The 122,444-nt window shown below is 44.9% G+C and overlaps 6 protein-coding genes and 1 pseudogene across 27 annotated transcripts; 3 read left to right on the forward strand and 4 right to left on the reverse strand.

The window, feature by feature from the left end:
* Positions 1 to 21,243: 21,243 nt before the first annotated feature.
* On the reverse strand, positions 21,244 to 23,545 carry LOC133924470 (uncharacterized protein ycf20). Of its 2 annotated transcripts, none has more exons than XM_062370019.1 (2): positions 23,240 to 23,545; positions 21,244 to 22,372 (listed from the first exon to the last, which is right to left on the reverse strand). In XM_062370019.1, the coding sequence occupies exon 2, from the start codon at positions 22,361 to 22,363 to the stop codon at positions 21,902 to 21,904; it is 462 nt and encodes a 153-aa protein (XP_062226003.1). In that variant the 5' UTR covers positions 22,364 to 22,372; positions 23,240 to 23,545; the 3' UTR covers positions 21,244 to 21,901. The 2 variants fall into 2 exon arrangements, with proteins under 2 accessions (XP_062226003.1, XP_062226002.1); XM_062370018.1 differs by having other exon boundaries at positions 21,244 to 22,377; positions 23,240 to 23,534.
* A 145-nt stretch (positions 23,546 to 23,690) lies between these two features.
* LOC133924469 (pentatricopeptide repeat-containing protein At1g06710, mitochondrial-like) lies at positions 23,691 to 28,051 on the forward strand (annotated as a pseudogene).
* Positions 28,052 to 54,713: 26,662 nt separating this feature from the next.
* On the forward strand, positions 54,714 to 57,525 carry LOC133924471 (protein VERNALIZATION 3-like). Its single transcript, XM_062370020.1, has 4 exons — positions 54,714 to 55,470; positions 56,236 to 56,297; positions 56,412 to 56,452; positions 56,967 to 57,525. The coding sequence occupies exons 1-4, from the start codon at positions 55,279 to 55,281 to the stop codon at positions 57,194 to 57,196; spliced, it is 525 nt and encodes a 174-aa protein (XP_062226004.1). The 5' UTR covers positions 54,714 to 55,278; the 3' UTR covers positions 57,197 to 57,525.
* Positions 57,526 to 59,652: 2,127 nt separating this feature from the next.
* On the reverse strand, positions 59,653 to 67,894 carry LOC133924472 (sister chromatid cohesion 1 protein 2-like). Its single transcript, XM_062370021.1, has 15 exons — positions 67,631 to 67,894; positions 66,565 to 67,021; positions 66,439 to 66,479; positions 66,174 to 66,220; positions 63,513 to 63,574; positions 63,305 to 63,433; positions 63,080 to 63,217; positions 62,708 to 62,958; positions 62,431 to 62,617; positions 61,339 to 61,475; positions 60,845 to 61,254; positions 60,717 to 60,753; positions 60,599 to 60,623; positions 60,384 to 60,516; positions 59,653 to 60,018 (listed from the first exon to the last, which is right to left on the reverse strand). Exons 1-15 carry the CDS (start codon positions 67,755 to 67,757, stop codon positions 59,908 to 59,910), a joined length of 2,292 nt encoding a protein of 763 aa, XP_062226005.1. The 5' UTR covers positions 67,758 to 67,894; the 3' UTR covers positions 59,653 to 59,907.
* A 1,875-nt stretch (positions 67,895 to 69,769) lies between these two features.
* On the reverse strand, positions 69,770 to 75,677 carry LOC133924473 (cyclin-dependent kinase G-2-like). 8 transcript variants are annotated; one of them, XR_009910814.1, is made up of 12 exons: positions 74,004 to 75,677; positions 73,787 to 73,915; positions 73,534 to 73,669; positions 73,361 to 73,449; positions 73,156 to 73,267; positions 72,949 to 73,055; positions 72,676 to 72,853; positions 72,504 to 72,602; positions 72,244 to 72,318; positions 70,968 to 71,087; positions 70,225 to 70,453; positions 69,770 to 70,099 (listed from the first exon to the last, which is right to left on the reverse strand). XR_009910814.1 is itself a non-coding variant. In XM_062370022.1 (7 exons), the coding sequence occupies exons 1-7, from the start codon at positions 75,422 to 75,424 to the stop codon at positions 72,757 to 72,759; spliced, it is 2,091 nt and encodes a 696-aa protein (XP_062226006.1). In that variant the 5' UTR covers positions 75,425 to 75,677; the 3' UTR covers positions 72,364 to 72,756. The 8 variants fall into 8 exon arrangements, 1 of the variants encoding a protein (XP_062226006.1); XR_009910816.1 differs by lacking the exon at positions 72,244 to 72,318; XR_009910813.1 differs by lacking the exon at positions 72,244 to 72,318 and adding an exon at positions 70,541 to 70,880 and having other exon boundaries at positions 72,504 to 72,853.
* Positions 75,678 to 83,757: 8,080 nt separating this feature from the next.
* On the reverse strand, positions 83,758 to 88,326 carry LOC133924475 (putative protease Do-like 14). Of its 11 annotated transcripts, XM_062370032.1 has the most exons (12): positions 88,011 to 88,326; positions 87,418 to 87,552; positions 87,199 to 87,332; positions 86,367 to 86,639; positions 86,146 to 86,276; positions 85,452 to 85,569; positions 85,268 to 85,360; positions 85,119 to 85,187; positions 84,934 to 85,018; positions 84,397 to 84,448; positions 84,168 to 84,229; positions 83,758 to 84,080 (listed from the first exon to the last, which is right to left on the reverse strand). In XM_062370032.1, the coding sequence occupies exons 1-9, from the start codon at positions 88,324 to 88,326 to the stop codon at positions 84,947 to 84,949; spliced, it is 1,341 nt and encodes a 446-aa protein (XP_062226016.1). In that variant the 3' UTR covers positions 83,758 to 84,080; positions 84,168 to 84,229; positions 84,397 to 84,448; positions 84,934 to 84,946. The 11 variants fall into 11 exon arrangements, with proteins under 11 accessions (XP_062226016.1, XP_062226018.1, XP_062226012.1 ...); XM_062370034.1 differs by lacking the exon at positions 84,397 to 84,448 and having other exon boundaries at positions 83,758 to 84,040; XM_062370028.1 differs by lacking the exon at positions 84,397 to 84,448.
* A 24,878-nt stretch (positions 88,327 to 113,204) lies between these two features.
* On the forward strand, positions 113,205 to 115,345 carry LOC133923559 (protoporphyrinogen oxidase, mitochondrial-like). Of its 4 annotated transcripts, none has more exons than XM_062368841.1 (7): positions 113,205 to 113,609; positions 113,793 to 113,867; positions 114,124 to 114,250; positions 114,408 to 114,516; positions 114,591 to 114,669; positions 114,828 to 114,936; positions 115,227 to 115,345. In XM_062368841.1, the coding sequence occupies exons 1-7, from the start codon at positions 113,604 to 113,606 to the stop codon at positions 115,268 to 115,270; spliced, it is 549 nt and encodes a 182-aa protein (XP_062224825.1). In that variant the 5' UTR covers positions 113,205 to 113,603; the 3' UTR covers positions 115,271 to 115,345. The 4 variants fall into 4 exon arrangements, 2 of the variants coding, with proteins under 2 accessions (XP_062224825.1, XP_062224826.1); XM_062368842.1 differs by having other exon boundaries at positions 114,438 to 114,516; XR_009910642.1 differs by having other exon boundaries at positions 114,408 to 114,491; positions 114,591 to 115,132.
* The last annotated feature ends 7,099 nt before the right edge of the window (positions 115,346 to 122,444 follow it).

Below are 122,444 nucleotides of genomic sequence, written 5' to 3' on the forward strand. Positions count from 1 at the left end.
CGACCAGCGCTCGACCTGAATTGGGACCCGTGGCCTTATGGTCGCGATCCCATAAGCGTCTGTACCTTTGACTTTACGCGAGTGGCTTGCTTTTGTTCCACGGCGTAGTCGCTCGTGAGTTATGTTCCTGCGCTCATGATGACTTTTGGTTCGACAAGTCCCTCGGTGGCAATCAGTGCTCAACCCTGGTTGGGACATGTGGCCTCGTGGTCATTAGGGTGGCCCTCAACACGACAAGCCCCTCGGCGGCGACCAGCGTTCGACCCGAATTGGGACCCATGGCCTTGTGGTTGTGATCTCACTAGCGTCTATACCTTTGACTTTGCGCGAGAGGCTACATCTTGTTCTCACCGCACCAAGATGAACGATCGGGTGAAAAAAACTTGGCTGCCAGGGAAACAAACACATATTCTTATAGTTTTAGCCCCCGACCGTTTGGTCGGAAGAAGAAGAACTCTGACCAGGCGATCAAGCCTTTGAAACGGAAAAACTTACAATTTGGTGGGAAATCGTTTCTGTTCGTGAAATCCTGCAAAATAGAGAGTGTATTTTCTAGAACTTTAAAAGACTTACAAGTCATGTTTACACGCTCGTCTAGAAGGTCCTGCAAAATAGGAAAACAAGCTTGTTTTCGAGCAGCCTTACATATAGAACTGATGTTCCGCGAGCTATGTGATTTGTGGCCGACCTCCGTGGTGGACTTGACCATGCCAAGTCAGGAACTATAGACCGCATTGGGTTGCTTGTGACTAGTGTCCGTTCTGGACCTTGTAGTCGTGGAAACACCCAGGGTTTCGTCAGCATTGGGCTTCTTGAAGTTAGAGCACGTTCACGAAACTCTTCGCTCAGGTCTATATCACCCTCTCGCCACTCCACTTGGTCACTACCCGAGTAGTTAGCCATCGAAGGTGGTTGATAGGCGATCTCCAATTGGCGAATCAAGTCTCGTGGTTCGTAGTAATTTGGTGCTTGGGCTAGTTGGTTGATATATCGACCATGGTACAGTCATAGCACACATCATTTCATCAGCTCACAAGCATCCTGGAGGGTCGTGGGTCGAGAGAATCCTTACCTGAACTCTTTTTCGACCAGAGAGCGGTATGAAGCGTGGCCACCACTGATGCCTCCGAGGATGTTGGGAAACGCTGTACTCCCTCCTTCCTGAGTGACGTATTTCAATAAAAAGTTGTTGCTCCTTTGGTGGTAAATCTGTCCCTCTACCAAGGATATTTTTGCGAGCTTATCGCATGACCTTTTCTGCTGATATGTCATTATTAGGGGTTGCTTGATTCTACAGGTAGTCCTAGATCTGATCCATCCAGGTCGTACCCAAATCATGGAGGGCGGCCACATGATGGCCACCCGAAGTCAACGATATTGAAGGAGACGTTGCCTCCAAAGGTGTTGCCTCTGGTGCTCCGTTTGAGACCTAGAGACTGGTCGGAGAAACTGGTCGTGTGGTTGTTGGCTGGACGCGCTGGGGGACCCTGCTCCTGCACAATCATGACGTGCAGAAAAGGTTGATATTTGACCGTCATGGATCTCCCTGCCAAGGGACCCTATTATTCTTTACACTGACAAAAACCAAACACTTTAACTATGTGTAATGCTTTGGAGACCTTCATTTGTCTCAACCCTCTTGTTTTGGCTTTGAGTTGTTTAATTATTGTTAGAAGAATGATCCCAAATAGCTTGTTCCCGATCCTTCTTCTCTTCTCCCGCATGTCCACTGTCATATGCCTCAACCTATCAATCAACTCAACAAGAGGCAAATCCTTTATCTTCTTAATCCATTTATTGAAACTCTCGACAAGATTATTGTTCACATAGTCACACTTGATATCATTGGAGAATATTGATCTACTCCATAAGTGATTGTGATGCGTGTTCATGAAGTCGACAACATCAGGACTTGCAACAACACCTTGACTGAAATGGTACTGAAATTTTTCAGGCTTGTAAGCTCTAGCTGCTGGCCACATGTTTTTGTCATAGATATCTCTGTGGTACTTCTTCTTGAAGTTTGTCCACAAATGCCTCATGCATTCCCTGTGTTCAACGCTAGGGAATACCGCCTTCACAGCACTATCCAGACCCTTTCATACATCTGTTGCAACTGCTAGAACTAGTGGATATCTAATTGCCTTCTTTAACCATCTCATGATCCATGTCCAATTTTTCTTAGATTCCGAATTAAAGATTGCCCATGCAACAAGGAACATCCAATTGTTACCATCCAAGGCTGTAGAAGATGCCAAGTGACCCGGATACTTCCCATTCAAGGCAGTTGAGTCAATCCCAAGATAAGATCTACATCCTTTTTGGAATCCATCTATGCATGACCTCATAGCTAAAAATAGCTTTTCAAACTGGACATCATCTCCAATCAGCTTGTTGGAAATCTCAAAAATGGAGCCAAGAGACCTCTGTAGGAGTTCAGCCCTAAAATTGAACAATGGCTCAAAACTATCTTCCCAAGCCCCAAAAATTGAATCCATTGCTTTCTGCCTTCCAACACAAATTGTGCCATAACCAATCTCGACACTATACTTTTCTAACAATTTATCTTGCAAATTAGCTGCTCCAAGAGATGAATTTTTCCTCAGTCATCCAACAACCCTCTCTGCAACCCACTTCTGAGATGCCATTGAGCTTACACATTTACCACTAGAGATACAATTATGCCCATTAGAAATCATAGTAATCTGAAAAAGGATGAAAAATTTAGCCAAGATAGATAAATTTAGATAATCCAAACAAATATACATAAGTTAGAGACAAGTTAGTCATCTCCACAGATGGTTGGCCCTGTAGCTTGTTTACAACAATCCTCCACAGATAGCCTTTTGCCTTGCATTCAACTCTATACCTTTTCTTATAAGTCTTAACCTTGTGCACTTCAAACTCCTTTTTGATTGCATATTGCCTCAAAGCCATCCTAAAATCCTCACTGGCTAGGTAAGTCTCACCCACCTTGATCTTTGAATTTTCCTTGTCAATTGCAAACCTTGGCTCAACATCTGTATTGTCATCAACTGGATTTTATGCATCATGGTGATCTTCCCCACACCATCTTGCTCGATTCTGTGCAATCTTGCTGACTCATCCTCGGCCCTCAACCCTAGATATACAAACACCTCAACATCATCCTCCACGAATATATCAACATCATCCATCAAAGCAGGGTCCACATTCTCAACATCAGGCCCACTTTCTTCATCTGATCCTGATACACTACTTGCTTCTTACGACTGATTAGGCTTCCTCTTTAATGGCAATTTCTCCATTTTTGCTCTATTGTGATGCTACTTTGATAATCGGGTTTAATTGCTAACTCAACAACCAAAGTGAATATCTTGCGGGACTAAAAAAAAAATCAGAAATACAGATTCCATATCTATGTCTATGACAATACTTTATAATCCCCTCTTTTTAGTGTTCCAAAACCAGAAAGCAGGCTCTTGACAGCACCTAAATAGTTTTGATTGCTAAATTATCCAACAGATTGCACATCAAGTACCCACCATCTATATCCACATCTAGAACACGCACTTATTTTTCTTTTGCAAAATAAATAAATTGTGTGCTTTTGATTTTGTTTCACATAACAACGTCGTGCTCAACATGTTTTTAGAACTTGGTATGCGTGTAAAATGACTTAGTTATATTTTATTTTAAGTGGAACTAGAGTGACTATCTAGTCGCACAAAAGCCATAATGTTTTTAGGCATGTTACAATGGTTAATACAGATGTTGTCTATAATACTATTCATATCATTCACATACGCTTAAAAGATAACTTATATAATCCGTAATCTACTAGTATTGTACATAATAAATATAGCACAAAAATATTTGATCTAGTTTTGCGTGCTACAAACTATTTATGGCTTAAGAGTCGATTTTCTTTTCTATCTTTATTAACACCACTCCATGTTATCGAACATTCTAGGTGGCAATATTTAATAAAGCTGATGCCACATCTTTCTACGTGCCCTTACGAGATCAATATGTCACTGCTATAAAAAGTGTTTTTATTGACAGCTTTAAAATACCCTTTACAGCTAGTTTTAGTCAGTAGTAGGTAACAGACAGTGAATGTGTTATCACTATCAGTTGAAAGTTTCAGTTGACAGTGATAGTCAGTCATCACTGCTAGTTGAAGATTTAAGCCGACAATGATAGTTCATGCTAGAATCGATATTTTTTCATGAAAAAATAGAAAAAAAACCTTTTGCTCGACCAGCACCCCACACGTGCGAAGTCGCAAGTCATGCAATTTTTCACGTGAAACGTGCGTACGATTTGCAGCATTTGAACCCGAGATCACTCAGTTCGTGCGATAATCCTTACCATCTCAGCATAGAAGTGTTTGTGATAATAATAACATATGCAATCATTTTGATCTCTTTTGTATGAAACTTCAAACGATTATTTGTATATCTAAATGATATCAAATGAAAAAGTTTTTAACTAAAAAGCTATAGATCTCGTCAAGAGCTATAATTTTTTATAAAGTTTGTTCTCATCCAACTTTACATGAAGGACCAACAGTGATAATATTATTGTCGGTTCGTGGCTAAAACCGGTAGTGATAGTCAAGTTTCACCGTTGATTATTTTTTAATATATTTTTAGTACTGATTTTTGATATGAACCAGCAGTGATACTTTATCACTACTGGTTTGTAAGCTATATTTTGTAGTAGTATGTTAAGTATATCTTTCACCCTCTTACTTTAAGATGATGTTCTGATAAGCAGCCGCATTACAAAATTTCAGCAACTTTGTTTCGTGGATCCATCAGTACTTAGACCATGCATAATGATTTATTTTATGACTAAAATCTATTTGTGAAGAGATTTTTTTCTTTTAGCATTCAAACGATTTTATTTTACAGTTTACTTCACAAATTGATTCCTAAGGTTATTCCTTACAGAATAGGATTCTCTTCTTTCGCTTCACGAATTCCTTCGAAGTGAAGCTGTTGAAGATGAGAAAAAATAAAGAGAATAAGAATGTGGAAGGGAATAAGTAAGAGAACGAAATAAAGAGAAAATGGTTAGATGGTCTCAGGAATGCCGTGAAGTGTGCGAGCTTGGAGTTTGCTACCGAAAGGGATGGTGAAAGTTAAGATTTGGAGGGCCATATCCTGTCTCCCTTCGTCCAGCTTTAGGCCGTGAAAGGTCTTTTAATCTTGAAAACTTTACTTGACGTATGACTCTGATGAAGACCGGACTTTACATGAGCGCGAAAGGTAGCTCAAATCGACGTCGAGGCGATCCGCGTGATCAAATCTTTTCAAAAATAGAGCGGAAAATCCGCATGCCTTTGACACTCGCGTTAATTGTCACATTGCCGCCCACATTATGCGAGACAAAGAAACATTTCCGGACATGTCTTTCGCACTCGTGTCCGCCACTATTAATCTAAGAAGCAATCAACCAAGCAAGTGTTTATTTTGCAGCACTCACGAAACCAATGTATGGTTAAAGAATAAATTGAAGAGCCAAGAAAACTTAAGATTATTGCACCCGTCGGTTCAGATGATCGATATGTCTCGGCTTGTAACGTGCACGGGAGATTGTTTCAGGTCTACATATCATTCTATGCAAAAGGTTAGTAAGGCGAGGAATCTTCTAGAGAGAGTTTATTAGCTCCAATTGTCTTGCGGTCTAGATCAAATTTGAAAGATTAGAAAAAGGAGTAGCTTTTTTATTTTTTTAAAAGGTTTAATTATTTGCTACTATCCCGATTTTTATTGGAGACCCTAATTAAACAAAACCTTCATTGAATGTTATAATTGAGCAAACTCCACCTTAAATACAAACTGCAAAAATCGAGTACTGCCGAGCCAGAGCTCAAACTCCCGACCCGTAGTTACGCACTCACCGTACGTACCGCCCGAGCGTGAGCTCGTTCGCAATAAAAGGAGTAGCTAGCAACAACAAGCAAAAGAAAACGCCTCGAGCTTTGTACGTACCGCAAGAAGTCAGGAAGAGGCATGTATGGTTTTTGCATCTTGCTTTTGGTGTAACGGTGTAACCTGCTGCCCTCTCCACACTATCCCGTTTCCGAACAAACTAGCTCGTGACAACATCCACGGCTGCTCAGGGGCGGAGACCGGGAGGGGCGGGGGTTAATCAGCCCGACTATGGTAATAAGCTGCGCACTGATATGCACGATAAAAATTAAAGAATTTAAGAGCTTATTGACATATAAAGCTAAAAATTTAAGAGCTTATTGGCATACAAACTCATTTTATCTATTATCTATGTTTCAAATATGAAATAAAACACATTTCAGATATTATATATTGCCTTACTACCCGTGATTACCGTGAATGCATGTAACATAGCATTTTTAACTTAACAAACTTTATCAAGTTTAAAACACTTGTTCTTAATGGTCATAATTTATATTCCATTCCTCTACTCTTTCTTTACTATCGCCGTTCAGATATAGTAGGCATATTTCTTTTGGGCTCGGTCTTCACGATTGAATTTTGATTAAGGTTTTCTCACAAAATATAACATTTATAGCTACAAAACCTATATAGTGTGAAATCATTTTGAATTGTGAATCTAGTTATATAATTTTTATACAATAAATATTCTTATAATTTGATTAAATGTTAGTTAAAGTTCACAAAGTTAAACTTTTTCAAAAATAAATATGCCTACTATTCCTGAACAAAAGGAGTAATTATTTTAAGTTATAAAGATTTTTTTAGCAACTCTATGGTAGGCCCATATCCAATTACACTTAAAAAAGGGTCATCCCTACCCCTTTCATAGCCAATTCAGTAATAACCAATAGTAATAATATATTACTATCGATTTTTAAGCTCTATGCGCACAAAAAAGCCAAGCCAATAAGAAATGATAGTAATTATCACAGCTAGTTCTTGTTAGGAATTAGCAGTGATGGTCAAATTATCATCTTAAAAAGATGTCACTTTAATAACCAGTAATGATAATTTCAAACTGGCAGTGATAATATTTATCACTATCGGTTCATAATTCAAACCAACGGAGCAATAATTAATGAAGACGAACCGACGGTGCTAATTATTATCATTGTCGGTTTGTATTCCAAAACGGCAGTGATAATTCTTCTATAAATAGAACCCATCTCCCCCAGCTGCCCCCATCTCATTTTGCTCTCCCGAAGTCGCTCTCGAGGGGCAGTGGCGGTCGAAGTAGAGCAGTGGTTACCGTCTCCACTACGACCACCTCTACCCCTTGTTCCCGGTTTCAACGTGTCCTTCGAGCCGTAGCCACCTCGTCGTCCATCGAGCTCTGAACAATAGCCACCTCGCTGTCTGCCAAGCTCCAAGCCGTTTCCACCTCGCGTTCGTCGAGTCTGTTGTCTCCCGAGCCAAGGTCACGCGCCGTCCCCGTCTCCTCATCTCCTCTCCCCATCTCCTCATCTCCTCTCACCATCTCCACTATGATCGTTTGCTAAGCTCGAGCTGTAGCCACCTTACGTTCGTCGAGCGTGCCATCTCTTGAGCCAACACGCGGTCGCACGCCTTCCCCGTCTCCTCTCCCCATTTCCATTGCACTCAAGAATGTTGTGTGAAAATGATTGTGAAAATAGGTAGATCTAAAAGAACGGCAAAAAACACATTCGGGTCGAGCTAAGTTTCAGTGTTAAATATTATGCTTTTGCCATTCGTTTAGATTTACTATTATCACTCGGATAGTATTGTCACTCGGCTAGCGCAAGATGTATAACGAATGTCGCATGTCTATTGTATCAAGAGCTATTTGATGTGTCTGAAGAGCTCCTGGTACAATAACTTCGCAACATCTGTTTCCTATTTGTATATTTAGATACAAAATACTCTACCATGAATATTTCGATATGGGGGCCTCTGTGTTAAGTTTGAGATCAACCTTAAGACATATCCCCATACTAAAGAGTTCGTGATTGAGTATTTTTGCACATATGAAAGAATTATCACTGCCAGATCAAGGTATGAACCGACAATGATAATTGGGTTATCATTAGACTATCTCCAATCATATTCCCTTCATTTCGTTCCCTTCCCGATTCACTTCTCTGTTTCCATTCCCTTTATTTTCTCTCATCTCCAACAGCTTCCCTTCGAGGGAAATCGTGAAGGGAAAGTAGAGAGAATCATATCCTGAAAGGAATGACCTTTAGACCATCTCCAACCATATTCCCTTCATTTCGTTCCCTTCCCGATTCCCTTCCCCGTTCTCATTCCCTTTATTTCCTCTCATCTCCAACAGCTTCCCCTCGAGGGGAATCGCAAAGGGAATGGAGAGAGAATCCCGTTCTGAAGGGAATGACCCTGGGAATCCCGTCGTGACGGGAACCGTGAAGGGAAACCGTTGGAGCGCTGAAGGGAACGAAAATCCCGTCGTGAAGGGATTTTGGCCCCTGAAGGAAAACCGTTGGAGATGGTCTTAGAATCCCTTCGTGACGGGAACCATGAAAAAAAACCGCTGAAACGCTGAAGGGAACGAAAATCCTTTCATGACGAGAATCTAGGCCCTGAATGGAAGCCCTTAGCCATGATCTTACTAGTTCAAGACTTCAACAGACAGTGATACTTATTATCACTGTTACTAATTTATTGTCGGTTCAAAATCAGATACTGATGTCAATTTTAAACCAACGGTGATGATATTTTCTATAGTAGTGTTAGCAAAGGCAATATCAGAATATTGAATGGATATATATCATTATCCATTATATGAAAGATCATATATTTATCACTTAGATAAATTTATGTATAAACAAGAAAATTTATGTTTTAATCTGATCATTGAACATGAATTCATCATAACACTTGTATTTTATTCTCTAAAGAAAATATAGATTAACCCATATTAAAATAAAAATATGTTTTTTTCCCATGATCGATTCAATAACTTTTAAAACTGATTAAAATTTGTCTTACCCCTCTTATCATCTAATCCCGACTCTGCTCTACCACCGGTGAAGGTGAACTGAAACCAACACCTTCACACGCCTCGCGGTTGCGGGCATGGCTAAGCCGGGCATTCTAATTAGTGCGTGTTAGCTGGTCCCATTAGGAAACCGACAAAGAGCGCCCTTTTCATTAGTGCGTGGGCGTTTCTTTTTTGGCACGATCGGTGAAGTCAGCCTCCCGCATCGCCTTACCCCCGAACCAATTTTTTGAAAGAAAAAACTAGAAACAAAAACTACGGTAAAAAATCTGGAAAAAAGTTTTGATCAAAATTTTTGAAGCAAACTTTTCAACAAAAAGAGAAGAAAAAATCTGGCAAGAAAAGTTTTTATCATTTTTTTGACAAAATTAGGAAAGAAAAGTTTTGATCAAAAATCTAGAACCATCTAAGTGACAAGTAAACAATTATAATTTTAAGAATATAAATTGCACAAAGTAAATAAGCTCAATTAGACAAACCATAAAGAAGACATCAATTTTTTTTAGCGTAGTAACAAAGACTTACTAGTCTCCCCTAATCCACATTGAGTATGGTTCTCACATAGAGAACTTAATCTTTGAACCACTCCTCTATTAAACTTTCCAATCTCACCTAGAGATTGGTTCTCACATAGAGAACTTAATCTTTGAAGCCAGACTCATCCAATGAATTTCTCACACCTCAATTTTTCTATAGTCTCACTTCTACTACTTTGGGGAAGGCGTGCGCAAAGCCTCTCACAAGCACATCGGGCCTTCTAACAAGCTTCTTTAGAAAGATCATTGGATCACAACGCCACCACGCTGTTTAGGTATCAGCAAACACCAAAAGTAACAAGTTAATAGAAACTTGACTCTCATCAAGTGTCTAAAGCTCAATCTCAAATTGTAAATGCACTTGAATCTTGCCTCACAACCTTCACTATGTGCAAGTGTACAACACATGGACAAATGTGTGAGGAGGACTTTCACTAGCTCAAGGATGCTCAATGGGGACAAAAAAAGGAATCCTCACACCACCAAAACTATCTGTTACACCCGAGATAATCCAAACCCTCTGTATTTTGTTGTCAAACAATAGTACACACGACGGTTAGACAACCACTTTGACCAACGGCTAGAAAGTGCATTAAATGCACATGAAATTTGACCTTTACCCATGTAGGCGGTCAGACCATGAGGCAGTCCAGAGAGCAGCCTTGCTCTGGACCCATTGGCGGTCAGACAACCACCCATATCAGTTAGACCGCTAGCCCTTCCAGATGAAGAAAAATAACCATTTCAAGCTCCAACGGTCAAACCGACAACCTTCGTGGTTAGGCCGCCAACCATTCCAAATGAAAAGGCACAATAAGCTCCACCTTGGTGGTCAGACTGTCCTTCTTAGATCAACACAATTGACACTCAGAGAAGCGGCCACAACTTTGACTTGGATGTCCAAATTCAGTAATCTTGGACTCTATAAAAAGTTTATTTAGGGGATTACACATCCTAACTGACTGTTTGATTTCAAATACATTAGATCAAAGCAACAAACATAGTCCAAATATTCATTACAAGGAAAATGCATGAACCTCAATCGTTTGCAAAACAAATTTGCAAACTAATGGTTCCGTACGAGCAAGGGTTAAAACATTCACTATGACAACTTGCAAAACACATTTGAAAACTTAGTTACATGCCACAAGGAGTAGGTACATAGACTTGAACTATTTGCAAAACACATTTGCAAACTATAACATCGTGCCAAAGAGAGCATGCACATGCAACATTGAGCTTTTCAACACATGGTAAAACTCAAGCAATTGTCTACACCCCTCTTAATAGAAAGATATTCTATTCTAGCAATCCAATCTTCTTTACACTAATCACTAAGATCGGCAAAATAAAAATTTCTACATTTTAACCTTTGCCTTGTGCAAATCCACTTCGAGTCCAGCTTGATGTCCATCTTCTATATTTTCATCAAATCATCACTTGGTGTGCATCAATATGTAATGAACGTCTTTTAGCTTTTGACTACATCATGCGACGTCCATCAACACATGAAGTTAGGGGTCTAGATCCTTCAATCTCCTTTTTGGTGGTTGTCAATGATTGGTAAGTAGATTATGTAAATATTTATTTAAAGTAAGGATATTGGTCATCAATTGTGTGTATCGAAGAAGAGGATATGTGATTTTATACAGGTTAGGTCTCTCTTAGGATAATAGCCTGTAAGGAACCATTCAAACAATATTATAATTAATCATTAAGTTGATCATTTACTAAATTATGACTTCAACGATTAACCATAATACTATTCCGGTAGTCCTGACACATGTTTTATACCCAAGATCAGAACACATGCATTTCCAACATTTAACATCACAACATAGCTTAATAAAGAGTGAGCAATTAACATTAAATTATAAGTTCTTAAGCATTTACTAAGTTATTATAATTTACAGCAAAAGAGAACTAGTAGGAGATAAAAACCGACTCAACTCCTAACCTACAAAAGAAACTACGCAGCAGAAAACTAAAGACTGCACAACAAAGGAAGGATGGAGTTAGATGCCCTTAGACTCCATCACAAAAGCACGACCCCCCGAGTAGTTGTCTACTCATGCCCGCCACCACCCTCGGCAGGCGTGAAGTTGCTAAAAACCAACTCTCCCTCACCGGTAGCACCTGAAAGAGCAGCGTAAGTATGAAGGTACTCAAAAGACTTAATTCATAATGAGAACTTATAAATAGTCTGACTCCAAGGATAATGTATTTGGATATTAGCAAGAAAAGGCCACATGGTTAAGTAAACTTCATATGTGAAAGCAAATTTGACATAAACATGTGTGAGCATCTATACTTGACCAACACGACTATCTAACTCATAAGCCTCAACTGAACATATATATAAAAGGAATCACAATAACAATAACCTCTGTCAACAAAACCATATCATCATAATAACCACATCAATCCACATTCGTAACTCTACTACTGCTGCAAATGGACAAAAGCATGCTCTTAACCGAGAGCGCGATATTTCAAAATGTTTTTACACCTTGCAGGGGTACTCCTTTACCTACACGACTTGAGGACCATAAAACTTGCATGACCACACAGGTCCATACAAGGAAGTACTCATATCAACCTTTTCTAATAAGCCCTGACCATTGGATCATACGCCGATAGGTGTGGGGGTCATCCAAAACTACTCACATAGCAAAATAGACACCATCAACCTACACGCCAAAAAGCCACAGCTAAAAAGGTAATCGGCTTACCGTTCCTATCGATGTAAAGAATATGGGGTCCCCCCACCAGGATGGCCCACAACTGTCAGTTTTTGCAGGACCAGTTTTCTTTCTCTAATCCGGTCCCACCATGCGACCACTTGGAACCGCACGACCACAGCCCTGACCTTCGCTGGAATTCTCGGGACCAGCCTCTATTGGTTGCAAGACAAGTACTTGTCTAACCAGTCGACTCTCACCGAGGCAGGCGTAGAGCTTACATGTCCCATCCAGCAACATTAATTGCTGCGGGACAGGCTCACAGACGCTACAGGGAGCATGGCAGGACACACGAGAAACCGACGATGGGACAGGGCAGGCCGGGCGACCCAGGAGTGACAAGTAGGGATGCGGCCGAAGAATGGGACGGGCATCACAATGCTCCAGGGCAAGCACAACACATATGTACCCTGTAATGATAGCCTATGTTGACTATCTAGGCAGACATAGGCCTTTTTGTTGGGCCCACATGTAAGACACCTATCCCTCTGGAATGTAAAGGGAGGAGAGTCCGACTTGGAGGGGGAGATAGATCTTTGTAACACAAAAATAGGCTCCATGAGAGGAAGACACATGATGTAGGTCTATTACCCCACGGGGGGTCCGAACCTGGATAATCTCTCTTATTCTTAAGTAGCATACATACACATTCCCGCGCACACACCTAGAACGCAGATCATGCACTCGTCGCTCGGTACACCCTAAAATCATTGTCAGGGATTAACCCTCGATATTTGGCGCGCCAGGTAGGGGGGTGAGTTTCCGCGTTCTGGTAAGTGCTGTTAATTTGTTTTGGGCTACCCATTTTTGAATCGCCAACAACCGATGAGTCTCGTTCCGAGGACCCGAGTCGTTGCGAGGGCTTGGAGTGCGGAGGAGTTTCCAAGGCCTCTTTGTCCTCCGATTTATATGATCGACTTTGTCCCGCCGCCTTGGGTTCTGAGGGGCCGGATGGAGAACCGAAATTCCCTCGAAGTCCAGTGGCCATCAAGGTTTCTCTCTCCCACGATTCTCTCCCTTGCGCAAGCCCTCCTTTTTTTTCTTCTCTCTCCCACAATCTCTCTCAATGGACATTTAACCTCCCATCGGGATGTGGTTTTCTGAACCTGCCACGAAAGTGGACCATCTCGCCGACCACTCATTGGGCAAAGCTTGGGTTCACTCGGGGCTTAAGTAGTACTACCGGTCCCAATCACGTCCGTATGAGGATCGACTCAGATCATCGTATCCATGATGGAGCTTGGAGGCTACTGTCGATGTAAAGAATATGGGGTCCCCTAGCCAGGATGACCCACAACTGCCAATTTTTGACCAGTTTTCTTTCTCTAATCTGGGCCCAACGCACAACCACTTGGCACTGCGCGACCACGGCCCTGACCTTCGCTGGAATTCTCGTGACCAGCCTCTACTGGTCGCGGGACAGGTACTCGTCTAATCGGTCGACTCTCATTTAATACCGCTATTCATGCTATTTTCCTTCCCCAAACGCTCCACTCCGGCTGAGGCAACTGAGGCAGGTGCAGAGCTTCCATGTCTCATCCCGCAACTTTAATTGCTGTGGGACGGGCTCGTAGACGCAACAGGGAGCGTGGCATGCCGCGTGGGAAACCGGCGATGGGATAGGGCAGGACGAGCGACCTAGGAGCGACAAGTAAGGATGCGGCCGACAGATGAGACGAGTATCGCAGTGCTCCAGGGAAGGCACAACACATGCGTACCCTGTAATAATAGCCTATGTTGACCATCTAGGCAGGCATGGGCATTTTTGTTGGGCCTACATGTAAGACTCCTATCCCTCTGAAATATAAAGAGAGGGGAGTCCGGCTTGGAGGAGGAGAGAGATCTTTGTAACACAAAGCATGCTCCATGAGAGGAAGACACTTGATGTAGGGCTATTACCCCACGAGGAGCCTGAACCTGGGTAATCTATCGTGTTTTTAAGTAGCATAGATACACATTCCCACGCACACCTAGAACGCAGATCACGCACCCGTCACTCGATACACCCCGGAATCATTATCAGGGATTAACCCCGACAGTTGCCATATGCGACATGTAGTAAGCACAGAAAGTACTAAAACCAACTGCAACAACGATCGGTGTTTAAACGATACAAGCGGTCTACGGTGTCTAGGTCCCTCTCCCGACCTACCCAGGGGAACTCCACATCCGGGCAGGACAAACACCTCTAACACCATTCACATCTCGTCAACTCCTCACCACTCATCCAACTAACACCATAACCCATCCTTAGGATTATTGTGCAAGTAATTAAAACCTATGCTCACGAACGATGAAACATTTCAACGCTCGACTTCTATCGAGGACTTAAGCACTTGCTAAGCATCACGAATGGTATTTTAAGTTTGATAACACCATATTAAACTCAAGCTACAAGGATACAGATCAATAATTATTCAAGACAGGAGAATTAGTGCATCAACCCATCATAAACCAGATATCGACTCAAACTCATGCATAACAAACATAGAACGCAATTTATCACATAGGACACATATGATCCAAATTAATAAGAGAAGTATTCTTAGATGCTTTCCTTGCTGCTCATGTGACCACCTAATACTACCTATGTAACACTCGTAAAATTCGGTAGATCGGCGTCGCCTTCAACAGCAACAGGGCCACATGCCGATTTTTCGTTCACTAAACAAGAACGCGTGCAATAATGCGCATGAATGAAGTGTAACAAAGTATGCCATAATATGAATATGATAAAATGTCATAAACTATGCTTTATGATGCAAGAAAATATCTTTCCTAGATAGCACTAATCATAACATGAATTGTCTAAGAAATTTCATAATTTTAGGACATGGTATTAATTAAATATGATCTAATCAAGTCATAATTAATTATTAAAAGTATTTTCTTGAGTTACAACATTTTTAACATGTTGTTCATACTCATACAAAGCTAACGCAACTGGTTTCAAGAATTTTGGAGTTCGTATAAACTAATTATGAAATTTACAAGCTATCAGCACAAAAGAAAATGTCTGATGAACAGTAATTTCAGAGTCTCCGGATTTTTCGGACTACGGAGTCTCCAGAAAATTCTCCGGACACTCCGGATTTTTATTCAGACTTTCTGGATTTCTACAGAAAGCAGTTCTTCACGAGATAAATTTGCCGATTTGATTTGCGAGCCTCTTCCAACCAAAGGGGAACATGTTTGAGATAGTTTATATAGTTTAGAACTCACTCACTAACCTAGCAATACGATTCCTAACTCAAATATCATCCAAATTCTATAAATTAGATCTAAAGCTCAAGAACTTCACAACCCTAGCTCAAATTCAAAATCCAACCATCCAAACTGCGTATTCTTGCCATAGATGCCTAAGAGACTCACCCAAGATGTTTTGCCGAGCTTAGGGACTGTCAGTTGAAGGAAGAAAAGCTCGGGAGGAAGAACGCCGGTGCTCTTGTGCTTCAACCAAGAACACCAAAAGACAACAAAATCGACTCAAATCCTTCGAGAAAACGAAAATGAATTGGATGGATGGGAAGCTTGTGAGCTAGGGAACATGTGAGTACCACATGCATACCTCAATTCCTTCTCTTGAGATGGCATTTTAGGGGAAGAAGGAGATAGTGCTTGAGAGAGAGAGGGGGAGCTCCTCCTTACTTTGGTCGATTGAGGGAGAGAGGGAGCATGGGAGTGGAGTGAGGGAGAGAGAGAGGGAGTGGGCTACTCCCAAGTGGAGAGAAGGAGAGAGTGGTTGGCCCACTCTAGTGGGGTCCACGTGCTAGAGAAAGAGTCAATTTTAACTGCAAATTCTATTCTCTCTCTCCCTAATTTCTTTCTCTTATCCGATTGACTCAAATCGAAGGGCTCTGATGTGCTAAAATAAATTTACACAAAATTAAACATAATGCTTAAGAAGCATGATTATGCTTAATTACATGATTACAGATTTGGGACGTGACATAGCCATACGTCATGTTTTGCCTTTTATTAATCTTAAGAAAAGATAATTACAGTGAGGGTGGTCTAAATCTAATACTAAGGATGTCGTCGAGTTCTCTTGTGTTCTAAGCCCTGAAGCCTTGTCGAATGAATCTTGTTGTGGTATGACTTTGTTGTGGATCTCAATTGGTTGTTTCTTCTCCTATCCGATTATGCTTGCTCTGTATGCTTTGTCTGATCCCTTGCTTGGAAATCGATTGTCTCCTCCCCCTCTGGGCATACCCCCTCCACTCCTTATATAGCCAGGTCAAGAAAACATATCATACTCGGAGTTTCAGTGTGTAAATATATAATTATTTATTCCACATCAATGATTGATAACAACCTGATCACATTTAGAGAGATAATAATGAGTTGTCTCTAGTATACGTCATCATAAGCATGGGTCATATACTAGATGGTTAGTTTCAACTAATGGAACACCAAACATAGAGTGAGATCCCATATGTAAAATTAAAACAATCACATCCACATTTGAGATGAAGCTCTTGGCAAAGTTCATTCTATCTAAAATAGTTCTCCCCCTTTGACATCAAACACCTAAAAGTACAAAAGTATACTAGGTATATAATGGACTACACAAGTCTTATATACTCAATGGATGTATTTCAAAAATAAAGATCCAATACATATACTCCCTCCGGTTATAAATATTCGATGTTTTAAACAAGATTCAGTCAAACTTTTTAAACTTTGACTATCAGTAACTTTTAAAATATTTGGTTTAGAAACATAAAAACCATACCTGTAGATTTGGCTCAAAAAAAATACTTTCATAACTAATCATTTTATTGGATTTTATAAACATATTATAGTAGAAAATAGTGGTTAAATGTACATATTAGAGACAGTGTCGTGTCCAAAATATCAAAAAAAAATTACCAGAGGGAGTATGTGACAACGATGAAATGGATCAATAACTCATGAAATCTCATAATATAGTATGAACTTCCCCTAAATGTATGCAAACATAAAAGTGGAATGGAAATCATATTCACATAATTAGCTTTCAAGTCATGAGAAGTTCTTCCTATATCATGAATCCAAGGGATACTATTTAAAGAAACGAAACAACAATATCAAAGCATACCTTTAGTACTTGCTTCTTTCCCTTCAAGTGAGACTAAATAATATGAAACTCAATAAAAAAAGTATTAGTTTCAAGATCACAAAACTTAAGATAATCCCCTCTTCATGTGTATATAAGATATACAAGGTAATCATATAAACATTGTTGTGTCAAAGCAATAGGGAACTTTATCTTATAATTTGGATTCACTGTCAAAAGGAAGCAATTTAAAGGGATAGAACAATAACTTCAAATGCATACCTTTGATATCTTCACCTTTCCAACAAGTGAGACTAGAAATTACAAAGCTGAATAGAAGCATTAGTCTCACAAGACATAGAGTAAGGCCCTCTTTTGAAGTGTGCATATAAAATGCTCATGGCATACATATGCAGTTTCTCAAAATAAGATCAAGAGAGGAGTCTACACTATATCTTGGGTCCAAGGAAGCAAGCATAAACTGATATTAAGCATTAGATATGTAAAACACATGCATCCAAGAACAAACTTACCACTCTGCTTTCTTACTTCTCACACCTAACAAGAGAAAATGCTTCACTTGGTCTTCAGATTGTTCATCTTTTAACTAGATCACCATAATCTTTTGGAAAGATTTGGTCAGCTGATAATATGGAATTATTAGTGTTTTTTGCTGCTGCAGAAAAACTTAAACTGCAGTAAGAAACCACTGATTTTTCACACTCAATGAGTCTAAAAGCTGTGGACCGCATGTTCGAGTGAATTTTACACATCTCTCAGTCTGAGCCTTACTAGCCATCGACTCTTCTCATTTATCGAGTTGTAGGCACTAAACTGAATTTTCAGGTATAAGTCCCACAAAAATCCTTCTAAAAAAAAGCTCATTGTAAATATATACATATGGTTGGGTGGCATTTAATTTATCCAAAAGGCATAAGATTTCAGATCATCGCAGCCCAGATAAAATTTCAACCAAATTTGCCCTGTCACTGCTGCATGGTCAAGCAAGAACTTATCTCCTTGTACTGCCACTGAAAGACACAACTATCGATTTGCGGAAACCAAATGTCAATGCTTCCTTAGGTTGCCATTGGCACCGTCGTCAGCAAGAATGGCAGCTCCTTCTGTCCACAACCGCGTCCGTCCCCACCAGCCTAATTGAGCAGAGCTCCTCCTAAGTGTTCTCCTCTTGCGCTCCGTGCTCGTTGGCACTAACGATGTTTCCATTAAGGATGATGTGAGAGTAAGAACTCTGACAGGATCAAGATGCCCAAAGGGGAGGGGTGGTTTGGTTCTCAAAGTTTTTCTATGCCTACAAATTAGTACCAAGCAAGTTTAAATAACATTAACACAAATATTCTCTAGTTTCTAGTGTGACTATCTTACGCACAGAGTTTTGCAACATAATTTCAATTCTAATCTAGCATGTCAATTCTATAAATATAAATTGCGAAAGGGTAAAATGCGGAATTGAAATGCTAGAATGCAAATGGTCAAATATAAAGAGATGTACTAGGAAGTCTCATTTTCTCCGAGGTATTAGAGAGTTGGTGCTCCCCACTAATCCTTATTGGTGCACTCACACAAGTGTGTAGTTCTCTCTTGATTTGCACAAGGATCAAGCGCTCTCTAGGTGGTAGCTCTTCTCAACTTCGGATCAGTGGACTCCAAATTGATACATTTCTCTTCTTGGGGCCTCAACAAACAATCTCCATGAAGGCTCACCAGGAAAACGTCACCTAACTGTCTAAGGGACGCCAATCACCAAGAGTAACAAGCGAAAGATCTCATTTGAACCAATCTAATCCAAAGAGATAAGTGGATGCACACTAGCTACTTGCCTAGCACCAATGATATTATTAATCTTCAACTAAGGAATATGTAAATCACTTGAGTGCTTCTTCTTCCTCTTGAGTGTCCAACAAAGTGTATCAACTCACCAATCAGTCAAGAGAGACATAAGGAGGCAAATGGGGAGGTATTTGTAGCCCGTAGGGCCAACTAGCCGTTATACCCCTCAACCTATAGAAATACACCATACCATACAATGGCTGAAACCTCCATCGACAAGTCTCTGTATCACACGTTAACCCATGTATCATATGGTGACCTCCAATAATTAAGGAATTGGACTTCTAGGCTATCTGTCTCGCAGTATGACACACCATATTATCCCATTATATCATACGGTGACTTCCAATAATTAAGCATATGAACTTTAAGAGTCTATGTCTCATAATACGACACATCGTACCATGGCACCATATCATACAAGTGAACTCACCATATCACACGCAGTAAAAATATGCTCTTATCAAATTCAATCCAAACTTGGTCCCGTCTTCGATCGTTACTTTCTTGTACTTCTTCTGAGCTACCTAGTGCTATACTTCACTAGTGTGCATCACAAACACTAGTACAGCCAAAGGGAAAATAAAGGATCCTACCTACTCTTAAGTGTCAATCTCAACTCCTTATGACACTTAGAGATAAATAATCTTTAATCTTCACTCATATCCTTTGACAATCACGATAAAGTCTAATATCGGGACTCAGAATATATAAGAACCATCACCGTGATCTAACTTTCAATGATCCTTCATAAAACAAGTTAGTCACAATGATTTTACTATCATTAATCACATAAACTCGAATTAGAGACCTAAATACTTACAAGAACCCGCACAACTAGCAGAGCTGGATATTCCAGCTTCAAACATACACTTATCCGATTGCACAGAAGAACACCGAGCACATCTACTGGACATAGATGAAAGGTCCAAATAAACTGTTCCAAAAAAAAAAAACCGTTGCAAATAAGCTGCATTCAAGCTTCAAATCCGTAAGTCGGGAATTGCACAAATTGTTTGATTCACTTGTTCTAACGTTCCAAGCATGGTAAGCATAATGCAAAGTGACTAAGCCTGCCACACATCGACAATAATTTCTTCGGCTTGCTTGCAGCTGCTAGCTCTGCCTTTTCAGTTGTTCTGCAGCTGCACGAACAGAAGTTCTTGAGTTCAATTTATCCCTTTAGAGATCGTGTTACACTCTGAAATCTTCAAGCCTGATTCTTCGCTCTGTTTCCATGAATTTTCGCTTGGTTTCTGCGCGTCTATGCCATCGGCAAAAAGGCAATTGGGGGTGGTAGCTATTTCATTTACCGACCACCCCAGCCAGTAGCTTCTCTTTTTCATATCTCCATCGAATCAGGGCTCCAAACCTTGCAATATGATACGGCACTCTATCCCACTTCTCCTTGATTTTTCGCTCGCCCGTGCCACCGGCAAATGGGGATTATCAAGTATAACAGGGGGTGGTCTTTATTTCATCTAGCGACCACCCCAGCAGAAACTTCTCTTTTTGATTTCTCCGTTCGTGACATCATATCAGAAGCTGAAATTTTGCTGGATGCTTTGCAGCTCTACTCTCCGTCTCCATGATTTTTTCCAGGATTTCTGCGCATCTACACCGGCGGCCAACTGGGATCTGCGTGTTCGTTGTATGATTTACCGACCCTCTCACGCGGTCACGCCTCAATTTCACGCTGCTGCTGCTGCTTACGTTCAGTATCCTCTGCATGTCTATAGCCAGTATAGGAGAATAATTACTTTCACAACAAGTCTGAAGATTGTCCGGCGCCATAGTGTATTAAAACTACATTACGATTTATAAGTGACAGTGTACTGCACCGGAAATGGAGTAGCTCAAGAAGTTAAAGAAATTGAGTACTTAGGGAACAAGCACTGGATTAATCATGTGGAATTGATACTCTATTTAAGCTCCAGACGTCGTAAGATGACTGATCTGGAGTGGAATGAACTAGCAGCTACAAACCATGAGAATATGAAATCATGAGATTGAGCTTAACCGAAGGTCATGTTTCATGTGTTATTCTTTTCTTTGCACAATTTCCCCGTCATCCTTATATGCTAAATCTAATATATGCACGATATCCAATCTATGGAGAGAAAAAAAAAACACATATATGAACATGTGCGATATATTACCCCTCGTCAGTTATTAATCACATAACTATATAAGCAACAAACAAAGTAGCAAGTACAGCCAAGCAAATCTGTAGATTCCAGTGGGAGTACATTGCAACATTACATCACCGCATGCATTACAATGGGATTATGGGCTTACACAAGCTAATAATCCTTATTTATCCTAAAGCATCAAATCAGTGTTCACAACCACCAAAAGTTGTGCACAGAACAAAGATGTTTGTATACAGCGTCATTGAAACTTCTCATGCTTGTCATATTGCTGCTGAGCAGTCAAGACACACTGATGCTACTGAAGTACTTCACAAATTTGTGCAACTGAATCAACAGTCAGTGATCCAATAGCAACTTCACTGCCACTCGGTTCAGAATTAGATTAGATTGAACTACCCATATTTGCACAGCACAGATGATTTCTATGTAAACTGAAGGTCAAAAAAGAAATATGTATCCTCTGATCCAGCAATTCCGAGACTATACCAGCAATGGGCCAATCTTCACATAGGAGAATGGGGCCAAGGAAGAAAGTTATAGATCCCTGCAATAAAACCATACGGTATGCCATATAACCACCGCCAAGTTTGCGGTGTTCAAGAGTGTATGAAGAAGCAGCCAAGCAGGAGGTAATGCAGCTCAGCTGGCAAGCTTGAAGGCATCAATAAAGAGGCCATATGTGAAACCCATCTTGAAATTGTTGAGGAGTGCTATAGGGAAGGTAACCTTAGGCCGGCTGTAATAGAACTTTGTCACATACTCAGTCAGCAGGACGCAAACAACTGCAGCGATAACATCATTCACAGCTAGTGCACCGAAAGACAGAGATATTGTCTGTGCAACATAAAATCCACCTAGCAACGAGATGCCACCAAAAAGAGCTCTTCTCGATCGGCTTCTAAAATAGTCCTTTGAGAGTTCTGGAATGATTCGGATGATGTCAACTAGCCTTCGACGCCCATCATTTCCCTGCACTGCACGGATTCTGAGATACTTGGATTTCCGTGGGAAGTTCCTATAGCTCGGAAAGATAACCCTTGTCTCTGCATATAATCCATAGCTGACAAGACCAGTGGCGAAAGAATTTGAAGCACATGCCATTAGAGACGTCTGCACTGCATAAACAGTTTTTTTCCAACAAGCAACATGTCATTAGAGATGATGTTATGCATATATAGCAAGAGTACATATATAAATAAGTTGGAAAGGAAATCATTCAGATGAGGAAAAGATGGTCCCCCAAGTAATAATACAACGAATACAAAATGACTGAAACAATTTAACCGTAGCCTATATGTAGAGACCAAGTAGTGACCGACCGTGCAAATAAAGGAAAATGCAATATTTTAGGACATACTTTGATCTAAAAATTTAAATATGAAGTGAGCTTAAAGATACTACCAAATATCGCTCTACCAAGGCATTTCTAATAGCTGAAAAATGCTAGCATCAAAGGGGTGCGTTAGACATCTAGAAACTCAAAATCGTGCAGGAATACTTGAAATGGTTCAAGCAGTTTGCAGCCATCCCGCATGTCAACATGTGTATTGGAGATTGCTTATTCTTAGCCAAAAGCAGTCTACAGTGGTTCGCTACAAGCCATTACACTCGTAATGTGAGTCAATTACTCAATATCTAGTTTCCATTGTGGTGTTGCTTCAAGAAACTAAACATAAACCCAATCTGAGATCTTTAGCTAGAAAGCTAACACACCAATCTTGGCTCAAAGCATGATTCGGCTAACTTTAACAGCGCACGCCACCAAGATTTACAGATCAGGGGGGGAGCAGGCTTAACGAATTTACAAGCGCCAAATCCTGAAGGCCACCGTCAAAAAAGAAAAATATCCTGAAGGCCACATCTCCAACATCTTGACCTTACCACTAAGAACTAAGAAGCAAACCAAAACGCTAGTCTAACCCAGGGGGGAAAAACGCAACTAGCATGATTAGTGCCCGCAAGAAAACTTAAACTCACCGGAGCAACTCCGAATGGTGTCGACGACTCTGCAGAGGATATACGTCGAATAACTGGCGTGCAAACCCAACCTCCCAAGAAAACAGAGATTCCACGAGTGGTGTCCTGTAAATTCACTAGCTGGACTAAGATTACGACCAGTGATGCGCTGAATTAGCCAATCGCTTGGCAAAGAAATCGAATAGAGAGAACAAAGGGGAACCCAAGGAAAAAAAAAAAAGAGGTGTGAAGAAGGGAAGGCGACGGTGAGAGGGGATATGGGAGGTGTGGTGCTGTTGCTACGGGGGTGGACACTCCACCTGCACCTGGGCCCCACCTGCAGAGCTGTTCTTCAAACTATTTACGAAACTGCCCTCCCCTCCCCTAGGGTTTATCTCCCACCTCCGCCAACCCAAAACCTCCATGGCCGGAGCTCCAGTCGCCGCCGCCGCCGCCGCCGCCAACACCTCCTCCTCCACTTCCCCACCATTACCGCCGACCGTCTCCGCCCCCTCCCGCCCCACCGCCGTCGCCACCCTCCATGATCAGCCGCCGCGCGACGGCAGCCCTACGCGCCTCGTTGCGCCGCGCCTGCTCCTCCCAGGCCACCGACTCCGACGACCACCTTCTTGGCCTCATCGAGGCCCCCGAGACGCACCCAAGCTCCCGCCTCTCATCCAAAGATTTCGCCTTTCTTCAACAGCCCACCCTTCCCCTCCCCGCCGCCGCCCTCCCGCCCCCCGAGGCCGTCCTTATCTCCAAGGCGATCCGATCCTACGGCGCCGATTTTGACGGCAAGGCGGAGCGGTTCCTGCGGTGGCACCGGGAGTTCCTGACCGACGCTGTGGTGGTCGCCGTGCTCCGGGCGGTGCGCGCTCCGGAGCTCTGTGTTAGGTTCTTCCTCTGGGCCGAGCGGCAGGTGGGGTACAGCCACACCGGCGCCTGCTACGACGCGCTTGTGGACGTATTGGGTTTTGACGACCGTGCCAGGACCGCCGAGAGGCTGCTGAGGGAGATTGGCGAGGATGAGCGTGAGGTGCTCGGCAAATTGCTCAATGTGCTTGTGCGGAGATGCTGCCACCACGGAGCGTGGGGCGAGGCGCTGGAGGAGCTTGGGAGGCTGAAGGATTTCGGGTACAGGCCGTCTGGTGCGACCTACAATGCTCTGTTGCAGGTGCTTGCAACCGTGGGGCAGGTGGACATGGGGTTTCGGGTGCAGAAGGAGATGTCGGAGTCGGGGTTCTGCATGGATAGGTTCTCAGTTGGGTGCTTTGCACAGGCGCTATGCAAGGAGGGACGGTGGGCCGATGCACTTGACATGATAGAGAAGGAGGATTTCAAGCTCGATACAGTGTTGTGCACCATGATGATCAGTGGACTGATGGAGACCTCCCTTTTTGATGAGGCAATTTCATTGCTCCATAGGATGCGGTGCAACTAGTGCATCCCCAATGTGGTCACATATAGGACACTGCTCTCTGGATTTTTGAAAAAGAATCAATTTGGCTGGTGCAAGAGGATAATCAACATGATGTTAAAAAAGGGCTGTAATCCAAACCCCTCCTTGTTTAGTTCACTTGTGCATAGTTATTGTAATGTCAGGGATTATCCTTATGCATATAAACTTTTAAAGAGGATGACTGATTGTGGTTGCCCTCCTGGCTATGTCGTATATAACATTTTTATTGGAAGCATTTGTGGTGGAGAAGAATTGCCGAGGCCTGACTCATTGGCTTTGGCAGAGAAAGTTTATGAGGAGATCCTGGCTTCTGTTTGTGTTCTTAATAAGGTCAACACTGCCAATTTTGCTCGATGCCTTTGTGGTGTGGGGAAGTTTGACAAGGCATTTCAGATCATTAAGGTGATGATGAGAAAAGGTTTTGTACCTGATACGAGCACATACTCTAAAGTGATCACTTTTCTGTGTCAAGCTATGAAGGTAGAAAAGGTGTTCCTTTTGTTCCAAGAGATGAAAAAGGTCGGTGTTAATCCTGATGTTTACACACACACAATTTTGATTGATAGCATTTGTAAGGTTGGTCTCATTGAACTGGCACAGAGCTGGTTTGACGAGATGAGGAGTGTGGGCTGCTCCCCAAACGTAGTGACATATACTGCATTGCTTCATGCTTACCTGAAATTGAAGCAGCTACCTCAGGCTAGCTACATTTTTCACAGAATGGTTGATGCTGGCTGTCCTCCCAATGCCATTACCTACGGTGCACTAATTGATGGCCTCTGTAAGGCAGGTGAAATCCAAAAAGCTTGTGAAGTCTATGCCAAGTGATAGGAACTGATAATGCAGAATCTGATTTTTACTTTGAAGGTGAGGGCACCAACACCATTGCTCCAAATGTTGTCACCTATGGTGCACTGGTAGATGGTTTGTGTAAGGCACACAAGGTTGTCGATGCTCACGAATTGCTAGATGCTATGTTGTCGACTGGGTGTGAGCCCAATCACATTATATATGATGCCTTGATTGATGGCTTCTTCAAAGCTGGAAAGATTGATAATGCTCAAGAGATATTTGTGAGAATGTCTAAGTGTGGCTACTTGCCTACTGTGCATACATACACCTCCTTAATTGACGGTATGTTTAAGGACAGAAGGCTTGATCTTGCCATGAAAGTTCTCTCTCAAATGCTGAAGGGTTCTTGCAGTCCTAATGTCGTCACTTACACAGCCATGATTGATGGGCTTTGTAGAATAGGTGAAAGTGAAAAGGCCTTAAAGCTGCTGTGAATGATGGAGAAGAAGGGATGCCATCCAAATGTTGTAACTTACACTGCTCTAATAGATGGATTGGGAAAAACTGGTCAAGTTGATATAAGTCTTAAGCTTTTTACACAAATGAGCACACGAGGATGTGCTCCCAATTATGTCACCTACAGAGTACTGATAAACCATTGCTGTGCTGCTGGCCTTTTGGACAAGGCCTATTCACTGCTCAGTGAAATGAAGCAGACTTACTGGCCAAAATATTTGCAAGGATATCGCTGTGCAGTTCAAGGTTTCAGCAAGAAGTTTATTGCTTCTCTTGGATTGTTGGAGGAAATGGAGTCACATGGCACGGTGCCAATAGCTCCTATTTACGGGATGCTCATTGATAATTTCTCCAAGGTTGGCAGGCTGGAGAAAGCCTTGGAATTGCACAAAGGGATGATGGAAGTCTCGTCGTCCCTGAGCATAACCAGCAAGGGCACATACACTTCACTAATTCGGGTACTTTGTTTAGCATCTCAAGTTGAAGAAGCATTTGAATTATATAGCGAAATGACAAGGAAAGGTGTTGTGCCAGAGCTAAGTGTCTTTGTTTGCCGCATAAAAGAGCTAGTCAGAGTGAATAAGTGGAATGAAGCCCTCCAGTTGTGTTACAACATATGTCATGAGGTCAGTTCACTTGTCACATAACCGCCTAAAGTGTCTCGATTTATTCCTAGGCAAAATAGCATATTAACCGCCTGAAACAACTTCATCTTGTCTAATCAAGCCTTACACTTCTATTTTGTTGATTTGACTCTTTGGTTTTGTCTAATCCCACCCTCCCATTAGTTTGCCTAACGGCAAATTGACATAGCAGTCAAACTTTTACCACGTGGGATGTCAAATGTGCACCAACCAAGCAACTCATTCAATATGCATGTATCATATTCAACCAATCATTTATTGATAAGCTTTTGTTTGAAACCTAACTCTGCATGATAGCGCCTCACACTTTACATGACCTGCTTAAATAGCTTTCTATAAGTATAGAGGTAGTATTCCTGATGATGCAGCATATTTAGGCACAACTACACTAGTACTACTTCAGCTTTTCAACTGTAGCTCCAAACAAAATAGTATAAGTAAAAGTGTAACTTTAAGCAGCTGCTGTAGTTTGTCTTAATTGCATCATCACACTTCCAGCTGCACATGAAGCTGATTTTCATGCTGGTATAACTAATATTGGGTATTGAACCAGGGTGTAAACTGGCAGGGCAACAAATCTTTTGATGGAGGGTAGAGCTGTGTTGTCTTACTGCACAGTTACTCATACAAGTGACAGTGTTGTCCCCTAAGAGCTTATTTTGATTGGGGCGATTTAGTTCCAAATGCCTATGATTTAGTTCAAATTTGAACTGAATTCTAAAAAATCTTGGAACTATCCCCCTCTTCCAAACACCCACGAAAGGAGTCATTCATTTCCCACATCTCATTTGTTAGCCAAGGACAGAAATGTGCTTATGTGCAACTCGTGGATGACTTAAGAAAACAGCACAGAGGACTCAAAGCAGCTGTACAGGGTATACGATGAAGAGCTTCAGAACACTGCATGCAGTCAAGCTGCACTCATGTAAGCAGAACTTTATCGCCAATAACGGCAGCCAATCTACAAAAATTTTAGCTGCTTATCATCATATTTGTGGTTTTATGTAGTGCAGATTATCAAATTCCATCTTATTTCAGTGCTGAACATCATTTTTCATTGCTGTTAACTAAATATGTTCTGACCCTTCAGTTTTCCTTTTTTATTATTGATTTAGGAATAGCTTGTTTATCTTCAGATGGACAAAGGATCATCTCAAAGGTTATCAAGAATAACCTCTGTATATAAGTTGCTGGTGGTTAGTCAAAATGTGCAATAAGCGGTGAAGACAACTTTTGATGTTCACAATCCTCTATTCATCAATTCAATAATACATCCTTCTAGCTCCATCAAATGTTGCTCTCTTGGTAGAGCAATAAAGATATTCTGTAACTACAGAATATACTCAAAATATATTACAGTTTTTCACTGCACAATTGTAATACTTATATTTCAAATAGAACTTTATTTATTTTAACTGTTAATATCTGGTGATATTGTATTGTAGCAAAACATTTCATCCATTTTTGTTAGCTCATCAAATCTTTGACCTCTTTTTAAAATTGCCAGTGTATAATTGAGTGCTTATTGATTCTCAGCATGTTTCAAACTTCTAGCTTGTTTTCGTATTTCTTTTTCCCATTTATGTGGAGATAATGCCCTTACATTGCAACTACAATGTCTTGTCATGTTATTTTTATTTCACTCTTTTAACTAAGCATTGTGGTGGTGTCTCAGTATTGCCTTGATGCAGAGGTTCTTACAATTAGATCAGCGGCTGTGCCCTATGCCAGGAAGCATCATTTTGAAGGCCCAAACTATACCAAGCTACATAATCTCTACTGATTACCACAAGTCAAATGCCAAGGACTTATATAATGTATATGTTACTGCTTGCATTTGAATATTTCATTCGCCTTTTCGGTGCTGCCACAATGCGTATTATCAGGAAAGCATAGGAAAATGTTTCATTAAGCTTTTCGAGAAAGAAAACCTTGCTTGTGGGTAGAACTTCTAACCATTTTCTTTGAATTTACAGTGGTAACTGGAGAGATACTAAGGAGTTAGGAGTCCATGGCTCTTCATTGCATTGAGTATCCAGGGTGCTGCCCTTGGAATTGGTAAATCATATCAGTAGCGTTTTTGCATTCCTAATTATTTCTCTAGGTGGTCACGTCATATCCAAATACATCTGGTCTTCTGTTACCTGTGCTTTCTTAAAGAGTTAGGACTGTCTGTAATTTCCAATAAGCATCATATCTTTTAGATGCTAGGACTAAAAGAAAATCTATGCTGATGTCATGCCACTGAATGATTTTTATATAAAAACAGTGACTCTTTTCTATGGGATTGCGGATACGCCGTTTCATGCCCACAGATCCATTCTAATGAACTGTTTTGTAGTGGTTATGAAAGGAACGATGAATCATATCAACCGAGTGTTGCATCATGACCAAATTTGGTTTTTTATTGCGAGATTTATACCATTATCATGGCTAGCTGCAAAACAGCAAAACAAATTTGGTCATGATGGAATGAGATTATTACTCAGTTCGTGAACCATTTTTTCCATGCATAACTCCATACGAGTTACTCTTGGATATGCCGCACACTTGTGCTATATGGTTTCTTGCATCTCATCTTTTTTTAATGATGTTGATGTTGAAATTTCAAACTGATGACTAGTCTTATTGTCCCCAATGCTGAGTATCAGACAGTTGTTGCTGTCTTAGTGACGAATCATGAACACATAATTGCCCGGAACTTTGTTAAGCGTATCTATGCTATTCTTCCTCTTAATCTTGAGCATGAGGCCCACGTTAAGTTTACCGGACAGTAGATTTCTGTCATCAGCACATGAATGGCGTCATTGCATGATCGTTGATATATTCCTGCAAATATTCTTATGCTGTTTATTCTAAACTTTGGTCAAAATAAAAAAAAATTGCATGGTATTATGACACGGAATGCATTGAAGAGATCCACCTGTCACACAAAAAGACATGAGCGAAAATTATGCAAGCTTAATCCCTAACCAGAATTCAATTTACCTGAACTCCCAGCTAGGTTCAGAAGGGAAATATACAAGCTTAATCCCTAGCCAGCCTATAATTAAATGTCACCAGAATTCCCAGCAAGGTTCAGAGACAGGAACAAACGACAGCATATGATCCATCCAGCTCCTGCCCCTCGGCAGTAGAGTTAAATGGAAGTAAAATAGCGAGGGATAGTAAGTGATAGAAGAAAAAAAATTGTTTTCATTGCGTCTCCCAGCTCTATGGGAGGCGATGAGGTTGATGGTGTCATGGTGATACAACATGGGATGAGATCGAGTGATAGCATCCAATACAGCTTTTGTACGTTTTGTGTTCTGTCCAAAATTCTGGCTCTACATAATATAGATCCAGATAAAGCATAACCTTAATCCATGCAATGTATCGTACCAACCTCACACGCTAGTACAGAAGTCAATTTAGAGTACTGGCACGATCCGCATGCTCTCTTCAGTTAAAAACACATGAACGTTTTGAACATAACACGGTTTTCAATATATACATTTGATCAATATTTTTTACTGAAATATATTTATAAAATCCAGAAAATATGATATTATAAAAGTAATTTTCAAGACAAATCTATCCAAACAATTTTTATGTTTATAAACTAAATATTTTTAAAATTATTGATAGTTAAATTTTAAAGGTTTAATCGAACCTTGCTCAAAACATAAGTATGAGTATAATATAGCACACCAGGTCAGCTCTCCCGAATTTAGGATCGGGTCCGTCTCGTCCATTCTCTCAGTCAGCCATCAATCTCAAAGCACCCCAAGAACAAACTAGTGATTGCTAATTTTCATCTACTAAAAGTGCTCTGTCGCTAGGCCAGGACTTCCCACTTTCTCATCTGAAGGTCAAAATCTCGTGTTGTTTTCTGATCAACTTCAGCGGCCTGAAGCAGCTCATCAGCTGTGAGCTTGAGTATCATTCCAGGAACAACTTGCCCTGTTTGCACAATGGAAAGAGACGATGGCTTATCTCCTGTCACCGTGCCAATACTTTCGGCGATGAGCCTGTGGCAGAATAGATCCGATCCAGTCCAGTCCAGTCCAGTCATCAACTGGATGACAGTACACCAGATCAGCAGGATCATTCCGTCGCTCCTGGAACCTTTCCATTGCATGGCACTGTATCATGGGATTTTGAGTGCTGAGATTTGCCCCAAAAGAGCTGTCCGTTTCTAGCGACGGCGGCCGACGACGACCGCTATTTCTGCAGGTCCCATCCATCACGGGACGAATGGTATGCTCCCACGATGAAGGGGGAGGGGATGGTGCTTTGTTCCCTGGTCAAGATTGTCATGCCAGCGACAGTTCGGCCAATGGGTTTGCCCCAATCTGACGATTCACTTCGTCCATGTAACCGAGCTCTTTGCCTTTCCTGCCCCGGATCTTTCTCAGAAGTCCCATCTCCCATGCATTTCTAGCGGTCAGAGGCCATACTCTACCTCCAGATAAGAAATGGAACCATTTGAGAGCGCTCTAGTCACGGAATCACCTTCCTTTGATCAGATGAGATCCCTCAGCCAAACTCAGATGGAAGGCTCTTGCAAGAAACTGCAGAGAGTGGAGGCTTCTTTTGCTAGAGGCCTGCATTCTGCAAGTGGGAACACAACATCAGAAGGTAGGCGGATGACATATAGAACCTATGGTGCAAATTACAGGAATAAAATGGGATTCTTCCATGGACCCCTATTAGCCAAGAACAAATGTAGTAGACCTTATCTATCTCCGCTTTCCGCCCCTCTTTATCTAAAGGCCATCAACTCCGCAGACATATTCCTGTTATGATGATAAGGACGTTGTATTTCACAAATCATATTCTATCAGAAATCTGGAAGGACGGTCTGGACAGATATGTCAAAGAGCCAATTCACCTCGTGAGTGTTGATCAGAAGCTAATACGGAGTAGAAAATTTAAGAGCACCAAAACACACGTCACAATCAGTATTAAATATATCTTTGAGCATCTCCAACAATACATTGACACATCACATTTTTGTCTAGATGAATGAGAGGTGAAGAAGAGACCAAAAAAAGCTAGCTCTTAATCTATAGATAGACTATAACGCATGAGGCATTAAAACTAAGATAAAAAAATACATGGTGATTGGTTGAGATAAAACATGGGTGGGTGGACTAATTAAAAGATTTGTTGTGCTATAGACCAACCATTGGAGATGTTAGCTATTGCACTATCCACGGATGATGTGGAAGAAATGATAGATAGCAACTGGCTGCACTATTGTAGACCCTCTTAAGGAGATGTGATGTGGGGGTTTGAATCCTCAGGACAGTTACCCAAGTGAAGTAAAAGTGCAGTCTAGTGATAATATGACACTAAAAAGTCTATTGTCGAAATGGGACAACACATAAAAAATAGTTGGGTTCACGATGGAGGAAAAAGAAAGGAGGGAGCGGACGGCGACGCTCGCGGCGAGGAGGGGATCCTCGCCGCCGGTAACCTCCGGCAAGGAAACCTCGAGCTCAGCTGCGCGGGCCCAAACCCTTTTTCCTTTGGAAGGGAACTGCTCTCTGTCCTGGCCATGCCTTCCTCCAGAGCCCTTGCGAACTGTGCGCTCCAAGCAAAGGGGTTTGACTCGATCTCCTGCCCTCATGGTGAGAGCGAGGTGAACTCGGATGGTCCAGGAGATGGACTAAACGGGACCCTTCGGCGCTATGGCATGTGCTTGCCGAGTGCGGTTGTGGCTCCGAAGGCCAAGGTTGCAGTCTCGCGGGGTGCCCTTCCGCCGCATGGAGCGCCAGCGCCAGATAAGGCGGCTGTCGCGAGCCGCCACAACAACAACCCATCTTGTCAAAGCCAAAACGGAATCCTGAGTCGATTGAGGGAGGGCTCCATCGTTTCTTAGGAAACGCTCACATCTTGCAAAGGTAATCAAAACCCACTTGTTGAAATCTCCTTCTTCCTTTGAGGAGCATGCAGATCTGGGAGCAGCGGTGCTGAGCTCGATCAACTCGCTGAGGTGGCATTGCGATTAAGGCCAGGAGGTCTGGCCAACGATCTCTTCGATGGGGGAGGTGATGTCGTCACCACGGATGGGGGTTGGGGACACCCTAGCAAAATCGTTCTGATTAGGGACGGGCCCATCCCAGCCCAATGGGCCTCTAATGGCCACAACGTTTGGATATTCCTTTCTAGATATTTTCACTTACTCCTCTTATCAAGCGCCCTACACTTGGATCTGGGTCTCAAAAGTCAGTAAACTTCTCGGGCTAGGGTTTCCTGTGTGGGAAGCGGAGGTCTGGCGATTTAGTGCTGAAGCAAGAAAGGTGAAGGCCGTCGATCTCCATCCACCTCTCCCGATCTCGTTTGCTCAAGTGGTGAAGGAAGGACCCATGGCTCGTCGCCCGAAACAAGATCAAGGGAGATCTTGGGGGAAGAGGAGGTCAGAGGAGTCCTGGACGGAGGAAGACGATCTCCTTGGAGGGGGGCTTCGATGGGAGCGTGATCTTCGTCACAAGCTACAAAGGAACTTCGATGTGCACAGCAAGCAGGGGAGCTCATGAACCCACGCGTGGGAGGACCACCACTCCTGGTGCCATGGTGGCCGAGGGGGCGGATCTAGTGACACTCGACCTCATCCTGGCCACAGAGGCTATGGATCTAGGGCCGGAGACCATAGATCTGAAGGGGGGCTTAGTGGTCCATGGGGCAAACTTGAGGTGAAGCAAGAAGGATGAACTTCTGAATGGCAGCAAGGCGGTCAGTAGCAATGGAGTCAAAACCGCCAAGGCTATAAAGTTAAACAACCGAAACCACCTAAACCCATAGAAAAGACTTGATGCTTTAGGTGCCAACAGGATGGTCATCACCAAGCAGATTGTACCAATGAGACAGTATGCTATAAGTGCAAGCAGACTGGCCACATGACGGTGGATTGTGCAACTGGGTTTGGAAAGAGCAGGAAAATCCAAATGTATGGGTTTGCCACTCCAAATCTTGGCTTCTACTCTATCCATATTCCAATAGAGAAGGCTCAGGTCATCCAAACCACTGATTTGCTATCTGTCCTCATGGGTGAGGTGACAGTAGAGAACATTGAGCTCGAATTGCAGCACTTGATTGATCCAAAATGGGATTGGAGAGTCAGGGAGTTAGATGTGAATGAATTCATGGTTGTCTTCCCCAATAAAGAGTCCCTCACAACCTTTTCTAGGTTTAATTATGTGGAATTAGCCCTCCACAACTTGAAGGTCAAGATCAATACGCATGGGAAGGACCCAGATATCACTGATCTTCTCAAACATACCTGGATCAAAATCTATGGGATACCTGACTTTGCTAAGGATGTTGAATCTGTCAAGGAGATAACTGCTCTAGTGGCCGAGCCTATTGTGGTGGATGAGCTCGACTTGCTGAAGAGTGATCCTGTCAGGGTTAACGTGTTGTGTAGGGACACACACAAGATAAGAAATTTTATTGAAATCTTCTTCAATGGGGAAGGGCATCTGATAAGGTTTATCATGGAAAGTTTCAATGACAAAACCTTTATTGATGGTCCCTCTAACAAATCAGATGATGATAAAGATTTGATGATGACAAAGGCTGTGATGATGACACCCTTAGGGATTTTGATGAAGAGGCTGGCCAGGGTGATCCTGGCAGGAAAAACTTGAGAGCTAAAAGCAAGAAGCAGTCTGCTAGGGTTCATAAGCCTATAGAAAAAGAAACATGTGTCGGAGGAGGTTATCCTCACTCCAACAAGCTGCAAAGATATCACCCCCATTGCCTCCTTTGACCTAGTCATTGGGGAATTGAAAATATATAGTGATGTGGAGGTGCAAGGGAGGCAGTTAGGCATGCTCAACCAATCGGTCAGCTCTAATGGTGTTGAACTTTAGTGTTAGTTGTTCTCCTACGACATGGCCAATTCTGTCTCTCAGGACACATAGCCTTCTGTCAGGACATATAACCAATTGGTGCCATGTTAGGGACAAAACTTACCTGACCAAGGACTTCTTGAGGAATAAAATATCATGGAGGTTGAGATTGAACATGGTGCTCAACCCTTATAGCAATCTGAGGTTCTTGAGGGAACGATTCTTGTCCACATCAAGATGGGGGCCAAGATGTTCATAATGATGGGAGATCTTATGATGACTAGGCCCTTGATAAATTGCAACCTGATGAGGCTATGGAGAAAGGGGAGGAGAACTTTGACAACCTCTCACAAATCAGCTCCAAGTCTGAAGAGGGTGATAATGCCCAAGGATGGGTCTCTATCCCCAAAAAGTCCAAGATCAGAACATACAAAAGGAGAGGGGCAGCAGTGGCTACCAGGGCAAGCACCAGGATCCCCAGGGATGGGGTTTCCATTCAGGCCAAGGCTATGAAAAGAGCCCAGGACAAGAACTCCGCTGCAGGTACTTCCTCCACCCTGAACCAGTTTACTATTCTTAATAATACCCCAATTGATTGTATTACCAACGTCATCTATGAGTTAGACATAGTTGCTGATAATATTGATACTCAAATTGAAGCTTTTAGAGCTGAGGAAATAATTAGGGCTAATACTGCTAAGGCTAATTATAAAGCCTTCCTTCAAAAGCAAACTGAGAAGGAAGTGACAAGGGTGGAGGACATTGAATAAGAGTTTACTATGGAGGTCATTGAAAACTTAGCTAGAGACTTTGAAGCCTCTAACCTAGTAACAGAGGAGGTCACAGTGGGTGACCTTGAAAAGAAAAGGGAGAGGCAGGCCAAAGAAGAAAAATAAATGAGGATTCTCACATGGAATTCTAGAGGGCTAGGCAAGTCAGTTAGGAGGAAGCAGATTAAGGAATATATTTTGCAAGAGATATTGGGTATCATAGATATCCAGGAAACTGTGAAGAAAGACTTCACAGGGAAGGAGCTCAAAGAAATTGCTGGCAATGAAAACTTTACTTGGAGTATGCTTGCTACCTCTGGCCACTCTGGAGGGATTCTGGTTGGGGTCAAGGAGGACCATCTGGAACTGGAGCACTATGCTATCCACCAATTTTATATCCAAATTGCTGTGAGAATAAGGATCACTAATCTCAAGTGGGAATTCGTCAATGACTATGGCCCAATAGATCACATCACATAAAAGGATTTTGTCTGTGAACTCGAGGGCATCTGTAATAAGGTGGATCTTCCACTTCTACTAGGAGGTGATTTCAATCGCATCAGAGAAGCTGAGGACAAAAATAATGGCAACATAGATAAGAACCTATTAGACCTATTCAATGGTTTCTTTGGGAAATTTTACTTAAGGGAAGTGAAAAAAACTAGCTCCAAGTACACCTAGACTAACAAATAGGTTGACCTAGTTTTGGTAAACCTTGACAGATTTTTGATGTCCAGTAGCTGGGAACAACATTTTCCCCTATGTCAGGCATGGAGCCTAACTAGAATAAGCTCTGACCACACACCGATTTGCTTGGACTCAAGGGAGTCTGGGGTTCAGAGATGTAAATATTTCACCTTTGAAAGACAGTGGCTCATGGATGGCAACTTCAAAGAGCTGGTGTGCGAAAGGTGGTTGGAGAAGAAAGCAAGAAGACATGTTAATGGCTACTCTTTGGACCTTTGGTATGGCAGTCTTTGTGACACCAGACAATTCTTGAGAGGGTCACATAAGAAACAGGTTGGTGAACAGAACAAGATCAAGCTTGGTATGCTTGCACAACTTGAGGTTCTGGATGGGAAAGCAGACTCTGAAGGTCTATCTACGGTTGAATGGAAGATTAGATACAAGTTAGAAGAAAGCATTGAGAGAATCCTCTCCATGGAGGAGATTTTTTGGAAGCAAAAATGTGACAAGATCATGGTTGAAAGGATCGAATAGCCCAAGAGGGGGGGGTGAATTGGGATATTAAATTTGTTTTTTTTTTAATTGACTACTGCTTGACCAAATAAAACTTATAAGAAACGCAAGTAAGGAATTTTAACTAGCACAAGATAGCTAACCACGCAAGAATTAACTAAGAAAGACAATTCCTAAGAAGAACTTGCAATAATAACAAAGCTCAAAATAAGATGCAAGAAAGTAAAGAGTTGGAGAAGACAACACCGATTTTTTTCCGAGGTTTCGAGAAGTTGGCACTTCCCCCTAGTCCTCGTTGGAGCATCCACCAAGGATGTCGCTCCCCCTTGAGTCACCAAGGCTCAAGTGCTCCCTCTTGATTACCCTTTCTCCATCTCCGGATTGGCGGGTATCAAACCAAGTACATCCTCTTTTTCCGGGGCTCCCACAATTGCACCAAGAGCTCACCAAGAAATCCTCCGATCACCAAGACCGTCTAGGTGTTGCCAACCACCAAGAGTAACAAGCCTCAAGCTTCACTTGACAAAGACCAAGCCTAGACAACAGCTAGATGCACACTTGTTACTCTCCAAGCACTCAAAGAAGTCCTTAATCCTCAACTAAGAACTTAAAATGGACACAAGTGCTCCCTCTCTTGCCTCTAAATGACACACCAAGTGTATGAGCTACTACAGGGTCGCAAGAGCCACTGTTGAAACCAACTGAGTGGGTATTTATAGCCTAGAGATCAAAAATTAGCCGTTGGCTAACCACTCTCATTTTACTGTAATCACCGGATAATCCGCTGGCTATATCCTTAAGATCACCGGATAGTCCGGTGGGTTCAAACCCAGAGCCAGCTGTCACTAGCCGTTGCACGGCAACATTTGTCCGGTGATAAACTCCGGTGAACAACAGTCAACACCGGATAATCCGGTGAGTACAACTCACCCGACCCTTCGAATTTCCGAACCTTCTGCAAGAAATACTCCGGTGATATTTTTGCTACCACCGGATAATCCGGTGAGTTCAATTTGTCTGAGTTTCTTCACAACATTTCTCCGGTGGTCTGCCAGCTAAGTCACCGGATAATCCTGTGAACGTAATTTTCCACTGTGGACCGAAGCAATGCTCTCTGCAAGAAATAGTCCGGTGTTCATATTATGCATTCACCGGATAATCCGGTGGGTACAAAATTGTTTTTCTCCGAAAATTTTCTCTGCTGGAAAAGCTCCGGTGGTCACCGGACTTTCAGCACCGGATATTCCGGTGTAACACTTCTGAAATTTTTCATATAATTCGGATGCCTCAATTAGTGTTTATCCGGTGAGTATTAGACATCCATCAGAGGATAATCCGGTGAATAAATGTTTTGTGAACTTGTCCAATTCAACTTTCTTTGAGCTCTAATTCCTTGACAGCTTCACCATGGACTTGTATGCTCTACCTAGTGCTAGAATTTAACAAGTGTGCATCATCTACGTCTAGACTCACTAAGTCAAGCTACTACTTTTAGCCCCCCTTTATAGTACGGTCAAAAGACAAAAAGAAAAAGGAAACCTATACTACTCTAAGTATCCTTCATCTCCTTTGTGATACTTAGAACTAGAAGATCCTTAGTCTTAAAGCATATGTCCTTTGATTGTCCATATAAGCACTTTAGGGACCAAGATTAACCAAATGTCATTGTATACTGAATTTTTGATTCCCTTCAAAACAAATTGTTAGTCACAGTAATATGGTTGTCATTAATCACCGAAACACTTACCACTTACCTAGGGGCCTAGATGCTACAATCTCCCCCTTTTTGGTGATTGATGACAACACAAATAACAATAGAGATATGAATTTGAAGAGCAACCTATCATACTAGGCAAAAGAATGTATAAAGCAATAAAAGCGAGATAAAGCCTAGCGCTACAAAACTATCATGCTAGAATAGGTAGGAATTATGCGAGCATGAAAATAAACACAATGTGATGACAGGCGAAACACATCCATATACAGAGCCAGATAGCCTGTCATAACATCAAAATCAATCCATAAGATCCAACATTTCAAAACTAGCTACCCAAAAATCTAACCTCCCCCTGAATCAAAATCTCACTAGACCCACCAGCTACTTTCTCTACCAACTCCCCCTATTACTAGACTCTCCCCCTTTGGCATCTAAGCACCAAAAAGAGAAAAACTAGGACATGAATAAGCAGCCGGAGCTGGAGAAGATGGAGGACCCGATGCTGTCGAAGAAGGTGCCACGACGAACTGAGAACCGTCGGCCTCGGAGTCGGAGCTGGACGAACTGTGACCCGCAGCTGCTGTCGCCTCAACGATCTGATCCTGCACTGACTGAAGAGTAGCATCTGGAGCGTCAAGTGCTGGCTCAGCGACTGAAGAAGGCACAACTGACAGCTGAGGGACATGAGGAGAGATGACTGGCTGCTGCTGCTCGGGGACTGTCGGCTGTGGAGTGTCCTCGAAACTCAGAGGGCCAGTGGGTATAGGAGAAGTCAACGATGGTAACACTGGCCTCTGAGACATCCCAGCAGGCAGAGAGTACACTCCGGAGGCCAAGAGAGCTGACAGAGGGAAATCGGACCCTGGAGTACGCAAGAGTGCACTGACACTGCCTGGGAGATGACTCGGGGCAGGAGCTGAAGCAGGTGCTGGAGCTGGCAACTGAAGGCCCTGTGCCTGGAAAAGAACGGAGAACAATCTGGCGTTGTTCTCACGGTCTGCCTGAAGTGCTGCAAACATGGCCTGCTGCTGCTGCTGTAGTGACTGCATCAGTGCAAACTGCTGCTCCTCTCGGCGGCGAGCATCCTCTGCCTGAGCTGCCTGCTGCTGCTGCATCTGCCGAAGGATAAGAGTGATCTCCGAAGGCACTGCAGCAGAGGGCTCGGTGGTAGCTGTCTCAGTATCTGAGGAAGGAACTGATGTCTGAGGCGCACCCTGAGTAGAACCACCAGCCTCAGCATCATGACGTCTCGGGAGTGGTGGAATGAACTCGATATCCTCCGAGTCACTATCGTCGTCATCCAAGTCTATGAAGGCATGAGGTAGCTCTGCCTCGGCCTCTGCAAGGGCCTGGTCCTCAGCGGCAACTCTGTCTCGCTCCTCTGCTGGGATTTGCCGCTGAGCCTGCGCCATAGCACGCTGTCCGCGACGTCTGTCCGTCGGAGCGCTAGGAATATAGTCCGGGAATCGCTTCGGGGATTGCTGGTAGACGCCAAGATGCTCTGGATAATGAATCGAGCGAGCCAACAAATATGAGATGAAATGCGCGAATGGCTGCTGTCTGCCCAGACCCTCTGCTATGTTATCCTCAATCTCACACAAGATGAGATCTAAAATGTCGAACTGCTGATGAGTGAGGATAGATAAGAGCAACCACTGCTGGATACTGGTAATAGCCTCTGCGTTCCCGATCCTAGGCAACAGGCTGCGTCTGAGTGCAAAGTGAACTGCCCTCGCCTCTGGAGTCAGCATCTCTGGCAGTCTCAGTGAACCTGGAGGAAAAGGCGACCTGAACAACAGACGGATCTCGTCATCCGTCGGGAAAACGCCACCGGTCAGAGGACGACGAGGAGGATGAGCGTTCGGATGAACGACCTCATGCAAGAATCTGGTACTCTCCTGAAGCCTCAGAGCCTCGAGCATATCTGCCCGGTACAATTTGTAGACCTCTCCCTGAAACATGAACTGAATGAACGACCTGTCGGGAGCGATCCATACTGTCGTATAGAATACTCTGACCCAATCCCCAACATATCTGTCCACCTGAGTAAGGAGAGCGGTGAGACCGGGGAATTCATCAAAGTGTCGTCTCACATCTGCTCCCCCTGCAGCTGACTGCAAGTACTCCCATCTCAGCGTCCTGTGCTGACTTAACTGAACGCTCTTCCTGCCAAATGAGCGATAGAAGCTCTCTTGTACCACTGTCCAGAAACGGGGATCAATCCCCTCCTCTCTGACCTCAGGGAACCACTCCTCGACTGGTACGAATCTCAGCCTCTTGATCCTCGGACCCTTGCAAGACGTGAGATCAAGCAAACGGACCTCTCCCTGAGCTGGAGGCTGCTGCTCAGACTGCTCGGACTGCTGCTGCTGTTCAGACTGCTCGGACTGCTCGGACTGCTGCTGCTGTGTCTCTACTGCCTCTAGCTCCTGGCGAACCCTCTTCCGGCCCCCTGACCGGCTGGAAGGCGTCGAACCTGACCTCCCGGAAGCACGAGTGCGGGTGGAACGACGTGTAGGAGGGGTGGTCTCATCTCTGATCACAAAACCCTCCTGCCTGTTGTAGGCATCAACAGCAGCAAGCGCTCTGTCCCATTCCTTCTGAGTCTTTGACTTCTTCTGCTTAGGCTGCTCAATTGCCTTGCCCTTGCCCTTGTCACTGCGATTACGACCCATCTGACAGATGCAACGTGAAATAGAGATGAGTGATCATATTGGGTTTAAGATTTCGAATAAAATTAACCCTAAACGGAACCCTAAGCATGGATGGATATGAATTGAGACAATCATGCTATGGATATAGGCAAGAGACAATAGATATTGATCAATTGCATAGAGGAAGACTTGAATTTGGGCAAATTAATCAAAATAGGCATGAATTTGAAGCAAATGTGAACGATTTTGCTTGAATTTGAGTGAAATGAGCGATATATGGTACAAACAGATGAACATGCCCTAGTAGGTGATGAAAAGGTGGAGACGAAGCTAATTTCTTGATTTGATCACGGCAAGAGGCAAGATTTGACACAATTCATCTAATTTGACATGAATTTGAGGCAAATTTGTATTAAAGTCAACGGATTTAACAAGGAAGACGCATAATTGATGAACATGCTCTCAATTTATGTCAATTGAAACTGAATGATCCCAAATTTGAGAGAAATTGACTCAAATTTACATGAATTTGAATGGAATTTGCATGGATTGTCTTGAATAATCACGAATTTGGCCAAATTATGCGCAATTTTGACTATCATGTACTCAATTCATGTCTAAAAGATGGAATAGCAACAAATTGGATCAAATTTGCTTTGATTTTTGAAGAAATTTCATGAATTTTGGCACACAATTGTATGAATTTGATCTAGGGCTTCATCAATTTGAGTACACCGGCCACAAATGTGCTCACCACGATGAAGGAGAGAGAGAGGAGGCGGTGGTGATGCCGGAGATGATAGCCGGCGGCGCAAGAGGAGCGGCGGCGGTGAGGAGGGCACGGCGGAGGCAGCTCTGCGCGCGGGATCTCAGGGCAGCGACGGGCGGAGAGCCGGCGGTGGCGAACTGGTGGCGCCGGTGGACGGCGCAACTCCGGCGGCGGCGCTACGGAACTGGGAGGCGGCGAGTCGGCGAGGTGGCGCGACAACGTACGAGCGGCGGCGAAAAAATGAGAGAGCCGGCCGACCGGGAAGACATATATGACAGGTGGGTCCCACAGTTTTTGAAAGCACCGGATAATCCGGTGGAGGCAACAGAGAGCACCGGATAGACCACCGGACTATTTTTTGCAGAACCAACTTTCAGGGACCGAAAACTCTGTTCACAGGATGTTCCGCTGAGCTTATATTTAGCACCGGATGACATCACCGGATATTCCGCTGATCACCAGGAAAAGACAGCGGACTAATTTTTGCAGAACTAAATTTTTGAAGGCCGAAATCTATTATACTCACCGGACTTTCCGCTGATCACAACATAACATCACCGGACTTATGTTAAGATTTTGAAGTTCACTGAACTGATGAGCACCGGAATGTCCGCTGATAACTAACTGATCACCGGACCATTGTCATGGTTGAACTGATCTGAGACAGAGATCACAGGATATTCCGCTGGTAAAATGAAAGGAGCGCCGGACTATCCGGTGATATGAGAAAAACCAGGCTGAACTAATTTCTCTCACTGAGTCCAAGTTTCAAATAACCACTCAACATAAACACATATTTGGACCAGTTTGAGTGAATCCCTTACCCTCTCAAACTCTCATTTACAAATATTTGCCAAAAAGGCTCTAACATATATAATTTTTGAAATAATCAAATAAGAGCCAAAGAAGATGGTAGAAAACACCAAGGAAATATTTGAGCCATATTTCCTATGAACTTAAAGATGAAGGCTTTAAATTCGCTAGGTCATGACTCAATAGGCATTAAGCACTTATATCTTTCTAATCACACTTTTAGAAATGTACGTTCACATTGAGAGCGAACTATAATCTCAAAGAGTGATATTCTCCTTTGTGATCTCTCTACCACCAATGCTTAAGTAATGTAAGACATATGCATGAAAGTAGACATGAGTGCATATTATATGACATGTGAATGCGAAGCGTAAAATTAATCTATCTTGTCATATTACTTTCCTTCTCAAGCTTCTTCATGGTGAACCCAACAACATGCCTTGAGAAGAACTAGTGACCCACCATTTCAAGCAAAACCCATGTCCACCATTACCTTGAGAAGGTTAGACAAGATCCTATTATGAATGCATCTATATGACAAGGTATCAAATGACATTAGAAGCATCGATCACATTTAGTTCATTTCGTAATCTACTAAAAGTGGCTTCATCTAGAGGTTTAGTGAAGATATCCGCCAGTTGATCTTCCGATCGAACACTACTAAGAGAGATATCATTGTTTGCCACATGGTCTCTTAGAAAGTGATGACGGATATCAATGTGCTTTGTGCGGGAGTGTTGAACGGGATTGTTAGCAATTTTACGGCACTCTCATTATCACAAAGGAGTGGAACCTTCTCTAGACGAACACCAAAGTCTAACAAGGTTTGCTTCATATAGAGGATTTGAGCACAACATGCTCCGGCGGCAATGTATTATGCTTCAGCTGTGGACAAGGCTACTGAATTTTGCTTCTTAGAACTCCAAGAGACTAGGGATCGCCCTAGCAAGTAGCACCCACCCGAAGTACTTTTGCGATCCACACGGCATCTGGCAAAGTCCGAATCCGAGTATCCAAGCAGTACGAAACTAGCGCCTTTTGGGTACCACAAGCCTATGCTAGGTGTATGCTTTAGGTATCTAAGGATTCTTTTTACCGCACCAAGATGAGATTCCTTAGGATTAGCTTGAAAACGAGCGCACATGCATACACTAAACATTATGTCGGGCCTAGATGCGGTAAGGTAAAGGAGTGACCCAATCATCGAACGATAGAGTTTTTGGTCAATCGATTTACCCGTTTCATCCAAGTCAAGATGTCCATTTGTAGGCATGGGGGTCTTGATTGGCTTGCACTCTTCCATCTTAAACTTCTTGAGGATATCTCTCGTGTACTTCTCTTGATGGATGAATGTCCCTTCCTTTAATTGCTTGATTTGGAATCCAAGAAAGTAATTTAGCTCACCAATCATCGACATCTCGAACTCCTTAGACATCATATCACCAAATTCCTTGCAAAACTCTTTGTTAGTTGAACCAAATATTATATCATCAACATAAACTTGACACAAGAAAAGCTCATTGTCGATGATTTTTGTGAACAATGTGGTGTCCACCCTCCCGATCTTGAATCCTTGGTTGATGAGGAAGTCACGTAGGCGTTCATACCAAGCTCGTGGGGCTTGCTTGAGACCATAAAGTGCCTTGACCAACCTATAAACATGATTAGGATATCTAGGATCTTTGAAACCGGGGGGTTGTTCAACATATACGAGTTCATTAATAAGGCCATTTAAGAATGCACTTTTCACGTCCATTTGATAGAGTTTTATGTTATGATGTGAAGCAAATGCTAGAAGGATACGGATGGCCTCAAGCCTTGCCACGGGAGCAAATGTTTCGCCAAAATCTAAACCTTCAATTTGTGCAAAGCCTTGTGCGACAAGTCTTGCCTTGTTGCGTACCACCACACCATGTTCATCTTGCTTGTTGCGAAAGACCCACTTTGTTCCAATTATGTTCTTGTCTTGAGGCCTTTCCTCAAGTATCCATACCTTATTTCGAGTAAAGTTGTTGAGTTCTTCTTGCATTGCCATCACCCAATCAGGATCAGTGAGAGCCTCATCTACATGTGTGGGTTCTGAACAAGAAACAAACGAGTAATGTTCACAAAATGAAGCACACTGACGAGAGCGAGTTTGTACTCCCCTAGATGGACTTCCAATGATCAAGTCAATCGGGTGATCCTTGGAAATATGTGTATGCTTCACTTGTGGTTGTTGAGGTGTTTTTTGTGGTGATCCAACATCTTGAGCTTGAGCTTGAGCTTCCTCTTGAGAGATATGGACATCATGTGATGGAAGTGGTTGATCATCTTTGTCTTCATCTTTATCAACTTGTGGTGCCATTGAGGTGTGTGGTATTGAAGTAGAGGGTACATCTCCATCGTCCTCCTTAGGCTTGATATCCCCAATTGCCATATTCTTCATTGCATCTCTCAAGGGTTCATCACCTACATCATCACAAGAAATATCCTCTCCTTGGGAGCCATTAGATTCATCAAACTCCACATCACAAGTTTCTTCAACAAAGCCGGTGGCATTGTTGAATACTCGATATGCTTTGGAGTTTGATGCATAGCCAACAAGAAAACCAATGTCACAACGTTTTTCAAACTTGCCTAGGCGTTCCTTTTTCTTGTAGATAAAACACTTACACCCGAACACCCGGAAGTAGGAGACGTTGGGTTTTCTCCCAATAAGAAGCTCGTATGGCGTCTTTTTCAATAGTCGATGGAGGTAGACTCGGTTAGAAGCATGGCATGCCGTATTGATTGCTTCCGCCCAAAACTTCTCCGGAGTACCATACTCATCTAACATTGCTCTTGCAAGTGTAATCAAGGTCTTGTTCTTCCTCTCTACTACGCCATTTTGCTGAGGTGTGTAGGTTGATGAAAACTCATGTTTGATGCCTCTTTCTTCACAAAAATCTTCAATTTGAGTGTTCTTGAACTCCGTCCCATTGTCACTCCGGATCTTCACAAGTATGGACTCAAACTCATTTTGAGCCCTTTTTGCGAACTTCTTGAAGATTTCAACGGTCTTTCCTTTGTCATCTAAAAAGAAAGTCCAAGTATATCTTGTATAATCATCAACAATGACAAGACAATATAAATTACCACCAAGACTTTTGTAGGTAGTTGGTCCGAAGAGGTCCATGTGTAGAAGTTCCAAGGGTCTTGACGTAGACATCATGGACTTGTATGGATGAGGACTTGCAACTTGTTTTCCGGCTTGACACGCACTACACAACCTGTCCTTCTCGAAAATCACATCCTTCACACCAACCACCTTCCCATTTTTGAATACCTTCTTGAGTTGGCTCATCCCAATGTGTGCAAGCCGACGATGCCAAAGCCAACCCATAGATGTCTTGGTGAAGAGACATGTAGTCAAGCTAGCATCATTAGAGGAAAAATCCACAAGATAGATATGCCCATGTCTAAATCCTTTGAATATTAGGTCATTATGCTTCTTACTCGTTATGATAACATCAACATCACTAAACAAGCATGTGAAACCCAAATCACATAGTTGAGCTACGGAGAGTAGATTGAAGCTAAGTGATTCTACTAAAAGAACATTGAAAATAGAGAGATCTTTTGAGATAGCCACCTAACCCAAACCTACCACATTTGCCTTAGAGTTATCACCAAAAGTGACTTTATCATGATTATCCACTTCATCTTCTAGCGAGGTGAACATCGTTACATTGCCGGTCATATGTTGTGTACATCCGCTATCAAGCACCCAATGTTTTCCACCGGCTTTGTAGTTCACCTACACACATGTGATCAAGCCTTTTGTTTAGGTACCCAACCAAGTTTGGTACCTTTTATGTGAGATACAAGAGATTTAGGCACCCAAAGTTGCCTAGGAAGTTTGCCCTTAGCTTGAGTTCCAATGAATTTTGCCATAATTTTACCATTTTTAAGCTTATGTAATAGAAAATGATGATCATTAAATGTGGACTTGTATTTAGAAGGCAAAATAGGGAGAGGTTTGGTAGGAATTGGACACTCCCTTGTGTGGTGTCCGGTGACTTGACAATGTTGGCAATATGAACCAACTTCCTTGATGAAACAATTCTTGATCTCCGGTGTCTTTATGACCCTTTTTACCGGGTTGGGGAAGCATCCAAGTCCTTTCTTGTTGAAGTACAAAGCATTCATCATGAGGATTTCCTTGTGCTTGTACTCCCCCTTAGTCAACCGGGCCACACAAGATTTGAGACTTGCAATTTCACTTTGAAGCTCTTGCTCCCTTGCATGGTTAGTCTTAGATGATGATGTAATATCACATGATATATCAAGAAGATCATCACAAGAGGTAGATGCATTGACCTTAACTACATCATTATCAACCAATTCATCCAAGCTACGATCAATGGCATCATAGGCATATTCAAGTTCTTGGTGTTTGTATATTAGGCCATCATGCTCAAGTTTTAGCTTATAGTTACTTGCTTTAAGAGACTTGTTGGATTCAACTACTTCATCATATTTTCCAAGCAAATTATTGTGTTTAGTGAGCAACTCATCATGTTTAGAACTAAGCATGGAGTTAGCATTTTCAAGCAACTTGATTTTAGCCTTTTGCCTCTTGATGATAGCAGCATAGTCATTCATTAGCTTAGATAGATCATTAGGAGAAAGACCATTATCATCACTACTATCATCTTCCTCACTACTCACCTTGTTGTTACCTTTTGCCATGAGGCACATAGGTGGTGCAGGTAGAGGTGGATCATCATTGACGATTGCGAGACCCGCGAAGTTGTTGTCATCATTATCACTTGAGTCATCACTTGAGCTCTCACCAGAGACCCATTCACCAACAATATAGGCCTTACGTCCTCCACCTCTCTTGTTAAAGAGCTTCTTCTTCTTCTTATCTTGATCCTTCTTCTTGTACTTGTCCTCATCTTCACTTGCATCAAGCTTCTTGGACTTGTTCTTGTTTCTCTTGTCAGGATGAGGACAATCATATGATATGTGACCAAGATTACCACAATTGTAGCACTTCTTCTTGTCTCCACCACCGAACTTGTCAAATTTCTTTGGACGAAATTTGTTCTTCTTGGGATCATAGTTGTAGCCCTTCTTTTGAAACTTAGAGATCATCCTTGTGGTTCTTCTCATGAGAAGAGCAAGCTCGGTGTCGGAGTCATCATCATCATGTTCATCATTATCGTCATCTTCATCACTTTCACTTGATGATAAAGGAAGCTTGATCTTCTTCTTCTTGTTGCCGACCATCTTTGCTTTGAGAGCAAGGTTTTTCTTGGATGAGGACTCATGATCTCCAAACAAGAACATTTCATGCGCACATATCTTTCCAACGGCATCTGTGATGGTCATGTCATTGATGTCTCTTTCATGAAGAAGAGAGATAATAATATTGTATTGTGGCTTGGGAAGTACCATCAAGATCCTACGAATAACATCTCCATCGGACAATTGAGTGAGTTCAAGAGAATTGATTTCTTCCACAAGCATGTTCATACGAGAATACATGTCATTGCATAATTCATTTGGAAACATCTTGAATTGATTTAGAGCATTCATAAGCACATGATATCTTTCTTCACGAATTCTCCTAGATCCCTCATGAATTTCACAAAGAGCGACCCAAATGTCATGAGCAAATTCCTTACTTCTAACTCTAGAGAAAACTTCTTCACTAATTCCCTCAAATATAGCATTCTTAGCCTTAGCATTCCACCTAACTTCTTGTTCGGTAAAAGGTTGTTCAAACCCAACGGAGGTTGCTTGCCAACACTCGGGGGAAATAGCCTCTAGATAGCTCGCCATGCGAACTTTCCAATACGCAAAGTTCTTTCCCTCGAACCTTGGCACGCTACTTCCACTCCCCGGGGCCATTTCTCTAGGATTTTAAGCCTATCAAGAGAACGTAGCTCTGATACCAATTGAAAGGATCGAATAGCCCAAGAGGGGGGGTGAATTGGGATATTAAATTTGTTTTTTTTTAATTGACTACTGCTTGACCAAATAAAACTTATAAGAAACGCAAGTAAGGAATTTTAACTAGCACAAGATAGCTAACCACGCAAGAATTAACTAAGAAAGACAATTCCTAAGAAGAACTTGCAATAATAACAAAGCTCAAAATAAGATGCAAGAAAGTAAAGAGTTGGAGAAGACAACACCGATTTTTTTCCGAGGTTTCGAGAAGTTGGCACTTCCCCCTAGTCCTCGTTGGAGCATCCACCAAGGATGTCGCTCCCCCTTGAGTCACCAAGGCTCAAGTGCTCCCTCTTGATTACCCTTTCTCCATCTCCGGATTGGCGGGTATCAAACCAAGTACATCCTCTTTTTCCGGGGCTCCCACAATTGCACCAAGAGCTCACCAAGAAATCCTCCGATCACTAAGACCGTCTAGGTGTTGCCAACCACCAAGAGTAACAAGCCTCAAGCTTCACTTGACAAAGACCAAGCCTAGACAACAGCTAGATGCACACTTGTTACTCTCCAAGCACTCAAAGAAGTCCTTAATCATCAACTAAGAACTTAAAATGGACACAAGTGCTCCCTCTCTTGCCTCTAAATGACACACCAAGTGTATGAGCTGCTACAGGGTCGCAAGAGCCACTGTTGAAACCAACTGAGTGGGTATTTATAGCCTAGAGATCAAAAATTAGCCGTTGGCTAACCACTCTCATTTTACTGTAATCACCGGATAATCCGCTGGCTATATCCTTAAGATCACCGGATAGTCCGGTGGGTTCAAACCCAGAGCCAGCTGTCACTAGCCGTTGCACGGCAACATTTGTCCGGTGATAAACTTCGGTGAACAACAGTCAACACCGGATAATCCGGTGAGTACAACTCACCCGACCCTTCGAATTTCCGAACCTTCTGCAAGAAATACTCCGGTGATATTTTTGCTACCACCGGATAATCCGGTGAGTTCAATTTGTCTGAGTTTCTTCACAACATTTCTCCGGTGGTCTGCCAGCTAAGTCACCGGATAATCCTGTGAACGTAATTTTCCACTGTGGCCCGAAGCAATGCTCTCTGCAAGAAATAGTCCGGTGTTCATATTATGCATTCACCGGATAATCCGGTGGGTACAAAATTGTTTTTCTCCGAAAATTTTCTCTGCTGGAAAAGCTCCGGTGGTCACCGGACTTTTAGCACCGGATATTCCGGTGTAACACTTCTGAAATTTTTCATATAATTCGGATGCCTCAATTAGTGTTTATCCGGTGAGTATTAGACATCCATCAGAGGATAATCCGGTGAATAAATGTTTTGTGAACTTGTCCAATTCAACTTTCTTTGAGCTCTAATTCCTTGACAGCTTCACCATGGACTTGTATACTCTACCTAGTGCTAGAATTTAACAAGTGTGCATCATCTACGTCTAGACTCACTAAGTCAAGCTACTACTTTTAGCCCCCCTTTATAGTACGGTCAAAAGACAAAAAGAAAAAGGAGACCTATACTACTCTAAGTATCCTTCATCTCCTTTGTGATACTTAGAACTAGAAGATCCTTAGTCTTAAAGCATATGTCCTTTGATTGTCCATATAAGCACTTTAGGGACCAAGATTAACCAAATGTCATTGTATACTGAATTTTTGATTCCCTTCAAAACAAATTGTTAGTCACAGTAATATGGTTGTCATTAATCACCGAAACACTTACCACTTACCTAGGGGCCTAGATGCTACAATGGTGAGAGAGGGCGACAACAACACAAGGTTTTCCCATCTACTAGCCAATGGGAGGAGGAGGAAGAATCTGATCCTGTCTATGGAGACTGATCAGGACCAAATCAACTCTCAAGACCAAATCAGGGAGTACATCAATGACTTCTACAAACATCTATTTGGGTATGACTCTAGAGGTGGACTCAATCTTGAGGAGTCTTGCTGAGACAACCAGTACATCCTGTCAGATGAGGCCAATGACTCTGATCAAACCCTTCTCTATAAAAAAATTGAAAATGTCTTCAGAGAGATGAAAGAAGACTCTGCCCCTGGGCCTAATGGTTTCACCCCTACTTTCTTAAGGTGTTTTGGGACTGTGTCAAGAAAGATATCTATGTCATGTTCAGTGACCTCAAATGCTGGTAATCTTGAGCTAAAAAGGCTTAACTATGGGGTTATAACTTTGATACCAAAGGTCAAGAAGGCCAACACAATCAAGTAATACATACCCATATGTCTTCTCAATGTGGATTATAAAGGTTTCACCAAGGTGCTTAATAACAGGCTAACCCTCGTAACCAAGGAGGTTATTGGCCCCAATCAAACCACCTTTATCAAAGGAAGGAACATCCTAGAGGGTGTGGTGATTTTACATGAAGTGATACATGAGCTGAGAAGAACAAAACAGTAAGAGTTGCTGGTTAAAATTGACTTTGAGAAGGCTTATGACAAGGTAAAATGAAATTTCATAGAAGGAGTCATGAGTGAGAAAGGATTTCCACCTAAATGGATAGAATGAGTCCTACAATCTGTCAGGGGGGGGGGGCAGAATCTGCATAAACATCAATGGTCAAATGGGGCCTTTTTCAGAACATACCATGACCTCAGGCAGGAGATCCCTTATTCTCCTTGCTCTTTAATATTACCGTAGATGTGTTGAGTTCCCTGATGAACAGAGCATCAACCAAGGGTCTGCTCAGGGGGTCGTGGACCACTTGATTCCTAGAGAGATTACATATGTTTAATATGCAGATGATACCATTCTAATGATTGATAGTTCTGACACCTCTATCATCAACCTCAAGATCATTCTCTATTGCTTTGAATGGTTGTTTGGACTTAAAATTAACTTCCACAAGAGCAAGGTCTTTGCTTTTTAGGATGGAGCAGTCTGAGAAGGAAAGGGCTACAAACATGCTTAATTGCAAGCTAGGTCAGCTCCCTCTGAAATACCTGGGTATCCCTGTTTCTGATGACCATTTAGGTATTGCTACCTCCTCAGAAGTTCTTACAAAAATGAATAAAAGGCTTGACCCATAGAAGGGTAAGAACCTGGCCTATGAGGGCAAATTAACTTTGACAAACTCCTACCTAACCAATTTACCCATGTTCACCATGGGCTTCTATCCCCTTCCCAAAGGGGTTCATAGGAAAATGGACATTGTCAAGTCCAGGTTCTTTTGGAGGGATGGGTGTTGAGGATATGAATAGATACTATTTGGCTAAATGGGAAGCTATCTATAAGTCTAAAGACTACGGAGGTCTTGGCATTTTAAACACTATAATTATGAATGAGTGTTTGTTGGTCAAGTGGATTTGGAAGATCTACTCTGGGTTTGAAGACACCTGGTGCAAACTTCTTAAAGCCAAGTATATGCCAAATGATAGTTTCCTCACTTCTAGGCAAAGAGGTACTTCTCAGTTTGGCAGGACTTGCATAAGGTAAAACACATTTTCCAATGGAGAGCTATTCTTAAAGTGAATAAGGGCAACAAAACTCTCTTCTGGAAGGATGTTTAGTTGGGTGATACCCCACTGAAAATACAGTTCCCTGACCTATTTTGCTTCTGCTCTAAGCCAGATTCACTAGTTTTAGATTGCTAGGTTGATGATGAGTGGGAGGTTCATTTTAGGAGAAATCTGACCGCTAATGATCTGCTCCAATTGGGTGTCCTGGTGCACAAACTGTAGTGTGTCCAGTTGAATGGTGAGGAGGATAAGGTGACTTGGGCTCTGGAAAAATCAAGGAGATTTACCACCAAGTCTCTTCACAGGTTCCTCACCTTTGAGAGTGTTTCTATCAAGGATGCTATGAAGATCTAGACCTACAAAGTCCCTCTTAGAATTAAGGTGTGTCTTTGACAAATGTTGCATGATAAGCTCCCAATAGCCTCCTCCCTAAAGAAAAGGGGTTGAAAAGGGAGTCCAACCTACTGTCTATGGAATATGCCTAAGGATGTCAACCATATCTTCTTTGGATGTGTGTTGGCTCGCTTTTTTTGGAGTGCTCTGAGAGATGCCTTTGGGTGGAATGGGTTCCCCGCTTTGGTAGCTGATTTATGGGCGAGATGGCTCCAAAGAAATTCAATATCTCTCAAAGTCTAGGTCTTTTCCTCTATGCAGGTTTTGCTTGGGCTCTTTGGAGAATTAGGAATTCCATGGCGCTCGCGAAGAAGTTCCCTAGTAAGCCCACTGATGTTCTGATACTAGCTATGTCGTTCGTGCAGAAATGTAGCATCCTCCTCGGAAATGATGATCATCTCAAGGTGGACATTGCTCATGCGCATGTCTGCGAGTGGCTGCAGGGATTCTCCCCTACTGCTGCTCCTATCTCGGATGTCAGGGAGCTTTAGGCATTTTCGTGAGGCTTTGGTGCTCTCTGTAATAGACTAGCAAGGTGCATGTTTGTATGTTGTTGCTTAGAACTTGTGTTTTTCAGTTTGCTGGGTGTTCCCCACCAACCTTGCTCTCCTTTTTATCTTTTTCTATTACTGTTCTGTGAACTTAGTTATTGGTTTTCAATAAAAGCTGAGGTAATCTCTGTTGAAAAAAAAAGGTTTATTGTCCATATTCTGGGGGTGACTATACATTATAATTGGCACAGACGAGTGAATTAAGCAGCTGAATTTGTTACATTGTAGTAGCAAATCCATCCATCATGCAGATAGGCAAACAACATTGAATTTCAAATTTCCGACAACTACAAAACAGAACTTGACTGTTTGAATTACATATGTCAAAGTTGTTGTTTCAAACTCAAGGAAGTGATATTTTGCCTGCCTGAGTAGCTTTACCCCATTTTGGCAGAAATAAAGAACAGAAACAGCTATGGAGTGATATGTTTAGATAGAAAGATTTGCACAGCTATGAATAGACATACTAGAATAATATAATAACAAAATATATGTCAATATACCACCTTGTCATCGTTATCTAAACTGAAGCTCTAGTTTATAATCTTTGAAGGATAAACAAGACTTTATTCTGAGTTCTAGATGTCGACATGCACTGAAATAAACCACACAGCTGTACCACTAATTTGCTCCGCAAGCATCTATCTTGGTAAAAGCACTATCAAGGAAGAAAGAAATAATTATGTTGGGGGAAAACAATGAACAAGTGTTAAGAAAATCCCTTAATACTTTGTATCATTGCGGTATAATATTATTCCCGTCAAACAGTGCTTCATTTGAGGAACCTCTTCCATCATTCATTTTGAGAAGATGATATTCACTACAATAACATTAAAATAGAATTGTTTTTAATATGTATGCTCTGTTAAAAAAAATGGTCGGGAGTTCCCACATTCACTAAAGGAGGAAGTGGGCACCTGGGCTAGTTCAGGACTCAAACCCCGAAAGGTGAGGAGGTTAAACAGGCTCCACACCAGGTCACTAACCTCTTCCCAAGCATGTATGTTCTAGCCTGTATAAATCAAAGAAATACAAGATTACCAAGTAATAGGGGACCTAATGCTTGCTTGCTATGAAACACCGATAGTTGCAAATGGTCTCGTATCAGTATCGTATACTATATCTGATATAGATACACGTTAGATATGTGGCCAATACGTATCCACCAAGTATCCATCTAAAAATAAAGATTGAAAATATAGATACGCCTTCAATACTTGTGGGATCCTTTTCAGATACAGTCCAGCCCAGCCCAGTCTGACCCAGCAAGAGAGCATAACCTTCCTTTCTCTCTACCCTAGTTGACTCCAAGCCGCAACTCATGCAAACCCGCACACCACCCTCCTATTGCCACGCCCTCAGCAGCGACGCCTTCCACCACCTGCACGCCCTCACCTGCTCTTCTTTCTTCCATCTTCCATCTTCCCCTTTAGGTTCTTCTTCTAAGTGGTGTTGATGCATCGTGTAGTTGTGCTCACCCTAGCATCGACGGCGATGACACCACCAGCGATGAGAAGATGGAAGTGGCGACTTCAAGTAGTGTTGTTGATGCAACCTCCATCGACATCAGGGCTCCACTGTAGGATTATGCCATGATTATAGAGAGACCTAAACTAGGCAGAGGCGATACTAGATGGAAATGTAATTATTGTTCATATGTTGAATTTAGTAGCTATACTAGAGTGAAAGCGCACTTGCTGAAGAAAAAGGGACATTGAGTCAGTCCATGTCTGAAGGTGACTATAGATGTCCTAAATTTGAGACTTTTAGTATGTTATGTAATATAACTACTTTAGTAGGACATGAGAGTAACTAAAAAAAGTAAAATATGGGAAAATAGCATATCTAGTATCGGTGTTACATAGCTTGCTTGTCCCATTCACCTAAACTTTTATTAATGAAGAGCAAGGGAATGTTCATGACGCAGTGAAGAAGATGAGGTGTCAGTTTTACTAGCAACGCATCATGTCTAGGGTTCCAGATATAGGGAATAAGTGAGCGTGGTCATCAGATTTTATTCGTCGATGTGGAATTACAATGCACATTCATATTTTTGTAAGCTCAGATAGTGGGCAGACCTACATATTTTCAGTGCTGACGCACAATATCTATATATACATCTTAAAGTTAAGATTCCAAGGCATCTGGAGCAAACATCTCTTGATATCATGAATGCCTTCAGTACTTCAGGTTGCAAGTATAAATAGGGCATGGACCTGCACTCATCAGTTCACCAAGTTCACATTCGAGGCCAAATCAGCTTCCATACTCTAGAGAGAGCTGGCTTTAGGGGTTATAGGGCAAAAGCTATATCAGCTGTTAGCAAGCAATCGTCAGGGTACTTTCACCTGTGAACCGAAGTCATCTTGCCGAACTCCTTCCTTTCTCATTTCAGTCCTCGCCTTTTTCATCTTCCGCAGGGGCCTTTAGTCTTTTGATTAGAGTAGAAGCCTACTAAAAAAAGACTCTGGAGCGCAACCTCTTCTTACTTAACACCTCAAAATAATCATTCCCCACAAACCATGTCAAGGGATCCACTAGTCGTAGGACATGTTGTTGGTGATATTTTGGATCCATTTATCAAATCAGCATCACTTAGGGTTCTATACAGCAACAAGGAACTGACCAATGGATCTGAGCTCAAGCCGTCACAAGTACCAAATGAACCAATGATTGAAATTGTTGGGCGCGACACGAGGAACCTTTACACTCTGGTAAGTCCATAACTAGTTCATTACTGCATTGAGCAGTATTAAGTTTAACAAGGTGTATTTAGAGTCAATTAAAAAGTATATGCTTAACTGCACAAGATGATCGACCCAACTAACAACACAACTCCAACTTGGATTAACACTTTCCCCTTAAAAATTAGTATACAATATCTTATTGGTAACATCTGCTTTTGGAGTTCATCCCCTTTAGTTGTTTTCAGTGCCTACATAGCACTGAAAGCAAAGAATCTCAGCTTTTTGTAAGCTGTACAAGCTCTTCTTTATGGATTGAAAAGGACCTCTACGCTTCCATTTTATTTCATGTATCCTCCTTATGTTTAATAGGGTTGCCACATGTACCTGCAAAGTGTATATGGTGCCGACTAGAATCAAAATTATGCATGTCCCTCAAGAAGTACAGGAACCTGAATAATTATGATTAGATGCAGCAATACATGTCAAACAGTATAAGTCCTCGCGTGTTAGTAATGTCATGAAGATGCCCAAATAGTAACACTATTACAAGAAGTCTGGAACAGACAATTTTAACAGCATTGCAGCGATTCGTTTATCTCTAAAATGCATCGAAGTTAACAGATAACTTGAATGTCTAGATTGTGCTGGTTAAGAGAATAATGTCATTGTAATCTTCTGAATAAGAATTGTGGTGCACATTTCAGAGAACGTACATTAGCCATCTTTTAGGGAACTGTTTTATTAAGCTAAGAGAAATATTTTCCTCAAAATAACAAGCTAACTTGCTACTAGGTAATGGTGGATCCAGACTCGCCAAGTCCAAGCAACCCAACAAAAAGAGAATACCTTCATTGGTAAGACCTGAAACATTTCATAATTATTGGAAAATACTCAGTTTTGTAATTTCACTTGTATGATGTGACAACTCCAAAATAATAAGTAATGCTTATGCTATGTACATGTCACAGGTTGGTGACAGACATCCCAGAATCAACAAATGCTAGCTATGGTGGGTTCTTCTCATTCTTTCCTTTCTAAATTTAAATATTTTCATGAATTCAAGAGTTGTCTAAGATTCTAAAAGAAATGCATATGGTGTTAGTCAAGATGGCATTTATATGTACCTTCTTTTGATAATAAAAAATTGGCAAGCATATCATCTGCATTTTATTAAAAAAATCAAAATGACAATTATATGTGCTAAATTAGAAAGGAGAAAAGCTATCACAAATAGGGCATACCTGAATAGTAAGCAGCTGGCTGTCATATCTCCCACATCAATACATGGCAGATAATTCATTGAATTATGATGGCAGTAAAATTGTGCAATCTAGCTCCGCTAAAAGTGGAATTGATGAGTTCAGGTGAAATTTTATTTTGAGCTCAACATGAGCATCGCTGTAGTTCCCAATTTTTACAACCTAAATTTTACCACAATGATTATTTATCTGAAAATATTTCCACAGATGAGAGCAATATTCATAGGAAGTCACTTCGACATGTTTGCACGAATTTTATTACAGGAAATGAAGTTATCAGTTATGAAAGCCCAAAGCCAACTGTTGGAATACACCGCTTTGTCTTTGTACTCTTCCGCCAATCTGTCCAGCAAACTGTTTATGCACCAGGATGGAGATCAAATTTCAACACACGAGACTTTTCTGCACTTTATAGTCTTGGACCTCCTGTGGCTTCAGTGTTCTTCAATTGCCAAAGGGAGAATGGGTGTGGAGGCAGAAGATACATTAGATAAATACCAGATCACTGATAATGCTCTGCAAGAAGGAATTTAATTAAATGTGAGAAGATGCACAAGGTCAAGCACATCGCAAAGCGATAGAATGCTGGGCCTTGAAATGTAGCTTCATTTGAAAATTACTTTGCCACATCTGCAAGTGTAGAACAAGACACTTGGAGAATGAAAGCTTACAATCTCATCGTCTTGGACAACTGTCTACATCTTCATTTCTTCAGCAAGGGAAACTTGATGATGACGTATACAAAAAAATTACTGTTCCAGTCATGTTCAAAAGCAGGTAGCCAGATGATACCCTTCATCAAACTAACAAGTTGGCTGCAGGGTGGCAGAAATCATGTCTCATGTCCCTCAAAAACACTTCAGGCCCTGTAGTTTTTCAATAGATATTCACGGAGTAATCGAAATCCACAGCTGCTTGTTTGAGAAGGCTTGTATAATACAGTGCTAAGCTCTTGGTGCAGCGATGTGCACAGTATAACTCTATCACTCTCAATATTGTCAGTGACCAAGGTCTGGCAATTTTTTCAACACCTGATATAAAAGTATCACAGCACGATTCAATCTGGACTTAAGATACCCCCAGCCTCCCGCACGCGACGAGCACGCTCGCCAATGTTGCCTCGTTCGGGGCGACGTCCATCTCACCGAAGACGCCGAGCGCCTCCGCGAACCTCCCTCCCCTGACGAAGGCAGGGACCAGCGCGGTCCACGACACGACGTCCCGCTTCGCCACTTCGTCGAACGCCCTCCCGGCGTCCTCGCACGCGCCGTAGAGCGTTACTGACGGGCAGGCGCCCCAGGAACCCGGCCTTCGCCGCGACCGCGTGCGCCTGCCGGCCCTTGCGGATCCCCCCGAGCCGCGCGCACGCCTTGAGCGCGGCGGGGAGCGTGTACCCGTCGGGCCGCGCGGGCCCAGAGCACCCCAAGGCGAGGCGCGCGAAGGCGCGGAAGGCGGCAGAGGGGGTCGCCGGCGAGGGTGAGGTGGGAAATGAGGGCGTTGAAGGGATGGGCGCAGCGGGGGCAGAGGCGGACGAGGGCGTGAAAGGCGTCGGCGTGCGCGGGCGGACGCGCGTGGGCGAGGGGCTTGGCATAATGCGCGAGGAGGGCGGCGTCCGCGGCGAGGCCGGAGGTGAGGAGGACGGCGCGGGCTCTGAGGAGGGTGGCCGCCGGGAGCGGGGAAGGGGAGGCGAGGAGGGCGCGGTGGAGGGAGACTGCCATGGCGGTATGGAACCAATTCCTGAAGTCAGAGGACTTAAGTCAGATAGAAATAATAGATTGTGAGGTGAGGCACGATTCATTAGGTACTATAGAGATATTATTATATCAATGGTAATATAACAGTACTATAATGCTAAATCTGATATATATATTCATGATCTAATCTTTATCACTAACTTCACTCCATGACGGTATTGGGGTTTGGAGCGATAATTATACATACATTCACGATCTAACCTTTATCACTGACTTCACTATATGACAGCATTGGGGTTTGGAGGGAGAATTTGGAGGTTTAAGGTCGTGTACCGTGACCTCCTTTGGCAAATTAAAAAGAAAATAATATCTCATTGGAATAAGAATGAAATTTAGTCTTAGTCATCCATCTCTCTTCATCTCCCTATCCTAACTGTCCATTCATTTCTTTTTCCCCATCCTACTCCTCTTTTCCCGGTTGTCAAACGCCCTGTGTATGTATACTCATGTTTTGAGACTCAACTCAAACTGAAACTCAAAAAGAGAAATTCGCTTCATAACACTTTGCTTCGTAAAGATTGCATCGACAGTTCACAAATATCTACGATATAAAATACGAGTCACTTCTCCGCGTTAAATTTTCCCTACTCTCTTCTTATATAATAAAAACTCCTAAAATTCAAATAATGTACTCACTTTTGACATCTACTCTCGTCCTTCAGTCTTTTCATCTCGTTACTAGCTACATATATAAGATTATATTACTAATAAAAAATAAATTAAAAAAATAAAAATAAAATTAACAGATAATCTCTTTCTTTTTTAATCCTATCTGAAATCAAACTACTATATTGCTCCCAATGTATTCATTCAGTAGTACTCTATAACATATCAAAATCTTCATACCTTAAATTTATAATTGATATTAGTATACGTAATAATTATATTTTCGTTACCATGTAAGGTCACCTAGCTAGTCAAAACTAAATTTTCAATGGCTTCAAACAGGGCATTTTGCTGCAGCCCTTCAAGCTGGGCATTGCTATTCATTGGTCACAAAAAATTCACTGCAGTGACATACAATCTCTCTCGCCTTCGTCGAAAGAACAAATTTATTCCAAACTACAGTTACACACAAAGAGCATTACCAGCTCAGAATTAAGTCCTATGTTGATGCTTCCCAAAATGCTTGCCGGCTTCAACCCAAGACATCATGCCAAGCTCCGAGATTAAATGGAATGAGGCGCTCATGAATCGAAACTCGAAAGTCTGAAACCATAATGGCAAATGCCATCAACATTCAGCACCTGAGAAAAAACTGTAATTACATCTACTACTGTATTAAGTTAGAACTAAACCATAAACTTGAACACATCCTATGTTCCTAACCAGCTAACTACTCGTACATGCGCAGCTCATATATACATCGACCATCTAAAAATGCTACAGGCGATAAAAAACTGCTGGCTAAACTACCCTTAACAGAGGAGAATGCTAGGTTAATTCGGCAATTAGTTCCCACTCCTCCCAACCTCTGCTTCAAGTTGCGGAGTCGGGGAGAGCATGATATCCTCGTAAGGCTGTTCTTGATTGACTTCTATGAGCCCATGGCTCTTCAGAATCTGCACAAGAAAATGTGTCATATCAGTGGAACTAAGGATGTATTTCACTATTTACTAATAAGCTGCAAAGTATAGATATTCTTTTTGTTAACAGAATGGAATTATGATGGATAGTACAAATAAAATGAGATGCTCAAGATTCACAATTTGATGGATATTTACTAATTACTCGAGTAGAGAAATACGCCATATTAATCTGGTCACAAGAGAGGAAAGGATAGCGCATGTTCGGAATGGATATGTGAATGAACCTTGAATTATCATTTCTCAATGGCAATACATAAACAGTTCAAATGTTCAATCCTTCAAGAAAGAAACAAGTCACGCAGATTCATCTAGGAAGTAGGAAGTTACAGCAAACATACCAGAGTTTCGTAGAAGAACCTTGCTGAAGTTTTCCTCTTTTTCCCTTCAAGGGCTTGATTGAGACTTACAGATTTAGTCCCTTGCTTCCTGTTCTGATGGAGGAATAGCTCATGGAAGCACCTTGCTATTTTCCTAAATTAGTAAATATAGATAAGTAACAGACTAAGAGCAGGAAGAAAATAATTCTAAGCAACAGAACAAGATCATTAGCTACCTAGTTCTTGTTGAACTCAGAAAACCTGCAAAACGACAATGTGCATATAAGAGCCTGACAAAGCACAAACATATACAGTACAGCATATGCACAAACTACTGCAATTTATAAACATTACCTTCACCTCTGGTATGTTCTTCATCCATAGGAATATCCTGCAAGTAAATGTCATTTCAAATGGCATCATTTTCATCATAATATCGTAGACAAATCTATCCAGCGAGTGTGATGCATACACTTGCTTACCTCATCTATATTGTCTAGAGCTGCATAAAGTGCTTCATTGTGCAATGGAATATGGTTTTCTGATTCATGCGGTCCCTTTTTCGATGGTACTACTGAACTAGGTTCATCTCCTTTGACTTGAGTGTCATTCTCTTTGGTCATGGCATCGTGACATTCACAAACATCATCTTGAAGATGTCTCTTTTCCGTGTAACAGCCAGCAGGAGACTCAAAATCTGTTGGCTCATCCAATTCTCTCTTTCTTGGTTCATCTAGAATGCTTTCTCGTTCTGTATTTCCAGCATCCTTGCAAGAATGGCTAGATTCAGAACGTTTGTAAGAAAGACACTTTCTTGCTTTAACTGATTCCCCGCGTGAACTTTCAGGTGCCTCTGGTGCAGTAATGTGAGCAAGGTGGACTGAAGTTTGATCTGTCGAAATAAGATGACACACTGAGTTACGGTTAAAGTTTCCATCAATAATTGTGTGTAGTAACGGATGAATGATTGACCTACATGGAATCAGTGGATCCATGAAAGTATCTAGCAGACAACCAATTTTTTCCACCTTCCAAATTTCAAGATAAGTGTGAGGTGCCTTCCTTCTTTGGTGCACTAGATCCTTTGTATCCTCTATTGCTTTTTTCAACATCCTATAACAAGGAAAAAATATATATTACCAAAATAGAGCGATGTTACAATTCAGTAGAAGCATGGATTGGTCCATAGTATTCTGAGAACCATTTTGAAGAAAGTGCAGCTCACCACCTCCCTAGTCCCAACAAAAAAAAAATGAAGAACATGGAAAACAAGCCCCCACTACGTCTTCAGGTGTCCAAAGTGATGCCAATAGAACTCCACTGTGAAAACTTCTAAGGCTTGTTTGACTAGATTAGGTTTCTTTGAATCCCTTTGTCTGCTTTATAATCATAAACAATTAGAGAAGTCTACTCAACCAAAGTCAAGAAGTGTGAGGTTATAAACCCCAATAGAGTAACTTCCTGCTGACAAGGCAGGAAATTAGCATGAAAGCTATTTTAGTTTGAGCACCAAATCACCAAAAAAATATTCCCTCCAAACAAGTCAAGGACATAGCCTACGGATTATTTCATCACTTTTTAAAATTTCATGTTAAGCGCAAAAGGATTTAGGAGAACTGAATACCGGACTGATAACTTTGGTCCATATCTTTTTTTCTCTTGCTGTTTGTCAACAAGTTCTCTTTTTCTCTTCTTCCAACAGAAATTGAATTTGAGTTCAAAATTTCAAATTGATTTTATAAAATTAACAGCTATCTCATTTTTTTATGAATTTTCCATGTTGGTCAAACCAAAATAATTTTCATCTTTGTACGCAGATAATGATTATGATTTGCATTAGACAAATCCAACCAATAAGCTTCTATGAGATAATCGATACTCTACCTTGTCTTAAATAACTATATGAAAAACAAATGAGAGCTCAGCTTTATAAGAGAAGCCAGAACTTTGCTTAAGCTGATAAGAAAAGCAAAAGCTAACAGTACCTACTCCTATGATGCATTCAAGCAAGCATGTATAGGTAATGCAACAGGTGAAAAGTTCGTACAAAGCTAGAAGTTCTGCTTACTCATTAGATAGTACGATATCCTCATCATACAATGACCACATTAATCTTCTCCTAACCCGCCGCTTGTTTTCTCTGTCTGTTGGCAGATAATCTTTATTGTACAATCCCCTTCTTCTCTTTCTAGTAATCTGGCACATCTCAATTTTAGCTGGTGTCCTAACCCTAAATCTAGGAGAAGAGGGTGGCCCTGGATCAGAAGCAAATAAAGCCCACAAGTCACAAAAATGAGTATAATGAAGACCATACATAGAACAGGAAATTTTATCACAAAACGAACCTGGGACACCCTCAAGCAAGGGCTCTGGAGTGGAAGGTGATAGGTCATTGATTTTACAACCTACGGCAGGAGGTTCCAGTGACTCATGTTCTTCAATGTCATGTTCTGGAAATCCTCCTACAGGTGGTCCAGTGTTTGATTTTCCCTGCAGTGACCCATTTTCTGATTCTTCAATTGAGGGGTAATTTGCACTCAGACCTGCACAGGTCATATTCTGCAGAACATTATCAGATTGTTGGCCTTCTCGATTCCTGTTTCAAAGCATGCTTAATCTGGTCAACATCTACCAAAAACATCACTTAAAATCTGTAAGTAAATGGATTGCTGTGACAAAAAGAAAAATTGTGGAGCAAAAAAGTAGTTTTTACTCACTCTGGCAGTGGGATAGAACAAGCAGAACCCATGTCCTCATCCATGTCCACTTCTCTTATAGATTTATCACCCATTTTGCCTTTATTTGAAGGATCATTTACTTCAGCCACAATATCCAGCATCTCAGGCGGAAGAATACTGTTCCAAATTCATCTTGGGAATCAGCAACAGAGTAAATGCACTCTTATGCTGTCAGGATCGAAAGGCAACACTCAGTATACTTACTCCTTCACTGGTGTGAACCAAGCAGAATCTGCATTCTGATCTTCTCTTTCAGGTATATCCCCTTTGGTACTCAAGTCTAGAATATTATTTACTTCACTAATGGCACCAATCACTTCAGGTGGGAGAGCGCTGCATTACAAGTGCAGTTCAGAAATCCAGAGGAATTAATCTTTTGTTAACATTGTTAGGAAGAAGCCTAAGTACTTACATGTATTCCGGCATAAAACAAGTAGAATCTACACCATATGAACTTGTGGCCCTCTGATAAGACTGTCCAATTGAACAGAAGTTACGCTTCAGTTTCTCAAACAAATAAGATGTGAAAACAAGATGTAGCAGCAATACTGCAACCAAATTATTGAAGCAAGGGGTATCACATATCTAAGGTGCAAATATGAGTGTAATTATTTTACAAAATGGCCTGTAAATGTTGAAGCTAACCTTTAATAGATATATTCCAAAGTTAATAGCATAAGAGACAACAACAGGCTAGAACACTTAGATCAGTTGCTGGTAAATAAGAGTCTTACAACAAATAATATCAGCCATATAACACGAGCAGTGGTGAGAAAGATCCACCATCCTAAAAATACATAAAGGATTCTTACGATCAACAGAATCCACGTTATCAGAGAGCACAGTAGAAACAGCATGAAGACACGCCACTCCACAGGCTACTCGAGTGCGGACGCGACCAAGACTTACTCGTCAGTCTCACCATCTGCTTCAATGAAGTCCGGATCGTCCTATGAAGGCACAAGCAAGGATGAGTACAAATGTACTCAGTAAGTCTTAACCCTTGCCCTACGGCGGGGGTACAAATACATGCATATGATATCGGCAAGGAATAAGTTGTAAGGTTAATCTTTGCGGAAATGCCAAGTTTACACATGTCATGGTGTATTTTTCTTAAAGCGGCTTTATGAAAGCGTCATATCAATATTCTCAAATGAAGGAGAGGGTGGTCGGCCGTGGTTGAAAGGTCACTAGGGGCCAAGTTTTAATGTTACTGGACACTCCGTCCATGGCAACCCACGGCACACGGCCGGACCTATTCTAAAAATAGGCACACCTTGCCCACTCACACACCAAGTAAAACACACACAACCCAAACAAGTTGCTGTGACCGAACCGTAGTTCGTTAATAACTATGGGACATGGCTATTCGAATAGTTTAACCTCCACAGAATGGTACAATTTACCCATTACCCACAAGCTGAGTTTAGCAACATACCACCGTCGTGATAGTGTGACTCAACAAAGTTATTACCCACCATAGCATCATCTCACTAGCCGTCTATGAGAGTTAAACAAGGGTTTTTGACCTTTACTAGACCTCCAACCGGGTCGCCAAATATGCACCTTCTCCATGGTCTCCCGTTGCACACCTGTCTCCGGACAACCAGTAAACTAGCTGATAGGGTTTAGACTAAGCCCTGCCACGTACAGGGTCCAGTGGCTGTACTGTAAAGACTAGGTAGGATGTCACAACAATTTGGTCCTTAATCGAGCTAAGACAAACATCTCCACACGAAGCCTGCCACATAGGCAGCACGTCAACTCCCAAAGCGTTCCCGATGGAACCCTGATTTTCCCCAGTTCTAACTTGTTCTCATACTGTTATCAACATCCGATAAGTTATCTCATCCCACAACTCACGCAACACAAAACACCAAGTTTTACACAGCTCGCAAAGCTATATATTTGATTAAGCATGAAATAACAGTAGAGATTACCGTCCTAAGCATACTAGTAACAAGGTAATTGTCTTAGCGCAAATAAAGTAGCTGAGACGAAAATCCTAAGGTTACCAAGATTATATTCAGAATGATCGCAAACAGGCTGGCTAATCTTCAATAAGACATAACTAGCTCAACGGTTTAAATTATGCCAACAAGTAACACTTCATGCAATTAATTGATGAAAAACGGCTCCTACAGGTCGTGGTGATAAAACTAGTTTCAATATGATCAAAGGAAAATGAATTGAGACTTGTCTTCGTTGAAGTCCTCGAGGGGGTCCTGCTTGAAGTCTTGGCTGGCGGGTGGCGGGTGGCGGGTGGCACAGGCGCGCAGGTCCGGCGGCAGCGAGCTCGGGCGCACGCGGGCGGCAGAAGGAAGAAGAAAGAGGCGGCCGGGCCTGGCTGACGTGCAGAAGAGAAGGGAAAAGAGAGAGAGGGCCGGGAGAGGGAGTGAAAACGGGCCAGCCAAAAGAGAAAAAAAGAGATGGGCCGGGGAATAAAAAGAAAAGAGAGACGGAGATGGGCTGCTGAGAAAAGAGATTTGAGCCCAGAGAGAGAAGAGACAAAGATTTAGAAATTGAGTTTGAATTTTGAAATGATTTTTGAATTCGAATTTTGGCTGAAAACTAGGATGTTACAGCTGGGCAGGTAAAGGTGGCGCCTAGAGACAGTCCCAAATTATTGTAGAACAGACCACACCCCATGAGTTGCTGGCCTCAGGACACTGGGTCGTAAGGAGCAGTTGGCACAAACTTGGTCCACAGAAGGCCGTTGAAGCACTATTATTCTTTCAGCTTTACCATTTAGCACATGAGGGAAATCTGCAATGGTCAGGTGCGTATGGATTCAATTCCTCATGTGGAATATGTTTTGCCATTAGCAGTTGGCTGTGGTTTAGCCTGATTGGAGCCTGTCATACTTCTGGATCGCATTAGGTGTCTGCTTCAGTGACGCCTTCCTTCCAATGTTTGGGAGTCCGGTAGGTGCATAGTGTCACTTACCTAGCTCGTAGGTTTCGTTAGTTTCATGATTTCTTCATTCCGGATGTTATTAATAAAAGATATTTCGTCATAAGTGCATGCGCATGTTGATGCGATCAGGTGGGTGGTAGGAGAGGGAGCTGCATACCTCATATGAATAGGCGGCATGATGGCGCTCATCTTCCAATAGAATATCTATACAAAAAGAAGCAGCAAATATATAAAATGGCCTCATTTCGTTGTTTCACAATCGAAATAACATATAAAATAATGTATTTGCAACTTTTCAGATATATGCATGCTAGTTCCCATATGCAGAGGTACAGTTGAAGTATCTAAAGAAAAAAAATGGATGAGAAAGCAACAATGAAAGTGCAAGGCAATGCTAATGACATTAATAGTGTCATTGCTACCTTGATGTGCCAACTGATGGTGGTCCTCACTGTCATTATCTCTGCGACAAAGGTTAAAAGGATAGCTAAGAAACCACGTTCCAAGTAAGAAATTAACAAGAGTAGTATATGACCAGGTATTCTTACGTATCTTCAGCAATCTCCAAATCGAAAGAGTCAAGCTCAAATCTTTTTGGTATCGTGAAGTTTGACAGATCAGTTGGCACAAGTGTTTCTCGGATTACCACAGATGATTGTACAATAACTTCTGTCTCTAGCCTAAAAGAGAGGCCTTCACTTGATATCGGACCAGAAATTTCAGTTGTTATCGCAGCATGAACAGCTTTCTTGACTTTGCTGGTATCTTGTTGGGCTACCACTGATCTTCCTGCACGAACAGCTTTCTTCACTTGCTTCAGAACTCCATGCATTGATCTTCCAGTTGGCATACTTGGTTCAGCGCAATGTCTTGGTTGAAATGAGCGAAAAAGTTGATTGCAACCATGGTAGATGTATTCCACTTTCTTGGAGTATATCCTAACAATTCCAAGCAGAAGCAGTGCCAGTATTCTGTGTGGGGTTTCGACATCGGACAAAATCTTATCTGCCAACGGTGAGAGGGAAAGTGTAAGCGTCACAAACCTATTAGGAAAAAAAAAAAACGGCTCAGTCTAAAGCCGCCCCCTTTCTACCAACATCACTAAGAACTTGAACAGCACTTGGATAGATGATCGTCTAATTCAATGTTATTAGTGTTCGGCGTTGATGGCGAGCTGGTTCGCACAGTATGTCTTGCTGGCGCACGACACTAGGAATGATTATTATGCTCGAATGTCATCAGCAGAACCATCAATAAAACCCTCACCGAGCCAAAATTCCCAAAACTTCCACTGGACAAAAACCACATACTATGACCAAAAACATATATAAAACACCACCCAAAACTGACAAACCCACAAGTAAGCACTGCTCTCTCATGCCCGTGTCCTCTTGCCCAAATTTCCCTCGCATGTTTGGTTTTATAACCTAAAACCCCACACAAACCCTTCATTCTCCTCTCTTCTCCGACTGTTCCAGACCAACATCACAGATTAGAGAAACCCCCTCCTTGATCAATCCTTACCCTTACAAAAACCCGCCCTAAAAACCCACAGAAAAAAAAAAGAGAGAAGGGGTTGATCTCGCATTGCAGGAGTCAACATCGAATCGTTACCGACGGAGGCAACGATGTCCGTGCGCGCAACCTGCTCCCGGCTCAGCGCCGCCTCGCCGCAGACAGCCGCCACCCACACCGTCCCGAGCGCGCCCTTCTTGGTCAGCAGGACCTTGGAGTAGAACATCTCGTCCGCCTCGTAACCGCCCGCTCGACGCCGAGCGCCGCCGCCGCTACGACCGGCGCGCCAATGCAAGCGCCCGCCCCGGCCTTGTAGGCCGCTCCAACGGCCGGCGAGAGTGGAAACTGGAAACCCCGAGCCGAGGGAGCCTGACGAAAGCAGAGGGGAAGGAGTGGGGATGGAGTGAAATGGTGCGTTTGGATCCTTGGGCTCGCCTGCGCTTGCCGAGTCAGAATAGTGCTTTAGTTCGAGATTAGATGAAAATGAGTTATTTATATTTTTTATGATTTAATGATTTAATTTTTTGTTTGATTAGAGTGGATAGGATGATTCATTTATATTGCATAAAATTATAAAAATGTATGTAATAGAGCATTACAAAGTAATTTATTTTTTCATCAAATAACCTAGAGTTAGAAACATTTTTATAAATTAATACATCATATGAAAAGAATATTAGTGAATTTTGCTATATTTTTAGAAATTTATTTGAGGCATTAAAAATTGCTACAAGTTATAAATGTATGCTTCTTTGATAAATGTAAGTAAATATTTGGCTTAGACTTTTTGGATAATATCAATTAAAACGGGTTGCTAGTGAGCTTTAATTTATTCATAAAAACGTTTAGAATTTTTAAACCATATTTGTACTTCCAAATAAAATCAAGAGTTAAATAAAAAAACATAAATATATTAAAAAAAGAACAAACAACGAAAACTGGATAAGCCAATCCTGTTATTTTCACCGGAACGAGCCATCCAGCCTAACCAGAAATATTTTTCTATCCTAGTCGTCCATCTTCTAGACGGGTTCAATCCATCCAACCAAAAGTACACGAAGTGAATGGTGTTTGGTTGGGTGACGAGTACACTTCGAGCTTGCGCTGATAAGAAAAAGTCTCGCTACTACCAGAGAGTCGATTCAACAAGCTAGCAAGACAAGGCTTGTTCATGCGGACAAGGCTAGGCAAAGCTTGTCGGGAACCAAACAGACAAGTAGTTGCCCCTCAGTTTGAGATGTTGTGGAGGTTTTGGAAACTTTTTTGTTTCTCTTTTTTTTTCTTGTTTTGGATTTGTGTTATTGCTTGCCCTTTTTACGGAGAAGGATAACCACAGTGATGGAATAAATCGAATGGTATCAATGAGATTCGCAAGGCCAGTCGTCGAAGATATAGGCAATATATATTTGGCATTGATCATTATGGGTATAGTATCATCAGTGGATTACTCGGTTGTGTATACTTATTTTCTAAACATTAAATTAGGGACCAATAATAGTTACTCTTAGACGTATCCAACCGCTCACTAATTATTAGCTCTACAATTAACATATTTGGTCATTCTGAGCAATAACGGTTAACGGTACTTCTTTGACCTATAGTACACAGTACAGTAGCTTCAAAAGTAAAGGTCAAATTTTACAAATTTTAACTACAGATTCTAGGAGTGGTAATGACCACCTCTATTCAGAAAACAACAACAATTTGGCGACTAAAAACGCTTTATTTTGAAGCATGGCGAGTACTGTGGTACATTAGAGCTCGACAATATCTTTTGTCTGCCGGTTGCAGGTGTACTTCACCGGTTGGTCACATTTTAAACCTGGGAGCCTGGAATCTACCTGAACCCAGTGGACCGTTGTAAGTTCTGTGTGCCGTCTGCGGTAATTTCTCCTTCACGAGTCGGTATGAAACCGCGAATGAGCGACGGGACCCAACCCGAGGCAACGCAGGAGGTGCTTTTGCTGCTGCTTCCAGCGTATCGTTTGTTACCGCCCCTCTCATTCCTCGAGGCCCGCTGGTTGGTCAACACGTGGACGACAGGCACGGCAAGCCAGACCCGTTAACCGTCTCGTCAGCGGCGAGTCTTGTCGCAGGAGTAACTCCGTTGCCGGGCTCCGGGGGATGTGCGCCGACGTGGGTCGCAGCCTCGCGAGCACAAGTACACACAAGTACGCGACCACAATCACCCGTTACGCGTACGGGAAGGTTCGTTCGACTGGTGAGATGGATGCTCAGGATGCTTAACATATTTTTACCCCTGTCATATCGAATAGGCAGTAGTCACATGGATCATTCCTCCAGATGCAAAAAGTAAAGTAGCAGTACATTACACGCTACGCTTTATTTATTTTTCTTAGAGAGGGGCGTCCACACAATGCACTTTCGAGCGGTCCACACTGCCGCTCCGGCCTCCGGGTATGTGTTAGTTCGTGCATATGCTACTTTTCTCTTGCGATGATGCATGTAGTTCCACTTTTTCCATGCAGACTGTGAGCTGCCTTGCAATATCAGCCTCCGACGTGATCTCATCTCACCCGAGCCCCGGCACGGACTGTGAGCAAGCCCCTGCAACTCCAACCGCTGCAATTAGCACAACCACGAAGAGGGAGGGATACTTGAACTGACCTGACCGCGCACACCAAAAAAGAAATGGATCGAGCAGCGTCAAAAGCCCTGGACTTAAAACTGACCGTGGAAGACCTGAGACGAGGATGTCTTGAGCGAACACAACGCACGCGGCTTAAGGGAGCGACGCTGAAATGACAAAGCAATCCTGGAGGCCACTCCAGGGCGAGCAAGCGAGATCAGCGGCTCAGTGCACCTCGCAGGCGGCAGTTGGCAATCCAAGTGCAATATTTGGTGGAAGCATCAACCATCACAAGGTACGGAAGATAAGCTAAAATTTGTGGACCTGCAAACCTAAAACAGAGGAATAAAAAACTGCCTAAACGAATGATGCTTGTGCACGTCGAAAACAGAGGGAAAAATTGTCTAAACAAAACTTACCACCTATCAAAAATTGTCCAGTAAATCTACGTGAGCCATAATGCGGAATAAAACTACACAAGAGCCGCGACAAACATCTCTTGGACAACATAAGTTTTGAAGCACAGAATTTATGCACCCCAAAAAGCTCTATTCCATGTAAAGCTCACCAAAAACTTAATGAAAGAAAGGATACGATCAAATGGCACGGAACATAGAGCAATACTCAGCATACTAATTTTCCCCTGATTCACTAATATATATCTTGGGGGGGGGGGGTGCACATTTGCAAGTTTGCAAGACAGAAATATTGTTTTTCAGTAACCTAAGATAGAACTGTCATCTGAAGATAAGCAACAACCTATGCAAACAAAAATATAGACAAATGGTCTCCAAATCAGTAAGAGGAATGGTTACATTTATGTACAAGGAAGGGTAGTAGACTGACCACTATGGTTCACTATAGTAAAAGATGAACACTTTTGAAGGCCCTCCACAAAATTTAGTCACTTAGGTACAACAAGCTGACAGCCATCAAGCTTCCTATCTTGAAGCAGCCACAGCTTAGCTGCAGATGTGTCATAGAACAATTGTGAGTTTAACCAACTCTCTCAGCACTTCAGCGGCATAAAGAAGTAATTATCACGAAACACAAAGTACACAATGAGGGAACAGATCGTCGGCTAACAATTCAAGGAGCAGGAAATCAATATCCCAGACTGAATGAACATTCAACACATAAATTAAAAAGCTTACGCTGAGCAAGTAACAAGTGAACTACATTGCTGGATAACACAAGAACGTGATCTTTCTTAGCACCATTTATATTTCGCGTGCATGGTTTCAACTTAAGCAATCGACAGATATGTGCTCAACTGCTCAATAACATAACGATTTGGGAGTGAAGAGATTTTATTCAGTGGCAACACAAAACAGACACCTTCCTACAATTCCACATACTGAAAAAAGGGTCATCTGAACCTCAAAACTGTTTCCAAACAAGTACTACACCATTCAGCTAAGAAGGAAACAGAACAAATAACCTAATATTTATTTTTATAGAATCAATACAGATAACCATTGCGAATCTCATAGCCATTACATTAACCAACAGGGGAACAGATTGTACTAACATGCAAGAGGGGGGGGGGTGCACAGCATAATGTACGAGAAATTTACAGTAATTTTTCTGCCAAAATAGAGAATACTAAAATCAGAAGTAACTACCAAACATATATTAGATGCATGCATTCAGTTTCAAGTTCCCAATTTGTTTGATGGAAATGCGCAAAGCCTTGTCAAAAGAGTAACTTCAAAGAACCATGACTTGTGTTACTAGTGTATCCCACAATTGATTGGCCTATAACTTGGTAAAGAAAATGAGTGCAGAAAAGCACTGCAATATCTGTTCTGCACTGTCATTGATTTCTTATAGTCGAAATGGCGGGGGGGAATCCATGCAGGAGATATCTCACTTAGCTCAGTTTTATGTCTCTTTTATTCGTTTTCTTTTTAACTTATTTTCAGAATTTGGATATGGGAGCTAACTTCAAAAGGAAGATAGCACATTAATATTAAGTCTATTCACCTAAATAATCTTAAGATTATAATGCTTCTGGTACAAGGACAATTGATCTTTCAGAAAAGACAAGTTGCATGCCCGTTAGTTTTATAGTCAGCAATACAACACCACTTGAGGCGATCGGCTTCTGAATATATTTTACCTTCCAAGTTGCATTAATGTCCATTGATTTCATGGTGAAAAGAAAAAGGCATCCTTCCCTGCGCTTCTTTCGTCTCTTGCAAACAAAATGCAAAGATCAAAAGAAAAGGCACAAGGTGCGTAGAGAAAAAAAATGATAATTTTTTTCTTTTAAATCCAACGCACTGAACATTGTTTACAACGTACCAATCTGGAATATTTTACATACAGAAGTTCCAAAGGTGAAGCTAGTGTAACCAATAAAAGCCAACATTGCCACACCTTACGATGCAGGCAGAATATATTTCCTTTTATGATCAATCTTGATGGAGAGTGTTAATCCTGCAACATAAACCTTATCCACTTAAACCGGCACCAAGCCTGCTAAACAACACTATCAGTCTCTGCTAGACACCGAGAAGATGTGATACTTCATGGCCATGGCACATCTCACCTCAGAAGATATCTGACCTTGCTGATTCAGGATAAAGCATAACAGTTAGTACGAACAGAAAACCCAAGCAAGGAGTTTTAGTCAGCCAAAAAGCCCACGGTCGCCTATGTTCCCTTGCAGTTCTTTCAAACGTTGCTCCTCTAGAGGGTCAGGACTCTTCAAATACCTTTTGGTACGCCTGTGTGGTTTTAAATATAAGAAATCAATTTTGGCTGTATGAAATAGAATCATGTAATATAAGACCAAACTGAAACAAGTGGTTTTGAAAATTACCTGTCCAATTCGTTAAGAGCAGGGAATGTCGGCATGAAGTCCTTGGATTTAGGTAGAGGAACTTCAGAGAACCATTTGTGCTTCAGAGCATCATCTGCTGAGATACGCTGTATGAGACAGACAATTGTGCTCAGATAGAACTGCTGGAAGAGAATACAAAAATCACATAGTCAAATACCAATTGGAGAGTATGAAATATTGTATTACCTTATCAGGATCATAAGTTAACAGTCCGTTCAACAGATCAAAACCAGCTTCAGACAGGATTGGTCGCCCAGAAAAAGATACAGCTGGGAACTTATCCCTTAGCCTGTTACACCTGAGAAGATGACCAAAAAATAGGAATTCTGTCATACAAAAATACACTCAGCAAAACAACAACAAAAGCAAGTATAAATGTAAAGACACTTACGGTTGTTTGACAAAATTGGCTTTGACACCTGGTAATTTGGCATATCCAGGCCAAATCATCTCATCAGGCGTGCCAAGTGTTGTAAATATCTGCAAAAGAAGTACCTTCACCATATGATATCATAAATAAAAGTTAAATCGAGAGCAATAGGAGTTCACAACAACAAAAAATACCTTATGTAGCTGTTCAAGTTCTGATTTTCCATTGAATAATGGTTCTTTGGCAAGAAGCTCTGCCATTATGCAACCCACGGACCACATATCAATAGCAGTAGAATACTCCTTTGTTTTTAGCAATAGTTCTGGGGCCCTGTAGCCATAAGGAGCAAGAAAGGTGAGTTCTTGATTGACCAAACGGAACTCATCGAATAATTTGGGAAGAAAACCAAAATACTGCTGAGGAATCTGGTGTTGGCCGATGACCTACCTGTACCACAAAGTCACAACCAATTGAGTATAAGGTTTTAGTGGGCTCCCATATTGACGAGACAGTCCAAAATCACATATTTTCAACTCACCGCGGTTATTCAGCAAAAGATTTGAGGTCTTCAGGTCCCTGTAAAAATGGCAGGCACGTATCAGCAACAGTAGAACAGATTCAACAACACATGCAAACAAAGAATAGAAGGTAAATCAATTATTACCTATGAAGTACCCAATTGTCATGTAGATACTTTACACCCTCTAACAGCTGAAGCATCAAACATTTGACCTCACTTTGGGTATATGGTTGTTTCATTGTTTCCATGACGCCCTTAAGATCATGTTCCATGTACTCCATCACCATAAAAATACTATCTAGACTAGATCCAACTACTACTTCCTTAACATCAACAATGGAAGGATGATGGAAAGACAAGATAATGTTTATTTCCCTAAGAGAGGTTAATGGGAAACCTTCTCGCTCCTTCTCCATCTTTACCTTCTTCAACGCCACAATCTCACCTGTCTTCTTATCCTCCGCTCTGTATACAACACCATATGTGCCTTCATTAATCTTGTTGAGCTGCTCAAACTCATCAACACTTCTGCAACCTTGAAGCATATTGATACACCTGTGTGGTGGCTTTACTGGTTCAGGGGTCTCAGGTCTGTGCGCTTCATTCTCTGAGTCAGTATCTGACATATGATTTTCTGCATCACTGTCACTAGCCTGCTCCCTGTCAACATCCATATAGTCATCTTTATCTACTTCATAATCTTCATTCTCGTCATTACCCATTCTCCCAGAGTCAGAGGACCTAGACATGGTCCTCCCTCCAGAGATATCACTGACCACAACCTCACCAAGTTCTAGGCTAGTAGCCTTTTTCCTCTGCCTCAACTCAGCGGAGTCTGCAGGCGATGCACTTTTCTTCTTCGTAGGTGCTGCCCCGTCTTCCTCGTCGTCATTAGCACCCGCCCATCTTGAAGTTGATATGTTCCTCATTCTTGGATACTCCTCTTCCTCCTCCAGCACTCTATTGGCCTCATGCTCCTGCAACTGTTCAGCACTCTCTATACCAGCAGTAGGCTCCACATCCAACATAACTGGGCTGTGGTCATGCAGAGGCAGCGGGGGAGGCGGAGGAAGCTCAGCAGGCATGGATTCTACTACTTTCTTGCCCTTTGCTGCATCAGAATGTGGCGGCTTTGGGCTATCCCTGTCCCAAATTATTGGTGAGAATTTCCTCTTCTTGCTCAGTGACGGGACTGCGGCACCCACCGCCGTGGCTGCAGCCGCCACCTCGCCCTCCCTGCTAGAACTGGACACGCCATTCTCCCTGGCTCTATGAGGCCTCCCACCAGAGTCATCAGACGCGCTGCCGCTCAGCACCTCACCGGGCTCCCGATCCCCAAGCCTCCCCACGAGGCGGCTCCTGTGTGGCGGCGAGCGGCAGCGGCCGTGGCCATTGGCGAACACCCTGCCACCCCTGCTGTGACCGCCGTCGCGGCGGCAGTCGGCCTCGCGGTGGCGGCCGCCGAGGTGGTGGTGGTGCTCCTTGCTCCTCCTGGAGGCCACCGCGTCGAGCTCCCGCTCCCTCGCCTCGTAGTCCCTGTGCCCTCCGTGGTGCCCAGCGGCCATGAGAGAATCGAACGAACCCCCTCACCCGAAATTCCGCGGCAAACCCTAGATCCGTACCAAAACCTAGAAAAAATATCGGCGCGATTCGGACCGGGCTGGGGTTCGGATCTGACCTTGGATCAAGCGGCCGCGTGGGCGCCTCCGACGGCCGCGCGTGGAGGCGGAGGCGAGAAGGGTAGGGAAGGCGGCGGCGTGGGGTGCGGTGGTGGGTTCGGCGAGGGGAAACGAGAGAGAGAGAGCAAGGGGACGGAAGCGACTGCTGCTGGGGCGGCCGCTCCGCGTTATTACGGGTTGGCTCTCGGGTTTCATTTTCTGGACTTCGGCGAACCCGCGGGTTCCGCTGCGTACGTGGTTTCGAGTCTGGATGACGAGTGGGGCCGCCCGTGAGGAAGGTCGTGTGGGTCCAGACTATCAGTGCCACATCGGACACGTGCTTGAGATGCTTTGGGCTGGGCCGGCTGAGTGTACAGATAAAACACTAGGCTGAAATTGCAAGATGACTAGCTCCAAACCGGGCACTGCTAATTCCCGCGCGCCCGCGAAGAGGCGTCCGCGCCACCCGAACAGTCCCTTTTCTTTTTTGGAAAGTTTTTTCTCTAAAAAAAATTTATATCAAAAATTTTGAAAAAAATTAACGAGAAAAAAGTTAATAAGAAAAAGCTTTGCACGAGGAAAATTTACACTAGAAAATTTTCGCTCAAAAGTTTTGAGAAAAAAATTAATAAGAAAAGTTTGACTCAACGTAGGCCCCATGCACCAGGGGAGCACACACGCACAGGACAGGATTTTCGCTCCAAACCTGGGCCCTCTCAAAAAAAAACCTCCAAACCTCTCAGGAAAAAAATGATTCTCTCTTTGTTTTTATTCGCTCAGGAAAAAAAAAGATCTGGATGGGTTGAATTTGCAGTGCGAAGCTAATAACACCACCCGTTGAAAATGCATATGGTCAGAAGCGCCTTGATTGAACCGTAATATTCCATTATCTGATAATGGAAAATGGGTGTCTCCGTGTTCGAAAAAATAAGCTGCGGCCTTGAGTATGTTTGGTTCCTTTTCAATCTTCCTAAGATATGATGTCGTTCTACCGATATGTATCATTTGGATTTATGGTTTAACTTACCGAGCCGATCCTAAGACTCAAATATGGGTCAGCGGGGAGTTTCAAACGAGGCTCTTACAGCTAGGTCATCTGCGTGTCCCTGTTCATTTGGAATTTTGGATCCAAGACTTTGGAAAAGAACCTTCTTGGTTGGGCAAAGCTCTTACCGGGAATTTTCGAGCAGCTCTATATACTCTCTCACACATCATGCTCGATGTGTCAAACAATTCTTCTTACAGCTTGGGAGTGACCATCATGATCAATCTGATGCCAAGCTAGCAATTAATTAAGGTTCATCCAGTTCATAGCCCTCGTCTGTGTTGCACGAAACTACGAATATGTTCCGAAGTTTTAGTATCCAACCTTACCTTCTCACCACCTATCTCCAATTCTAACACTAACCGACTGGCTCACTTACGAGAGTTTTGGTTTGAGACATCAATTCATCATCCTACGGGATAATTTCATGATTTTTGGTGGGATGATTTTATCCCTTATGTTTGCAATAATCATGTGATTTATGATGAATAGGGTGGCGATGAATCAACTCACTCTATTCCTTGAACCAAACAATTAGGCAATCAGATGATCCGTCGTCACTTCGTTCCTCAAACCAAACATTGTTGTTGCGCTTGCACTCCACTTGCATGCAACATAAGACTTTGCCTTGACACAAGCGTGGGATATGGAGGTGAAGCACATGAATCTCGGAGCTCAACCAAGTGGTGATGTTGGAAAATTCGACTAAAAGGTTTATATAGAGAAATTACATGGAAAGATGTAATCAAATTAAGTTTTGTTCTCACTGCGTTTTTTTCTGTTTTTTTAAGGATCTTACTGAGCTTTTTAGTTTTGAACTATGCACTTCGTAAGCAGGTCTGGGCAGACATGCAATTAGTACTCTGAAGATCCATTTCCCCTTTCGATTGTTGATTATGAACATCCATTTCCCCCTTACAATTGTTGCCTAATACACCTCTTTTTAGGTTTTGTAATGGCAAAAATCACACTAAAATAGTAAAAATTCCTCTACAACACAGCACAATTAACAAACCGAACAGGCCCTAGACTAATTACCATCACAGAATCTACTAAACTTCCATTTCCCCCTTTCAATCGGTGCACGATTGCGCGTATGGACCACGCGCCCACGGCGCCGTTGCCGCGAGAGATTGCCTGCATCCTTGCCATGCATTCGCCGCTGCTATTCAGCCGTCCGGTGTACGGCCGTCGTCGGGAACGAACTACCGAGACGCGGGCCCCACCTGGTAACTAACCTTCTAACTAACTAAGCAGCTGCCCCCTTCGACGACAAATAGCCACCCCGCCAAGGCCACCTTTCATTCCCGCACAATCCAGGAGCGAGCAAGAAAGCCAGAGCACGAGAGAGCGGGAGGGGAACAGGCGAGAAGCGAGAAAGAGTCAGGGGCGAAGGCACCATGGCCGACGACATCAACCTCGGGCAGGCCGTCGCCGTCGTGGGAGTGGGCGGCGTCTCCGTGTTCCTCGTAATCGGCGCGAGCTTCTGGGCCATGAAGGCCTACCGCGACGGCCGGTTGGGGAGAGGGTGGCGGTGGCTACGGGTCAGGGCGCTCGGCGGCGTCACGACCCTGCAGCGGACTCTCAGCTACAACTGCGTCATGTGCCAGTACAGCTTGGATGCCCACGAGGAGGTCCGCACGCTCTCATGCAACCACGTGTTCCACTGCCGCGAGAGCGCGAAGTGCAAGAACGTCATAGACAAGTGGCTTCGCCAGGAGATGATCTGCCCGATCTGCCGTAAGACCCCCCTACCCGTGTTGCCGTGGAAGGCGCGGCCGCCATTGTCGCCGGCGCCGGCGCCGTCAGGTTCGGCGGAGCCACCACTGCCGGTGTCGTCGTCGGTGTTGGAGGATCCACCACTGCCGCTGTCGTCAACGGGGTTGGAGGAGCCGCCGCCGCCGCTGTCGTCGCCGGGGTTGGAGGATCCACTACTGCCGCCATCGCAGTAGATGATCGGGCTTCTATACAACGGTGTTGGCGATGGTGGTGCGTCTTGTCTGATGGTTTGGATCATTTCTTGAAGGATTCTTCGTTGTTTCTATCTTTTGCTTTGCTGGGTTCCTGTTCTTTCGTTCAGAGCTGCGTTCACCTGTGATGAACTAATCATCTAAATGAGACCAGGAAATGATCATTTGTTAGTTCTCGGATCAGTTCTTGTGTTCTGACGAAAGCTCATAGATTCTTGGTTAATTGCTTTGGCAATCTGTACAGTTTCTTTGTACCCCAATGTGAGAACGCAAGGAGAATGCATACTGCTTAGGTGCTTAGTGGGCATCTTGGGATGAGAAATACAGGATTTGGTATGATTTGTTAGTTCTTGGATCAGTTCTTGTGTTCTGACAAAAGCTCATGGATCTTGGTTACTTGCTTTGGCGATCTGTACCGTTTCTTTGTACCCCAATGTGAGAACGCAGGGAGAATGTATATTGCTTAGTGGGCATCTTGGGATGAGAAATAAAGGATTTGGTTAGAAACTGTCTTCGGTAATGTTGCTTTTTTATTGCAGTAGTGCTTGACACCAGTTGCTTTCTTTGGTAATTTCGTACTGTTACAATACCTGAAGATTAGTTTATAAATGTTCTCTCCAATTGCTAATTTCTTGCAGTATTATGAGTTTGAGTCTTCGCACTGTTCAGTTCATGACTTTTTTCTGCTATTTTGCTGTATTCGATTACTAATTAGGCGATACTGTCAGGTCTGAGCCTTCGTTAGTGTGTTAGTATCAGAAGCAAGCGGCTAGATTTTGTGCATAGTTTCTCTTGAACCTGCTATTCTTTTCCCATCATGTCAATGAGCCATTTTTCAAATTTCAGTTGGAGATGAACTGTGGATGCGCTGCATGATGTTCTGCATGTGAATACGCCATGTTTGTCCCTGCAGACCATTTTCCCTCTGTCATTGTGGTCTTCTAATCTGAAAAGCGCATTTCCAGCTTCTTGTGTACCGAAAGCGCAATTTGCTAGTGAAAAGATCATTTCTGTCAGGGTGTCCAAGCATTCAGAGTTCGTAGGATTTCAGTGTTCTTCAGACTGCAATCGCTAAATAATAACGCTACATTCTGTGTGATAAGTTCATAGGATTTATGTGTGCCTTATGCCCTTGCATTCTGCTGCTCTTTCTCCTCGTTGCTTCTATGTTCCAGTAGAGCATTCGGTTTCAGAATTACTCGTACTATCCCTGTGTTCTTCAGTGTGAGTTTTGGCCAACTCCTCTTTCACCGTGATGCTTCAGACCAGGCTGAATCTTTTGTCATTCAGATCGTCAGAGCGCAGAGGCAAAAAGCCTCTGGTGGTCAGATCGCTGGAACCAACGATCTCAACATATATCTCAAAAGGGTATTCTGTTGGGAGAGTGTGAGCACATTTGTAAAAGAAGTGAGAGCTCATTAGAGGAGAGCTAGGGTTAGGAGAAAAGAGGAGAGCGTTAGATCCACCAAATCCAACCATGTAAAAATGAAATTTGTGAGGAATTTGGAGCCTCACTTCTCTTGTTAGCTCTCACCTCTTGTGCTTCATCTTCATAGCTGCACTTGGGCCAAAACAGAGAGGGAGGGAGAGATTGAGCCCAGGGTGAATAGGAGAAGAGGAAAGAAATTTTGGTTTTGGGATTTAATTCAAATGTGTGATTTGAATTCGAATTTGACTTTGGATTGAGATCAATTCAATTAAATATATTTGAATTATGATTTGAACTTGAAACTTGAGCTTCCTAAAATGATTTGAATCAAGGGATTTGAATTTGAATTGGATTTGAGATGAATAGAACCTAAGAGTAGATTTGAAATTGAGAGACATTCAATTTCAAATCTCCACACAAAGAACCATAAAAATAATTAAACTAAAAATACATATGCTCAATTAATTGCAACGATTAATTCAGAAATTATCTCGGTGCTATTTGGAATACTTAGCCCAAATAATATATTTGAATATATACATAGGAGTGTATATACATCAAATATATATTTTCTTGGTTTTATATTAGTTTAAATAATCAGATTTAAAAAAAAATTGGAATGAAATTTGTAATTAATTTTCATGCTAAAACTCAAAATGTTACAACACTTAGGATGTTATTTATTATACCATCAGTTGTAGTCTAAATGATATACTTTTGGGATCCTTAGACCTAAGATCATTATTGATTCCTAGAATATGAAGTAACACAATTAGAGGCTTCAAAACGCTACTCCGTAAATGGGTAGTTATAAATATAGCTTTCGGGTATACTATAAAACATGTCTTAGGATGTGAGCGATCAAGATGGAATTTACCCCTCCTAGATAATAAGAGAGATATTTCTGGACCTCTTGATGTAGATGGATTAAGAAAGTGCATGGTCATGCCAATTTAATTAAAAAGTTGATCACAAGATAGTAATCCACTAGAAGATCGAGTAAATGGTCGAGCTATCATAAAGATGGCACGTATCTCGTCTTGAGCTTGACTGGTATTGTACGGTAAAGTGATTGGTGTATGAGTATATCAAGTTTCAGCCGATATGATCTTCGTATGCATTCGGGAGTCAATATGTCCTGCTAGTACCATTATTTACTTGCAATTCGGAAATGGTTTCTAGGTAGTGGCTGTTTACATATGAACCTAACGGGTCACACACTTAAAAGGATAGAATTTAAAACTTGCATGATTAACTCTAGTGCAAGTGAGAGATTGTTGGTGATATACCTTAGAGGTGATCGTATACGCAGATGGATTTGCAAATGGGATTTAATATAATTAAAAGTTCATTAGGGTTTAGAGTTATGATGAGCTTTAATGTGATTAAAGGCATATTAGCGTGCTCTATATAAGATGAGACAGTGGCCGTGGGCATATTCATTCAACCACAAAAAAACCTAGCTGCCATCTCTTCTCGAACTCCCTACGAAACCCTAGTTGGTCACGGTGCTAGCACACAGGCGTAATACGTTTCATCCCTGTACATGTGGATACTGTGGAGGCGTTGCTGCGGTACTGATCGGTGATAAGGATATTATAACGAGATCGACTACTTTCTCTTCGTGGTCGACGAGGTGGTCGACGTGATCGACTACTCCCTCTTCGTGGTCGCGGTGGTGATAGACTACTTCCTCTTCGTGGTCGACGAGATGCTCGACTACTTCCTTTTCGTAGTCGTGGAGGTGGTTGAGGAGCGACGTTCCTGCTCGGAGCTGGTCGAGGAGTGCGACGCACCTGCTCAGAGCTGGTCAGAGAGTTGCCTCTTTATGCATTGATGTGCACAACATTGGATCGGTCTACTGCAATTATTCTTTTACTGCGCTGCGCGTCTAATGTTAACGATCTATGATCCCTTACTTACATGGTTACCTGGTTAAATGTGGTAGAGAAAAATTTATTTTATGCTAGCGTAGCATACTCATTCCCCAACATTACGGACCGATCACCTACCAAGGGATTTCGAAGAAGGGGTCTAGTAGTCCTATAGTTTTTTCTTATACAAGTCAGACACACACGCACATACACCACACGCACACCCACACACACCACGTTGGTGCCTCTAACACACATCTAACTAGATTGGAGGCCTCTAATCTCACGTAGCACGGGTACGCGCTTTAACTATTGAATGCATATGTGCATGTATCATTTTCACTAAAATTTAATTAAAAAATAAACACCCATATTAAATTTAAGACTGGAATCTAGGTGGACAGAATATAAACTAGCCGAGCTAGCTCAGTTCTCGCGGTGCCACAGATTTGGGAAGCGAGCGAATGGGCGAACGAACAACTGCAAGAAGACATCCAAAGACGGAAAAACAGGGTCTGCGCGATCATAACCCTTGAAAATGTCACATATCCACACGCCCAGTCCCGCCTTTTCAAAATGTCACATATCCGTGACGAGGGGGTCGTGAAGAAACAGGAGCATACCCATCCTAGCTTGTCTTGGCTTTGCTCTCTCGTTCTATTGTGTCTTGCAACGGGACTCTCCTTTTCTCACCTCAACCACATCGTATGCTGGTACTGCTCCCCTATTTATACTCCGGCTAGCCCGCTGTGATTTGTGTTTTGATCCCTTCTTCCATGATGCTTTTGCTGCCAACAGCTTAGAGGACATGTGACTTTCGAGGGTTTAGACCAAGTGAGCATCTCTACGTCTGTACGATAATTGGTGGGCTAGAGATAAGCATATTATTTTGCTATACTTCCTCTGACAGTAGAGTTTGTTGTTCACATGTACGGTGTGCAAGGAAAAGCACAATTAGTACGGTGGTGGAGTTTGGGTGCATGATTCTACCTGTCAGGGTTCAAATCCTAATGTCCACCATTTAGATATTTGTGAGTTTAATGATTATGTGCATATTTAATTAGTACAGATGGTGGAAGTTATATTTCCTTCCTCTAAAAGAATGTACAGTCCGTAACCAACGAAAGACACTGCTGTCCTGCAGTCGTAATCTGCTCTGATCCAATTGCAGGATTCCGATCTGGCTTTCATTGTGTTAATAGAATCAGCATTGACTTGTTAATACTTTAGAAAGCATTTAGGAAGTATTGCTGATGGTATGAACAAGCATACGATGAATTGCCGATGCGCTCATATTAATCAATCAATTTTTGGAGGGACGTGCCAATTTGCACATTATTTTAGTTTTTTAAGGAGGGCAGACGGCTCCCGATTTTTCTTAAGTGCGCGCCGCGAGTTATCCAGGCGGGAGCCTTCTTAGTGGGAGGTCTTACCAACCGAGACAACCGAGCTCAACTCGGTTCGCCACGTTATTTTAGCTTCAGGCGCTCAATTTTCAAATAGTAGGTGATGATTATCGACGCTGCTTGCCTCAGGGCCTGTTTTAGCTTCAGAATGTAGATTCCAGCTTTTAAAAGCTGAAGCTAAAGCAAACAGTCCGATTGTGAAAGCGAATTGTAACAATTTTGACTAAGATTGTGCAACAATCCACAATCTGATGGGGAGCAGCTTTTATAATCCATAATCAGCTTTTGAAAATCAAATGCTAATACAAAAATGCCCTCAATTTTCACAGAAAGAGTGAGCCTTTTTGGTGCAGCAGCAGACTGAAAAATGGCGGCTGACCTAGTTTCAGTTCAGCTTGAGAAGTAGAGATGACACCGAGTCCAGTGATCAAACTGGCAGACGGGACAAACTCGGGAATTTCTCTATGCAGTAGCGGTAGGGTGAAAATTCCTAAAGAAGACGGCTTATACACATGCTGAAGACAGAACCAGGTCAGAGAAGCAAATACGCATCAGCAATCATACCGTACGCTCCCCTTACAAACTTCTCAGTTGGAGCCCAAATGCATCTCAAACACCACATGTCATGGTGTCCAGGCCTATACAACGGTCACTAACCGCCTTCTTTCTGCCAGAGACAAGTCTGTAACTGATCTTTCTCCAACGTCCTCACCAGTCACCCTCAGAAGAAGTTGAGCTTGAACCGGTTTCGGTTGACTGGAGTTCCAATGCTTCCATTTGGCTGACTTCGACATCTGGTCTGGTGCAGAAGTATAGGACATGGACTTGTTCTCACACCACTGTTTGATCTTATTGAAAAGTCGAAAAAACTCATGAGAAATAGTTATGCAAAGTGATTTCGTTGAGAGGGAGTAGCAGGGACAAACCTTATGGCCTAGCTTTTTTCCAGCAGAATCACCACTATTCTCAGCATTCTCACCCCACAAATCTGGTGATATCCGTGAGAGTTTATGGCCATATCATGGTTGGAATATGAACAAAACACAGGGGAAAATAGCTTAAAAATCGTTGATTAGGCACAGGGCCGGTCCTGATATTTGATAGGCCCGGGGGCAAAATAGAAAGAAGAGGCCCTTAATTTAGACATAAATTTACTTGTTATATGTATATAAGAAGATGTCTCCCAAAGGTGGCACCTTCCTACGCCCTACAAACAGTGCAACATATCCTATCAATTAGAGGTCTCACCTAAAAGAGTACCACAACAGTAAGTAAATCACAAAGGCCTATAGGAGACCGTTCAGCCAAACAGAAGTACTACAAAGTAGTCAGGCTTATCACACACCTAAACTTGTTATCAGGCAGCATCTCATGAAGTCATCTGCACGAATCAACCTAAATTCCCACATGCTAGTTTTGTTTTAAAACAATTCCATACTACATTCAAACTAAATAAATTGCAACCATCAAAACTGCAACTTTTATAGAACATGCATGCATGGACATCATGCACATGCAGCTCAGGTGCCTGCAACTTTGGCTCACTTGGCCTAAGCATGCACTTAAGTGCAGGGACCTTAACAGCACATAACTTTATCAAGCACAAAGTTTATTACCTAAGGTACAACAAGAAGTGGTTGAGGACAAGTGGTAGGAAAACAAAAGGCAAGAAAAGGTTCAGAGAGTGCTAACTTTAAGTTTTTACTCAAGCATCACAGAATCCTACGGGCAAAGTGATGCTTCTCTTGCTCTGCTTGATGAGATCATAAACTTCAAGCTACAAGAAATAAAGGAATGTAAGTGTTAATATTTTTTTGTCATTTCGATCATACATGCTAAATTTGACATTTTCATATTGTATATTACTTCAAACATACCTTGAGATCAACCATGGAGCTTGAATTGTTCAAGAATGTCCAACCCAGAGAGAGAAGATAATCTTCCAACTGCCCACAGAGTTTGACCATGTAAATCACAATTACATCTAGATGAAAATGGTATATAAACACTAGAGATATTTTTTCACCTGAGGTAAAGGTAGAGCATGCCGCTCATCGAATGAAATAATCACATCTCCAGGTAAAATCCCAAGACTCTCAGCAGCAGAGTCACATGATACCTAGAGATATTAAAATAGTTACAATATTACCCAGTACCGACAATTTAATATAGACTAAATAGAGTTATATAAAGACATAACAGTGTCATACCATATCTACGATGAAACCACTGTCAATGTCGTGGTCAAGAAAGATTTCCTCCTGGAGTGACACATCCAGCAGCTCAATTGTCCTTATGCCCAAACCAAGTATGGGGCGAGCAATACGACTGAAATAAGTTGGATTTAGTCATTCAACAGTTTGATGTCAAGACCAGATCATTGTCTCTTAAATGATACGTTGACTCAAAGAGACACTAGATTAGGCCTAAAATACCAGCAGAGAACTAATTCTAGTATAATATTGTTCCACGTGTTAGATTTGATTACAAGGAGCACCAGGTCCCAAGAGAATTTCAGTAAATCTCAGTTATTTGTTCTTACCCTGAGACTATTAGCACTTCATACCATGTTTATGGTTATAACACTGCAATTTGTCCCAAGTTTAAGCATATGTCATTATGCTTGAAGGCTCTGGTAGGTGGGGCCCAACTCATCCAAGCTAGCAAGCAAGGGATGTCAGCAAAGTCACCAGCCAGTTTTCTTATGTACTACCCACATACATTGTTGTCACCCCACCCTTGCCAACACCAATGTGAGTTCTATTTCTTGAATTGACTAAATATAATGCCACATATTTCACTCAGTAGACATTAGAGAGTATAAACAGCGTTGCCGCAATGAAAAGTTTTAATAAACCTAACCATACTCTACATTTCGATGCATGTAGATAGGGTAAGACAAACCTGAACTTCAACCACATCTCAATGCATGTGACGATAGTAGAGATGGAAAGAACAACAGAATCTGGGCTCCGACAAAATGCCATCCCTATGACATTGCCATCGTGGTCAATCACGGGTCCTCCATTGCCACCCTGCATCAAAGAAATACTATTGAGTTAAATGAGCAAATAAGCAACAACATTACGAAATTATAATGAGAAACATTACTGTGTGTGCATTACCACAGGGACTTCACAGCTGAGAAACATCTGGTAGTTGCGCCCTAAATAAGCTGATTCCTGTAACCATAGAATTTCCCCATGCCTAGCCATCAAGGACGACTCTTTGTCCCTAGCCAACACAAAAACCTCCTGACCATAGTTCGGGCCAGATCCAATAGAAGGGCGCTGCAACGGAAAGTCTACATCGATCTCTAGTAGAGCAATATCATAATGATCGTTGAAGAACATAAGTTGTCCGTCCAAGATGGTCTTATTTGGCAAGCCAACGGATAGCTGAAAAGATGGGTTTGATTAGATATAGTTAAGCTGTGCAAAATATTTAAGATTAGGAGCGAAATAATAGCTGATCGGAAAAAGCATCACATATAAGAGCAAGATACAAGCCTGAGCTGATGATCTTGCTATGTGACGCACATATAAGAACACTGGATAGTGTTCCAGTAGCATGTTAAGGTTGAAGGTAATGAAAAGGGAGTGCATAAGCAGGGTAGGAGGTTATTATCACGAAAGTTGAGGCATGAACTATGACTAAAAGAAGCTGCATGCAGACATAATTAAATAGACACCATATTATCTGTATCAGAGTTCCATATAAAAGGAAATATCAGAATTTAACAAGCAAGATAAGTGGACTGAAACACCACTAAAACATGACGGCAAGCAAATAAGAAGTGGCATGCCGCAATGAGAATGCTATGCAATCCAGTTAAAAATCACATGTCCTTCACACCAACTGCTAAAGTGAAGATCACTCATGGTAATTTCTACAATATACCTAAAGGAGAGCACTTGCATGATCCATGAAATTTAACACAGCAAGTTTTATTTGTACCTTGGGTACGGGATCAAGTAATGTACCCTCCTTGCAAACGACTTTAGAACAAGTCACTATTATAGTGTGCTGCTTCCCGTTAGATTCACGCTGACCCATGATGATGCCAGTACATTGTGGTCTCCTCGACCCATCTGCAAAACATAGACATGAATGTTATCATCAGCTAGGAGGAATTGATTGGGTGAATCTTGCTATAAGTTTATCAGCTAATTCTACCTTGTGTGACGGAGGAAACACTGACAATGGAGCGTGCCGCACCCCGAACCACCACCTTGTCTCTTGAGCTCTGCACGGCATCGGTGGTGTCTGGATCCTTGGGCTTCCTCCGGGTAGGAAGATTGTTACGAGGATCTAATGAAGGCGTAATTGAAAATGTAGCAAAAATTAAGGTATGTTCTTTTTATGCGATGAATATCTTTATTCTCAAACACAAAGTACACCACATAATTACATCTACACCCATACGCATCTAGACTTCCAATACTTTGGAAAGCAATGGCGAGTCAACGAAAAAGGAACATTTTTTTTTGGTACAACTCTAGATAGGAACAGATTGGACATGGATTCCACGACCTCTCTGGTGGAGTTCACAAAACCATAAAAGAACATTTGTTTTAGTTAAAACTGTGGTTTTCAAAACTTCAGAGTTTGTAATATCCAAACAACTCCTAGTTTGTCAAAACCAAAGTATTTTTCCAAGCCTTAATATTCTTCAAAAATTTCAAATATACTACACCTAAGAAAAGCCTAACGTACATTATAAAAAAAAACAGGCCAAATGTACAGCACTAAGAAATTCAGAAGGTAACCTTTTGCAAGAATCTCGCGAATCCTTCTACACTCCTCGCCCCACTTCCGTACATCCTTTGATTTGCTGGGCTTAGGGAATGGTGGGAAGCGAGGACGAGGCGGCAGGGTGCTGACAGGGGCAGCAGGTGAGGCATCGGAACCCTCCGTCCTCCTCTGCGGCATCTCCTCCTCTATGTCTGTGTTGCTCCCACCCACCAACTCTGTCGCCGCCGCCTGAATCTTCTTCCTCTTATTAGGAACCGGACCCGGATCTGCCGACTCTTCCGTTTCTAATAAGTCAGCCAGCGGCCCCGGACTACCCCCGCTCGCCGCCATAAACGGCCCCGGATCTTCGCTGCCAACCTGTCACTGCTAGCCGGCCCCGGTTTCGGCTCCCTTGCTCTAGAGGGTCGCCGCCTCCCCGGTCGCCACCGGGAGTTCGCGTCCCTGTTGATGTTGGCTCACTGTGGTCTTCACTCCTAAGCTGCTGTCGTCCTCCTCGGCGGCCTCCTCTCCTCACCGCTGGAGCAAACGGGGGTTGGATTGGAGCAGGTGCTTCCGTAGCTGGTATTTACCTCTCTTTATATAGATCTAGACGAGAGGGCATACCTGATGTATGCTGGAAGAATAGTCGAATCTGAATCCGATACGAAATTGGTTGTGAAATCTAAAGTCCTTTTTGCAACCTGAATCGGACACAAACGGGGAAGGTGACGGCGAGCCAAGCGGGGAAGGTGATGCCTGAGCGATTGAGAGCAAGGGCAAAGGCAAGCGATGGCTGAGGGCGAGCTGCGTAGAGAGAGAGAGAGAGGGCGACGGCGGCCGGCATTTGAGAGCTCGCCGGCGGCGAGCTGGGCCGCGGCTTGGCCAGCGGTGGGCAGCAGTAGCTTCAACGCACAGTGGGGAATCGGTTTGGAGTGGAGGCGGCAACATGGAGAGGCGGGAGCTAGCTCAGCGGCGGCCATGGCGGGCTGCAGCGCTCGGTGCAGGGCGCTGGAGCGCTGTGGCGAGGGAGAAAGGAAGGGGAGGCGTGCGGGAGCATCGGTGGGGCACGGCGGAGCTCACCGTGGCTAAGGATCAAGGGAAGGGGCTGGCAGCCGGGAGATCGACGGAGGGGTTTAGGGTTTCCGGATAAAATTTATTTGCTAAAATTTAAAATTTGATCAAAATTTATCAGAATCGTCTCTCGTTAACCGTCGAATCTGACCGGTTACCGAGCAATTTTCTCGATTTATCGAGCGGTTTTCTCTAATTTTTCGTATTGTTGATAATCGCTCGGTTTTCTTGATTTATCGAGAGGTTTTCTCGATTTTCGGTGAAGTTAAAAAAAAACTAAATATTAGCTCAATCTTGTAAAAAGCAATAACTAATTTATCTAAGCTTCGAATCAAGTGAAACAAATTTTATTGATTTTTTTAACATGATCTACATGATAAAAGTATTTATACTCATAAAAAAGTTAAAAAAATTCTTTGAGAAAATGTTTATGTTAAACTAAGTTAAATACATAGTTTACTCTTTGCTAATCCAAAAATCATGAAACTAATTTTGTTAGTCTTTTTCATGATCCCATGTCTTTTAAAAATACCTGAACTCATGAATTAATTATTGTAACATGCAAGATTGTGTAAATATGTTGCGACTAGATTAATTCATAACTGACCCATCACACCTCTAAAATTAGTGAAACCATTTTTATTAGTTTATTTATACTATGCTTTATTTAGGAAAAATAATAGTGAATATTAAAAAGTTAATTACAATGTTGTTTCTTAATATATTCACTTTATGCTTGTGAACTTTGTAAAAATTATAGAGAAATTAATAAAACTTTAAATGAAGTGAAATCAATTTTAAAGATCCTCTTAAGATACATCCTACGCAAGAAAAATATGTGTTTTTATGTTAAGCTTTTACTTAATATGAGTTAATAACTGAGCCGTACGTTTCAACTTTTTTTCATTTTTTTCAAACTCCTCTCTATAGAATATGATGTAAACGATATTATTTTTTTTAAAAAAAATCATAGAAGGTCTTAGAATTGTGTCTAGTTTTTTTTAGGATTTTTTTGAATATTTTATTTTCTTTATTTTTCGAATTTTTTGAATTTAAATCGGTTACCGTTCGGTTTTTGAAACTGGACCGTAGCGTTAAAGTCGGTAACCGCAAATTTTGACGGGTTATCGTCAATAAATTGAACCCTAGCCGCGATCGGCTCGCCCTTGACTACCGGGACCCATTGGCGTAGCTAGGGGCGAAAGTAGAGCATCAATAATCCGAGTACACATTTTAACATATGTATAATAATAAAAATTTAATACAATATATAAATAACAAAGAATTAATGATAGAAATACTCACCAAAATGAAAGATCTCATAACATTTATTATAATAACATAATAAAGGTAAATAACGCTGAAATTGTGAAAGAAATACAATCGTCATTAGCAAAATACACCATTCAACCTCGATGACCTACAAAATATATAAAAAACAAGACTTAACATTTTTTAATGAGACAATGGCGGAAATTTCCTAAGTCAAATGCTCAACATGATCTACTTCCTGGCTAATACTACCCAATACTTCTTGAACCGATGGCATTGAGCTTCCTCCGATACCCACATTAACTATCAACTCCACGCAATAAACTTGAGAACCATTCATACAATCATTGTACAATTTTCAACCATTCTTTGACGCCAACTCCATAACAATATAGTAAGCCCTACCACCTCGGCCAACATCAAACCTTACACGTACGGTTACATTACATACATCCATATCAACATTCATAACTGAACTAACCCGAGCAACAATTTCATCAAAGCAAAGAGGGTTCCCAAATTTTAACACTTGCTCACTCATCTTATCAAACTCTCCATTTGCAATAACCATGTCACCACAAAACATACGAACAATCCGATCCATCTACACAAATCATCCAAACATTACACATATACAAAAATATCATCACTATAACGCATGCAAATCCTACATATTATCCATTTCAATCCGAAAGCCTCGTCATTTTATCACAACAATTCAAAAATACTCATATATATAGAATAACATGCATTGTTCATATACATTCAACCTTACCATATATGATTCGATTTCCTACGCTCAAATAATTGCATACATCCATAGCACGATATTTGACCTCCGATCTAACCCGAAACGTACGAATTTCATAGATCATCATCAACTAAATCCTAAATATTAAACCCTAACTACCCTTCAACTAACAATGCAAGCTAAAATAACCAAAAATACTTGAAGGGAGTGGGCAAATTACCTTCCTAGGACACTTTCCCGTGAAATCCCCTCCGAATCGGGTCCGATTGGTTGAGGAATGGGGGGAGGGGGACACTGGAGCCGCCGCAGTCGCTGGATGAGAGCAGGCGCTGGAGGAGGAAGATGAGCTACGGGAGGGAGGAAGGGCCGACGCGGCCTTTGTATGCAGCTAAGTCACGCCAAGTCTTTTGGCGTTGGACAGGCAGGTTCTTCAAGACAACCCCCGCATCCCTAGCACCATCTTGAGGAGCCCCTACACAGAGCGTAGTCCATGATGGCGTTGTTGCCTAGGCCATCGCAGCGCCCAAACGCCGGGGGCTCCCCACCTTGCGACTTATCGCTGCTCCGCACCCAGCATCTCGATTACGAGACCATGACACCAGCGCAGAACTTACAGACCGTACGGATCCTCCTCAGCCACCCATCGGTACCTGTACTAGAGGGCTCATCCTTGGCACCATGGCTACGTAATCTCGCCCGCTTGGTCGAGACCATCCAGCGCCAGACCACGTCAACATGCACCGCGCTTATCACAAGAGTCGGTAAGGGTCACGGTCGCCAAGGGTCACAACAGGGCCCACGGTGTAATAGGCCATGTGCTCCCCTAACCATGGGGAGTACTCGTGGACCATCTCCACGTCAGGACAGGGCTCGACGCGAGCAGGAAAAGGGCAAGCAGCCCAACCGCATGCCTTCCCCGTACATGTAGGCATCAGATGACTACACCCCTTTGCCGGGACCCCGAGACCGCCGTCTCTCCCCCGAGCACGCGCTGCTGCCCAACAATGAGTGGCTCCATGCTACGGGACAGGGTGTAACGCCCTATCCGTCAAGTTACATGAAGTGCGCTGGCCGGACAAGTTCCGGCCGGTCCTAGCCGAGAAGTATGATGGCTCGACCAACCCGAAAAAATTCTTGCATATCTACACCACCATGGTGCAAGCTGCGGGAGGTCATGGGAAGGTCATGGCCAACTACTTCCCTACTGCCCTGACCGGTTCCACCCAGTCTTGGCTGATGAACCTCCTCTGTGGGTCGGTTCACTCCTGGGATGATCTGTGCGACCAGTTCACCGCTAACTTCTAGGGGACCTACGCATGACCAGGGGTCGAGAACGACCTATATCAGATCTGACAGTGACAAGGAGAGCCATTGCAAGACTTCATCCGACGTTTCACTGAACGCCGGAACACCATTCCAAGGATCACGGGAGAATCCGTGATCAAAGCGTTTAAACGGGGGGGGGGGGGGGGTAAAAACCAGAAAATATTCAAGAAGCTAGCCACCAAGGTAATCTGAAGCACAACCGAGCTTTTTGAGCTCACAGATAAGTGTGCGCAGGCTGTCGAGGCCCGAAAATGACAGATCGACGCCAGGCCGCGACCTGCGTCCGACCGGCCCTCCCCTGCCAAAGGGGTCAACTAGAAGAACAAGAAGAGCAAGCGCAAGGCTAGACCTCCTGAGGTCTTGGCGGTCGAGCAAACCGGCCTAACACGCTAGCACTTCGAAAAGAAAAACGGGAAAAATGGTCGGGGCTACTGCTCGATCCACTGTACGGATGCCCATGACCTGACCGAATGCAAGGTCATGCAAGGCATCATCGACCCCGACCAATCGACACTGGGATACCAGCAGGCTGATCACATGGTTCATCACATCTTCGGAGGCACCGCGACATATTCATCTAATAGGTAATACAAGTCGGTGGTCTGAGAGGTGTGGGCGACCGCATCAGACCCAAGCCCACGCCTGAAGTGGTTGAAGGTCCCGCTCACTTTCAGCCAGGCCGACCACCCCACGTGTGTCAGACACCCCGATTGCTACCCCATCGTGGTCTAACCCACGATGCAGAACATCCACCTGCGCTGCGTACTCGTCGACGGCGGAAGCTCGATAAACCTCCTCTTCGTCGACGCGCTAGATGCCCGATAGATTTCGAGAAGCTCGTTGAGGCCATCTCCACCATTCTTCAGGATCACTACGTGCTCCTCGGCCAAGTCGCTAGGGCAAATTGAGTTGCCCGTCACCTTCGGCTTGCCGGACAACTTCAGAACCGAAAGGGTCCTTTTCGATGTGACCGACTTCAGGACTGTGTATAACGCGATCCTAGGCCAACCAGCGATGGCCTAGTTTGTGGCCATTGCCCACTATGCATACCATGCGATCAAAATCCCTGGGCCAACAGAGGTCATCACCGTTTTTGGCAACGCCAAGACAACCCTACACTGCGAGAAGAGGAGCCTCGATATTGTCGAACTGACTCCCAGGTCACAGCTCGTGACCACAGAACCCAGCGGGCGACCGAAAAAGGTCCATATCATCGCCAGCTCAGACGATCGGCTCAAGGTAGTGAGTCTGGATGACACCAACCCGACCAAGTCGATCAAGATAGGGGCCGCACTGGACCCAAATAGGAACTCGCACTCATCACCTTCCTCCGGACGAACGCGGACGTTTTTTCATGGAGTCCGTCTGATATGCCCGGAGACCTCAGGGGTGTGATCGAGAACAAGCTGTCTATGCGACCAGACGCATGACCAGTAAAGCAGAAGGCGTGTCGATTCGCAGCCGACCAAAAGGAAGCACTTCGTCAGGAGATCGACAAGCTCCTAGAAGTAGGCTTCATTCGGGAGGTGCAATACGCAGAATGGCTGGCTAACCCAGTCATGGTCCGGAAGCACAATGGTAAGTGAAGAATGTGTGTCGACTTCACCGATGTCAACAAGGCATGCCCGAAGGATCTTTTCCCACTTCCCCGAATCGATCGTCTGGTTGACTCAACCGTCGGCAGCGATCTGTTATGTTTCTTAAATGCACGATCGGGGTACCATCAAATTAGTATGTATAGGGAAGATGCGGAAAAAACAACTTTTATTACACCCTTTGGGGTCTTTTGCTATATAAAAATGTCTTTTGGCTTAAAAAGCGCCAGTGCCATTTACCAACGATGTATTCAACTCGTTCTCCGACCATAACTAGGAAGAAACATCGAGACATACGTAGACGATGTGGTCGTCAAGAGTAAGACCAAGACAAACCTAATCGCAGATCTCCAAGAAACATTTGATAATATCTGAAAATACCGCATAAAGCTGAACCCAGAGAAGTGTATGTTTGGGGTTCCGTCAGGGAAATTGCTCGGATTCCTCATGTCCTAGCGGGGGATAGAGGCAAACCCTGACAAGATTAGAGCCATCGACCAGATGCAATCCCCATCCAGGTTAAAAGAAGTTCAGAAGCTAACAGGACGCATTACTGCTCTAAGCAGGTTCATCTCAAGGCTAGGAGAAAAGGGACTGCCACTCTTCAAACTCTTGAAGAAAAACGACCACTTCCAGTGGACACTAGAGGCAGAAGCAGCATTCCAAGAGCTCAAAAGGCACCTCTCCTCCCCTCCCATACTGTCGGTGTATCAGGAACCAAGGGTCCCTGTGTCCCGAGACCAGGCCGGCCGTCCGCCACGTGCCACCATCCCGCGAGGTCCCCCCTGTAGGATGAGGAAAATCTAAGTTCCGGGAGAAGGTGCTCGGGGCCACGGCCTCTGGTCCCCGAGCACCCCAGTTCCCCGATGACCCGCAGAGTCCAAGTACCGGGAAGAAAGTGCTCGGGAAGGTGCCCGCTCGCCCCCGAGTACCATAGTCTCCCGATGGGCCAAACAGCCAAGTGCTCGGGAGAGAGTGTTCGGGGCTGCACGTGGCAGCCCCCGAGCACTCGGTTCCCCGAAGGATCTACTCAAGTACTCGGGAGAGAGTGCTCGGGGCTGCACGTGGCAGCCCCCGAGCACTCGGTTCCCCGAAGGATCTACAGGAGTACTCGGGGGAGAGTGCTCGGGGCTGCACGTGGCAGCCCCCGAGGACTCGGTTCCCCGAAGGTTCTACAGGAGTGCTTGGGAGAGAGTGCTCGGGGCTGCACGTGGCAGCCCCCGAGCACTCAGTTCCCCGAAGGTTCGCGCAAGATCACCCGACGCCCCGACGACCCGGAAGGACCCGTCGGCGAGGTGTCAGCCAGTCAAAGGTCCGAAGCTGCATTTAATGGGCATGCACGGCCTGACATCCTGACATTCCCAACTGCCCACGCCGTAATGTCAGTCCCTGCCATGCTTTGGCAGAGGGGCGTGGGTCCATTAATTGCACGAGTCCCGTCCCGTATCATCCGGGGTATCTCGGGATAACGTTGCCAGGATCAAAGCGTTCCGCCTGCCACCCTGCCCTGGCAGAAGAACAAGACAGGGTGGGCGCGCCGGGTGCCTCTGTGGCCGCCCGGTGGGCCCTCTCAATGGCGCCAGGACGTCCACAGTAACGGGTGGTCGGATGCACGCCGCTTTTTTCCACCGCCCCTGTCACTTCGCCCGGACGGAATGATGACGCCTTTTTCCGTGACGTCTTGGAACTCGCGCCCCCTCTTTCCCATTTGGGGTAAGTCGAGGTCGGCGTGTGTATAAAAGGAAGGGATGGATAACACAGGAAGGGTACCCGAAAGAGAGAAAACCTAGAGGAATAGAAACGCCCGAAAGACTCAGAACCGCGAAAGAAACCGAGATAGAACCACCGAAGAACACCACAAGCAAGCTCGAGTAGAGCTAGAACAGGGGAGCCTCAAGCTCTCTGTTAAACGATACACCCTTGTAACCAGATACATCCTTGAAGGATTCCCTTCGAGGAAGGATATTGCATCCACACAGGAGTAGGGTGTTACGCCCCCGTGCAGCCCGAACCTGTCTAAACCCCGGTGCATTTATTTCTTTTTGCACTAGGTCGATCATCCCCCACCACCGGCCGTTGCATTTATTTCCTTTTTCATTTATTTCCCCGACGAACTCGTTCAGGATCATCCCCCCGGCCGAATCTTTAAAAAGGGGTCTCTCGGGATCCCTGCGACAGGAGTTCATCCTCCGACAGTTGGCGCACCAGCTAGGGGGGAATATCCCTGAATTTGTTCGTTTGCTCTCTTCCACAGGAAAAGATGGCTGGTGGGCACCGTCTCCAGCGTTTCGGCTCCACTTCCAGTGACGGAGTGTTGCCCGACGCCCAGGAGGCCCCAGTCGCTGCTGCGTTCCAACAGCAGCCGCTATCCACGCGCGCGGTTTTTCCCTCCCAAGGGGACCAAGGCGCTGGGCCCAGCAGGGCCGCCGCCGCTGCCGCTGATGCACTTTCCGACCCCCAGCAGGAGGTCGAGACCCCGACCGCCAGGTCCGCCTCTGGACAGCGTCGGGTGCCGCTTCGGCACAGACTCGCGTTCAGCGAGGCCAGCCCGGGGAGCGTGCTGCTTGCAGCGCATGCTCTCCTCAGGCACCCGCCCGTCCAGGCCATGCCAAACACTCCGGAAAGCCAGTGGATCCAAGATGTCGTCGCCTTGGTCGGCACTGCTCGCCGCCAGGTATTGGCCGGGAGTCCTCGCACCACCACCCAGCGTGGCGCTGCCAGAACTGGCTCCTCAACGGGCAACGTCCGCACGGGCCGGGGGGCCTCCAGGCGGAGTGTCGTCCCCCTGGCCGTGTCCGAAGCCCGGGACCTTCGCTTGCGTCTTAACGAGCGGAGGGGCCACGAGGACGCTCGTGTCACTCTCGAGCGCCAGTGGGAAACCCGGCAGGAGGCCGAGGCAGAGGACCAGGCTTCCTCTTTCCCGGCCCACAATCACCGGGAATCCCCGGCTCGCCGGCATTCGCCACCAAGGACACCCGCTCGCGCCGCAGGGTACGGCACCGGTTGCCGTGCCTTTGCCGCTGAGCTCCGTCGGGTCAAGTGGCCCTCCAAGTTCCGCCCCGAGCTACCGGAGAAGTACGACGGGTCCATCGACCCCGTCGAGTTCCTCCAGATTTACACAACGGCCGTTCAAGCGGCCGGAGGCAGCGAGAAGGTGATGGCAAATTATTTTCATGTTGCCTTGAGGGGCTCTGCCCGCTCTTGGCTTATGAACTTACCCCCAGGGTCTATTAGCTCCTGGGATGACCTCTGCCACCAGTTTGTGGCCAACTTTCAGGGCACAATCACGCGCCCCGGCTTGGAGTGCGACCTCCATGTCATCAAACAGCAGGAAGGGGAGACGCTGCGGCGCTTTATACAGCATTTCAGCCAGGTCCGCAACACCATCCCGCGGGTGGCCCCCATGCTGTTATCGTCGCTTTCCAGTAGGGCGTCCGCGACGAGCGGATGCTCGAAAAGCTAGGTACGCACGAGATCGAGACCACTGCGGAGCTCTTCGCACTGGCCGATAAGTGCGCCAAGGCTGCGGAGGCCAGGGCGTGGCATGCTCCCCGCCCCGCCGCCGACCAGCCAAGTTCTTCCCGCTCCGACAAGCGGGAAAAGAAGAAGAGAAGGAAGCGCGAGGCCGCTCCCGTCGAGCCGGCCCAGGGCCCCGCCCATAGGCCAGCTCAAGAGCCCGACCGCCAGCAAGAGCGCCGGGCGGGCGCCGACAGACGGCCCGCACCCGCAAGGGCCCCTGCTAGGGCCCCTCCTCGGGCCCCCGTGCCCGCAAGGGCCCTGGCACCAGCTAGGGCACCGGCTCCCGCAAGAGCCCCGGCCCCCGGCCGGGCTCCTGCTCCATCGAGGGTCCCCGCTCCCGCGGGGCCCGAGCCAGGCAAATAGTGCCCCATACACCAGACCAGATGGCACGACCTCACGGAGTGTCGTACGGTCAAAGGACTCGTCGAGCAGCGCCAGAGGGAGCGCGACGAGTCCCGCGGGGGTGGCGTTGCTGAGGTCTCCCTCGACGACGCCGAGCTCGGTTTCTAGGAGCCCGAGCATGCCGTCGCCTTCATCGACGGAGGCGCTTACACGCCTTCCTCGCGCCGTGGCATCAAGGTCATGCGACGCGAGGTGTGCTCGGCAACCCCGAGCGAGGAGGCCGCTAGGCCCCTGAGGTGGTCGGACGCTCCGATCACATTCAGCATGGCCGATCACCCCGCGAGTACTGCAGCCGTGGGGCGACTACCCCTGGTGGTGTCCCCCACTGTCTGCAATGTTAAGGTCGGCAGAGTGCTGATCGACGGTGGTGCAGGCCTCAACCTCCTCTCCAAGGAGGCTTTTGAGAAGCTGCAGGTGTCCTCCAGGCGCCTAAGGCCGTCGCTCCCCTTCTGCGGAGTGTCCCCCGGGCACTCCCTGCCCCTCAGGCAGGTCGAGTTGCCCGTGACCTTCGGGAGTCGGGACAACTTCCGCACGGAGTGCGTCCTCTTCGACGTCGCGGAGCTCCCTCTCCCCTACACCGCCATCCTGGGGCGTCCGGCGTTCGCCAAGTTCATGATGGCCGTGCACTATGCATACCTCACGGTTAAGATGCCGGGCCCCGCAGGCCCCATCTCCGTGATCGCCGACTCCGGCGGCGCCGCCTCCTGCGCTGAGCAGTCATACATGGCTCTGGTTTCAGCGCAGGCCGAGGTCGAAGGCTCTACAGGGGGCCCGAGACCCTCTTCATCCAAACCCCGACTCGCCGCCGACGCCTCTGTTCCGACGAAGGAGGTCGTGGTGGGCGAAGGCGCTACCCAGGTCGTCCGGATCGGCGGTGACCTGGGCAGCAAATAGGAAAGCGCGCTCGTCGCCTTCCTCCGGGCTAACGCAGACGTGTTTGCCTGGCAACCGTTCGACATGCCCGGGATCCCTAGGGAGGTGATCGAGCATCACTTGGCAGTGCGTCCGGACGCCCGCCCGGTGAAGCAGAAGGTCCGGCGGCAGGCGCCTGAGCGCCAGGAGTTTATGCGCGAGCAGGTCAGCAAGCTCCTCGACGCCGGATTTATCCGAGAAGTCCACCCCGACTGGCTGGCAAACCCAGTCATCGTCCCGAAGGCCAACGGCAAGCTCCGCATGTGCGTGGACTACACCGACCTAAATAAGGCTTGCCCTAAAGACCCCTTCCCATTACCTCACATTGATCAAATTGTAGATGCAACTGTGGGATGCGATCTTTTATGCTTTTTAGATGCAAACTCTGGATATCACCAGATTCGTATGGCCGTAGGGGACGAGAAAAAAACTGCTTTTACCACTCTGGTGAGGACTTATTGCTATATGTCAATGCCTTTTGGCCTGCGCAACGCTGGATCCTCTTTCCAGCGCGCTATTCGTATTACCCTTGATTCACAGGTTGGCCGCAACGTCGAGGCTTACATCGACGATCTCGTGGTCAAAACCCGAGACCGCGCCACCCTGCTCAAGGACCTTGCCGAGACTTTCAACAGTCTTCGCACTACCCGCCTCAAGCTCAACCCGGAGAAGTGTGTCTTCGGGGTGCCGGCGGGCAAGCTCCTCGGTTTCTTGGTTTCTAGCCGAGGAATCGAGGCCAATCCAGAGAAGATCCGGGCCATCGAGCAGATGCGACCCCCGGCTCGACTCAAAGAGGTCCAGCGTCTCGCCGGCTGCATGGCGGCCCTCGGGCGCTTCATCTCCAAGCTCGGGGAGCGAGGGCTCCCCCTCTTCAAACTTCTGAAGAAGACCGGTCGTTTCGACTGGACGTCGGAGGCCGAGCAGGCCTTCCGCGATCTGAAGAAGTACCTCACCTCGCCACCCGTGCTGGTGGCTCCCTCCGAAGGTGAGCCCCTGCTGCTCTACGTTTCGGCCACTCCTCAGGTCGTGAGCATGGTGCTGGTGGTAGAGCGCGATGAGTGCCTAGGGCCAGGTGCTGGGTCCCAGCTCCCAGAGGCCCCCGAGCACTCACCCGTCCTCGCAGCTCCCCCTGAGCGAGGGGTCGAGCCCGAGCACACTGCTCCTCCCAATCAGGGAGTCGAGCCCGAGTATCCGGCCAGCCCCGACCATGCCGCCGAGCCTGGGGGCTGCAGCAGCCCCCGGGTAAAGCCGCCGTTCGGGCCCGCCGGGTACAGCGACCGGTGTACTTCGTCAGCGAGGTCCTCCAGGAAGCCAAGACAAGATATCCCCAGGCTCAGAAGCTGCTCTACGCCATGCTCGTCGCTTCCCGGAAGCTGCGCCACTACTTCCAGGCGCACAAGGTCTCGGTGGTTACCACGTATCCACTGGGACCCATTCTCCGGAACCGGGAAGGCACCGGGCGCGTTGTCAAGTGGGCATTGGAGCTGGCGGAATTCGACCTGCACTTCGTCAGTCGCGAGGTGATCAAAAGCCAGGCGCTCTCCGACTTCGTGGCAGAGTGGACACCCGTCCCCAACGTCGTTCCAGAAGAGATCTCTGCCTACCCCGGGCACGACGCACCCGGGTACTGGGTCATGCACTTCGACGGCTCCCTCTCGCTGAAAGGCGCAGGGGCCGGAGTGGTTCTCACCTCCCCAACGGGTGAAGAGCTCCGGTACGCCGTGCAGTTGCAGTTCCGCGCATCCAACAACATGGCGGAATATGAAGGTCTCATCGCCGGCCTCCGGGCTACGGTGGGGCTCGGGATTCGTCACCACCTGGTCAAAGGGGACTCCCAACTGGTGGTTAACCAGGTATCCAAGGAGTACCAGTGCACATATCCTCAAATGGCGGCGTACGTGGCTGCGGTCAGGAAGCTGGAGAGGCGTTTCGATGGCCTGGAGTTGCGGCACATCCCTCGCCACGACAACACTCTGGCCGACGAGCTCTCTCGCCTGGCCTCCTCCCGTGCGCACGTCCCTGCCGGAGTCTTTGAAGAAAGACTCGCACGGCCTTCCGTCCTGCTTGCCGAACAGGACGAAGTGGAAACCTTGAACTCAATTCAGGGGACCCCGGCGGTGCCCTCAGTGGGAAGTCCCGTCAGGGCGCCACCGTCCGGCGAGTGCGCTGCACTCGCCGAATGTTCTCAAGATACCTCGTGGATGTCTGACATCCGAGGGTACTTGACGGAAAAGTTCCTTCCCGGGGATGAGGCGTCTGCCGAAAGAGTTGCTCGGCAGTCCAGGCGCTATGCTATAGTAGATGGGGATCTCTACCGGTGTAGCGCAGGAGGTGTCCTCCTGAAATGCATCTCCCAGACAGAAGGCGGCGATCTTCTCACTGAGATCCACGAGGGCGAGTGCGGTGGTCATTCATCGTTCCGCGCGCTAGTCGGGAAGGCCTTCCGGCAAGGTTTCTACTGCCTACAGCTCTCCAGGATGCTTCCGAGCTGGTTCGGCGCTGCAGGGCGTGCCAGTTCCACGCAAAGCAGATTCACTAGCCAGCTCAGGCTCTTCATACCATCCCCCTGTCATGGGCTTTCGCGGTCTGGGGGTTGGACATTTTGGGTCCATTCCCCCGAGCAATCGGGGGCTATGCGTACCTATATGTCGCCATCGACAAATTCACTGAGTGGCCGGAGGCGGTCCCAGTCATCAAGGTAACCAAAAACACGGCGCTCCAGTTTATCCGCGGCATCACCAGTCGCTTTGGCGTCCCGAACCGGATCATCACCGACAACTGCACCCAGTTCACGAGTGCCCTGTTCGGGGACTATTGCGAAGACCTCGGCATCAAGCTCTGCTTCGCCTCCGTCGCTCATCCTCGGAGTAACGGGCAAGTCGAGCGCGCCAACGCGGAGATACTGAAGGGCCTCAAAACCCGGACCTATAACGTGCTCGCCAAGCACGGGAAGGGATGGGTGGACGAGCTGCCCGCCATGCTATGGGCTAATCGGACTACGCCAAGCCGCACCACCGGGGACACTCCGTTCTTCCTCGTCTACGACGCCGAGGCGGTCCTCCCCTCCGAGCTCACTCTGGGCTCCCCTCGGGTGCATGCATATTCTGAGGGTGAGCAGGAGCAGCAAAGGCGCGACGACGTTGACTACCTGGAAGAGCACCGGCGGCGTGCCACCGTCCGGGCGACTCGGTACCAGCTGAGTCTGCGGCGATATCATCTGCGCCATGTTCGGGCCCAATCTCTCGAGGTGGGGGATCTAGTTCTCCGACGCGTCCAGTCGCGCGAAGGAAAGAATAAGCTGTCCCCTATGTGGGAAGGTCCCTTCACCGTGATCGGGGTCCCGCGAGAAGGTTCTTTCAGGTTGGCGGCAGAGGATGGGCAGCCACTCCCGAACCCGTGGAACATCGAGCACCTGCACGGGTTCTACCCGTAGATGGCCATGCTCGCGGCTCAAGTCAACCAGGCCGGGGGCTTCCCGCCGCCCAAGTTGACCGGGGGCTCCACCCATTGGGTAAGTCACCGTCGCCCAACCTTGTAAAAATTGTAAACTCAATATCTCAATAGGCAGTCGCTATGTCAAATTCATTTTTCTGGATTCCGTATGTTTAATCTGTCTGGTGAGGTGCTCGGTTGTGCGAGAAAAAGTTCGCTCTCTCATTTTCCCCGCTGATAAAAGAATCCCAATCGGTATGCATGCGGGCAGTTGCCTCTGACTTACGTCCGGCATGGTAGGCTGTGGTGTTCAGTGTTGTGGCAGGCTCCCGGGCACTACCGAGTTCCGGGGCGCTCTGGGTAATCCTATCGCTCGAGCTGAAGAGTAGTCCGGAGCTCAGGCCCCCGGAGCGGGCTGTCGGTGCTCGGTCTGGTCTGTCATGTCCAGGCGCAACCGAACCATAGGACCTCTGGGTTATGCCTCTGTCCACTCTCGTCTACCGGTTTGGGTATTCAAGAGGTCTCGGGTCGAAAACGAGAGCAGTCTATAACAGGTAACGCACTGACAGAGCGCACCAGGCAAAGAAATTCCCTATTCTCTCTTAAGTCACAGGCCGACAATCAAGAGTAGCTCGACCGCGAGGGCTTCAATGCCCCGGTCTCTGGTCGGCCCCAAGGGTCCTCGGGTGGTCCTACCACTTAGGCATGAGTAGTCGAGATCACCCGACCCCGGGATCCTCGCGTGCCTCTGGGTGCTCGAGCACTCCGCTGAAGGAACCATTCCCCGGGCACCCCGAGCTCGGAAGCACGCACCCCTCCTGGATCGGTTGGCCGGAAGGCCGACAGCTGTCCAGTGAGTGGTTAAATTCAGAAAAAACCCTACCGTGTGTCTACTATTTTCTGGAACGACAGAGCGGTTCGTAGAAAGGAGTACCGCGCGTACGGTAATGTCCGACCGAAGCCCTTCGTGGTGGTCGTGGTGTTCGGTCCGCTTTTAAGGACCCCGAGCACTACCGAGTCCTTGGGTGCCCTGGGTAATCCTATCGCTCGAGCTGCTCGAGTAGTCCGGAGCTCAGGCCTCAGGGGCGGGCTATCAGTGCTCGGTCCGGTCCGTCTTAAGCCCGGGCACCACCGGACCACGGGTACTCTTGGTCACATTTCCGCCCGCACGCATCTCCCGTCTACTAACTGAGTGGTCGCGAGGTGAAAAAGTGTTCACCAGTCACGGCGTGTTCCGTGCTGGATCGATCTATCTCCCGAGCAAGGAAGTTCGTGTCTTTGTCTTTCAACTTAGACGATGCGGACTCGCGAGAGCTCGAGGGCTGAATGCGCCAACAACAGCAATCGGGACAACTTCGTCCTCGGGGATGGAAAGGTCGGGAACGGTCCGACTGAGTACTCCCCGGGGCTTCAAGGCGAAACATCAGAAGGAACATTAAGTACTCAAGAACACTGGAGTTGCGAGCCCAAAGAAAAGCTGCCATTATATTCACAAGGCAAATACAAGCATTTCTGAGGGATCACTCCCATATTTACATCCGTCAAGACAACAACAAAAGAAAGAAAAATGACTACAAAAAGTCTAGTCGGCAGCGGAGGCAGTAGCTGAGTCTTCCGAGTCGTCCCCGGGGGTTGGCGGCGGCGGCACTTCCCGCCTAAAGCCGGCCGCCACTTCGGCAGCGGTACTCCGAACTGCTTCTCGGGCAGCCTCTCCCTCGGCTTCGACCACTCCTTCCCGCGTCGGCTCCAGCGGGAAGTTCGGGTCTCTACTTCAGTAGCAGGCCAGGACGTGCTCGGCCACCGCATGGGCCAAGCCATGTCCCTCCCGGGCGGCGAGTTCTTGGACAGCCCAGGGCAGGGCCTCGAGGCGCTCGCAGACCTGCTGAAGCCCTAAGACTTGTCGTGCGGGGCTGTCACTCTTCTGGTCTTCGACGAGCCGTCCGAGACCGCCCTTCTCCACGGCCCGCCGCATCCGCCGGAGTATATCCTCCAACATATGCTGCAGGTTGACCCGCGAGACGAACGCGGTCTCGAGCTTCTCCTTGGCAGCCTGCAGCTGCGCCTCAAGTCCCTGGTCCCCGGCCGGACCAGAAGAACCGCCGACGGTTGCGGAGCTGGCAGCCTGCTTCGCCTGCGCCACCAGCTCGAACAAGGCGCGCTCACGGGCGGTTAATTCCGCCTCGTGCTTCGCGTTCTCCTTCGCCCTGGTAGCGGCGGCCGCTGCCACTGCGGCAGCCTCGCCCTCTCGACGACTCAGCTCGCCCTCCCGACGGGCCAGCACGTCCTCTTGTTGGGCCAGCGAGTCCTCCCGGGCACCTAGATCCGCCGCCGTAATCTCATTGTCCACCTCCCGAAGGGAGATGTCCTCCTCCCAACGGCGGATATCTTCTCTGATCTTTCGGAGGTCGTCTTCCCAGCGTTGGAGGTCGGTGCGCGTCTGTTCGGCCTCGCCCTCCGCCGCCTTCTCGCGGACTGCGACTGCTGCCTCCTTCTCCTGCGCCTGCCCCATCCTGGCAAGGGCCTCGGTAGCCTGCTGCCTCGACGCCTCAGCCAGGCGGGCGGCGTCTTCTCGCTCCCGCGCGGCTTCCGCCCGCGCGGCCTTCAAAATCTCTTGTTCCCGCGCGACCTCCGCGCGGGTATCTTCCAGGAGCTTCTGTTCCCGCGCGGGCCTCCTCCTGGGCGCTCGCGAGCTGCGCCCTCTCCAAAGCCAGCCGGGCGCGCTCAGCTTCGAGCTCCTCCTCCTTTGCGCCCACTGCCGCGCCCAGCCGCCCTACCGCCACCTGGAGGCCTTCGATCGCGGCCAGGAAGGGGTCGGCGGGCTGGCCGGGCACCGGTGGAGCGTCGGCCTCCCCGCAGATCGCCTCCGGAGGGTTCGAGGTCTCCATGGGATACCACACCACCATCCGCCCCGGGCTCTGCCTGCCCGGGGTAGGTTCCGCCGGTGCCAAAGACTCGGACGGCGGCCGCATTCCCGCATCGGCTGCCGCGTCCGCCGGCCCCGGCAAGGCCGCTTCCTCCACCATCATCCGCCCCGGGCTCTGCATACCCGGGGCAGGTTCCGCCGGCGCCGAGGGCTCGGACGATTCCTCCGTCCTCCTCTCGGCCGCCGCTTCCGCCGTCCTCCCCGTGGCCGCCACGACTGTTGGCGCCCCCGCCGTCGCTGCGTCCGCCTGCGTCGACACGGCCGGCGGGCTCGGCTCTGGCCTCGGCGCCCGCGCCCCTTCAATCGCGGTGGCGCCTGCGGTCGGCCTGCGGGAGATAGGCGAAGATCAAAATCGAAACTCAGTTCGGGCAAGGAGCACCCAAGAAAGAGCAAAGAAGGAAACTTACCCGGTCGTCGTCCCCCGATACTGCCATTTGGCCGCCGGGAGCCTGAAGTCCGGTTCCGACGGCGCCGGCCCGGAGTCCTCCCGTCGCCTCTTCCACTGGGGGCTCGGCGGGGCCACCGCACGGCTCTCAGGCGCCGGCCCAGGCCCCATCCGCACGAGTCACGGCTCCCGGACCGGGAATGCCGCCGCTGCCGACGGCGACGGCGGAGAATCCGGCACCGAGATGAGGACTCGGGGACGCTTCCCCCGATCCCCCGGCGCCACCACCACTGCAGTGTCGGAGGCGCCCTCCTCTCTAGCGCGGCGGCTGATGCCCGCAGCGGCCCCGTCGCCAGCCCGCGCCGAGCTGTTCGTAGCCTCCTCGCCGAGCAGCTCGTCCAAACCAGGGAGCTCGGAGGCCTCGGGGCTCCGGCTCCTCGGCCGGTCCACGAGCCCCTGGGCATCGAACTCCGGCAGCTGCGCCATGATCGCCACCCGATCGGGATTGGCGCAGAGCGCCATCTCCGGCCACGGGAGTTCCGCCTGGCTCATGTCTTCTACTCCGGTGATCACCCGAGTCATGCCCCTCAGCTCCGCCGGGCCCAGGTCCCAGCTTGCGCCGATTTGGGTCCGAGTGATGTCCTCCGGCCCGGTGTAGAACCAACACGGCCGGGCCCGCTCCCACAGAGGTGCCAGACGACGGCGCAGGAAGTCCACCACCACTATGACGGAAGTCAGCCCGGAGTCGCGCAGGAGCCGGATGCGCTCTAACACCGGCTCCAACCTCGCGTCCTCTGGCGGCGGCACCTCCCACGTCGACCTCCGAGGTACCGCCGCCGCCTCTGGTAGATCGAGATGCTCGTGGGGGTCGACGTCGACGAAGAATCAGTCCCGTCGCCATTCCTCCCACTTGCTGCGCAGTACCTGAGGGATGTAGTGCTCCCCCAGGCCGTCTCGTAGCCGAAGGTTGCAGCACCCCGCGACATCCGCCGTGGAGTGCCCTCTCTTCTTCCCCACCGGCCGCAAGACGAAGAAGTGTCGTAGCAGCGTCGCCGAAGGCGCCACCCCCACGAACATCTCGCAGAGGTGCGCGAAGACCGCCAACACCACGACGGAGTTGGGGCTCAGGTGCACCAGTTGGATGCCGTAGGTCTCGAGCACTTGAAGGAAGAAAGTGGAGAATGGCGGCACCAACCCCGCTGCCACGAAGGAGGTGAAGAGAACAATCCGCCCAGGAACGGTTGTCGCCGGCGTCAAGCTCGTCGGCGTCACCACCACAGCTCCCTCTTGCCCCTCGGGCACTAACAACTTCCTGATCTTGGCCGCCGCCTCTTCGTTCCTCAGACGAGACTCCGGCAGAATGCTGTCCGGAGCCTTGTCCCGACGGCCTCCTCCGACCCTCAGCATCTCGGCAAGAACGGAGGTGCTTTTGTGATGGAGAAAGGGAAGGAGAAGTGCTCCAGTAGCCTGAAAATTTCCTAAGGGCTTCGGAGCACGAAGAAGGCAAGAGCAGGAGTGCAAGAAGGCATAAAGAGGGGGACAGACCGATCCCCTCCCCCTTTTATATTTCAAAGTTCAAATGTTGCCGCCCAACGGTTCGCTCGGCGAAACGCCCCCTCGATCGGCGCAACCGCCAGACGAATCTCCCGCCGATCGTGCGGCGTCAGCGGCTGCCAGGCGTATTTTCCTCGATCTGCGCGGCGGCCGCGCGTGCCGCTCGTACGGTCGTCATACCCTTCGGGAGTTGTGTGGACACGCGTCTACTCGTTTCCCCGCTGGGTCGTACCCGAGGCCCGGGTCTAGAAAGGCCACCTCTCGAAAGCCTGCCATGTGGCGTCCACACCAGCCTCGACCTCGGCCGCGACGAAGGGCCCATCCGCAGTCTTCGTGCCATCACCTACCAATGGGCCCGGGGGCTACTGTCGGTGTATCAGGAACCAGGGGTCCCTGAGTCCCGAGACCAGGCCGGCCGTCCGCCACGTGCCACCATCCCGCGAGGTCCCCCCTGCAGGATGAGGAAAATCTAAGTTCCGAGAGAATGTGCTCGGGGCCACGGCCTCTGGTCCCCGAGCACCCTAGTTCCCCGATGACCCGCAAAGTCCAAGTACCGGGAAGAAAGTGCTCGGGAAGGTGCCCGCTCGCCCCCGAGTACCATAGTCCCCCGATAGGCCAAACAGCCAAGTGCTCGGGAGAGAGTGCTCGGGGCTGCACGTGGCAGCCCCCGAGCACTCGGTTCCCCGAAGGATCTACTCAAGTACTCGGGAGAGAGTGCTCGGGGCTGCACGTGGCAGCCCCCGAGCACTCGGTTCCCCGAAGGATCTACAGGGGTACTCGGGGGAGAGTGCTCAGGGCTGCACGTGGCAGCCCCCGAGGACTCGGTTCCCCGAAGGTTCTAAAGGAGTGCTCGGGAGAGAGTGCTCGGGGCTGCACGTGGCAGCCCCCGAGCACTCGGTTCCCCGAAGGTTCGCGCAAGATCACCCGACGCCCCGACGACCCGGAAGGACCCGTCGGCGAATTGTCAGCCAGTCAAAGGTCCGAAGCTGCATTTAATGGGCAACAAAATAAACTTGGTAGCTGAATACAGACGCCTCTTCCCCCCCCCCTACATGGATAAAAGTAAGTAAACAGGAATTAATTCTAACTCCCACATGATAAAAAAAAGTAAAAGGTCTCGTGAAGAAAATAATCCTATTTGACCGCTATACATTGCTAGCATCAGGAAATAGAATAATCGCGAATTTCGGGTAACTGGCCAAGCCGCTAAAGTAGCTAAAGTAGTGATAAATCCTGTCAAAAAAATGGATCCTAATGAATTGCGCGGCCTGACATCCTGACATTCCCAACTGCCCACGCCGCAGTGTCAGTCCCTGCCATGCTTTGGCAGAGGGGCGTGGGTCCATTAATTGCACGAGTCTCGTCCCGTATCATCCGGGGTATCTCGGGATAACGTTGCCAGGATCAAAGCGTTCCGCCTGCCACCCTGCCCTGGCAGAAGAACAAGACAGGGTGGGCGCGCCGGGTGCCTCTGTGGCCGCCCGGTGGGCCCTCTCAACGGCGCCAGGACATCCACAGTAACGGGTGGTCGGATGCACGCCGCTTTTTTCCACCGCCCCTGTCACTTCGCCCGGACGGAATGATGACGCCTTTTTTCGTGGCGTCTTGGAACTCGCGCCCCCTCTTTTCCATTTGGGGTAAGTCGAGGTCGGCGTGTGTATAAAAGGAAGGGATGGATAACACAGGAAGGGTACCCGAAAGAGAGAAAACCTAGAGGAATAGAAATGCCCAAAAGACTCAGAACCGTGGAAGAAACCGAGATAGAACCACCGAAGAACACCACAAGCAAGCTCGAGTAGAGCTAGAACAGGGGAGCCTCAAGCTCTCTGTTAAACGATACACCCTTGTAACCAGATACATCCTTGAAGGATTCCCTTCGAGGAAGGATATTACATCCACACAGGAGTAGGGTGTTACGCCCCTGTGCGGCCCGAACCTGTCTAAACCCCGGTGCATTTATTTCTTTTTGCACTAGGTCGATCATCCCCCACCACCGGCCATTGCATTTATTTCCTTTTTCATTTATTTCCCTGACGAACTCGTTCAGGATCATCCCCCGGCCGAATCTTTAAAAAGGGGTCTCTCGGGATCCCTGCGATAGGAGTTCATCCTCCGACACATACTAATCACGCCTCGGCCCAACGAGGAGCTCTTGCTCTATGTTTCCTCAACACCACAGGTCGCAAGCGCGGTCCTGATCATCGAGCAGGATGGCCTCCAGCGACCAGTATATTACGTCAGCGAGGTCCTGCACGACGCGAAGGCTCCATACCCACAGGTTCAAAAACTGCTATACGCCATCCTAATAGCCTCTCGCAAGCTCATATACTACTTTCAGGCTCATAAAATCAAGGTGATTTCCTCGTTCTCAATTAGGGAAAATCTCCATAATAGAGATGCGATAGGAAGAATGGAAAAATGGGCAGTAGAGCTCGGGGGATTTGACCTCCAGTTCATCCCCCGAACTTCTATCAAGTCCCATGCGCTGGCCGATTTTGGAGCCGAGTGGTTGTCCTTCGAGTCCGAGCAGGTACAACGACCAGAGGCAGACGAGAATTGGACCATGCACTTTGACGGGTCGTTCACACTGAAGGGAGCCGGGGCAAGAGTGGTTCTGACCTCACCCACCGGTGACATCCTCAGGTACGTAGTTTAATTATATTTTTCAGCAACTAATAACACTATTGAATATGAAGGCCTCTTGTCCGGAATGCGAGCAGCCTCCACACTTGGGATTAAATGATTGTTAGCGATACAAGGCTCTCTTCTAGTCGTGAACTAGGTGCAAAAGGAGTTCCAGTGCTCTGACCCGACGATGGCGGCATACCTCGCCGAAGTAAGAAGACTAGAGCGACGCTTCATCGGCTTTGAGGTCAAGCACGTCCCTTGCAATGACAACTTCCTAGCCGATGAGCTGGCATGTCTAGCTTCTTCTCGTGAACCTATCCCGATCAAAGTATTTGAAGAAAAACTCTCATGACCATCCACCGTAGTCTTGGACCAAGGTGAAGGGGATGCCTCCCTCGGTGCCGTCGGTGATAGGAGGGGGGGTGCGGCAGCGGTGACAGGAAGGGGGCAGCGCAGCTATGGCTATGAAGGACCTGGCGGTGACAAGGGTTTAGCTGCTCGGGGTTATGATTTGGACTGAATTGGACTGGCAACTCTAAATTGTACTGGCGGCAACAAATGTGGGCTGAAAAAAATGGGCCAAGGATAGCCCAATCGATCTCCAGTCGAATGCCCAGCCACAGCCAGTCGCCACTTAGCCGCCGCAAGTCGCCTTCCAGTCGACCGGTTGCTTGACTAGCCCTCCATGTCGAGTCGAGACCCTCTAGTCGAGCATGGGTACCGACTTGTCGATTAATCGACGATTAGTTGTGACTAATCGTTCGACTTAATAACAATGCTCAGAGGACCAGCATAGCTAGAGGAAGTTCCTCAGAGAGTATCCTTTGTGAGCATTGCAAGAAGACTGGTCATCGTTCGGAGAATTGTTTCTCTCGTCATCCAGAGAAGTTGGTTGAGTTTCGTGCACGTCATGCTGCTCGTGCTCGTAATACAGCTCCTTCCTGAGGCTCTGTATCTGTTGTTGCTGCTCATGATGGTGATTCTCAGTCTTGGGTTTCGGATTCTGGAGCCTCCTTCCATGTCACATCTGATAAGTCTCAGCTGGTTGCGTGCAAGCCGGTCACTACTGGAGGTTCTATTCAGACAACTGATGGTACATCTTGTCATATCACTCATCAGGGTGCACTTTCCACTTCTTGTTTTTTCTATACCTGATGTTTCTTTTGTACCTCAAGTATCCATGAATCTCCTCTCCGTAGGTCAATTCATTGACCAAAACTGTTTTGTTGGATTTGACACTCATCTTTTTTATTCAGGATCTTCGAAGCGGGAGTGTGTTTGGTACTCCACATAACTATGATCATCTTCGGGTTTTCGGATGTACTTGCTATGTCCTGCTTGCACCTTGTGAGCGGACTAAGTTGTCTGCCCAATCGGTTAAGTGTGTCTTTCTTGGATATAGTCCTGAGCATAAGGGGTATTGTTGCTATGATCCTTCCTCTCATCGCATGCATATTTCTCGTGATGTGACTTTTGTTGAGGATCGCCCTTTCTTCCATAATCCCTCCACTCAACCCTCATCCTCTCCCACAGAGTCCACTTCCTTCCTCTGTCTTCCTCCTCCTTCATCTGATGCTCCTGCCCCTGTTCCATCTCCAATGCCTTCTCCAACCACCTCTAATTCGGTTTCCGCTCCTCCATCCACTCTTGCTCCAGATTCAGCTCATCTGCCATATATTCCGACAATCTATGTCTATACTCATCAGACCACAATTCCTTCTGATCATCTGTCCAATCTCACTTCTTTGGCCAGTCCTGATGCTCCTGTTTTTACAGATTCTAATGTTGTTGATGAGTTGCCTACTGGTCCTCGATATAATCTACGTGAGCATGCTACTATTGAGTCTCCTGACAGGTGGGGTTTTCCCCGTGCGAGTGCAGTTGTAGTTGAGTAGCCATCTACTTATCAGAAGGCATCTGGTATTCCTGAGTGGCAATGTGCTATGTCTGAGGAGGTTGGTGCACTTAATCATATAGGTACATGGATCTTGTTCCCTTACCATCTCATGCAGATCCTATCACTTGTAAGTGTGTATTTAAGGTTAAGACAAAGTGAGATGGTTCTATTGAGAGATACAAAGATCGCCTTGTTGCCAGAGGTTTTCAGCAGACCAATGGTCGATATTATGATGAGACAATTGCTCATGTTGCTCACATGACCACAATTTGTACCTTGATTGCAGTGATTGCTACTCGTTCCTGGACTATTTCTCAAATGGATGTCAAGAATGCTTTTCTTCATGGTGATTTGCATGAGAAAGTTTTTATGTAGCCACCCCCAGGTGTTGATGTTTCTATGGGATATGTGTGGCGTCTTCGTCGTGCTTTATATGGCCTCAAACAAGCTCCTCGTGCTTGGTTTGAGCGGTTTGTTTCTGTTATACAAGCTGCTAGTATTTCTTCTAGTAATCATGATCCTGCTTTATTTATTCATCTATCTCTAAAATGACGTACTTTACTTCTCTTATATATTGATTACAGGAGATGATGTTGTGCATGTTGCTCTTGTGAATAAGTAACTCAAATAGCAATTTCAGATGTCTGATTTATGCCTTATGAGTTACTTCTTGGGGATTGAAATTATGACTTCTGAAAAGTGTCTCTATCTTTCTCAATCTAAATATATTCAGGATCTCGTGGCTAGCTCTAGCATTACTTATAATCAGCTAGTTGCTACACCTATGGAGCTTCATTTGCAACTTTGTCCTAATGATGGCACACCCCTTGAGGACCCCTCTCGATATCGTCATATTGTGGGTAGCCTTGTTTATCTCACTGTCACCAGACCTGATATTGCTCATTCATTTCATATTTTGAGTCAGCTTGTGAGTGCTCCTGCTTCTTTGCATTTTGGTTATTTGCTTCGGGTATTACGTTACTTGAGGGGGACATCGTCACAGTACTTGTTCTATATCGTTCTAGTCTGCTTCAGCTTTATGCTTACTCAGATTTCACTTGGGCGAGTGATCCGATGGATCGTCGTTTTGTCACTGGTTATTGTATTCTTCGCAATACTTCTCCTCTTACTTGGGAGTCTAAGAAACAGGCTGATGTATCACGATCCAGTATAGAGGCTGAACTTCGAGCTCTTGCCACTACCACTTTAGAAATCGTATGGCTTCGCTGGTTGTTGGTTGATTTTGCCATCTCTTGTGAAGCGCACACACCTCTTCTGTGTGATAATACTGACGTTATACAAATTGCAAATGATCATGTGAAGCATGAACTCACGAAGCATATTGGTGTTGATGCTTCCTTTACTCGGTCTTATTGTCATCAGAAAACCATTCAGTATGTGCCGTCAGAGTTGCAAGTTGCAAACTTCTTCACCAAAGCATAAACTCAAGCGCAGCATCGATTTCATCTTCCCAAACTCAGTGTTTTTGAGCCTCCTATACCACCTTAAGTTTGAGGGGGGTGTTACGTGTAAGTGTGCGTGTGTGTATGTGTATGGTAACATATTATTCTGGCTCATATTGGCCCATGAGGACCGACTCTATCTATTGACATCAAGTCTATTAGATGGGTATGCTCTTATCTCCACAATTCCAGTTAAGGTAACACATGATACTCATGTTTTGTAGTACATTATCAGTACTATTTAACATCTATGTTGTAAAAGTTCTCTATGTGTTTTTTGGTTGAGAAAGCTTAAACGTTCTGCGTTGTTTTCAGTCACTAATTGATGCACTTCACAATCAAGTTGGAGATGGTAATGTTAAGCTTGGTACAGAAGTGCTGTCATTGGCATGTAGATTTGATGGAGTCCCTGCATCCGGTGGGTGGTCAATTTCTGTTGATTCAAAAGATGGTAGTAGCAAGGAGCTCGCAAAGAACCAAACCTTTGATGCTGTTATAATGACAGTAAGATTCACTAATCTGCAATTATCTTTTAGAAGTTCTGTTCATCTGATCTCTGATCTGGCAAATTGCTTGCTGCTGATCTGTAGAGTTTGTTTTTCTTTTTTGGTACTCATTCAGGTTATTATGAACATCAAACATACCGATGAACCATAACATTTGCCCCTTGTATTTTTTTTTCTCCAGGCTCCATTGTCTAATGTCCAGAGGATGAAGTTTACAAAACGTGGAGCTCCCTTTGTGCTAGACTTTCTTCCTAAGGTCACGTTAGGATCACCATTTTTAGATTAACAAATGCATCGATTCATATTGTTATTCTTGCAAGCTATCATATTACAACTTTACAATTACGAGATGTCACCACTTCCATTTCTGTCATGAAAAACATGGTAATTGATAATTGACAGATAGAAACTATAGCTGCTTTCAATTGGACTTATTAAAACTTTTCTAACATTCATAGAAGAATCTCATCTTAATCCACATTTCTTTTTTGGTATTTTTTAAAATTATACAGGTGGATTATCTACCACTATCCCTCATGGTGACAGCTTTTAAGAAGGAAGATGTCAAGAAACCTCTGGAAGGATTTGGGGTCTTAATACCTTACAAGGAACAGCAAGAACATGGTCTGCAAACCCTTGGTAGGTCAGCTCAGCTTTGTTTGAACTGTTTTCAGTTCGCAAGTCTCATGTTTTTTATCTATGAATTCAATGCAAGTCTTGTGTACTTGCATTTATACTTTGGTTTGTTTGAGTGTTTTGTTCCTCATCTTTACACATGCCACTGTTTCTTGCATAGGGTCTCTCTTCTCCTCAATGATGTTCCCAGATCGAGCTCCTAATGACCAATATTTATATATGACATTCGTCGGGGGCAGCCACAGTAGAGATCTCGCTGGAGCTCCAACGTATAAATCCTATTTTGATGATTTATGTTCTTTTCCCATTTTAGCTAGATTATTCTTATAACATTCTTCTGCAGGTCTATTCTGAAACAACTTGTGACATCTGACCTTAGAAAGCTCTTGGGTGTAGTGGGGCAACCAACTTTTGTGAAGCAAGTACTCAAACATACTGTTCTAATTGTTGATATTGCCCATTTGCTATATGTTCTTTTCCTTCGTTGTGCTGGTCTTATGGTTTGTCAATTTGTAAGGAGTAGAGTTCATGCATTTCATTTCACCACCACACACTCGTGAATTTTTTCTGTGGTACTCAGGCATATATATACTGGAGAAATGCTTTTCCTTTGTATGGCCATGATTACAGTTCAATATTGGAAGCTATAGAGAAGATGGAGAAAAATCTTCCAGGGTTCTTCTACGCAGGCAAGCCAATAAAGGCACCATTTTGTACAAACAAATGTTAGATATATGAAAGATCCCCCTTGTTGATTGGGTACCACAGCATTTTGCAATATCTAGCCAGTCAGTTACCATTTCCAGTAACTGTGCTACTCCTTGATCTGCTGAAATGGATACTCTGATTAAAAAGAAAAGAAAACTGCAATATAACATTTAAACAGTAAGCAAACCGTAAACAGTAACTCCATGATGTTACCACTTCTATTTTTGTGTTAGCTTAAAAAGTTAATGTGAGCTTTTGTTCCGTCTTATAGGAAATAACAAGGATGGGCTGGCTGTTGGGAATGTCATAGCTTAAGGAAGTAAGGCTGCTGACCTTATGATCTCGTATCTTGATTCTCGCACCAAGCATGACAATTCACATTGAAGGGATCTGACCCGTCTTGTAGCAATGGCAGACAAATTTTCTCAGTTGAATGAAGAATACAAACCGATGGGTTGCAGATCTCAGAACCTCTTCATGTATTAAGCCTTTGTTAAAAATGATCCAGGAGAATAGTCGCTTGTGCAAAGTCGAAAACTGAGGGTAAAAACTATTCTGGTGGCTGATATGTTATGATTTTTTTTCCTCCACAAGTGACCCTTGTCACATACTGTTGGAAATAAATTTAATTTTCTCGTAATGTTTCCTAGAATATATGCTGTATGTCATGTAATATTTGTCCATTAGAATTTTAGCAGTAGAGCTTTTCCCAGATTGTACATTACGGTGCTCAAGAGTTCCATATATTCTTATGGCTCACAATGCCCCTTAAGCAGTTGTACCAGACGCACAAAAAAAGTATTCATTTGTCACTTTTATTAAACTAGAATTATTTGGTTGCCGTTGTGCGTATTGAATAATAACAGACACCTTGTAGACATCAACAACCATTTTCTAGCTCTTCAGTAGTGTCTGGTCAATCATCTGTAATAGGCAAATGAAGAAGCCTTCCCAGTGGTGAGAATTTCTAGTCCATGAGATAATTCTACTACTACTAGCTGTCTACCTCTAGGCGATAGGTCCCTCATGGAGTCACTGTTGACATCCCCCATTGACCAAAGGTCGATTGGTCAGGTCTGCCTGCGGCCAAACCGAAAGTCTTGCGAGAATCCAGGTAAAAGATACGCTTGTACGACATGCGTGCGCCGCTTCTATCTGCATTACTACCTTTATTTTTTTTACTTGTCATCAATTTTTTACTGTAATAACTTTAATCTTATATTTTTTTTAAAAATTTAGAAATATCTAAAAGTATCTAATACTAATAAAGTATATTTCACGATAAATCTAATAATACAAAAGTTTTAGTTATTTATAATTTTTTTATAAAAAAACATAATATCAATATTGCTACAGTACAAATGGTGACAAGTAAACAAGGTAGTATTATGAAATTCTTCCGTAACGAATATGGTTTTTTATGTGATATTAGTAATTAATGATAATATAATTGATATGATTAATATATTTATTAAGTATATGTTCTAGTATATTTTATAAATGTAACAAAAGAGAATTCATCGAAGTCGAAATAAAGAGAGAAATGAATTAGATTTGTCCTATAAATTTTTTATGTGATTAAATGGGATTAATTTCTGTACAATCATGTAGATTTCTTCATAAGTTTTCTATAAAATTCAAGATCATCAAATTTGAAGTTCGTAACGAAAAGTTATGTTCAAAATACAAGTGATAGTCTACTAAAGATGAATACGTCAGATAATCTGGCGTACACAAGGGTTGTTGCATAGGATAATTTGGTGTTCACAAAATTTAACACGTCAGAAGGTTTGACGTTTACAAGAAGTTCACGTTGGACTGTTTTTCCAAAAGGCCGCAAAATAGCTCGGTTGGTATCGTATGCACATAGGATGTTTTGGCGTTTAAAGAAAACATCACTTTGAACCTTCCGGCGTTAAAAAAAAAGAAAGTTGAGTTTCAATGGCTAGTCCGTAGAGAGTACACGTCGAATAGTCCGACATTTATAATATTGCACACGTCGGACCTTCCGGTGAGTACAACAATATATGATCGTTGGAGCAACAGCTAGTTCGCGGGGTTGAGACTATATATATCCCTCACTCGGTCATTTATGTGTTCTAGAGTCCAGAGAAGTTCGCATACACTTGAGGAGATATCCAAACCATTAAAGTGCTAAAAGTGATCATTCAAAGTAATTAGTACAAGATTAGGGAGTGATTAGTGCTATTAGATCTAGAGAGAGTTGTTGCTAAGTATCGTTGTCTAGAAAGAGGATTAATGAGTGATCATACCTTGTATCAAGTGGTATGTCGGTGGCTTGGAGTCTTGATGACTCGTCGGCATCATGAGCCTTGATGACTCAAGCTTATCAACCCTCTGACTTTGTGTGAAACGGCGGTAAGAAGCTTGTACGGTGATGCGGAGATCCTTACCTTAGTGGATCAAACTCCGAAGTGAAAACGGTGACAAGTGACCGGAAGATAGGTTTGTAGTGAGCCTTACCTTTGTGGTTTGGTGGCTCAATCTATTTGAGCCCTAGGTGGCTCAAGGGTCGTGACCGGATGCTGTCCAAGAGCGATATCTTATGTGGTTGCTCCAACGTGGATAAGAGGTAGTGTTTATGCCATCGATACCACGGGATAAAAAATTATTTATACCAAGTTTACTCTCTGTATCTTCTTTACGTTTCTGTATTTACATACTTGTAATTTATCTTTGCATATTTACTTTTTTAAGTAGTTTGTTATGATTAGTTATATGTGACAAATTCTTTTGAGAGGTAGAATAGATACACTAAATAACATAGATCACTTTTAGATATAAATTGATATAGGTTTATCTTATAAATTTTTTTAAAACCAATTAATTTTTAAATATTTTAATTCACCTTTGTTAAGACGTCATCGATCCCTTTCATTCTTCTTATCTTTGGCGGTTTGGCCCCCTTTTTGACTACTAAAGTACTCCATAACTATCATGGGTCACAGGATTATACGATGCTTGAAGCTTGGGTTTGGTTCGGTTCGTACATGCACTATTTCAGCATCATTTTTCTAGTCTTAAAAAGGTGTGTTCATCTCAAAGTGCAGTCTCCTAGTTCAATCAGAAAGGAAGGCATGCAATACTGGACATGGTTATAAAGTTGTGCAACTAGGGTTTGTTTGATTTTTCGCGTGTCCTCAACCTGACTCATATAAGTCATACAGGCTGAGTTGAGACAGGTTAGAGAGATGCAGTAGGGTCTGTTTAGTTGGCTACGTGTGCTCAATCTAGTTAAGAAGATGTTGTGTATATGTTGTATTATAAAGAAACTCACTTTTTTACCAAATAACCTAGGGTTGAAAATATTTTTATAAATTAGTACATCACCGGATAAGAATATTAGTGAATTTTTTTTATGATTTTTGGAGAATTTTAATTAAATGTTGACTTAGGCTTTTTGGATCAACCCACGAAAACATTTAGAATTTTTGGGCCTCTAAATAAAAAAAATTCGTATGCACAGTATTTTTCATCTCCGCAACTAGACCCGACGGAAACGGCCGATTCCGACGTTTCCCCGAGCCTGGCTGGACGGATGCAGCTGCACGAGCGGGTGTAGTCACGAGCGCCAACCAAACACGCGCACACCGCTCCGCTCTGCATCCGTCGGTGCATGCACGCGCTCAGCAGGGCATCCAAACACGCCCCTACTGAAAATGGATTGCACACTAGAAGGGAGGGATGAGTGCGAATGATAGGAGGGAACACGTTGGGGGGGGGGGTTGCAAAGATCTTGCTACCTGGAATTATGTTTGCTTTGGCTTGGTGCAACAAAAATAAAAGATGCATTTGCTTGGCCTTGGGAACTTTGGGGCACAAGCAAACATGAGTAGGGTACTCCTTATCCTTCAGTCCTTGGGAGGCTTTATGTCCTTCATTGCCCTTTTCTCTTTGGGCACATCCTTCGTATAGTATTGTATCAGCAATTGAGCATGCATGGCGGCCACTGGCCATAAAGGAGCTATAAGAAAGTTAAAGGTTAGGTACCCCTCTTTGTTTCCATGTCTGAAGGACTGGAATGAATTATTGATCACCATATCCATGAAGTCTTCTTCTGTTCTATAACTTAGTCTTTTCGAAAAATTCAAGTAATGCATTATAGTTTGGAATGCTTATAATTCATACATTGGCAATTGCATGGTACTGTGAATCAGATGGTTTTGCTGCTTCTGTTAACACAACAGCAAAAAGAATATACAGTATATACTGAAGAAGATAAGCAGCAGGTATGTTTTTTCCCCAGTGCCTTTGTCCAGTCAACCAATTGCCGTCCACAGCCTGGGTTTGGGTTAAAAGTACATGCCAAATGGTTAGCTCGAGTTGTGATCGATTGTGATATATTGTAAGCAAAAGCCGGAAGCCGGAAGCATCATACGACTAAAGTAATCTTGCCGACGAAGCCTAGATTACTTAGTCCAATACTCTTCGATCTGTTCAATGCCATGGACCAAGGGCTGCCTAGGCCATGGCTAGGGCCAAGCACTGAAAGGGTCTCGACAAGAGTTGAGCACGGTAGTTTACCATTTTCAAAGGAAAATGTCAAACAGGAGAGGACAAACATCGTGTAATTTATGTTGTTGCAAACATCGTGTAATGTATCATCACCGGCCTACACATCTTGTGATTTTATTGTTGATTATCACCAGCTGGCCCCAAGCTCCTTGAGCCACATGGCTACAACTAATCTCCCAAAAACCACATCACCCTAGCTGTGCTAACACCTAGAAAACGGCAGCTACGCAGCGATGCTACATGAGCTACCAAGCCAACCATAAGAGGATACGGCCTTTGGACTGTTTATAGCAAATGTTATGTATCTGTGAGCCATTTTGTTGTTACATGCATGCATGGTAGTTATTGGACTGAAGCATTCCAGTACATACCTTACTGTTACTGCACTTGTCTAGGGCACACAAAGGTGCAAATGTACGAGCTGGTTGCATCATCCATGGGTGCCCCCGTACCGCTTGCAATCCAATGGACCGTCTTGAATTATTATGGAACATGAGTGAAGGTTACTAGACACAAGAACTCCAGTGAAATGTAAGCAAGGTACTAGTAGTTTCCATTGCTGGCTACAGCGTCGCTAGAAGAGACGAGTGAAATACATTATAGTACACCAAGTACAGAATCTTGGCAGCTTAAATGGTGGATCCAAAACACGGCATGGCTACACGATCGAGCAATTCGATCCCCTAGCCATATTTATCAAGTTTCATTCAGCCTAGGGCTTCGCTTCCTCGAAGATTCGGACAGTATGGACCCATCGAGAGTGCATTCACGTATCAACAATGCAGATCAACAGCGACAATATCTAATCGCCATTGGCCATTGCATCATATGGACTCAGCTAGCTCATAATGATCCGGTTCCATTCATCCAACATTTCCAACTCCGAGCTAGCTGCTAGACTTGCATTTTGGCTTGTGCTGTGCATGCCACTTGAGCCTACCAAGTCTGCATCAACTAAGGCCGTTCGGCCGGTCTAAATTACTACTTAATAGTGTCTAACCGAACGATGTGATATTTATAGATGACAGCCTGACTAAAACAAAAGGTCGAATGAAGTGTAATCGATTGCTATCAAGAGTTGACTCTTGCCGTGTCTGTGAAACCCTGACTGTGACGCAGCCAAATGCAGTCATGCTGCCGATAGATCTTCAGTAAATTTTTTTTTTCATTTTTTGACCTGAGAGATCTTCAGTTTGCCATACCAGAGATCTGTTTTCACCTTTCACTGACCACCGTACTTCATTCTCCTCGGTGGTATTAGTGTATTAGCGCCGTGGCGAGTGAGCTTTATCCCTCGACCTCCTCCCTTCCATCTCACGTCACATACACAAACAACGAAACAAAGGGGAGAAACGCAGTATGAATTGCCTAGACAATGAAGCAGCTTTCTCTTTTCCTTTCTTCTTTTTAATCCTGTTGGTATCGGTACACTCTGTGCCACTCTGTGGGATCTGGTCAGAATCGGGTGGACGGGAAATTTCTGCAGGGAAAAGAGAAAGTGCTGTAAAACTTTGCGCAGCGCGGCAGCCGGGTACGGAGCCAACGTTTGTCTCCTAGCACACCAGTTGTTCGCAAAAAAGAAAAAGAAAAAAGAAAAGAAACAAGGAAAGAAACAAAGAAAATGTTAGCACACCAGCAGCTAGCTTATTACACGTTCCTCAGATCGTGATATATAATTATTAGCATGTGTAGCAGCAAGTGACACACACTTGACAGTTGTGCCACAGGCTCATGCATACAGCGCCTGGGCTGCTGGTATTGTACTACGTACACGGACGGGCGATTTCTCCAAGGTTATAATTTGGCCGCCTTCTTGGCGTCGCCTTTGGTGGGCAGAGAACACCGGCAAGTGCGTGCGTAGGTCCATGACAAGTTGACAACTGCATGCCACAGAACGCATGCAACTGTGCAAGTAGCCATTGAAAGGACAATGCAAATGACCTGAACGTAGACCAAGCCACGTAATTAGCGAAAGCACACATGCGACCTGGAGCTAATTAACCCACTAACGCGTACGGGATCGGCATCTATCGCCGTATCTTCCGTTGCCGACTGCAGGCGATCGCGTTTCCGTTTCGGGCATCGGTCTACGTGTCCTCCGCCATAGTCTCATGGATTCCTGGAATGCTGGATGAACGATCGACGCAGAAGGGGAGCGAGTGATCAATGGAGACGACCACACCCATCCTGCTGCAGAACAGAGGTATACGGACCTGGCGATAATAAGTCGACGAGGCAGCATAAGTCCCCTATACACCATGAGATATGTGCTAGGTAGGCAGTCCCATCTATACTCACAGTTAAAAAAAAGAGTTATTCTTATTCCTATTTTACAGCTGATTCAGAAATAATTAGTAGTGATAAGATATTTTTGATGGTTTATAAGTTAAACCGATAGATCTAATCGTGAGCTTTTAAGAACCGACAATGATAATTAATATCACTACCGGTTCAAAAGCTCACTGACAAAGCAATAATTAAGTTAATACGAATCGACAGTAATAATTATTATCTCTGCCAGTTCGTATTTCAAACCAACGGTGATAAGAATTATCACTACCGGTTCAAATGCTTACCGAATGAGCAATAATTGGGCGAATACAAAACGAAAATAATAATTAGTATCTCTATCGATTCGTATTTCAATCCTGTAGCGGTAATGCTTCTATAAATTATGATCATGTCTCTCTCAGTCTGCATCCCATATCTCACTTCGCTACCAATCTCCTAATGAAGCCGCTCCCGAGAGGTAGTGACGGTTGAAGTGGTGCGATAGTCACCATCACCACTACGTCTACCTCTAACCCTTGGGCTCAGCTTCCACGTCCTCTGAACTTGTCGCTGTCTCTTGAGCCCGAGCCACCTCGCAACCATCCTCTTTTCTATGAGCCCTCGCTGTCTGCCGAGCCCATCTCCAGAAGCTGCTCCCGAGTGGTAGAGGCGGTAGAAGTAG

This window comes from Phragmites australis, chromosome 7, assembly GCF_958298935.1.
Source record: "Phragmites australis chromosome 7, lpPhrAust1.1, whole genome shotgun sequence".
In the NCBI taxonomy this organism is placed as follows: Eukaryota; Viridiplantae; Streptophyta; class Magnoliopsida; order Poales; family Poaceae; genus Phragmites; species Phragmites australis.

Coding starts and splice junctions, on each gene's coding strand:
- LOC133924470 (XM_062370019.1), bottom strand. CDS start 22,363: ATGGCATGTGCTTCAAATTCTTTCGCCACTGGTCTTGTCAGCTATGGA.
- LOC133924475 (XM_062370034.1), bottom strand. CDS start 88,326: ATGGCGGCGAGCGGGGGTAGTCCGGGGCCGCTGGCTGACTTATTAGAA. Junction 85,361..85,451: donor GTGGTTTCATCGTAGATATG/GTATGACACTGT, acceptor TAATATCTCTAG/GTATCATGTGACTCTGCTGC. Junction 85,019..85,118: donor GCTCCATGGTTGATCTCAAG/GTATGTTTGAAG, acceptor TATTTCTTGTAG/CTTGAAGTTTATGATCTCAT.
- LOC133924473 (XM_062370022.1), bottom strand. CDS start 75,424: ATGGCCGCTGGGCACCACGGAGGGCACAGGGACTACGAGGCGAGGGAG. Junction 73,268..73,360: donor GCCAATTTTGTCAAACAACC/GTAAGTGTCTTT, acceptor TCATCTTCTCAG/GTGTAACAGGCTAAGGGATA. Junction 72,854..72,948: donor GCTCTTAACGAATTGGACAG/GTAATTTTCAAA, acceptor AAAACCACACAG/GCGTACCAAAAGGTATTTGA.
- LOC133924472 (XM_062370021.1), bottom strand. CDS start 67,757: ATGTTCTACTCCAAGGTCCTGCTGACCAAGAAGGGCGCGCTCGGGACG. Junction 66,480..66,564: donor TTGGAGATTGCTGAAGATAC/GTAAGAATACCT, acceptor CCTTTGTCGCAG/AGATAATGACAGTGAGGACC. Junction 60,517..60,598: donor CTGAGTTCAACAAGAACTAG/GTAGCTAATGAT, acceptor TTACTAATTTAG/GAAAATAGCAAGGTGCTTCC.
- LOC133923559 (XM_062368841.1), top strand. Junction 114,670..114,827: donor AACCAACTTTTGTGAAGCAA/GTACTCAAACAT, acceptor TGTGGTACTCAG/GCATATATATACTGGAGAAA. Junction 114,937..115,226: donor TCCAGGGTTCTTCTACGCAG/GCAAGCCAATAA, acceptor TCCGTCTTATAG/GAAATAACAAGGATGGGCTG.
- LOC133924471 (XM_062370020.1), top strand. CDS start 55,279: ATGTCAAGGGATCCACTAGTCGTAGGACATGTTGTTGGTGATATTTTG. Junction 56,298..56,411: donor AAAAGAGAATACCTTCATTG/GTAAGACCTGAA, acceptor TACATGTCACAG/GTTGGTGACAGACATCCCAG. Junction 56,453..56,966: donor ATCAACAAATGCTAGCTATG/GTGGGTTCTTCT, acceptor ATTTTATTACAG/GAAATGAAGTTATCAGTTAT.